The 123,053-nt window shown below is 46.8% G+C and overlaps 4 protein-coding genes across 4 annotated transcripts; 1 reads left to right on the forward strand and 3 right to left on the reverse strand.

Moving 5' to 3' along the window:
• Window positions 1-2,554: 2,554 nt before the first annotated feature.
• On the reverse strand, window positions 2,555-30,795 carry LOC139592761 (alpha-2-macroglobulin-like protein 1). The gene is made up of 37 exons (XM_071432981.1): window positions 30,728-30,795; window positions 29,931-30,114; window positions 28,622-28,672; window positions 28,135-28,279; window positions 27,424-27,476; window positions 27,090-27,110; window positions 26,514-26,673; window positions 25,858-25,942; window positions 25,365-25,476; window positions 23,991-24,099; window positions 23,312-23,421; window positions 22,363-22,527; window positions 21,846-22,070; window positions 20,886-20,949; window positions 20,297-20,442; window positions 19,578-19,724; window positions 18,191-18,364; window positions 17,080-17,185; window positions 16,417-16,525; window positions 16,097-16,322; window positions 15,753-15,879; window positions 15,491-15,612; window positions 15,266-15,317; window positions 14,863-14,946; window positions 14,219-14,395; window positions 12,910-12,991; window positions 12,656-12,812; window positions 10,559-10,633; window positions 9,660-9,813; window positions 8,087-8,268; window positions 7,468-7,683; window positions 6,107-6,228; window positions 5,251-5,341; window positions 4,533-4,601; window positions 4,178-4,280; window positions 2,976-3,017; window positions 2,555-2,580 (listed from the first exon to the last, which is right to left on the reverse strand). The coding sequence occupies exons 1-37, from the start codon at window positions 30,793-30,795 to the stop codon at window positions 2,555-2,557; spliced, it is 4,341 nt and encodes a 1,446-aa protein (XP_071289082.1).
• Window positions 30,796-32,715: 1,920 nt separating this feature from the next.
• Window positions 32,716-57,152, forward strand: LOC139592769 (alpha-2-macroglobulin-like protein 1). The gene is made up of 36 exons (XM_071432989.1): window positions 32,716-32,786; window positions 35,035-35,221; window positions 35,541-35,703; window positions 36,432-36,484; window positions 36,792-36,812; window positions 37,516-37,669; window positions 38,099-38,183; window positions 38,739-38,859; window positions 38,963-39,080; window positions 39,940-40,049; window positions 40,399-40,569; window positions 41,019-41,243; window positions 41,370-41,433; window positions 41,937-42,082; window positions 42,241-42,390; window positions 43,211-43,408; window positions 44,080-44,167; window positions 44,778-44,931; window positions 45,720-45,948; window positions 46,308-46,431; window positions 46,612-46,733; window positions 47,141-47,192; window positions 47,586-47,669; window positions 48,031-48,207; window positions 48,512-48,593; window positions 49,586-49,742; window positions 50,335-50,409; window positions 50,566-50,737; window positions 51,215-51,429; window positions 51,708-51,923; window positions 52,721-52,836; window positions 53,492-53,582; window positions 53,868-53,936; window positions 55,157-55,259; window positions 55,942-55,983; window positions 57,031-57,152. The coding sequence occupies exons 1-35, from the start codon at window positions 32,716-32,718 to the stop codon at window positions 55,980-55,982; spliced, it is 4,404 nt and encodes a 1,467-aa protein (XP_071289090.1). The 3' UTR covers window position 55,983; window positions 57,031-57,152.
• Window positions 53,432-79,237, reverse strand: LOC139592770 (alpha-2-macroglobulin-like protein 1). The gene is made up of 36 exons (XM_071432990.1): window positions 79,179-79,237; window positions 78,388-78,571; window positions 77,298-77,460; window positions 76,711-76,763; window positions 74,745-74,765; window positions 74,098-74,269; window positions 73,614-73,698; window positions 72,197-72,308; window positions 71,770-71,884; window positions 71,284-71,393; window positions 70,615-70,782; window positions 70,152-70,382; window positions 69,441-69,504; window positions 68,916-69,061; window positions 68,480-68,629; window positions 68,086-68,238; window positions 67,408-67,492; window positions 66,514-66,628; window positions 65,795-66,020; window positions 65,556-65,682; window positions 64,876-64,997; window positions 64,359-64,413; window positions 63,666-63,749; window positions 62,527-62,703; window positions 62,305-62,386; window positions 61,369-61,525; window positions 61,082-61,156; window positions 60,555-60,717; window positions 59,948-60,162; window positions 59,603-59,818; window positions 59,379-59,503; window positions 58,980-59,070; window positions 58,158-58,226; window positions 57,701-57,803; window positions 57,533-57,574; window positions 53,432-53,668 (listed from the first exon to the last, which is right to left on the reverse strand). Exons 1-35 carry the CDS (start codon window positions 79,235-79,237, stop codon window positions 57,534-57,536), a joined length of 4,314 nt encoding a protein of 1,437 aa, XP_071289091.1. The 3' UTR covers window positions 53,432-53,668; window position 57,533.
• A 3,936-nt stretch (window positions 79,238-83,173) lies between these two features.
• On the reverse strand, window positions 83,174-106,102 carry LOC139592771 (alpha-2-macroglobulin-like protein 1). The gene is made up of 35 exons (XM_071432991.1): window positions 105,757-106,102; window positions 105,013-105,196; window positions 103,868-104,030; window positions 103,455-103,512; window positions 101,900-102,078; window positions 101,197-101,281; window positions 100,275-100,389; window positions 99,839-99,953; window positions 99,330-99,439; window positions 98,624-98,791; window positions 98,090-98,320; window positions 97,633-97,696; window positions 96,721-96,866; window positions 95,593-95,742; window positions 95,112-95,228; window positions 94,423-94,570; window positions 93,879-93,990; window positions 92,403-92,628; window positions 91,775-91,901; window positions 91,367-91,488; window positions 90,825-90,879; window positions 90,020-90,103; window positions 89,449-89,625; window positions 89,206-89,287; window positions 88,712-88,868; window positions 88,439-88,513; window positions 87,147-87,309; window positions 86,275-86,492; window positions 85,877-86,092; window positions 85,268-85,392; window positions 84,816-84,906; window positions 84,306-84,374; window positions 83,983-84,085; window positions 83,849-83,890; window positions 83,174-83,481 (listed from the first exon to the last, which is right to left on the reverse strand). The coding sequence occupies exons 1-34, from the start codon at window positions 105,813-105,815 to the stop codon at window positions 83,850-83,852; spliced, it is 4,335 nt and encodes a 1,444-aa protein (XP_071289092.1). The 5' UTR covers window positions 105,816-106,102; the 3' UTR covers window positions 83,174-83,481; window position 83,849.
• Window positions 106,103-123,053: the final 16,951 nt, after the last annotated feature.

Below are 123,053 nucleotides of genomic sequence, written 5' to 3' on the forward strand. Positions count from 1 at the left end.
CCTTCAGGTACCTCAGAAGGAACACCCTGTCTCTTGTAGTGGACTGGTCATTGTACAGACTACTTTTTTCATGTACAGATTTTTAATATGCCATTTATTTTTATAATAGTGCCCTAACAAGGCCAGAATCCATTTAGGGCCATCTTGTGTGCTTACAGTCATCCTTCTTTCAAGGAGCCTACTTCCCACTCCTTTTAAAAGCTTCTCTTTGCAGAAAAATCCCTTGCTGTCTGAGATGCTGGTGACCAGAATGCCTGTTAGCTGCTGCCTGCACTATGCTCTTCTGGACCTTCTTTTTTCACAGATTAAAGCAGCAAAACTTTGCAGGAAATTTCCCAGTTACTTCCAGACTACTTGGGCAACCAAGATCCACACAGCTGCTTGTAGTGAGGTGGTGGAATTAAGTCTCCTGGCCACCAGCCCTACCTTTGCTTACACATTACAAGGGTTCCTTTCTTGCCCTGGAAGGTATTTCCTATGGATGTCACCAAGGACAGAGAACACTTTTCAACAGCCACAGAACTGAGCAAGCATCAGATTGTCCATCCAGCACAGACTAGCCACTTATTGCATTCCCTAATATTTAATTCAAGAGGCAAAGAGCTCACTGACTTCTGCTGTACATTTCCTATCTTATGAGAGCTTGCCACACAGCAGCTTTTTTTCAGTTCTCTGGTTTGCCAGCTTCCTCAACCCCTCATCTGCAGCTGAATAACATCTATCTGATTTGAAACCACAGCCTGGAAATGTCTGTTTGTATTCATATTTCACACACTTGTTTTTCTCACTTATCTGCCCCACACAGGTACAAGGTGCCAAGATATCCTATCTTCAGAAGCAGAGGAATCTTGGTGGGCTGCTTCTATCAGGATCTAATTTCATGGCAATCTGATCCCATGAACTGTAAAGCAGATCCTTGGCACATGTCCATTTAGAGATGGGAGAGCCTGGCTCACGGACACAGTGAGCATGCTGGGTTACAGACTTCAGGTTTTATTTACAACATTCTTATTTGAGGTTCAACAGATCAGAGGGCTTTAATCCCAAAGCTCTTCCAGTCCAGCCCAAATATCCAGAGGAAGAGACTTGCCAAGAAGGCAACCAGGACAGGCAACAGGTCTCACTTTGCTCCCTTTGCAGAGCATCATTGAACAGTCTCTGTTGACTCCTACCCTGTCTTGGGAAGGGACAATGCTAGGGGAACAATCCTTGGAGGTTTGTCCCTTCATATTTTTGCTTCCTTGAACTCAACCCTATCTGCTTTTTGCATCAGCTGTCCAGAGAATGTATCACTTGGTTCCTCAGGTTTTCTACCTCCTCTAAATGCTTGTTAAGCACTGCTGTGAGACTTTTGTTTTCCTTTTGTCCCCATGTGGAAGGGCTGGTTCTGCTCACTTTATGGACCAATTGTTCTGAATGGTCAGAGAAAACAAAAAAATATTTGCTGCCCTTTTGCAAGCCGTGTTTATCGGCAAAGGGCTACTACACAGGGATAACCCAAGCAATCCTTGTCACACGACCTGCTTCACTTCATGTTCCTTTTTTCCCTTTTTTTTCTCCCAAAGTACTTCCTGTTTAGAGGCTCATCACTTCCCAAATTCCCAGCTTATCTTGCTCACTTCTTTTCCATTGCCCCTGGGCTTGTTGACTTCATACCTTACTTCATACCTTAATACATTTTTGGTATGTAGTAATTTATCTTTTGGCAATCAGTTCTGTGAAACTAGTACCCATTTTTTCTTATTCAGTATCCCCCTTTTTATGAGTGCTATCTCCCTAATGGCACTGCAATTCCCTCTGGGCCATCTGCATACACTCTGTTGTCTTGTTGCATGTGCTGCATCCTGAAATTCCTCAGATTGTTGTCTTTTTTAAGTAGTGCCACAGGTAAGGATTAGTCATTGGGGTTAATGTCTTGACAGGATGGGACTAGGTGTTGTCAGAGTCTAAATATGCAGTGAATGTGTAGTGAGTGTTATTTTGGTTTCATGCTCTCCCTTCATAAGACTGCTGTACAGTTCTTTTCTGTCTGAATGAACTGGTAAAGTATTTCTTCCTTAGCATTCCCTTGCCTGTTCCTACTCTTCAGTTGTAAAAAATGACTCAGAGGATGACAGAAAAATGACTCAGAGGATCAGGTAGTAAACCAGATCAGGGTTAAAAATGAGTTTGGTTTTTTTTTTCATGGAGTTTGGTTGCAGATCAACTATTGAGTTAATTGAATTGAAAAGGGAGCTCAGAGATGGGACTTGGGGATGAGAGAGATTTAAATCACTATGGTGACCAAATGCAAAGTATGTAACCACAACATGCACAGTGTTTCTCTCTTTTTCAGGCACTGAAATCTTCAACTGTCAAGTCACTGCCTTCTTTCCAGGTTCCACATACTTTATTTCACCCGCTTCCAAACTAATGTGTATTAAGCCACTTTTCACATAGAAACATAGGGCAAAGGAAATAGGGTGTTTCCAACACAGCAGGGAAGGGAAGAGCTGGAGCAATAAAGTTTTCCCTCTACGCAGGCAGAAAACTCAGGTTGCAGAGTCAGAGCATACTAGGAGGAAACCTGCTTTGAGGTATCTGTAGAAAGAAAGGAAAGAAAATTAAAAGTGCCTGATGAATTTTTAGGAAGGTGTCTGTGGACTAAGAGACTCTTATAGGATGAGTTGCAATATCTTTTTATCATTGACATAGGCATTTCCTGTTGTACTTAGACTTAGGATGCTGTGAGGACTGCATGGAAATAAAATAAAAAGAGATCATTTTAACCTCCCAGGGTATGCTCAAGCCTCAATGAGATTAATACCTGGGCTAGAAACTGTGCCCACAACCAGTAAGTAGATCCCAATTCAACCTGCATTCCAAGAAGGCTCTACATCACATGACAGGATAAAATGCAGAGCAGAGGTGGGATGCTTTGCCTGCTTACCAGCAGTCCTCTGCCCTGTCCCAGCTGGAAGCCTGTTAGCACTAACCTGAACTGCAGGGGAAAGCATATTCTCTTGCCGAGCGTTCATCTGTAGAAACAAGAGGGGAGGGACAGGGTGGTGAGCTGCAGGACTGCATGGCACGGTAGTGCCAAACTTCTTTTTCAGTAGCACAACCAACCCACTGCCTTAATTCTTCACTCCTCAGACTGTGAATGCAGGAACAAAGTAATGTCTCTAGTGGGTCAGGCCAGCAATCTGTCCCCACAACATGTATCCCACACAGCTGTAAAAGATCATCTTGTGCACTGTGATACTTTCTAATGCAAGGACATCTTTTGTAAATAAAAAACCTTTCCACAGCGTGTCCTGATAGCCTGGCTTATTTAGTGATAATTAGTATTTTCATGTCAGATAACACTCTTTAAATTGTATGTACTAAGCACAAAAATTCTTGTACAGGATGAAATAGCAGAGGGAGAGCATATTAGGTGTCAATATTTAGCTCTGTAATACCTGGATTAAAAAGTGTCCTTTTCTTGCCACGGTGGAAAGGGGAACAAGAATGGAATTTAGTATATGACACATAGTGCTGCTTTTGAAATCTCCAGTGGCAGTTTTTCCATTTTGTTCTCAATTTTTTTTAAAAAATAATTCTTAATGTTCCATCTGCTGTTTTGTCTCATACTGAGCACAGAGTAATCAGAAAGACTCAAAATATAATCAAAATCTCTCTTCTCTGTGTTAATAATTCATTTAGAGCTTTAAAGGGTAACAAATTATTTTCCTATTTTCCTCTGAGACATGGCAGGACACAATGGATTGTAGGATTACTACACTTTACATGAAATGCATACAGCTAAATTCTGCCTTCTAGTGGATCAGGGTAGCACTACGTAATACTGATTTTCAGTAAGTGCCTAAGTATTCTCAAGAAAGCTTAAAAGCTGGAGAACTCATGGCAAATTGTGAGAGAAGTCTTCTATATTGAAGCTAGATGAAAAAAACATAGTCATGGAACACATAACACCCCACATCATAATCCTAGTGCCAGGCAGCCTTGTCTCAAGAATTTTCTAAGCCACTGGGTACCTGAATATTGAAATTTTGTACAGAGGAAACCCAAGTTTGAAATTGCAGGAGGACATGCACTGGAATAAGGGGGTTGAAGGGAATTAGGGTCACAGCCATAATTATGTCTGAGTGGGGGGTAGAATAGTTACTTTACACCAATGTCAGTGAAATCTCACCTGGCTTATAGTAGTCATAGACATGCACTGTTGCAGCTTTTAGATTCTGCACTTCAACATCTTGTTCCACTGAGATGTTAAGCTTCAGGGAACTCTCACCCAGCTGGAGAGAAGAATGAAAGTGAGTAGAAATGCACTGATCATCTCAAAATCACCTACATACTAACTTTACTCCTTCTGCATCAAAGGGTTTTTTTCTACCTTTCCAGGTTCTTCCACCCTCTTCCTCTTCTGTGATAAGTTTAGCCTGCTTGACCAGCCTAGAGATTTGTATTTCTAATCTGCAAAAGTCCCCATGCAAAGTACTTCAGTTGCTACTACATGAATGGGCAGTTCCCTGTGGTCTTCCTCTTACCTCCTCCAAGTAGATTGTGATTTTGTCTGGTTTTATCTCCGTCTTTTTCACGAGGGGTATCTTCTCCAGCTGTATAGGAAGGCAAGAGATAAGCATGGTTAACATCAGCTTATTGGCCTTCCCTGTTTCACAGCAGATTTGGAATTTGTTAATGAACCACTGTTGACAAAAACACTAAGCCTAGCCTGAGGACTAGTCAAGTTTGCATTCCGTGGCATTGAGGTTGCTGGGAGCACATCAAGCCTTAGAAAATAGTTTTCAGTTTTGGTACCAGTGTCCTTGGAACATGTTCCTATTGTCATCACTTGTAGCAAAGGGAAAACTGGTTAGTACGAGGCTATGTCAGATCTCTCTAGCTATTGTGTGGAACACTGGGGCATGTCATTGAACAACACTATGGGATTCAACACCACTTTATGGAATATCCCTAAAAATGGCACTGGTAAGTGCAAAGGGGCCCAGTGCATGCCAGGTGATTCTAACTAGGTGCTTTTTCATCTTCTCTCTGACCTCTTCCTGTGTATGCAGTCCTCACTATGAACATGAAAACTGCACAACCCACTTGTGCAAGTGGAAAATTGCCTTGTGAAATAGCCTGTTATATCTGCACTAGTAATTCCTGTTCTACGACACTTCTTAAATGTTTGGATATTTCTGACTGAGATACATCTGGAAAATAGATTTTGATATCCTCAAGGAAAGCCAAAGGAAGTCTTACCTCCTTCACAGAGCTCTGAACAGGAATGAACCCTGACAGCATCTCCACCTCCACCAGGGCCATGTTACTCGTCCCACGGTCCCCTACATATCTGAAGGAGGTCAGGAGAGAAGCAGGTTAGATGTGGAAGGCAGAACAGCATTTCTAGGAGATACAAATGGACACTTCCAAACTTTGCTCTGCCCTATAGTGATATGAAAGCTCATATCACATGTCTAACTGGTGGGACAAAGGGACAAAAATTGGTCCACATCTACTCACTCAATATGGACAGCGATTGTGCAGCAAATGTGTTATGGTTAATGTAGAAATAATATGGCTTCCGGCCATATTATTCCTGATTGCCCTCTCCAAGGTAGAGAAATGACCTTTGCTGTTACAGGCAGAGAGTGGAAATGTTGCTATTGTTCTCCTTCTTACTGTTCTTATTGTCCTCTTAAGTAAGGACAGTAAGGCATGGAGGATGTGGATCAAGACTCTCACTCTAGACATATGCAGGCAAGTGAAATATGGATAGGGACTGGAGTTTCTGCTGTCTAGTTCCAGCAGTGCTTCACACTACAGGGGGATGCATCTCAGGGCTGGTTCAGCCCAGGATGCCAACATGGGAGCTCAGCTGCTGGTGCTCTGGGGACTGCTGAGCTGCCTGAGATGGTTGCTGTGGTCGTGCAAGACACTACCAGTGCACTGCCACGCTTCTCCAGGCCTTAATTCTTAGTTAGCAATCTCCTTGGGATCTATAGAGAAGAAGAAAGTAATCCTGTGTCTGTGATTCTACAGACAGGAGGCTTTCCTGGGGTTCTAGTCATATAACTGGGTTCATACTTTTTTCCACTGAAGAAAGAGGATCTCATACCTGACAGACACACGTATGTCAAACTCTTTCCTGACACCATCACATTGTCTTGGTACTGTTTCCACATTCAGGAGAAAGACCTCTTCTGTTTTTGGTGGTGGGATGTTATAGTACCAAGTAGTCTGGTGGGGGAGAAAACATCTCTGTGAAGTGCCCCAGAGTTTCCCTGAGTAAAGCACTACCTATGCATCCAGCTTTAATGGATTGGTAGACAGTGGCTAACACAGTTGGACTCAAATGCACTTTCTGTTCAGAGATGTGCTGTTTAGCACATTGCATCAGATACACCTGTCAAATGCAACTCAAAACTCGGAGACTCAACTATCTGTGATTCAAAACCTCATTCAGTCCCATAAAAAAAAATAACTATCTGTTAAGGTTCAAGGAAGCACATTAGCTAAAACAGCCCCAGGAGGAGAAAGAAGTGTAACTGTTAACTCTTGACATGCTAATAGTCAGTAGCTCTAGGTCTCAATAAATAGGAAAATACTGGCAGAACAATTACCATCCCTGAAGAAGAAGAACTAAAAATTGGAAGAAGACAGCTCAGCAGGTAGGAGGATGAAAGTCATCCAAAGAGCAGCATAGGCCAATGTTCCTCCACCTGCCTGGTGACTGACTGCCTCCCCAGCACGTGCTCATCAGGTGTCTTATGCTCACTGACTGTATGCAAGTGTAGTATGGTTCTAGTTACCTCCTACATGCATTAGCAATTAATAATTGGTGTGTCCCCTTGACTAGACACTGCTTGCAGATTCTCTGTGAGCATCATAAGATTCTCTGTGGGCATCATCTGAACAGAAGTGACCCAGCAGAAAAGGTGTTCACAGGGAGTGACTTGAGTTCTTTGATGGATGAATGGCTCACAAGTGAACAACTGTCAACACTGCCAGAAAAATAAGATGTATCCTCCTGATGGACCAGTTGTGTCGGTGTATACTGGAATAAGAAGACTGTGGTACCACTTCACTCCTCATGTCTGCATGTGATAAACACCCAAAGAATTTTGTGTCAGAAGTGTCCAGCTCCTGAAGCAGTGACACCAACAACAAACATTCAAAATCAAAGCATGTACTCTTCTGTGTCTCATTACTTCTGACTTCAGATCTACTGGTTTCTTATTAATGACATGCCTCTGTAGGATAGGACAGCAAAGCTGAGACATTTCTGAGGAGATACCAGAGATGGTTACATGAAACCCTGTCAACAAAGTACACCTGAGTACCTTCAAGTTTGACATGATTCTGCCTAGAAGGCAAAATCCTACTCAGAACTTAAGGCTATAGTAGCTGCTTAAAGCCAAACCTCCCTTCAGTAGTCAGAGGCAAAGCCTGAGAGCTCTGTTCCTCACACGTACGCACCTGCACATAAACGCAGCCACTGCCCGTCGCTTGCACTGTGTAGCTCCCTGTGTCTGCAGGGAGAGATGCCTGATGCAGGACCAACTTGTTGTTCCTGTGCACATGGAACTCCAGTGGAGAAGCCCCCTTTCCCTTCACTGCCACCTTGACATCTCTCATCTCCTGAGGAATCAGGGCTGCATACTGAGCGAGGGCCTGCAGGCTGACAACCGTGTCCTGGAGGGAGAGTCAGAGTCACTTAGCTGCAGGACAAGACCCAGCACAGCAGTTCAGGGACTGCAGAGAGAACTACAGTCCTCATGGCCCTGATTCACACTCTGACACAGGCAGGCTCTATCCCACTAAGTGCATAGGTAGGGCCTATGCCACAGGCAGCAGGATGATTTTTCTTACCTAGAACAGGCAGCTTGTGAGCTCTGGGCTTAGCAGTACCAGAGATCCTGGGTAATCCCAGTTACACTGCACAGAGAAGAGTTTCCCCATAACACTCCCTTTCCCAAACAGGGCTCACATACCTTTGTCTGCAAAGGATGGGTCTAGAGTGACATGCACGTGAGAGATGTGCACATGACTCCAGGCACAACAACTTTTGCCCCCATGATTTTCCCTGGTTTGTTACCTGTGTGGAAGCAAATCCTCCAAAGGCATTTCTTTGTGCACTGAGCCAGTGCACAAGCTTGCTCAGTGAGGCTTCATTAAATGACGAGTCTGGTTTGGAGACATGAGCCAGGATGATGTAGGCTACTGTCTCAATCATGGAAGAAGATGTTTCATCAGCAGATTGAGATGTCAGTAGCTGTGCTGATGGGGGAAGAAATATGTGGAAGAGAAGAACTGTAGATCCCTATATATTCAAAGTTATGTCTCCAAGCTTCAGCATTTTTGCTGTTTCTGCATTTGCCTAGTATAGAATAACAGGACCCCCTGTGCTGAAAAGCTCTAGGACTCATCTTTCCAATCACTTGTGCCTTTTGTACAGAACTTCTCAGTCTTTGAGGAGATATTTTACTACCCAACTTTGCTGGCATCCTCACTATGCAGTGCATAGTGAAGGGCAATTTAAGCAAGAGCTGGGCTCCCATTTCAGGTTCAAGCTCACAAGCACTGTATACATCTGAGTCCAGTTGAATATTTTCCTGCAGTGGTAGTAGGAGACTAACCAAATTCAGCTAAGAATTTAGCTAATTGTGCCAGGCTTAATTGTGTAGGAATCTTCTGCAATGGTACAAGTGTGAAAACCTGAAATGCTTTTAAATTCAAAGTCAGTTTTCAGAAAAAACCTTCACTTGTTTGCATAATACCAGCCTCAAGACTTCAGAATTTAGCTAAAGTCCTCTACAGAGAACCTTCATTATGTTTATCACAATGGAAGGTATTTTCCTTCTTCCATGTGTATTATCACAGAGGCAGTTCTGAACAAGTACTGCACTGAATGTGTGCAATTCTACTCCTTCCTGTTCCAGCTGGCAGCTTGATTGGCTATGCAGTGAGCAACACTCAGCACTGGTAGCTGGTCAGGCTGAAAAATCCTCTCTCCCTTTGTTTTGTTAATATGTTATTTTTCAGCCCTCAATGTAGTTCACCACACGGCCAGACAAGGAAATGTGAGGAAGAACTTACTTAAACCAGCTTAGGTAATATTATCAAATATTTAACCATAGGCTTAGGTGCTTTGAACACCTACCCCAGAATCCTCACTCAGGACAGAAGTCTATTTTTTTTCCCAAGCTAATGAGACAAAAGGAAGAACCAAGCTCAGCAGCACAGCAGTAAAGGCCCACCCATCCAAGGGCCCTGAGCTGAGTAGCACAGCAATGGGGAATCAGTCAAAACATTTGAATTTTTCAAGTAAATGTTCTGACCAGCAGCTGAACAGACATGGTGAAACAAGTTTGCTCTGCAAGATCTCTTGTACTATGTATGAATTGCTGAAGAATTACAGGAGCACCATGACACAAATAAGCATTTTAACTGCACAAATTAAGCATGGATAACCTCTGCTCCTTTTGATTAGAAATTGTTTCCTGGGTCTGAGAAAACTAGAGATTGTCATAGTTTGAATAAATTATGATTTTCTGACACAAAAGTGTATTTGTGAATAGCTGAATCTCCCAGAATACTGCAATTAAATGCTACAGATATCAGACCTTCAACACAGTCATGATCTCTAGGACCCCAAAGCAACAACCTACCAGTTTCCTTCTGTACCATATCCAGGAGCTGCTTTCTCATCTCCATGTCCTTACTCAGTGTGAAGACATAAGCCATCAAAGCCTTGACATAGAGGCTTGTCTCATCAAGTGTTACATTCTTGAGGCAATGTAAGGCATTTTCCAACATGGTGTCCTGAAAAAGGAATCCAAACCAAGTGAATTTCCTCTGACCAAACACCATGTTGTTGTGAACATCTATCCCAGACACATCATTGATGTACTTTAGTGCTAGCATCTCTCCCAGGACTGTGAGATGTGAGGTAGAGTGGTCAAAGCATCACTGACTGTGGGTTGAAAGCAAAGGTGTGCTGGACTTATTATTGGGATAGGGGATTGCTAATACACTGGAGAATCCAGCTGTAGGAAGTGCCTGGTAACATGCTGGCTCAGAATTGTCAGAGACTCTGCTGTGGGTGTCTGATCCTGAAGGGTATGATGTTTTTAGAATGTACCATTAAGCCTGGAATATCATTTCTTTTTTTCTAGAACAGTCTACAATTGTCTTGAAGATCACTGCTTTTATGTGGGGGAAGGGGGATGGTGCATACCTGAAAAGTAGTCTTTTTTTCCTCCTTCAGCCCTGTTGATCAGTTTAACAAAAACCCTTGCCTCTCCCTGCAAACCCTTTGTTATTTTCCGACACAACTGTTTCCCTTGAGATGAGCTGGGAAAAGCAAGTGCTCTGCTTTGCTGCAAATCAGGCCATTTATATTAAGAACTCCTCACCGAGATAAAATTTTCCTGGTTTTGTGTAGCAAGGTGGGAATGACAGAACCTTTCACCAGCTCACGCTGGGTAGTCCCTGAAGCCCCCAGCCAGGGGAAGAATGAATGGAGGAGCATGCCCCCAAGCCCTGCAGGAGTTCAGGTGTGACTTACATTCCTCTCCAGATGGAGCTCCACCAGTGCAGCAGCAATATAGGCTGTTAATGAGATTGTGTCATCCACACCGCCCTGCAAGCACACAGACAGTCATCAGGAAAGGACAAACTCAACCACTGCTTGCCTGTCATTGCATAGCCCCAAAAACTGCATCTGAGAGAGCACAGCAATGTGCTTCTGGGCATTCCTGGCCAGGAAAGCCCTCCAGGCTCACTTGCTGAAAATCTGCTTGCTGCAAGTTTGCTGTTGAGGGCAGTCTCAGCCATGTTGTTCAAACAGCCTAGACATCCCTTCTCATAGAAAGGCATGAAACAAACTGTAAAGCAATTTATCTCATTAAATGTGTTACCACTGTACACTTGAATAAAGTTTTTATGATGCAGGATTTGCATCATAAAGAAGAATTTATGCAAGTTTACATATAAGTCATCTGGCTTTGAGAAACTACAGGTTAATATGTGTTTAACAGGCTTTGAGGAGCTGCTTTTCATCTCAGAGGGCATTAATTCTTGGGGAAGTTCTGCTTACATCCTCAGATATGAGACAAGAATACATCTAAAATGAGAGGGGGAAATTGGGCTAAAATGCCAAGAAGTGTCATTCACACAGACTAGAAGAAACTTTTTAAGTGTGAGGCAGGTGGAGGTGCAAAACCTGTTCCAAAAAGTTCTGTTCAGATAGAAAGCTCAAGGTGGGAAATTAATGACAGTCAGACAAGGATGAACAGTCTACATGTACACTCTGGTTTTATTTTGTACTGCATTCAAATTTTAGGAAAAAAATGTGTAACCCTTTGCTTTATGAATGTAGCAGCCTGTTTTCTTTCAGAAATTTGGCTTGTATTTAACATGGGCAATTTTGTAATCTGACCACTGTGGATTATTTGTACCTTTACAAAGGCGATGAAGCCAAGTATTGCCATACTGCACACGCGCTGCTCAGTACCTAAGCTCTGGGGCATGTTCACCAAGAGCTTGGTGCATTTCCAGCTACACTGCAGGCATCATTTGGGGGATGACAAGCTCTAGGAGGAGTCATATTTTTGGGGCAGTGGAAGGACAACTGTGTCTTCAGACAATCTTGTATTAGAGCACAGAGTATTGTGCACTGTAAGGTATGAGAAGAGGGAGAATCCAGCCAGCGTGTTCTAGACAAGCACTAAAATAGAAAAAGATTTCTCATTTCCCTGTGCCCTTGAAGTGCCTTGGCACAATTAGCTATGTTGTCTTTTGGGCTAGAGTGAAAATTAAGAAAGCCTAGCAGAGTCTAAAACCTCACACAGAGGAAATGACTGCTGGTTTAGGCCACGTTTTTCATTCAGGTCTGGGAAGATGCCTTAGCTGTGCTAGGCCATGGGGACATTGCTTTGTGCTACTGCTTGTCAGGACCCAGGACATCCTTCTGGCTGTCCTGAGCAGCCAAGACCCCTCCTAGGGGTCTCAGAGACCCTGGCACAGAGCCCAAAATGCCTGTGGATTTGATTATGATCTGTGGAGGAAGTTACCAACCTTAGATGAAGATCTGCAAGCCATGACAAATTAAGTAGAATGATAGTGAATTTATCACAGGGTGAAAAAGTAGATTTTGGGGTTTTTAGAATGGGGGTTCAGGAGACAAGATGGATGAATCTGGGTATGTCCAGCCCTTCTCCTTCTTCTTCTTCTTGGCCTCCATCTTCTGCTGTGACGTTGGCACTTTTAGATTGGTTTAGAGTAGAAGCTCACTGTCTAACATAGGTGATAGGTATTGGAAAGTAATTGTAAATATTGTATACGTAGTTTTTAGTATAAAGACATAACACCACCCCAGGGGCAGGCAGAGTGCCTCTGACTTTCCTGCTGAGCGGACCTTGGCAGGACAGGAGAAAGAATTTTATAGATAAGATAAAATAAATAACCTTGAGATCGAGAAATGAAGAGCTCTGACTCCTTCTTTGAGTGCCAGGCTGGGAAAAGAGACTTTCTAACTTTTCTCGGGGTCACTCTGACCAGCTAAAGATCCCAACAACAGCTCACAGTGGAAAAGGCTGAGGAAGCAACCCCGTGCCTCACCATGAGTTCCTCCTGCTCCCACTCCCATGTCTGGCAGCCATACCTTCAGGTCATTGTTGAAGAGCTTCCCCACGCTCTGGAAGCAGCCACTGGGCAGCTGGTGCTTCTGCAGCCAGCGCAGAGCGCTCCGCACGTGGTCCTTGTCAATGTGAATGTGGGAGCTGGCCTGCCCAAAGGACCTGGCTACAAAAGCTGTCAGCCTGTGACCAGAGCACAGAGGAATCCCATGTCACAGCCAGGAGATGAACCAGCAAGGACAACGGGTTTAGGGTGACAGTAGCAGTTCTGGTCACTCACCACGTGTTGCCCTGCTCATCACCTTTCCCAAAGGCACTGTAGGAGCCATCGTCATGTTTGTAGAGCAGCTGACGCTGGTACCCTGTGACAACAAGACATGGCTGATTGTGAGCACCTGTAGCACCTCAAACTGTATCCCAGCCATGGGAAGATGACTCCACAGCAAGAGGATTCACCAGTCTTAAAGTCAGAGCTGCTGAGACAAGGACACCAGCCCCAGCTCCCCCTGCACCCCACAGCATCAGTGTGACAGAAGCAGCTGCACAGCACTGCTGAAGTGGCCAGGAGGCTGATCTACATTACTGGAGCTGTTTGGAGCCAGTGCTGTGGGTTCCTGCCCTGCTGTTTGGCAGAAGGGTGACATGCTCAGCCACCTCATGGCTCCCCATGTGCCAGGGAGCCTTCAGGGGCTTTGCTGTGAACAAAAAGGGTGGTAGGAGTGAGGAGGAAGGCTTTTCCTAGAGGCGACACAAATGAAACACTAATTACTTTTCAGCATTCCTCCTAACCCTGCTGGGACTCAACAAAACACTTTTTTACAGGATATACAGGAAGCAACAAAGCCATGCCTTTGAACCTTGAGGGCAGAATGCTGTCTACATCTGTTTGGTCTACCTCCACCCTCCTCATGGCCTTAGTGTTTACCCTTTGTCTTTCTGCCACCACCATTCTCTTGGGTAGACCCCACTCTCCCAAATACATGAACATGATCTCAGTACGTGCTTGCAATACCAGAGAAAAAGGGGGAAAGAAAAGGAGTCAAATCCTGTCCAGACAAGGAGACTGGCAGGCTGAAATATGAGGCACATTACAACATGAGACACGAACATAGGCACTATATTAAATTCAGATTATACTGGAGAGAATTTACATGACCCCAAAATATATTTTCTAAAACACAGGGAAACATTAAGCTACTGAACTCCTATTTACTCCCAAAGGCTACTCGTTATTCCATGTAATAGCAGCTGATGCCGTCTTTTCACAAGGTGCTTCTGTGAGCCTTGGGCTGATAAGGGAACGAACAGGCATCACATAATGATGGAAATCACTAATTACCTACACCTTTCTCAAAAAAGCAGACTTAGTACCTCAATTACCAGCAGAGACAAGTTGTGCTTTCTTCAGAAACTTTTCTTTCCATAAGACATTTCCCTTTTCTCTGTGATGCCTTCCTTTGTCACAGCTCTGGCAGTCACTCCCACTCCTGCCCTTCAGCTCCCCACACTCTATGCCCCACATCTATGCCCCACACTCTTGATTTCTAGCAGCTTCATTTTGCAGCAGAAGGAAGAAGGACAATGCTTACCTATTATCAGAAATGTCAGTGCTATAGCCTTAATTTTTGGGTCCAGTTGTTTAGTCTTGTTCAGGTACTGGAGAATGAAGATGTTTGGTGCAAACTGGACCATGTTCTGTTCACCACAGCCAAAGGGCATGTCTAGCAGCTGGTCTAAATTTTGGAGTGCTGGACCCATGATATCACCTTACATTTGAGAGAGACATGAGAAAGGAAAAGCACAGACACTGAGCAGTGTGAAGCAAAAGGACTGCTGCATTCCCTAGGCTCTACTGGCATCCTAGAAAAGAGCCAGTCCCTCCTGAACAGACATGATTGAGATTTCTGGTGACCCTTCCTACATTAGGAAGCCATCATGGTTCTGGGAGGAGGAAAGGAAGCTTGAGGGGGTCTGAGGAAAAGTAAAGAGAGCTGTCATTCCTGAGTGGGTATCAAGATGGGAAAGGAATTGCAAAGACAACGTTGGTGGAAATACGCAAGATTGTTTTGGTTCACTTAAATATTGGAAAAGATTACTTGATCAATATTTCTGAGGCTAATGTCACACCCCTTACAAATTATCTCATTAGGAGCTGGGTCAATGCATTAATAAGGCCAAAGCTTTATGCAAGTTTTTTCACCACAGACCCAAGAGCAGGAAAAGCCTTTCTCACCAATCACAGAGAACGTGACTCGGGCAGATCCCTCCAGCACTTCTGCAGGCAGAGTCAGGGAGAATTCTTCAGAGATGGTGTTATCTGAGGAAGGCAGAACCCAGACATTTATCCCATGGAAGAAGCTATTTGTACAAGTGAAACATCCAAGGAGACCCAGGTGAAGCATGATGTGACATCGAGTCACAGGAGCCAAGACTTGCAAACACATGCCTTAATACAGGAAATTTTGCCAGGTAAAAGATTGACAAGGACAAATTATAGTGGTTGTTCTCCCAGGCAGGATGGTGCCACCAGTGCTTGCTCTCTGATTGATTCCCTCCCACCTCTGGGCATTTGCAGTTACCCTGTCCCTTCCATCCTGGTCTCATATCAATGGCAGTCAGGAATTTTTGTCCCCTACCTGCAGGACAGAGAAAGGCATTCTGGGTCTTCTCTTGTAGGACACCTCCTGGCTGCAGATGGAGAAAGAGTAGTTCAGATAGGGAGAACAGGAAAGGAAGTCACCCTGCCTTAGCAAGTTGGTCTGATGTCCAAGAAGGGGCTAAACTTCCTGTTAGCATCTTGCTGACTGCCCCAGGGGACAAACCCTGCCACCAGGGGTTCTCCACCCTGAGATGTGGCCAACCTTCACAAGCAGAGATTTTATCACTGCGTCTCTCCCTCCTTGCAAAGGTGTCACAGCAATCTTGTTAGCACACAGACTGTGTGACTCTTCTGCCACGCTGCTCACAGTGACGTTCACTCTGCCTGCAGGGAGCACAGGGACACGTTGCTGAGCACTTCCAGCAGACAGCTGTATGTACAAGCATTAGATCCAGACATGCAGACGTGGGCAAGCTCCACCCCTCCTCCCACGAGCTGCCCCGCATCCCTCTGCCCAGCCTCACCCAGCTTGGTGGCCATCACGTTCCACACGAAGGTTTTTGCTTCGTTGGCACAGAGGCAGCTGGTGAACTGGCAGCTTGGACAGGCATCCACCTTCAGTTCTGGGGTCTCTGTGAGAGTGGTGTGGACCTGAGCATGGTTGGATGTACAGGCACACATTGGGTTAGTGTTAGTAACAGGCACTGCACCAAGCAGCAAATACCTGGGTGATAAAGTGCAAGGTTATGCTTTATGGCCCAGATACCAGCATCAAGGGCTCCTGAGGAGCTCAGAGTTTGTCTTTGGGCTCAAGATTTTGTTCTGACAGAGGCCATGTAACTGGGGAAACTCGCTTGGAGGGACTCACCTGGATACAGTCCTTGAGGTAGTTGAAGACAGTGGCTTTTAGCTTGAAAGTCTCTCCTTGGATCACAGAGTATGGCAGTGATACATCCACAAAGAATGGCTGGAAGACCCTAAGAGAGGTCAGGGGTGAGAAACCAAAGCCAATATCGGCAACACAGAAGGTGTTGGCATTCCATTCTGTGATGGTGTCAGGTACAGCAACTTGGAGAGATGCTTGTCCGTCATCCCTGCAGCAAGAAGCAGAAGAGGAGGACATGCTTAGAAGCAGTCAGAATACTCCAGGAGTGTCCCTGGGGAAGGATGGCAGAGGCTTTTACCTACCCGACAGATACCAAATCCCAAATCCAGGTCTCTGGGAAAAGCGTCCGTGGTTTTGGCTTCTCCTTGTCATCAGAGTGAGGTCTAGAATCAGCATGGGTAGCTTGGCTGCCTGGTAGGGAGCAAGTGATACCTCAGAAAACAGCACATATAACTACAGGTGAAACTAGCTCTTCATTCACAGGCAATCTAACGCAAACCACAAATGTTTTGTGACACAGAATGTGAGTGGACAGGGCTGGTGTTTCAATGAGAATCTGACACAGTGGGGGTATATTTGGGGAACAAAGCTTTAGGGAGACAGAGCTGGATAGAGTTTAGCCCAAGGCTCAGTCTGACAGATCCAAATTTGGTCTGGATGCAGCAGGAGACAGCACACTGAAATGGAGTCACACTCCTTTAAATAATCTGTGAAAGTGCTGGTAGAAAGCACACTACATTCTGTATGAAAAACAGGGAACACAGGGACACCAAGAAAGCATGGAGATTTGAGCTTCTACCTGTGATTTGTAAATCAACTCCATTGAAATGGACACAAGCTTTGTTGCTGTTATATACAAACAAGAAACACAGCAGGATGGGGCTCAGTTGTCTCAGCTGCAGGCTGGCCAGAACTGGCAGAGGGAAGACCCTTCACTAAAGAAGTTGGACATGTCTGTTCCTTACCAAGAATAGAGTTTTTTCTTAGAAATATCTTTTTATGAAACTCTGGAAGCACACAGGAAACAGGTTTCTTGATTCTAGTGTTGGTAAATATTTTCATGCGCAGTTTCTGGGAAAATAGTACAGACAGTAAATAATTGATAAATAAAAGGGAACAAGGAATGTTGAAATTATCTCATAATCATGGGTATCAAATGGTGGCTGGTGGCCAGTGGTGAAACATTTTTAAATGCTGCTTCTTCATATGCATAACCTTGTGGCTCAGACTCTGACCAGTGCATGAGGAATGGAAACCAGTTTCTGAGGAATACTGGGAGCAACTATTTCTTCTCATACAAGCAGATTTCAACTAGATGTGCACTTCATATGCCCAACCCTAGCAATGACACACAGTTTAAGGAATAATCATCTAGGAGACAGCACAATAACATGCCTTTTGAAGGGAATCAGGTTCTGTATTTTTGTGGTAGAGTTCGGTCAAATTAAGAAACCCATGCAATTCAGACATTTTGGGTTGTTTTCAGTGTGTTGTTACCCTCTTCTCCTATTTTGAGGTGCTTCAACTCATATATTTTGCATATATTTCATTAAAGAGCATTCTGCCAGAAGCAGCACTCAGCACTTCTTGCATTTCAGTTAGCAGACATGTTAACACTTTTCTGGCTATCATGCTTGTTAGCATATCAGTTTATTTTGTTGTTTGTCTTGACAGTTAGCTATAAAGCCAAACTGTGAAAGACTTCCTTTTATTTAAACTGCTTGAGGATAAGTAAGGAGATGCTCAACGAAACACAGAGTAAAGCAGTTTGTAAATACAATAATAGCCAAGTAGTGATCGGTCAGAATATGGTGAGGTGCTCAGGTGTTACTGCTGCATTCTTGCCACCCACCCTTTGTAGTTATGGGAGCCTGAAGTAAATTTGTTCATTCTTACATTATCTTCTTCTTATCAGGTGGTTTGTACTGTGCTTACTCAGCTTTCCCCGTAGTCCCCAAATGAGTGTGGCTACAGTGGACAACATGGAACAGATGACTTCTTGTAGGCATTCAGGACAGCATATTGGAACACGCTAGGGGAAAGTTGGGAAAGTTTAGAGGAGGTGTAGGCACTCACCTTAAACAGGTTATAGACATCAGCCTCACTTTGGTACCATGGTGCACCCATCCTAGCCTTTTTGTGGGGTCTGGGCTGCTGGGGCAGGCAAGGGTATGCCTCAAAGTCTTCCAGGCGGTAAGGCAAGCCTCGTCCTCCAAACATGAAGTTGTTATTGAAGATTTTGTAATACAACTGCAATGGAAAAACACAGGTTTTCAAACAGAGCTGGCCAACAACCACGTGTATGGGTCAAACTTTTGGGTTGTAGCCTTCTATTCCATATTGAAGAGCTTTGCAGTTGAGGAAGTTTGGCACTGACCCAGCTTACACTAAAGCACATAATATAAAGGACATATATAGGATAATATATACTAAAGGACATAATTCCAAGCAGTGGATGTAGACAAGCAGCTTTTAGGCTGCAAGACAGTTCAAGCCTTTCAACACCAGGGTGCAAAATTAGGATAAAAATGCTTCAGTTTAAATACAAGGTATTTGCACATCTGATCTACATATTTAAAGATTATTACTTTAAATACCTGTCAGCAGATGATGCAAGTGCTCTGCACTAGGACAGCATCCCTATGAAATGGACCACCAGATCACACTGTGGGCCCTATCAACTGGTGTAGTGCATCCCCCTGGATTTGGTGAGGCTTCTTTGTAACACAATGTACTGCTATAATTTAACTTACTACTTTGCATGAGGCATGTACCTGTTTTATCTCTGGTACACATTGTGGATTTATGCTAGGATTTTCAGGTTTTTCAGTATTTTTACTCCAAGTTTTATATTAATTCCTGTGAAACACGCAGCTGCTTTAAGGTAGGTGCCTCCAACCCTTCTCCAACCCTCAGAATCCACCTGGGTGCTGACAAAATACTGACCACTTTTCACCAGCCACTGTGTGCTCTGGGTGCTCTCATCTAGCTACTGTTTTCTAAAGAACTGCTCCAAAACACTGATCTGTTGCATGGTTTTAACTCAGCAGTGATTGCGGCAGAGAGATAGGAGGACCCTGCCAGGGCAAAATTCCATTTTAAAGGCTTAACCTCACAGTTTGGTGGAAGATGGTAGAGCAGAGATGTGGATGTGAGGGAGGCTGCTAAGCACTCTCCCTCCAAGCAGATAGCACCAGCATCTCCTTGAAGTGGCCCTCTCTGCCTCCCCCTGCAGTGCCATGTAGCATCCAGCACCCTTCAGGCAGAGGCTCACAGCACAGAGCTGAGGATGAGAGACACGATCACCCCATAACTGCTCAGGAGAGGCCGATGAAGGGGCATGGCAGGGCAGCCACCTAACACTGCAGCTGTCCTGGGATGTCCTGTGGGCTTCCTGCCACCCATGCGTGGAGGCAGAAGGCAGGCAGATGTTAGGAAGTTGGACAGGACAGGCTGCACTCACGCTGTGTGCTGTTGGGATTTTGTTGCTCTTCAGGAGGACGCTCTTGTCGACAGCTCGCACAGAGCACAAGGACCCTGGAGCAGCCATGAGGTTCAGTCTGACTTGTGAGCCTGGGACCTCCTCCTTGTGTGAGAATTCCAGTGCCACCTGCAAAAGAAGACAAGGTCTGGGGGCTTAGCCTTGGAGAGTGGGACCCTCTGACTCTTATATGTCTGGATTGCAGAGGGAAAGACTTTGAATAAGGTAGGGAAGGGGGATGAAGTGCTGAATCAAGCCATCCTGGAAATCCATTGGGAAGGTTAAAGGGGCTGCAGTGCACACAGCCCTAGCCAGAATTCCTCTACCACCACACATCCACCACCCTCTGATCCAGAACTACCACAGGGAGCTAAGCAGACAGGTTTCTCTTCTGTGTTAGGGAGCATATGAGGGACAGTGTGTTCCCAAGTCACTAACAGGGAATGGGGGGAAAAAAAGAGTTCAAGGGAACCTGGTTTACTCCTTGAGCAAATCTTGCCAGTTGGTGTTGTGGAGAGCAGAACTAGGAATTCAGGGAAAAGGAGGCTACCTGTCTTGTTTCCCACCCAAAATACTTGGGCATCTGGTTTTGCATATATCCAGCTTACACCATTTGGATGAGGATAAAACAAGACCAGGACCTACAGCAGATCAGAGCACATCAGCAATGCTATCACACTCCTTGTGTGATTTCTGCTCACCTGATGGCTAAAGCACATTTCTACATCAAACTGCTCCATATCAGCCACCACCTCTCCGTCTGAGAAGATCGCATACACCAGAAGCTTGATGTCGGGCAGGAAGTCATTGCCAACAGGCAGAGTCAATGAGAAGGAGCCCTGCAGATCTGCACTAGGCAGCAGCAAGGAAGAGAGGGACAACATCCAAACAAATCAACTCACTGGAGTGGGACACACATTAAGAATCAAAAGAGGGACTTAATAATTTCTACCTTGCAGATAAGAACACTCCACAAAGACAATGTCACAAATTAGCAATAAACCAAGCATACCAGCCATTTCTTTGACTCATGTTTTCTCCAAATGTACAAGTTAGCAGCAAAGTCATAAGATTGGATATTATATCAATTAGACAAGACAGAAGGAGCAGTTGCCTAGAAAGACTCTGAATTGAGAGGAGATTGTGTTGGTCTTAGGAGAAGGATCACCACTAAGAACTCAGTTCAATATTTCCCACCTGTGGATAAGAATAACACCTGCAGACAGAGTCACTGGAGAGTGGTCAGTTTTCTGGAGTGTGATACGAGACACTTCTCATGTTTTTACTCACTCTCATGCTGGGTAATTGGCACCTTCTTCTTTCTGCTGAAAAGGATCTTGCCTTTTGCTATCACCTGAAGAAAAAGAGAAGTGCCACTCAAGGGTCTGAATTACAAGAGCATGAGGAGAGTGTGAAAAGAACACAAGAGAGAAGAGAGAATGGCATCTGACAAATGTTGCCCCTGAAGTTCCTCTGGCAGAACATGATTTCCATTTCCATCTCTGCAGCAGAGATGCTGATGGTATAACTGGGTAGGATTTGAGAGGTGTTGGTTAGGCCATGAGAAGGTGGGGCTGCTTGCAAAGCCAGGTACTTCTGAAGCTATGGGCTATGAAGCTCTGCTCTTAAGACCCTGTGAACTCTGATGTTTGCATTACTAGTATCCAGTACTTTTTGATCCTGTGAGTGAGTCCAGTCCAGTAACCAAGACAGAGATAACCTCTCAGCTAGGCTTTAGTCACACCCTTGTTTTGACTCACTTTCTTGAAAGTGGACTTCATGAAAACTCTATTGCATACCTCTGGTGTGCATCAAGGCCCTGTGCAAGGGCCTCTCAAGCTTTTCCCTGCAAAGACACAGGCGGGGGAATGTCAGCTGCCCCAGAGATTGCCTCTTAGTTCTCAGACAGATTGCCCCAGACACATATAGACATCTGGGGCTCACCTTCTGGGCAGAGTTCAGGCTGGCCAGCCAATGCCATCCATGTGGACATAAGAGAAAGTAGGGCAAATGGCAGGCATCTATCACCCAAGCTTAAGTCAAGACATGGATTACAAAGCAATGCAGCTGGGGGCTAGGAGCAAGTCCAGGAACTGGAAAGCAGGCACAGGTTTGGGCAGAACAGAAGTCACAAGCTGACTGTCTAGGAGTAGCTTTATCTTTCCTTTGAGTATCTCTTTGCTGTGAGAAAAGGGTAAAATGCCAGTAAGCATAACCTTGCCCTGAGAATCAGCTGTCTTCTGTGCTCACCAAGTAGTAGAAATCAATGTGGTCTTCTTCAGAGCTGAGTTTAGTCTGGGAAAGGATATAATCCACCTGCACTTCCTGCTGTTGATCACAGAACATCATGCCATCCTTGGCCTTGATCTCCAGGAAGCTGTTGCTCTCAGAGTAGAAAGGTTTCAGCCAATGGAAGTCCTCTCCTTCAACTCCACCAGAAAATGAACTGTCGTCACCTGGAGGGCGGTGGGTACCCTTCCGAGCACACAAACACAAGGTGGCAATACAATTGGTATCAAGTGATGCAAGGGAACTTGTACACCTGCTGAAACTCTGTTATCACCTGAGCTGATGGCAGACTGCACATCTCTGTGCCTAAAATAATTTGTTGAAACATCATTTTAAAGTCTCTTACAAGATTTCTTCTTACAAAGTTTTAGCAAAAAATCTAAGCCTAGTAGATTTGACCACAATCTCATTTTTCCTCTTATCTTTTCATGGAACAAACCCCACACCAGACAAAAGATTTTCAGTGGCTGGTACTCACCCTCAGAGAAACCATCGTGCTGTTCCAACTGGTGGTATCCAGTGTGAAGTGAGCTTCCCCCATCTCATCTGTGAGGAGTGACAGCTGTGTCTCCTCATCATTGACATCAACTATTAGATGGACTGTTTCATTACTGAGGGGAGACTCTTCACTGCGGAAGATCATCTGTAGGGAAAGGGGGGAAGTTAACACCCTGTTGTGCCAGACTCTGAGGGACTGTCAGTGCTTAATATTAATTGCTTCTATCACTTGGTTCCCTCAGCCCTTCTAGCTTTCAGATCAGTTGGAAGGATCCAAATAAAAGTCCAATAAATACATGAAACCAACAATTTGAAGCTGTTCAGGACTGGAACAAAATAGTAATACAGGCAAATGAGACACCTCTGTTGGGGGAAAAGGTGAACTCTTCAGACCCTGAGGTGTTTCTTGGACAATGCTGGAGGATCTTTGATGATCAAAAAGAGATTTGTCCCCAACAACTTAACACTTGCTGTTCCTTGCCCTCCGTGCTGAGGTCAGTACTGGCCCAAGTGAAAGTGTTTCTAGCCCCAGGACAGCAGTCCTGGCATCACCCAGGTGACCCGAGCCAGAAATGAGTGCCAGTGAACTGATGTGCAAGGCTTTAGAGATTTCTGCCAAGGTACCATGAGTTTTCATCCAAAGGGAATGTTATGTGCCTGCTGACGCACCCCCATCCCATATGCACAGATTAGTTTCAGGAGATGCTCCTGGAGAAGCCTCCAGAAACTGCAGCTGGCCCCAGAATTCCAGTCCAGGAAATATACTATGTTAGGATGGGGAGAAAAAAATTTCTTCTACACAAGGCTTCACTCCTAGTTTCTGGGTGCCAGCAGAGCAGCATTGACTTTCCTGGAGACTGTTCCTTTCTTCCCACAAGAGGTTTTATCTGTGATGCATTCTGAGCAGAGAAGGGATCCATGAATGTTACCTTCCCTGTGTATGGTATCCCTTGTTTGTAGAATGGATGGAGGTTGATAAACTCTACAGCTTTCTTTATCCATGCAACAGAAATTTGAGCCGTTTCCTCAGAATGGGCTCCTGGGTGGGGAAATGAAAAATCTGTTGAATCTCAAGCAGTGCTCTTAGGGAAGCAGAAGTAAAAAACGTTCAACAAAAGTTCAACACTACCTACAACATCTACAAGCTCTAAATTTAGGAGAGAAAATACATTCTTCTAGGATATTATTCCATCAAGCTTTCTGGGCTTCCTGCTTCATGATATGATGCCTAATAGGCTATAAGTATCTATTTACATATAGATTTATGTATCTATTTTACCTATAGTTTTATTTGTTTGTGTTTTTTGAAGATAAAGGGAAACTAGATGACTGTTTAAACAGTCTAGGACTTTATAACTGGCTGAGGAACACCCTGGTGTCCATGCAATCACTATGAAGTTACACACATATGAAGGGAGGTGAACGGTGGAAGGATTAGGAAATCTGGTAAAAACAGATGGAAGAGGTACTAGAATAGAGACTATTGCCATAACAGAAGACATGGGAACCTTCAAGTTACTTTTTCAAAAGAAATTCCACTGCCACATAAAGACCAAAGCCAAAAATGTTGCCTGTGAAGAAGAGAATGCTCCACTTATTATCCAGTACCTGTTCCATTTTCCACCACTTTTCCTTTTGCAATTATGTAGCTGTCGGCTTCATTTATTTCCAGAGCTTCTGTCTTTATTGTGAAAGTAGCGCAGCCATCGTTATTTGTCTGCACAGAGAGGAGAACAGAGAGAATGAGTGTGGTGTGGAGGAAGACAAACTGTTCCATAGATGCCAGGCAATCCTAAAGAAGTATTTCCAGATATTTTTGGAACAGAGGAAAGCTCCCAAATCCTAACTGCAGAAACCCATCATGGATACCTTAGGCAGAAAAGAAATCAATATGCTTGGATTAAACAATCACAAAAAAGTGGCAAAAAAAAAAGTACTTAAGGCAAATCACATAAGGGTTAATTATGTCACAGAGAATCTCAGGAGACTGGATTCAGCCCAAATCCTGTAGCTGAGAGAGCATGAATTTCATGATGGGAGCTAAAGGTCTCCCTGAAATGCAATGACCCTGATGAATAAAGCCTGACAGTGTGGCTTTCCAGACATGACCATTCCTGTGACATGGCCATATGAAACACAGGCATCCTGCCAGGTACAGATGGCAAGAGCTTTGCCAATCCTTGAGGCAGAGCCTGGGTATAGCCAGTGTTTCTAGCCATGCCTGAGAAGTGCTCCTCAGAACCTTTCAGGGCCTCTTACATGCCATGTGGAGCTGGCATTCAGCTGATGTTTTGCACAGCTAAGACTGCACAGCATTCCAGCTGGAGTGCATTTTAAAAGATGCAGAGATCCAGCTAGATTTTTCTATTCTGGCTCACTGCTGGCTGGTCTGACATTTAAAAATATTTTCCTGTGACTTTCAGGCCAAAATCCGTGCATCTGAAACCTGTGGGAAAAAAACAAATGCGAAGCATAACCACAAAAAATAATGGACACAGATGAGAAGAAAATGTAACCAGCAATGGACATAATTTCAGACCAGACACTAGCAAGTTTTAGATGACTCATTGTGCAGAGGTAGAGCAAGAAACAGGGCATGGATCCACAGTCCATGTGGTGCTCTGATAGCTTGATTATTGGTGGGCATGGTCACAGGGCTGAATAGGCCAGTGATCTGAATAGCCCCACGAGATGGGGTGATCTGATTGCATACAATGTGATACAGACCCTTGGAAAAGGTCCCAGGCACCACTGCTTCCCATGGCTTACACTTTCTCCCAAAGCATGGAGTCAGGAATGCACAGCTAGAGCAGTAATTCAAGCCCAGGGTTATGGGAAGAGGAATCAGTGGTCTGATCATGTCCAGCAACTGGGAAGACACCAGACTGAACAGGTTGGTGCCCATCTGAGGTGCATTGCAGCAGGTTAAGGGGGCAGAAACACATTTCCAGACACTTTTTGATCTCCTATTTGTTCACCTACCCAGCTGTTTTGCTTCTGAATCGCTGAACTTGTAGAATTGCCTTTCATGTCCTGGGAGCGTGTCATAACAGTGATTTCTACTTTCCCTTGAACAGGCTTCCCATAAGTATACCTATGTCAAAAGAGAGAAACATTCACCAAAAGACAGTCTGCTGAAATATTGGTATAGGACACCTCCCATCCTCATCAGGGGAAGTGGAGCCCAGAGAGCTTTGCTTTGTACCATGTTTGCTCAGGAACTTTAGCTCATCCTTTAAAATAATTTTGCATCCCTCTCCACCCACTACACCCAGCATCTTTAGTGTCCTTCAGCCTCACAGTAAGTGACCAGGTGTGACAAGGAGCCCATTCCAGAGTGTGATCTGTCTCCCCAAGACACAGGGTAATGCAAAAAGATCGTACTGACAAGTGGAAGACCACTTCTTTTTCTTGAGCAATCTGGAGGTGAAAGTGGAGTCAAAGGGCAGAGATCACAATGGTGTCATGTACTCACTTGCCACAGACAACCAGCTGAAATTCCTCATCTGATGTAGTGATATGTGGAGGGTGCTCAATTTCCACCTCAAATTTTTTCAGCACTGTATGGAAGAGAGTAGGATAAGGATGGAGGAAAAAACCAATGGATGGTATGGATGACTGTGGACACTGAGAGAAGCTGTAGCTGCAGTTCAGATGAGGGAAAGACAGTGACATCTCCAGTTCTTCAGCACCATGCTGCAGTCGAGTTACTCCCTCCAGCCACACCACCCTGTACTTGCTGCTGCAATTGTACATGGGACTGCTTTCTACTCCAGCTCAGGCAAGGCACATGGCACAAGGTTTTGTCTTTACCAATGCCAATTAATGGGACCAAGGCATGATTCCACTTCCCATTACAGGAGCTGACTGGAGTGGACGACACACCTAGCTCAGCAAAACGTGCTCATTGCAGGGCCCAGATGCAGGTAGAATGAGATGTCAGCCCACGGCCTCTCCTTTGTACCCTGTGTAGCTGCAGAACCTCCAGCCCCATGTGAGATGTGCACACAGACCCATCCATGCTTGTGTCCATTCTGTTGTTCTCCCAAGGCAAAAGGTGGGATGGACACTCTGCTCTCTCCTCCAGGTACCCACACTGCTTTTCCCGCCCCTCTGATGTTGGAGTCTCACCATATTCCTCAACACTGAATTTTTTATAAGCCATGTTCTGCTGCACTGAGATGGTATAATACCCAAGGGATGCTTCAGACGCCAGGGGGAATGATAGATCCACAATGCCATGATTTGACTTTACATTCAGCCACTCAGCAATATGGTTGTATTCAGGATCCTGTTTGGGAAAGGACACGCAGAGCCACAAGTCACATTGGGCACATGTACCTGGCAGGTCCAGCCATACTCAGGCACAAGAAGGCACTACAAGGGCTTAAACTTGACCCAGTAGAGAGGACTCTAGATTGCCAGGAGAGATATCTTTGCTTCCCTCCAGTATTATTTTAGTAAACTTGGGAATTACAGAGGCTGCCAAGAACAGTAAAGCTACTGGGAAGTGGCAACATCATAACACTATGGGAAGGAGAAGCAGCTGTGCTGACCCCCTAGAAGCTGACCACACAGAAAAACCTTCAGCTGAACCTGAACTATAACCATAACTTCATGAAGTTACATTTGTGGCACAACTCTGGGAGTGAAGGATCACAGTAGAAGAGACAGATATATCCCTTTGGTCACTTCTTTGTCACTTACCAACAGCCATATCTGGGAATACTGTAAAAACAAGAGAAATACAATCTCAGTTTTGTAAAACAGCATCCATGTGAACCAGTATAAAGAACTCTGCCTGACATGAGTCCCTGAACAGAAATTCCTGCCCCATCCAGACCCCACAGTACATCTCCTCCTTCCTCTGTGCCAGCTTACACCTGTCTTTCTTCAAGGGACCAGTGAATGAGTGGTTTCCTTCTAAGATAATTTATTCTTATGACTTAACAGGTATGAAAGGAAATATCTTGTTCATGAGCCTCTCAACATGTCTCATGCTGAAGCTCCTACTTCTAGAAAAGCACAAAGTGATACTCACCTCATTTTTAATGACCTTAAGGTTCTCATCAAGGTTCACAATTCTAAATTTCACTGTAGAAATAAAGAAAAACATAGTAAAGTATTCTGGCTGCAACATGTCCTTGCACAAACTTGCTTCTCCTTTTCTATGCTCCAGTATTCATGTCTCTCTGTTTACCTCAGAGATGCTCAGGTCTTTTCCCAACCAGCCCTCCCCAGAACCTCCCACCCCAGAGGGCTTTGTCTGGGAGGCTTATACACAGCTGTGTGCTGCAGAACCCCACTGCCTTTACCTAGAGAGATCACAAATTGGGGTAAACAGTGGGCTTGTCTATAGTGGAGTCTGTCTGCAGTCCATTCATATTGTGAAGACTGTGGGGACTCTGTAATTCTATAGTTTGGAACTGACACTCTAGGTTTTACTCAAGTATGAACAACAGTCTTCAAGGCTGTCCAGTGTCCTGGAGAGCCCTGGCTTTCCCTTTAGGTCTCACTAGAGATATGGCACCAAAACAACACCCAGGAACAGCAGGTTGGGAATTTGGTGTAGCACACCTTGGAGGGGAGCATCCTGGCTCAAACTGTTCCTAGAAACACTGGATAATAGAGATCTGCTTCCTTCCATCTCCAACAACCTTAGCTTGCTGCACTTGGTGAAATCTTCCCTCCAGGTGTGGCTGCTATCTTGACCCTTCCCTCCCCATTTCAATATGCTGCCTTCTTGCCTTACCTGTTTCTCCAGGTTTGTAGAAGTCCTTGTCTGTCTCTATCAGAATTATATTCCTCTGGGGCTTGACCAGAACTTTTTTGTTACCGTCAAGGAGCACATTGTCTCCACTGTGGATCAGGACATGCAGAGAAGCCACCTCCTCTGACTGTCAGGTTAAAAAAAAAATAAAAAATTACCTCAGACTACAAAGAGCTTGAAAGCAAACCAGAGGCACTTGTCTTTCCAAAATCTCCAATGTCCCCCTCTTCCTTTCATCTACTCTGAGTAAAGTCTCTCCTTTCCCCAGTCGTAATCTTCTTTTTTTGTCCAGCTTCTTCATTCCCTTTTCTTTGCCCTTCTGCTTGCCATGTTTGCCTCTTTGCACATTTATTTTTCCTCTTTACTATCTTTCCCCCCCTGTATCTCCAACATTAACATTGCTCAGGCACAGGAGAGGCTGAAGCCCTCTAATTTGTAAGAGGAGAGGCAGACAAGAGACATGTCCTACCTCTGTCTCGGAATCATCTGTTCCCGCAGGAATTAACATGAAGTCTGGCACCTAGGTTGATTGACACAAGGAAATGGAAGAAAATTCATCAGAAAATTCATCATTCATCAACTTTGCATCTTATCATATGTATAAGACATCATCTCACTGTTAAAAAATCCCCAAACTTCAGAGTCCAAATTCTTCCGTATGACTCTGTAACCCACTTGTGAGGGAGAAGCAGTCACTGCCTTGTTAATGAACTTAATAGTGAACTGACCAACATGTCCATCTCCCACTTAACATAAATGAGAGAGTTTTATGGAACTAAGTAAACCATAGGAAAGTCAGATCCTAAGCAATGAGAGATGGGATACTGATGAAACACAGGACATCTCAGCATCAGAGAGACCAAGCTCAGCAGGAGGAAGATTTTTTTTTTTGGTGGTTTTTATTTTTTGCTAACAGCAGACTTCCTTGGCTTTCCAGAACCAGGACTTGCTCTCTCCTAAGGGTTGGCACCAAACTCTTAATTAATCATTGTCATGTTGATGTAAAGCCCAAAAGTGACTACAGCCCCTCCTTGAATTCTGCTGAGTCTGCAGGGCAATCAGGGCATAGGCACAGTGACTTTGTGCTGTGCCGAGGAAAACAGGGGCAGTTTGTAGAGCCTCAGCACCACACACATCTCCATGGCTCTCCAGAAACGTAGCTGAAGGTTCTGTAGTCAGTGTGTGTAGACAAGCTAACTGGAGCAGTTAGCAATGACAGGAACTCAAGCCACTCCAGAAATATCCAGAAATATCCTTGGTGAAATTCAATTCATCGTTGGTTCAGTGCCATCACAGCTACATTAAAGCAAGCTCAATATCTATGCAGGCTGCAACTACATCTGGCAATGTAGGTGCAGCTTTAGAGCACAATGGTCCTCTTGGAGCTGAAGGGGTAGGCTCCTGAGGAAACAAGGATGAAAAGAAAGTATTGGCAATGCATTGACTTTTGCTGTGATATACAAGCACTTTTAGGGGCAAAACACTGATTAAACTGAAAATAAATATTTAGCACCACACTTTAAGTAGGATGAAATGTGCTGATACAGATCAAAAGAAATCTGTTCTTTTCTATAAAAATCTTTTTATACATAGAAAAGATGCCCTACTATCTTATACTCCAGGACACTGTTGCATTTTGCCTAGCACTGGTAGGGAAATATACTTAGCCTGCTTGGAAGCTATGGCAAGGGAAAGGACAGCATACCCAGAGAAGTGCCGTGCTCTTGTGTGGACGTGAAAGCATCCCCTGTCAAATCAGTAGCCACAGCTACACTCACCTGGAAGGCGATGCTCTGAGAAGTGCCTGGCTTCTCCACATCCTGCTCCACCAGGGTGTGATTCTGGGTTTCTGTCTGCAAGGTGACAGCCAGGTGGACAGCCTCAGTTAGGGAGCTGAAGTGAATGTAGAGCTTCTCCTCCTGGGACTGCCGAAGGATAGCAGGGAACACCACCATATAGTGACTAGAAGAGAGCAGTACACGTTCAAAAACAGGTCAGAGGCTGAGGTGGACAGGCCAGCATCCATCTCTGCTGCTTTCATGAAGAGGTGGACCAAGGGTGAGAAATGTCTGGAGGACTGCATTGAAGGAAGTTTAGCTCTTTTAAGCTCCTTTTCAAATGAGAAAGGAGGAATATGCCCAGTATAGAGAACTCCCAGTTTCTCTGTGTCACCACCCTGCCACCAGCCAGGACACAGCTGCCCAGTCCACGATGCTCCAGTTGTGAGTACACAGAGCAAGGCTGTGTGAGGAAACCAAAGAAGCCAAACATTCAGTGGCTGAGGCATTAGGCTTCCATCCTCACACCAGATTTCACTCCACCAGCACAGCACAAACAGAGGCAGAACTCCTGTGGCCTCTGTAGCTTTGTGGTGTGTGCAGTGCAGCTCCTGCACAAGCCAACACTGCAGTGCTCAATGCCCGGGACTCTGCAGGAGCTGCTTCTGCTCAGCCCCCTGGGAGCCAGGCTCCCACCATCCAGCTCTGGGGTGCCAAAGAGTGCAGCCCCTCAGCACCACCCCTCAATGACAGGCCCTTCCCCCAAGCCCCCCAACATCCAAAGGAGAGAGTCTCACGGTTCCAGGCTTGCTGCAGCTGCAACTGGGAGTAGGGTCAGGGCTAAGAGGAGCAGTGGTGCTCCCATTGCTTGGGCTGGGACAGAAAGCTGACAAGATCCACACGGGAGGAGAGAACTGCATGTACTGAGGGGTTGGAGCAATCCTAAATACCCCCTCAGATGCTCCTAGGTTCAAAGAGTAGGGGAGTTAATATATGGAGATAATATCTTTTCTAGGCTAATGACATGAGCTAATATTTACTTGCTCCCACCAGCAGCAGAGTGAAGGTCACATAACACAGTTCTCCACCCACATTTACATTCAGGAGGTATTCCAGGCCGTGGGTGCCAGGACACTGGGAAGGAATATGTGGAAATACATGTCTCTAACTCAAGCTGAAGGGGACTTGGGAGAGTCTCATCTCATCTGTGGTTGGTCTGGATCTCGGCTGTAGTATCTGATGAGAGCCAAATCTGTACATCAGCTACTGACCTCAGCTTGTAAAAAGCATCCTCAGTTTGTAAAAAGCAACATTAGTCATCTTCCCCTCATCCAGTTGTTACTCTGAGCTGGGAGTAAAAACCTTTCAAATCACCTCCATCCCATGCATCCCTACCTCTGTCCACCCATCCATCCCAGCCATGTCTGATCCTCCTGGGTACTCTAGAATCATTTCCAGGGCAGTTCCTGCTAACTATGCCAACTCTTCTTATAGTTCCACTGTTAGGCCTTTCTAAATAAATACTATATGTGTGGACACTTTAAGTCCACACATATATTATTTATATATATAATGTTTTATCAAATCACTATTTTACATGTGCCCAAGCTGGATGCCCAATCTTCCGACAGATTCCCCCCGCAATAAGGTGATTCTACACTGACACCACCACCCCCCTCCCCCAGACTCTTCCTGAGCACTGCACCCTTGTGTGTTGCAAACAACTAAATAACTATTTAGTGCAATACAACACTTGTGTTTCCCTCTCCTGAGTGGCAACAGTGAAGAGCACAGGGCTTGGATGAATTTGCCCTCTAGTTACAACCTCAATTGAAGGTGGACATCTTCATTCAGTCCTGGCCCCTGCTGTGTTTTAGCAGAGCACAGCCAAAGGCACACAAGCACAGAGAGAATTTGCCATCCTCCCATGCCTTGCTCCCAGCTGAAGCAATCCCTGGATTTACTTTGGCACAGTCTGCATCCGTGTGCCCAGCACCCACGCTCTTAGACCACAGTCTGACGTAACAGGGGCACACCAGCCTTTAACCTAGCACCAACACTCGGGTTAAAGCACTGTATGTCGCTGACCTGGGAGCATATGTCAGTCTCCAAAATTAAAATGGGGTTTGAGTTCAAGTCCAGACTAGTGAGACAAAAGCAGAAAGACAACCAAAAGATAATAAAATGCTAAAGTTCTCCCCTTCCTCCTGGGAGGAATGGGGACACTGGCAGAGCTGCATGTGAAGCCCTGGGCTGGTCCAGCAGGAGTGAAATTTCAGTAAGAAGCAAATAATACCTAAGAAGTTCTACAGAAGAAGAACCATGGAGAAAAATCCACGGACATCACAAAGAATTAATTTGTATCCAAATGTTTCTGATGACATCCCAGTAAAAAATTGGAGAAATTTTTTTTTTTAAATTGGGCCCCTGTACCAAATACAGTAACTAAGTACCTCTGCTGCCAGCAGCTGTGCTGCCAGAGGCAGGCAAGCCCTCTCCCGGGGAAACACCAACAAGCCTTACAGAGTCTGGAAGCAGCTGCCTCTGGTTTGTAGGCAGTAAACACTGTCGCCACCCCTTTCTCCCGCCCACATTCCAGCCACGAGCAGCCCGATCTCCACCTTGGTTTTGAAGCCAAGGGAGGAACAGGCGTCTGGTTAGGGCAGGAGTTGCGTGCTCCTTCGGCTCTGGATGAGGGGGAGAAGGAAGACAGCAGGAGCAGGGGAGAAGGGGGTATTGAGGAGTGGCTAAGCTTTCCTTGGAGGAATTCGACCTGCAGTCAGCTATGTGGAGGATCATTTTCCTGTGGGGCTGCATCCTTCTCCTGCCTAGCACAGCTGGAATGCCTGCAATGCTGTAAGAACATCACTGCTTTGCAAATGTGCTTTGGTCTGTGAGGGATCCTGGTGGGGGTGGCAGTAGATGACAGAAATGGGACAGAAGTCTTAAGGTGAGGAGTGTTTTTCTGGAGAGGCATAATTTCTCACGTTCCCAAGGTTTTGCTTGATTTCCATGTGCCCTTTCCCCACATCCCCCCTGATAATTGGCTCTTCCTTTAGTGCCTTTGATGTAGACCATGTATTTCAGCAAGGACTCAGGCAGAAAGACTCTGCCAGCTTTCTGCATGTGCTTAATTCTGGCCTTCCAATATCTCACATCTCCTACTGAGTTCCAGAATATGTTTCCTTTGGGCTAAGCCTTTCTTCCCAGAAACATAGGTCACCATTTAATAGTTTAGCCAGCAAAGCTGAGTGTCTTTACAAAGTGAGCAAACATGAGCCCAAGTATCTGGTAGGGACGCTCTTGGTACAGCAGTGTGTTTGTTCAGGCTTGGCTGGCCATCTGCTCCCACCATGCCTTTTCACAGACCTCTGTCTGGACAATTCCCAGCACAGCTTCTCTTCCTATACTTTGTCAGGAATGCAGCTCCTGTTCCAGCAGACACTGCTGTGATGTCCTGGCTTGTGAACTCGTTCTGGCTTTTTTTTTGAAGGCGTTTGCTTTTGCAGCCATGGCACAAGTGCAAACAGAAGCATGACTGTGCTTGAGCAGTAGATGTTACAGTGAAAAATACAGCAGTGGGTTGTAGCTGGGTTCCCTCCTGCTGCATGTGGTGTGGTGTGCACAAGCCTAGTTTTAAAAACCTTCTCCAATGGGAGTACTTCCTCTAGGACACGTTCCATAGGCTGACAAGCTCCCACACAAAGGATGTGCTTTACTGCTGTCTGCTTGCCACTGTTACCCTCAGCATGAAGCTTTGCTTTATGGAAATACCACTTCCTTCAATAGGTTGTCTGCCGTCCTGCCTGTATTCCAATTTTTTTCATAGATTTGTGATCCAGCTTGGATCTTGGGACCCTTGGATGACAGACCCAGAGATGTTCTTTCTTACTTTTATAGCTCAGAAGGCAAAGGCAAGGATGAAATGTTAAAGGGGTGTAAGAAAATGTTCCAGAGTAAAAGATCATTAAAAGCAAGGAGGGGTATGGGAGGTTTCAAGCAGTGAATTTTTAGTGCTTGTCCCATCCTTTGGCACAATCGGCAAGAGGGAGGTGCCATGAGTCAGCTCAAGTAGGAAAAACAAAATGTTGTTTTTATGTGTTTTGAGATCCTCAAGGCAGCTTGGCAGCACTCAAGTGTGACAGCAGTCAAAGGCTCCTGGCCAGCAGGACTTTGACTCCTTCTCACCAGGGTGCTGAGCTCAGACTGAGAACTGCCAGCAGGTCATCTCCCTTCCTCCTGCTTTTCTGATCTTTCCAGGCCCTGTCCTCTGCTTCCTGCAAAACATGCTGCTGGCTGAGCCTGTCCAGAGGCAGTGAGTGGGAGGAGTCAGTGATAAGAATTTTGAAATCTGCTTGAATGTTGGCTTTTTGTTGGTCCTAGGTGCTACAGTACAGTAAAAGATGGAAACAAACAAACTGTGAACAGCTTTCTGGTGTAATGGTCACAGCTCAGAGTAGATGCAGGGGTGGTAGAGCAAGTAGAGTGCAAAGAGGACAAGAGTGTCAGGAGCTGAAGTGAAGGTGCTCATGAGTTTCTGTGTCTGGGACATGAAGCTGGGACACTGGGTTCCTCGCAGAGGGCATTTGTTTCTGAGCCCAAGAACAGTGGGAAAACCAGCCAAAAAAACTGACGGTGGTAATGTAGTGTGGTTCAGTGAAAACATTGAAGACTTGGGAGACCTGCAAGAAAGCCAAGCTGGTGCTGATCCCTTGGGTGACGTGGGGAGGTCTCTTCACCTTATTTTCATGTTCAGTTTGTAAGGCAGTGACTTTATAATTTTATATGTGCATGCAGCATATAGCATATAGCACTGCCTCACTGTCAATGTCTGCAGTACCCGTAGATGAGAACAGTGTCATGTTCCACTGGTGTCATGACAGTGGGGTGAAGAGGGCAGAAGTCTGTTAGGAAGTACCTAAATACAGGTCAAAACCTGCTCTCTTAGAAAGTCAGTTTAACCTCTCCTCTCCTCTCCTCTCCTCTCCTCTCCTCTCCTCTCCTCTCCTCTCCTCTCCTCTCCTCTCCTCTCCTCTCCTCTCCTCTCCTCTCCTCTCCTCTCCTCTTCTCTCTTCTTCTCTCTCTTTTTTTTTTTTCCCAACAGAAACTATGCTGTGGCAATACCATCTCAGCTCTACTACCCCTTCTCAGAGACAGTGTGTCTCCAGCTCAGCAGAGAGCAAGCAGTCCCAATCCATGTGTCGGTCACCTTGCAAAGCAGAGCTGGGAATGAGACTCTGATCTCTCAGTCCATCTCTCAGCTCCCCTTCTTCCATTGCACAAGCTTCCAGGTGAGGAAGATAATTTCTAGGGCTCTCAGCTAGGGTGGATATGGTATGAGTTCTGCTCTTGCTGGGCAGGAATGCAAAGAGTTGTGCCTTCCCATGAGGACATCTTAATTGGCCAGTGAATCTTCTGCTTCAGCCTGCGTAGGTCTGTCAGTGTCCTTTCTGCTATGTAGCCCCACAAATATTTTACTCATCTAGAAATGTTCTTTCCAGGCAAGAAGAACTAGAGCAACCCAAAAGTTATATCATAATTGTTATTCCAGAAACATCGGGATCAGTGAATGGGATCCATTCTGAATGATGGTTATAACTATACCTGCAGGTCCCTCCTCCTGTTGGAAACCCTGAGGAAGTGGCTTTTGTTGTTATCACAGTCGTGGAGGCCAACTCAGAGTTCCAGAAGAAACAGAAAGTCCTAATCAAGCATGCAGACAAGAAGACTTTTATCCAGACAGACAAACCTGTGTACAAACCTGGACAGATTGGTATGGACAGAATACCATGTCTTGTGAGAGACAGAGTGGTCCTCAGGCCACAAAATGTGGGATACTCTCTAGTCCTCTGAGCAGGACCTGCTCAGGAAGGGAGATGGGCCACAGGCTTCTTTCTAGGCTTTGAGGGGTTTGGGAATATCTCTCTCCTGTGTCAGCGTGCCGTATGCCACTGTGAACAGGGCTTGTGTGTTTTCCTTGGTGTGTGAGAAAAGATTTAGAAGCCACAGTGTTATACTCATGGTTCCTCCAGTCAAAGCCATGTCTGTCTGTCAGGGCTCTCAATCCCTCTCTTCCCCACAGACTTCCTCAGGTGAGGATTGCACACCTGCAGGTCCCACCACTGCCCTTGCACAGCTCGGATCACCACAGGGTTCAGCTGTTTGCCCCATGCCTCTCCACACTTTCCACTGGGATGGCCTTCACTGCAGGCAAGACTGAGTGGCCCACCACAGACCCACTATCCAGAAAAATGCTCTTTCCCACCAGCACAGCCAGCCTTCCCAGAAAGCCCCACACTGCCTCTCCTCACACTTTTTTTTCTAGCAGGCTGCCAGCTCCTAGCAGGGCTTTGGACATAGGCCTAGGAGTGGCTCTATCTTCTGCCCACACCCTCTCAGTAGAGCACATGTGCACATCTTTCTTAGCCATGTATTCTTCTTATTTACTATTGAGAGCCTTGATTTCATTTCAGCCAGTCCTGTTTTCCTTTTGCTTTGCAGTCAAGTTGCGGATTGTTACCTTGGATCAGAACTTCATTGCCAGCAGTGAAACAGTAAGTCAAGAGGGAAGATGCCTGAAGTCTGGAAATGTTATGAGCTGCCTGCATGTCTTCTAGATCAGTAATTGGCCCAGCCAGGAGATATGTGTACAGCTGGTCTCAAAATTGCTTTTGGTGCTTACAAACAGTGTTGGGCACCACCTGCAAGATAGGAACTGCTCATGATGTTGGGTTATGGGCAGTCCCTGGGAATTGCTTAGAGAAAACTGATGAAAGGTTGGGGGAATTAAAAAATACCAGGGAGGTGGATGGTAACTTATCTGAAAGCATCCCACCAGTGACTGTTTTTTCCTCCCCACAGCAGCGCCTGGTGGAACTGAAGGTAAAGCTCCTACTTTATTGTAAGTGATGAACTCTTCTCACCTTGGGGAGGACACAGGTTTGGAGATGGTGGTTGGGAGATATCAGTGCAGAAAGTCATTTACCTCAGGATGAATGGGAGCAATCCCATCAACTCATCACAAAGCTCCTACTGGCTGGGCAGTGTAGCTGTACCTGGAGTTCTGCACCCTGCCCTCCCAGAACCAGCACTGGGAGTCAGTTTATGTCAGTTTATGTCCTTCATGACTGGGCCTCAATGGCTCCCCTGCATGGAGTCCTGGACTCATTTCCCCATTCCTTCCTGGAGATTCAAGACATCACTCCCCAGCAGCTTGTGCCTTAGGCAGAATGTCTCTACCATGACCTTGTGGGCTGTGCCAGCTCAGGTGACCACAGAGATCTCCAAGAAGGAGCACTTCTTTCTCTTAGTGAGACAGGCAGGCAGTAAACAACAGCTTTGCAGCAGTCAGAGATGGCAGAGCCATCAGGGAACAAGGATATGATAGATTTACTTTGGCAATGAGACAGGGAGGAAAGTCCTTTCCTCTTTGAGCTTGGATTCACCTGAGGACTGTAGCTGTGCCATAGACTTGGGCTCTCAGGACAAGAGAATATGTGGTCAAACCATGCCCTGGTATCTTGGACATCCTGCAAAAGAGTCTTTTTGCACCAGAAAATAACTAGTCTCTGCTCCACCTGTGCAGGACCCCAAGGGGAACCGAATTGCACAGTGGCTGGATGTTGCACCTGTGGGAGGCATTGTGGATCTGTCCTTCCCGCTGGCTGCAGGAGCACCGCTTGGAGAGTACACCATCAGAGTGCCTGGCCTCACACGCACCTTCAGGGTGGAGGAGTATGGTAAGAGTCTCAGGAAGCTGGTGGCAGCAGAGAAAGGTGTTTTGCCAGCCTCCAGCCCCACCTGCTCACGCAGAGCTGGATGGGCCATGCAGCTGTGAACAGCTCTGCTGGTTGGGCTGTCTCCTGGGAAGTACAACTGCCTGCCCAGAGGTGTAATCGCTGACCTTCACCCAGGCCCACTGGCTTTCTCCTCCCCCATGTCCTGAGGATGGGACTGAAACACTGTCCCACAGCTGTGCTCTGGGGAGGAGACTCAAGCTGCCTGCTGCTGTCCCATTCTTCTAACTGGGCTGTCGGTATATTCCTACCAGGCCATGTGCTAGAACGAAAGGAGAGATTTTATTTTCTGTAAACAGCCACTTTGGAAGGATTGGAGCAAATTAAGTCTTTCTATTCTCACTGAATTATCTTTCTCTTGCTTTCACACAGTGCTGCCCAAGTTCAGTGTCTCCATCCAGATGCCTCAGGTGGTCACCATCCTAGAGGAAAACTTCCCTCTCCACGTCTGTGGCATGTGAGCTGACTTATCGTGGCAGAAGGTGCATTTTTACTGGTTTGGAAAATGCACAGCCATCAATAACTGAGCTCCAAATGGTCTCTGCCAACCCTACCCCCACCCCAAGAGTTGGTACCCTGTCATCCTTTGCCAAGCAATCCTCCTTGACTCTCACCTTTCTCCATATTGTCTCTCCCTACTTTCTCTGTGAGTCTGAAAGTGACAGTGCATTCCCTCAATGCAGCATGTGCCCTACAATACAGCACCTCTGCTGTATTTGTTAGTGACAGGGTTGTAGGAATAATGGCTGAGCTCGTGGCCAACACAGTGTCCCCTAGCCCTGCCTGGTGGGGCTGGTGTTGACTTGGAGAGAACTCACCCACCAGTGCCTTCTGCCTCAATCTGATGAGGCCATTTGTACTTCTTGGCCTCCTCTGCTGAGCCGATGACCCGTGAATACGCTGCAGGCTTAGCTGGGCTGTATGGCTGCAAACCACAGGGTAAAGCTGACATTCCTCACCCCTGAGCCAGTGTTTCTGGGTGAGTGTAAGCCCTCTGTGCTCCCTTTGCCAGGTACAGCTATGGGAAGGCAGTGCAGGGCAGCGTGAAGGCCGTGGTGTGCCGCAAACACATCCGCTATAACCGCAGGTCTTCCAAAGCCAAGCGCAGTATCTGCAAGGACTACAGCGGCGAGGTGAGCACCCACCCCTCCTGCAAAAGGGAGGGGAGAGGGCAAAGGAACAGAACACTCTTTTTGCCTTCCTGATTGGTTAACAAATACAATTTCATATTCCCAGACAAATGAGGACGGCTGCTTTTCCATTCTAGTGAATACTAAGATTTTCCACCGGAAGCATGGTGATAATTATGATTTCAATCTGGAGGCTGAGGCTTTTCTGAAAGAAAGTGGAACAGGTAGAAAAAAACTGATACTACACTTTGTGGAAAATCTTCTATTTTACACTCATAAAATGTACTTGTCTTTGGGTTTTTATCTCTAAGACAATTGAGTTCATCCAGTCTTGATGCCTGCTCTGGCAGTCATTTTGTTTTGACAGAGATGGGCAAGAGATGCTTTCTCTTGTCTTCTCATCAAATTAAAAGTGTGTACAGAGGTGGGCCAGGACAGGTTCTCTTGGTTTTAAACCATATTTTAGGACAGTCCATTGGAATGAGATGTTATTCAGAGCAACTAGACATAACCAAGGCTCTGACTGTGTACTGTTTTAGCTCCTCATTAGATTTATCTCTCCATCCCAGATAGGGAGATAAGGTTTCTTATAAGGTTCCCACTCTCACAAGATTTTGCAAAGCCTTCCTTTTCTTCCTGCAAAGAAAATGTTTCATGGCCCCTTGCCAGAAGCAGTGACACACATTCACTTAGCAAACAACTGCAGTAATTTCAGATGGGCACACAGGAGGAGACATCAGGCTGAGAACTGACATGGGAAAGGCAAGGTAAAATGCTGCCTTCTAGTGACTGCTGGGAGGAGGGAAGGAGAATGGAAGAGGACAATTATGAGTTGGACCATCTTAAAGTGGGAAAGGGTGTTTGAGAAGTCTGACAGAGACTTCCAGACAGACTGCTGTCATTCTGTCATGTCAGAGTGTAGGAGGCACTATAGCTGAGTGCGTGTGTGTTAAATGATTCCTGAAGCTGCATGGAGAAACTGCAGTGCCCTATGAGTGATAGTCCGCCCCTTAATGAGTTTATCCAATCTTGATGCCTGCTTAGACACTCTACTCACCTGCATGTGCCTCCTGTCTTTCCCAGGAGTGGAGTTCAACACCACTGAAAACTGCAAGGTCACTTTTGATATCACAACCCTCCAGTTCTGGGGGACAAGCTACTACTACCAGCAAGGAGCTCCCTACTATGGAAATGTGAGTGAAAAGAGAAGAAATATGGGAAGCCCAGTGGCTGGGCCTAAGCAGGTGGTAGGCACAGAAGTGCACAGGGGTCCCCTTGTTCTGAGCTGCCCAAAGCTGCCAGCACAATCCTCTGTCCCAGTCCCTCCTTTGACATATCTACCAAGAGGTTATCCAAACGTATGACTGCAGGATCTGTGGCTTTGCCAGATGAGATGTCTGCTGCATAAATGGGGAAAGGTTGGAGAGGTCAAAATTGACACTGAGAGTCCCTTTGTAGAGAGGGGGACTGGGACTTCCACTGGGAGGTGGATTTTCAATCCTGAGGCCTCCAACTCTCTGACTGTTCTCTGCATTGTTACAGCTGGAACTCAGAAGTGCCAGTGGGACACCCCTGCAGAACAAGAAGGTGATTCTTACAGTGTCCTATGGGAGCAGGAAGCAGACCAAGACCTACTTCACAGATGACACTGGGATGGCTTCCTTCGTCTTAGAGACATCAGCATGGGACAACAGCAGTAAAGTTATACTACAGGTTAGGAACCAGTTATTGCAAACCAGTCTGAAGCTAAGCAGATCATTAGAATTGAAATACATTATAAGGGTAGATCCATGCTAATACTTTACCCAAATCTACCAGATACAAGCAAAGGTTTCAGTGGTTTGATCCAGGGGCTGATAAACCACTTTACATAGTCAAATGATCTGACTTGCTCCCAGGGTAGCAGCAGCATGGCAGAATTTCAGACTTCAGCTAAAGCCCTAGCAGTGTACAGCTCCCTGCTCCTGTTTAGGCACTAGTTATCCCAGAGTGTGGGACAGCAGGCAAATGCCAAGCTCCACAGAAAAGGACTGATTGGACTTGGTGTAGGTGGAAGTAGACACCCTATGCTGGGATAGTTCAGAGCCCACTGTTTAGTCAACCTTGCTTTTGGTATATAAAGAGCTGTAGGAAATCCTCAGACACTTTTTTCTGTGCCACAGGCAAAGTCCCAGCCGGAGGACACGAACGGTCGGAATGTGAAGGTTTCTTACGGCACCGCATCGCTCCCACTCAGGGCCTTCTACTCCTCCAGCCGCAGCTCCGTGAGGATCCAGCCCCTGCAGGCAGTGCCAGCCTGTGGGGATGTGCAGCAGGTCACTGTGCACTACCACATACTCGCCACAGAGCTGGGCCACCGGGCTGCCAGAGCACACTTCTACCACCTGGTGAGTGTGGGCAGCGCCAGCGAGCTCAGCTCTGAGCCCGGTCTGTGTCAACACAGGGCCCTTTGCTGGCCCAGAAACGTGGAGCAGAGGCACTCTCAACCCTTTGTACTGTTCATTACCCTTTAGGTTATGGCCAGAGGGTCCCTTGTGCATCATGGCCAAACAACAGTGCTTCTTGATCCACCATCAGGTAAGGGCATCTAACTGCCAGGAACAGATTAAGGATCCAACGAGAAAGTCTTTCCAGCCTAGATGGAGAAGGAGACAAAGAGATCTGACACTAATAGGAAACCACAGAGCTGGCACAAAAAACCTATAGGAAATATGCTATCTTTTTCTGTCTTTTAATTTCCTTCTTTTTTTTTTCTGATCAAATGATGAAACTGTCAGAGTTTATCTACCAAGCAGGAAAATGTCAAAGTAACTTATGGAGTCTTTCTGGGCTCAAGTGGAAAGACTCATTTCTCTTCCAAGTGCTCACTGTTGCCAAGGTGTGTCATGATACAAGGTCACTGCTATAAAAACCTCCATCCTGGCCTAGCTGTGGCCTCCCCAGAAGCAAGGCAGAATAGTTTTTATGCAAGAATCTGTACAGAAGTATTACAGAGGAAGAGCACATTGCTGCTGTAATCCTTGGATTGAAGACTTCCTTGCACCTTGCCATGCTTTTTTAATTTTTCCTTCTTCCTTCAGGTCAGTACAGTGGGGCTTTCAACATCACTCTGCCCGTTGACCTCATTTCATCCATGGCTACCCTCTTTGTTTACATTGCCTTCCCTGAGGGACAAGTGGCAGCTGACACCTCCCGTCTGAAAGTCTCCAGCTGCTTCAGGAACCATGTAAGCAGTGCACAAAATACAGAGGGGCAGGTAGGCTGGAGATGCCACCCTAATGATCTGCAAACTGGCAGTAGATATGCAGCAGAATCCAATAACCACAGCTTCCCCTTTCCTTCATCTCTCAGTGTCTGCAGTCCCCCTTTCTCCTGCTGTTTCAGGTGAAGCTTGGCTTCTCAGAAGCAGTGGCTCTCCCAGGATCGACTGTCCAGGTCCATTTGCAGGCTGCACCAGGCTCCCAGTGCAGCATCCGTGCAGTTGACAAAAGTGTCCTCCTCCTGAGGCCAGAGGCTGAGCTGTCCAGGGATAGTGTGAGTCACTCCAGTGCTGACCTTTGCTAGCTAATCAGGCACGGTGGACATACCAACAAGTGCTTGAATGGGGACAGGGCATGGCTTAATGAGAAAAAATGAGGGCCAACATCAAACACCAGCCAAAATTTCCAGTGTCTAGAGGGTGTATTCTGTTAGAATAACCCATAGTCATCCCCAGCTACAGCCTGAAGTCACATCCTGGTTAAACTTACAGTGCTTTACCACAGTAGCAAGAAGAAGGCAAGAGACAACCATCTCCTGAACTGATACATGGCAGTGCTCTGAAAAAAAGTCATGTAAAAAAAAAAAAGCAAGCATGGAGTAGGCTCCATGTCTTTGTTCCAGCTCACGTGAACCAGACAGTCCTTCCATTCCCAGAGTGGGCCCTAAGTGGTGTACTGGCAGTGGAAGGATTCCTTTTCTCCTCTAGACCTTGGTTTAAGGACACCTGAATTGCCTCTTTACACTGTCTTGGTGGATCCAGGATGTGTCTTCAGTCAGACAAGAAGCTGTCCAATGTTCCTCCCATGCAGGGAAGGTGTCCTTAGTGTTTGCATTCAGTTCACAGGTACAGTTATTAAGCTAGAAGTGGCCACAGCTATGCAACCATACCCCAGAGGGGCTCATGTTCTTCTCTGGTGCTATGCATCCAAAACTTGTGGAGGCTCTCCACAAAATTCAAAACCCCTTGGGGCTGGGTTTTTGTGACAGGCAGGACCTGAGCTCGGCCTCTGAGGTCACAGGAAATCGCTGGATAGAAATGAAAATCTTCACACCTCTCACACTGATCTGTACTGTTTTCATTCTCTCTCTACAGGTGTATAATATGTTCAGCTATGCTCAGGAGCAGCTCAGCACCCTCACAGATATCTACAGTGACTACTGCACCATCCACAAGAGCCCAGGAATTACTCATGCCTCTAAGACCACCCCTTCACCAGGAATGGTGTCACCGTTCCTGTACAACAGATACTCTTATGCAGTGTCCCAACCAGATGTTTATGAACTTCTGAAGGTAAATCTAATTTCCAGAAAGGCTGAAATATAAGAGCTGACCCCTTTTGTATCCCAGGTCAGCACTGGGTAGCTTCACAGACTGTCTTTCCTGTAAATGCTGGTAACTTCACAATCTGAATTTGCCAAGCTTCTGAACTAAGAGATCAATAACACTCTGTCCTCCCAGCATGATAAATTCCCATTGATCAGGCAGATTCCTAGAACCCAGCTCCCCACTGGTCCCCTTTAAACTTTCCATGGATTGGAAGCAGTGTGGATTGTCAGCCTGTGTCAGAGAAAACTGGAGGTTAGAGAAGCAAAGCACCTGAGAGAAAATGGGAGCCCAAGGAAAGGAGAGAAAGAACAGTAGAAAGGAATGGCAGTGAAGGATAAAGAAAAGTCTGGGTTAGGGTGGGCAGCAAACTGTGGTGCCAAAATAATGACTTTGTGTACAGGCATGCACATGCAAGTGGTCATCCCCACAGTCCTTTGGCATGAGGACCAGGCTTTGGGAGCAGGACAGTTCTGCTTTCTTGCCTGATACAAATTTGCAGGTTGTGCTGAGGCGCACAACCTTCAAACAACACAGAGTAGCTGTGATATGCTGGGAGGAGGGGGAAGAGACAGACCCTCAGACACACCAACCCCTCCACAGAAATATGCCTTCTTTTGTCCCCTTCTTTCCTCCAGAATGCAGGTCTAACATTTTTAACCAGCCTTAAAATCAAGTCTCCAATTGAGTGCCGCACCCAGACCACTTTTGACTACGACTACATGTGTACATCTCCATTTTTCCTGTTTCTTTGGAGATCACGGGTAACATATAGGCTGCACATGGGCAGCTGAACATGCAGTGTGCTTAGGAGCTGGGGATGGCTTACAGGAATGAGTGGGAGGCTGTACTGGAGCTGTGCTCCACAGGGAGAAGGGAGAAGCCCTGGCAGGAGTGTGTGTCCAGAGCACTGGAGGGGCAGAGAGGTGGCTGCAGGGTTTGAACCTGTTTGGAAGCTTCAGCTGGTGAGCAGGAAGATAATAGGGTCAAGGAGGGAAATGGGGCTTCTGTCTCAGGAAAGAAAATCTGTTTGTGAGACTAGGAAAGGTCTTTTTGGAAACCAGAGAATGAACCAAGATTGGCATTGGGGAGTATCTAGGCTTTTCTGCAGGGAATGAGAGCAAAACTGTGAGCAGGTAAAATGTCTCAGGGGGGGGAGCACACGCATTGGAATCCCCCTGGCCTCCTGGGTAGTCTAGTGGAAGACAATAAGTGGAGAGGACAAGGGGGTTTGGGCTGGGAGTGGGAGGGAAGGAGAACTGAGCTTTTCCTGGCTGAACTCTATCCTGGTTTCACAGTTGCTCTGCCTTTGAACGAATGCTTGTATTGCCAACAGCTTTTGATGAGCTGGCAGACCTGGAGAGCTTGTACTCAGAAGCAGATGCTGCGGTTGAAGCTGCTGAGGCAGAGCACACCGAGCTGGGCAGCGAGTCAGCGCCAGCACGTACCTGGTTCCCAGAGACATTCATCTGGACTCTGCTTCCCATCAAGTGAGTAACTACAGGCTGTGGCTCCACAGGCATACAGACTTTCTACCAGACACAGTAGAGGGAATGGGCAGGAGCAGAGACAGGGCATTGTTGCCTTCTGTGCACAAAGTAAAGGAGGGAGGTATGAAGAAGTGGATAAGGACAATGGAGTTTTCGTTCAGTCTCTGTCTTTGCTTGAGATTTTCCAAATGATTCTAGGAATTTAACATCACACACTCTTGCAGGATGTAAAAGGCCTCCACAGATCCATAGCTCAACATTCTACACAAGGCAGGTCCTGTTAGATCAAGTTGTAGTAAAGCACTCTGTATCTCCAAGGATGGAGATTCCTCAAAATGCATATCCATGTTTGACCATCCTCATGGTATTTCCTTATGTCAGGTCAGAATCTCCCACATTCCAGCTGTGTGTTACCGTTTGTCCTGTCAATATGCACCTCAGAAGAGACATGTTCCATTGTCTCCACACCTTCCCAATAGGAAATGTCAAACTATACTCCATGGCATAGACTGGGTGTATAACACAGACCCCTGTGAGTTCTCTGTGCCCACACAAAAGAAGAATTTCAGGTGCAGCACTGCTCAGAATCAAATTTTGGGTTGCATTTTCCTCTCAAGTCATTCCTTGCCCACCTATTTGCTATTCTTCCCATACCTCTGTCCTACTTGCTAGGAATCCCCATGCCTTCACGTGCACTTCCATTTCATAGTCTGAGTTTCTGCATTTGTCTTCCCAAGAGAAATCTGTCCAGGGTGGGGACAACCTCTTCCACTCTGTTTTCTCCTCAGTGATTCAGGGGCTGCTGAGCTAGCTGTCACAGTACCTGACAGTATCACAGACTGGAGAGCCATGACCTTCTGCACCTCGGAGAGCCATGGCTTGGGAATCTCAGAGACCGCCAGCCTGCGGAGCTTCAAGCCCTTCTTTGTGGAACCCACTTTGCCCTATTCTGTTTTCCGGGGAGAGTCATTTCCCCTGAAAGTCAAAGTCTTCAGCTACCTGAAGCAGTGCATGGCGGTGAGTGGCTCCCTCCAGGATGCTTTGGAGCAGAGGAATGTGTGGGAGCTCCTTTACTAATAGAGACCAAACAGAGGGGCTGCCTGCTTAGGCACTCAGCAAAGGACACCAAAGAAGTTGTTCCATTTAGTTCCACACAGAGCCATCACTGACCAGTTTATCCCTCCCCAGAAGCCAAACCTCACAAATGTGGATTGCATGTCCATGGGACACTGCTGGTGTCCCACAGATACTGCAACAGGCCATCAAAATACTTACTTACCCCTGACTTGTGGGATTGATTGTTATTTGAATCAAGGACCTGAATGGAAAAACACAGCAGCAGCAGCAGCTCTGTATCCCTTTTGTTTCACCTCTAGCTCCAACTTAGCCTAATGGACTCCAGTGATTTTGAGTTTCTTCATGAAAATGTCAGGTTCACTCTTTGCCTGTGCCCCGATTCAGCAAAAACATTTTCCTGGGATGTGAAGGCTACAAAATTAGGTAAGGGATCAAGGAAGGGGCAGGGGTGGGAAGCACTGGCAGAGCTGCTTGAGGAAGCCAGAGCTGGGCTGGAAGGGAGACTGGCCTTCTGTGCAAAGCATGAGTGAGCAGCCCAAGGCTGAGCAAACTAAAGCGTAGGCATAGATATGCCAACCAGCCTCCTGATGTTTTGCTTTTTAGGGAAGGTGAATTTCACTGTCACTGCTGAGGTGGTGGAGCAGGAAGATGTTTGCACGGAGCGTACAGCGGTTGTGCCAGAGTCTGGAGGGAAGGACACAGTGGTTAAACACCTGCTGGTGAAGGTCAGGCTGCATTGCAGGGTTCTGGAGAGGCTGGGGCTGGGTTGGGCTCAAGACAGCCTGGTGAATGGCTCTGGGAAGGAAGAGTCAGCTGGGGAGGTGGGCACATTTCTCAGGGAGACTGGTCAAGGAGCAATTCTAAGGGTAGATTGGACTGGAGCTCCTCCACTGGAAGGGACAGAAATGTCAGCACTGCTTGCTGGCAGGGCAGTGGGGTCAAAGGCCATGCAGCAGCTTAGAAACCTGCTTCCCAGTACAACTTCACTGTTGGCATGGATGTCTCTGCTGTCTGCATGAAGCCTTTTGTCAAGGCAAAGGGAAAAGGTGCTTGCACAAAGGTGGGGTGCTGCACAGCTGCTCTCTGATCTTACCTCTCTCCCTTCTGAGCTGACCAGCCTTTTCCCCACCAGGCAGAGGGGCAGCTGGAGGAAAAGACCCACACCTCACTCCTGTGCCCTGAAGGTAGGTGCAGAGACCCCCAAGTACTGTCTTACTGGGGCTGTGCTTATGCAGAACAAAGAGATCAAATGGAAGCAGTGTGGTGTTTGAACAACTCTAGGACTCTCTGGAGTGTGTAAGGAGCAGAAAGCCAGGGATCTTGGAGCTTTTATGGATAGGCAAAGCCATTCAGCCCTACCCAGTACTAAAAGCTCCTGGCAACCTCAAGCCACAGCCTAACCACATCATAGACCCTCACCCATGGGTGGCTGGATCTCTACCTGATCCTCTCTTTTGAATGCTGATTTCACCAACTGATGAGGTGATCCCAGACCTGTTCACACCATCTCCTGGGGGACACCTGTGTCTCTGCCATCTTCCTCATGCCTGTTGTTCTGATGTTTTTGCTGTTTGCAGGAACTTCAGCTTCAGAGACAATCTCTTTCACTATGCCAGAGAACACTGTCCTTGGGTCAGAGAGAGCCCACATCTCTTTCTTAGGTGAGTTTTTAGAAGAGTCTTGGGAAGTAATACTTTTCCCTGCAGCTCACATCTCTTCTGGTGCCACTGTGTCTTCTTTAGCAAACAAAGTAATGAAAGGGAATATGTACAGCAAGGTGTGATGCTGTTTTCCAGAGCAGTATCCTGTCTCTCCTGTACAAGTGGCACTGGATGGATGTATAATTTCATCAAGCCAGGGGAAAGACAGCCAAGTACCAAATCATTATTCCTGCAGTCTGTAAACATCACATGGGCAGAGGTGAACTGAGTCTTTGCAGATTACCTGGAGAATCTGTGAGACCAGAATTGTTTTACGTGCAAGAATGTGTATGGCTCCCAAAGCTGTGGTTCTGTCCTACAGGTGACATTATGGGAACAGCACTGGACAACATAGATGAGCTTCTCCAGATGTCCAGTGGCTGTGGTGAGCAGAACATGGTTCATTTTGCCCCAAATGTCTTTATCACACGATACCTTGAAGAAACAGGACAGCTGACTCCAGAAATCAAACAGAAGGCCATTGGCTACCTGGAAAGCGGTGAGTGAATTCCTACTTGTTAAGCTGGTGGTGTCCACCACAGTACTTGTGTGGAAGGAGCCTCAGCAGAGGCCTGGTGCTGAGCAGGATTTGTGCAGCATCCCTTGCCTGGCATCATGGTAATTGCAGCAGTGTAAATCAGGCTAGTGCATGTCAGCGGAACGCACAGTTCATGGCACCCCTCTGCTAAATTCCTCAGAGATAATGCTCTCTGTAATGATCAGCAGGATTGGTGGGGCAGGTTGGCTCCTGGAGAACAGGACAGGCACACAGCATCTTCACTACCCCCAGCCTCTTCCTGCAGGATATCAGCAGCAGCTCCTGTACAAGCACACAGACGGCTCATACAGTGCCTTTGGGGAAGGAAGCGAGCCAGGAAACACTTGGTAAGCAACAATAACTGAGGAGCAAAAGTTTGCCCGGGTCAGGCTTTAGCTGGCTTGGTTTTTGGTCTGGGGAAACTGAGGCAGTCTGAAGGTGTGGAGTTTTGAACAGAAATTGCTCCTGAGACCTTTTGGAAGGTGTTGTGTCTTAAGCCCAGATGGATATTAAGCACCACACAGCTGTTTGCTCAACACCATCCTCATGCCAAATCCAAAACATGGCACTGTAACAGCTACTGAGAAGAAATTAACTCCGCTCTAGCTGAAACCAGAGCAATATCCATCTCTTACTCCATAACATTTATGTCATGCCAGGTTTCACACTTCCCAATATGCCGTCACTTTCCCTATTTTCCCTGTTTATCTGTTTTGACAAATATACAAAATCTTCCTCTTAGTCTTTGGGACACCTCTGTCAAATGTGACAATGAGCTAACCTGAAGTACCCCTCTCAGACTGTTTGTTCTTGAGCACCCCAAACAAGACTGATTCTGAAAACTTGGCAGCAAAGGCACCCTCTTTACAGGTTTTCAGAATGCTTGGTGCCCAAACAGGATTGGGAATGGGTCTGAGTGAGCTCACTAAATGTCAGCCCTCCAGGGCAGCAAAGCACCCTGTTGGAATTAGCGGAGCTCTGAAGGTCTGAAGAATTGAATTTTTTCTCCCTTGCTGCACATGGCTCTGACCTCAAGCTTCTTGAGCTCATGTGCACTGCTTCCAGTTCTCCATCTGCATAGGGACTGTGGCCTGCTGGTATTTCTACAGGGAGAATGTAGCAGAAGACACAGAGACTCCTGTCTCCTCTTAGAGACATGCATCGAGTGACAATTCAGTTCTATATCCTGCTTCCATTTCTCCATCTGCATAGGGACTGTGGCCTGCTGGTATTTCTACAGGGAGAATGTAGCAGAAGACACAGAGACTCCTGTCTCCTCTTAGAGACATGCATCGAGTGACAATTCAGTTCTATATCCTCCTTCCTTCCTCGGCTCTAGGCTTACTGCTCTTGTCCTGAAGACCTTCAGCCAAGCCCGGGACTTCATCCACATAGATGAACAAAATATAAAGGATGCTGCCAGTGCCCTGATTAAAAGTCAGACTCCATCTGGCTGCTTCAAGAGTGTGGGGAAGCTCTTCAACAATGGTCTGATGGTATGACATGTGTGTCAATGGTGGTTCATAAGGTACCTCAGAGCTCCTTCACTTTCTGGTTCAGTTTGGGTGCCAAAAATAAATGAACTCTTGCAGGAGGAAGGCTCTGAAGTGCCCAGGGTCACCCTTGGGTGACACTCAGGGCTGCCTAGTCACTGTGGCACTTTTTCAAGTTATGAATGATGAAGGTTTGCATTTGATGATGTGCACTTGGGAACTGAAACAGTGCCCTGCCCTACCTCCATCTCAAGGGCTAAGACTCGCCACCTTGCAGCGGGGTTCTGGGAACATCACTTCCTCCTGGCATTGAAATCTGCTACTGAAAATCTTACATTTGGGAGGAGAAAGGGGAGTGTGCTCAGCAGAGGGAGGGAATCAGATACCCAGAGGAGATTGGGGAACCCTGGCAGAGAAGTGCTCTGGTAAGCAGGACCTTTAAAAGTGGATACCATTCATGTCACTTCCATAGGAGAAGGAATAGGGCCAGCACTGTTGCCTGTGCTGGCATTTGCTAGGGGACCAGAAGGCACTGGAAAACTTTGCCCTCTCCCTTCTCATAGCATGCCTCATCTGTGTTTTGTGGTGTCTGCAGGGTGCAGTGGAGGAAGGCCTGGGGCTGAGCTCTGTGATAGTGATAGCTCTCATACGCTCGGGGATGCCTCACTCCGTGAGTATCGGCAGCAGGAGCGGGATGCGTGTGCAGCCTCTCGCAGCCAGTGCCTGGGCTCTGCCTTTGGTTTACACCCTCTTCTGCACACGTGAAATTTGCATTCCCTTCCCAAACACCCTGCCCGTAACGAGAGTGCTTTCAATTGTATCCTAGGACCCAGTTGTGGGGAAAGCTTTGAAGTGTATAAGGGACCTGGTCCATGCTGACACTGGCAGTCCCAACCTCTACAGCCTGGCACTGGCTGCAAATGCCTTCGCAGTGGCAGGGGACAAGGCCCTCAGGCAGAAAATCCTCAAAAGACTGGATAAGGCTGCCACAATATCAGGTACCACAGACTCTGGGGCAGGAGGGAGGGCCACTGACAGAACTGTGTGGAAATCCCTGGGTTGAACCACCACTGGAATGGAGGGAAGGAGTAGAGGTGGGGTGGGTACTGCCAGAGCTTTGTGGGGAGTCCAAGGCTTGGCTATCCAAGCCTCAATTTGCCAAGCTGTCCCAGGTTATATCCACACTGTGAGACACATTGTCTCTATGGATGATCTCACAGTCCTGGCCTCCCAGTCACCCAAACCAGGGAAGCTTAATGGATATAGTGGAACTCCTCCCCAGCCTGCAAGCCAAAGGTTTTGCTGGGAAAAGCAGGGTGTGGTGAGCAAACAGGGAGCTATGCACGTGTATCTTGTCCAACTGCACTATGTCCAATGTACATGTTTGTTTAGTACCTATATACAGGGGCTAGTAGAAACTCCAGGGTCACTAGATGCAGCTACACACTCCATTAATGTTCCCACTCCACCTCTAGATGACCAAATATTCTGGAGTCAACAGTCCAAACAGGAAGAAGATTCCCTATCTTGGTATCGGGCTCCATCTGTTGATGTGGAATTGACATCTAGTATCCTCATGGCTCACCTTACAAAGTCAAGTTTGTCGTCAGATGAAATCCAAAAGGCATCAAAGATTGTGTCTTGGCTCACCAAGCAGCAAAACCCATATGGAGGCTTTGCTTCAACCCAGGTAATCCCCTTGAGCTATCATCATCATCATCAGATTTGATGCTGGTTTTTTGAGAGCAATGGGTTCTAACAGCCCATAGTAAAAAAAGAAAAATTAATAAATCAAAAAAGGGTGTATGGTTTTACAGATCCTGGGATTTATGGATAATCCCATGCTAAAAGCCAAAGGGAAAGGCTCAACCCTTATTGTGCTATGGCTGCAGTATGAGGGAGGAAAAGGCTAAGGTCTGGGCATGCATAGGAAGCAGGAATCCCACTTTTCCTGATATTTTTCCTCAGGACACAGTTGCTGCTCTGGAAGCCCTAGCCCTGTATGCAACCAACATCTTCAGCAAGGATAGCCCTGATCTTCAGGTTTCTCTCACTTCCAAGGGGTTCAGCCAAAACTTTCGAGTAGACAAAAGCAATCGCCTCCTGCTGCAGACAGTGGAGCTGCCAGCCATTCCCCAAGATTATACCCTGCGTGTGCAGGGCCATGGGTGTCTTTTCCTGCAGGTAAGCCCAGCCAGGAAGAAAAATTCTGTCTGGTGAAAAGCCTTGAAAGCCAGGAATGTGCCCCCTGTTGACAGAGTGACAGAACTATCCTTTGTCCCCTAAAAAAGGAAAGAAGCCCAGAAGTTTCTCTCTTTGATTAGGTGAAAAAGCCACCTCATAGGCCTAGGGGACTTCACCTCAAACTTAAGCCAATTGGACAGAAGCCAAAAAGTCCTGCCTGGGCAATTTACTAGAAATAGAAGTGAACAAAGAAACTAGTCGCTTTTGTGAGGTGTTTTACCAGGAGCAAGAGCCTCTTGCACCTGGCTCATTTTTTCTCTGTTTGTTATTTTGCCTTTTATTAAAACTTTTTGTTTCCAACACTGCAACAAAAGCCATCCTGCTAATTTTATGCCTCCAAAGGTAGCTGAGCTATCTTGGGTGAATAATAGACCTCCAAGAGCTTATGAGACCTGGCTCGAGGAGACAACTATTACTCTTGCTACTTAGCCAACCGTGAAAACAAACTGCTGTAGTAACTTGCAAGAATTTGGTCTTCAAGGCTGGTTGGGGTAACTGTGATCCAGCAGGAAAGTAACATCTACTCCCCAAATGAAATCTGGATCATCTCCATCCAGCCAGAGCAGCTCTTCTCCTCCAAGAAATCCACCAGGAGCAGTGCACTACCAGCAGAACCTCTGCTTCTGCCATGTGGTTTTCTCGACACCAATACAAGACAGCTGAGTCTAGCCAAGAATACTCTCCAGCAAAGAAAACCCTGCAATTCTCTGCCATCCAGCTTCTTTCTGTCCTGGCAGGCCATCCTGAGGTACCACATCCCTCCCCGGAGGAGCGAGGCCACCTTTGCTGTATCCGTGCAGACGGAGTGCACCGTGCCCGATGCCACCCGCTTCCCTGTCACCATCCGTGCTCGGTAGGAGACACTCAGCTGCCCCTTTCCTCCCCAGTGCTGAGAGGCTTCTGGCACCACACCAGTCTCTTGCTGGCAGGGTTCCCCTTCACTCCTGGGGTCCAAGTGCTGAGGTGACCCCCTGTGCTCTCCCCAGCTGGGTGAGAAGCACAAGGCCCCAGAGGGGTGGCTCAGGCTGTAGTCCTGCCTTGTCCCCTGCCCCTCACCACAAATCCTCCCAAGGTCTGTGGGTCTCACCCCTGTCTAGGATTAGGTCTCAAAACACTAATGATGTGAAGGTCCTGTGGGACTGCCACCTACTCCTAAGCGTTCCCTCCTCTGCTCCCGGCTGACTGTCACACCAGTCTCCTCTGCTGTACTCCCACCTGGCCTGGGACAGAACTGCCAAGAGAACAGGCATAGGATCTGATATTCTCTGCCATGCATAAAGAAGGTAACACCATAAGCCTTCCAAGGAACTTATTCTCCTTGGCACAATTAAAAGCAAGATCAAGGGAAGCACAAAGATTTATTACAGTGCAGAAACAGGTATGCTTACAGGAGAAACACTGAAAAGAAAGGCACATTCCTCCACCTGAGTACCAAAGCTGGGCTGGAGTATCTGGAGATCATGGCTCAGAAAGTAACATTAGTGCTGTCCCCTGGGTTCCTGCTGCAGCTACACAGGGAACCGTGTGTCCACCAACATGGTCCTGATCCAAGTGGAGCTGCTGTCTGGATACAGCCCCGTGGCAGGTTCACTGGAAGAGGTGAGATTGTGAATTTGTGTCCAGCTGGGATGGGAACAGTGATGGATGTCCATCATGCAGGACTGTATGCTGAAATGTGATCATTCCTGTGGGCAGAGAAACAGGTTATTTTCTTCCTAAGAAATCCTTATACTCAAAGTCTCTTCCAAGCTGCACCTTGCCTTTCCCTACATCAACAGCTTCCCTGGCCATGTAAATATCTGCCCATACTTTCACAAGGACAAACACCCCTGAATATTTCTGCTTTTTATTAAAGGCTTTCTGATATTTTCCCCCTATTCTCAGCTAAAGAAAATGCCTTTAGTGAAGAAAGTTGAAAGCAAAGCTGACCAAGTCGTTCTCTACCTGGAGGAAGTAAGTGTAATTTGGGCTAACATCATCATTAAAGGGGCTATGGACTGACAGCTTTTATTCTTGTTTACTGGTTTCACTACTATTTTAACTATTCAGAGCTGTTGTTCCTGCATACCAGCCACATTTGCTGATCTGGAAAAGTGTTAGTTGGCAGTTGTTCATCCGTAGAGCCACTTACAGAGCTACTTAAGTTGAGTGAAACATGGGAAACTCTCACATTAAGCCTACATCTGTTGGCACTGTTAAGTGACTTTTGAAAGTCCATATCTATGGTGCCTGGTTAGGACTGAGGAGTAGCAATAAGATCCATCTAGCAAATCCAAGCAAGCCTGAAATCTTAGAAAGGTCTTAAGCAACCTGAATGCAGCAGAGAGCATGCAAGATCACTGATGGATTTTGCCAAGATCCTTTGAAACGAAACCAGATGGTTGTGTGAACAGAAGTGCTCTCCACAGACTCATGAATCAACAGATTAACAACCACTCCAGCCTTTTTCTAGCTCCATGAATACCTAAACAGCACCAGAAATGAGACCTAGCATGTATTTAAAACTCCAGCATTTCTAAGGAGCATTTCTGTGATTCTTCATCCTCAGTTTCTATCAGTAGGCTGAGCTAAGCTGGCCCCATAGGAGGTGGGTTAGTGTCACATGGATGCATTAGGCTTGCAGAGCTGCTGCTTTCATTACATCTACAGCACAGAGCAGAAAATGCAGAGAAATATTTCAGCTCAAGCTGCCAGGTAACACAAGGTGCACTGCAATCAACAGCAGGTCATGTAACTACTACCCTACAGCAGATGTTGGTCCACAACTTGTATTTGTCTGCTTAACGATGAGGGTTATGTCAGACTGAAGAATAAGAGCTGATGTAACTGTGAATAAGAAAGTAGCCACTGAGGCCAGGTGCATGAAGGAGCTCAGAGTAGAGCTGGATGGGAAGGTGGGATTGGTGGGGAACACTAGCACACCATATAGGTAGTGCGCACTGACTCCGTAGGTTTTTGATGTTCCTCATGAGTTGAGTTAAATTTGGTGACCAAAAAGGGGAGATAGTCACAGAATGGGAAGTAAAAGATATTTCTGAGATGGACTAGAAAGCAGAACAGATGTGTTACAGTGGTGTGGTTTCTACAGAGCCTGAGTGCAAGTAGGTGAAAGGGGCTGTCTTACAGGACTTTTCTGACCCTTTGTTTTTAATCCTTGCATTTCTTGGTCTTAGCTGACTAGACAGCCTCAAACCTACACTTTCCTGGTGGAGCAGGACATGCAAGTGAAGGATCATAAACCAGCCAATATCAAGATCTATGATTACTATATGCCAGGTGAGCTCAGATGCTGTACTGCAAAAACCACCCAAATGTACTTCTGGAAAGACAATTTCTGAATTTTGTTGAGTCTAAGACAATACCATCTCTCACCTCGTTAACTGACTGTCCCTTAGAAGCTCTCTAGGCATGAACTTAACCCATTGGTGTTCAAAATGGTAGGTCCTCCTCCCTCTGGCTCCAGAACTTGCAGGCCTGAAGCTGGTGTGTAGAACCACTGAGGGTCTGGCTCTCCCAACAAGAGTGGAGTAAGGAGCTGTGCTTTTGAGCACTTACTTTGTGGGAGACAGATAAAGCAGAGGGACCATAGTGGGGGGATGACTCAGAAGAGTAAGGGCCCCCTTAGAACAATAAAACCAAAACCAACTTGTCCTCTGTTCTGTGAGCTTCCTAGTGGGAAGAAAAGCTAGAAATGTGTCAGGGATTGCTATTTGTTGAGAAAGTGTGGAATTCACAACTGTGATGGAGCTCTTTGAGACTTGCAGCCTCCTGCCTTGGGTGAATCCTGACCAGCTTCAGAGTCATGGGCACACACCAGTGGTTTTGTGTGTTACAGAGAGGGGAGTTGTAGCCTGTAAATGGAGGGAACACCTCTCCTAGGAACAGTGGCTCAGTGCTGGATTGCTTTTGTGGGGTTTTGACAATGTGTCTCACCAGTACTTTCTTTCTTGTCTTTCAGAAGAAACTGCAGTGATGAGCTACAGTGTCCCGTGCAAGTGAGGTGAGGGCCCAACACCTCTTTTGTTATCACAGGCAGGGTCCTGAAGAATACGGAAGGGGAGGGAGATGCAGGCAAAGGCCCTTGCTCAAGAAACTTGCCAGACTGCAGGTCCAGGGTAGAAAGCAATTTGCAATGCCAAGTAAGGGTGAGTTCCTGTATCCCAGTGGTTAAACTGAGGGAAAGAGAACTGAAGTAGAAGATTTAATGTGACAAGATCATGACAAAGCTGGAAATGTGTTCCAGAAAACAAGGACTGCATGTACCAATTACTATCACCAGTCCTGGCCCTTTGCATCAACTACACTTTATTCAAGCCACCACAGTTCCCTCTCCTGGCACTTTCCCTGTAGTTTCACATCCCTCCAGCCCTGTGCGCACAACGTACCATGCTCATCTTTACTGCAGGGCCAGGCCAGGTTTCAGTGCCAAGCCTTTCTCCATCTCAGCCTGGCTTCTGATCCACACTAGGGAATGGACACCTGCCCATCCTCTTCCCAGGCTGAGCAAAGACAAAGCTTAAGTTTGACCAATGCCTGCCACTGCTCTAAACTTTCACTTGCACCTGTGTGCTTTCCTGCCTACAGCCCACAAGACAGGGAAAACCACCTGCTGCATGAATCACCTGTAGGGAGGCACACAGCCCTGTCCTGGGATGTCTGCCACAGGCTCCACACCCTTACCAGAGATTGTGACATAAGCTTTGTATAGATAAAGTGAGAGAGAATCTTAGGTCATAAAACATTCTGAGGTGGAAAGGACCCACAGGGATCACCCAGCTCCTGTCCCTGCCCAGGACAGCCCCAAGAGTCACACCATGTGCCTCACAGCATTGTCCAAATGCTTCATGAACTCCATCAGTTTTGGTGCTGTGACCGCTTCCCAGGGAAATCCGTTCCAGTGCCCAGCCACCCTCTGGGTGATAAGAGCTCTGTCCTTCTTGGCCTGACAGTACCATTCGGTCACAAGGTACAAAAAAGGCCCCTAAGTTCCCAGTGGTTAGTTTTAATACTTCATGAAGTTTTTTTTTGTCCTCTGTTGTCTTCACAGGAACAAGGATAGATCCCTCCTCTGCAGTCTCTACCATCAGTCCTTTGTCACCCCTGCCAACTGTCACATGGAGATACGAAGAAAAGAGAAAATGCTTGGAATTTCCTGCTGAGCAGTTAGTTCCTGGAAGGCTCAGACTGTGTGTGGCATCTTATTAAAAGTAGAAGACTAGAACTGTCTGATTGAATGATTATTCAGGTTTACTGTTTTTCTTCCAAACCAGGAAAATAGCATTTAAAAGCAGCTGGGAAAAATTAATTCTCTACCTCTGCTCACGTACAAAACTCTGCCCCTCCAGGTGCAGACGTGCACAGGAGGAGATAGAGCATTAAAAAAACCAGATCCATAGACCTAGAAACAGACACTTCCTGTTTCAAGCTGGGTACATGTTCCCCACTGCTTACCATTCCCCTTCCTGTCTTTGCTTATACTCCATGTTTCCTGCCCAAGACCCACCATTTCCTGATGCCACTGTTGTGTCACACAGGAACTTGCTGCCTACCTCAACTACAGACAGCACTGTATTCAGCCAAGGCTCGCTCCTCTGCAGAAGGAAATGAAGAAGGTGATTACACATGGATGCACACAGAGAAGGCTGCATGTCTCTTCCCAGCCAGAGAATCAGGAACCTACCTCCCCACCCCCAAATAATAGGAAATCTGCAACCCACCTGGCTGGTAGTAATCATAGATTTTGATGCTGGCTGGTTTCAGGTTCTTCACCTGAATTACTTGTTCCAGTTGCAGAGTGAAAGTCTGAGATTCATCATTGAGCTAGTGGAGATGGAAGGAAATTAGCAAGGAATGGGGAGAAAGAAGTCACAGCATCTTCATTTTCTCTGATTTGAATGTTTTCCTGCACTACATTTCTCCAATCCATTAGAGATTCTGGACTTGAAAATGGAGTATTGTGTGAGAGATAGCACACAATATTGTGCTAGGAATTTTCACAATATTGTGTAGGAATATTGTAATCCAATGACAATGAAATTGGGCAATCTTCCTCTGCCCCCAATTCTACCAGGGCTCTTTTCTTACCTAGACCAGCCTCAGGCTTCTCACACAGCTCCTTGTCCTCTGACCTTTTGCTCTCACTGTGCCCCACCAAATGCTTTTGTTCTCACTTACCTTCTCCAGATAAATGTAGATCACATTAGCTTTCACTTCTATTTTCTTAACAATGGTTCTGTTCTCCAGCTAGGATAGGAAACAATAATGGAATGAAATTTGTGAGCATTTTCCTTAAGGATTCCTGACCTGAGGGAGCCAGTTTTTTATGGAGGGAAGGTATAGAGCTGGACTCTGTGTGGAACTGTGCATTTTTCAGTGGTTATATCTTTGCTAGTCTCTCTTGGACATCCCTTGTGAGCATCTCATGTATGAACCCCACTGACCCTGCCCAGGGCAGAGGAATCTCCCCCTCTGGAGACCAAAGGCTGTGTGAGTGGTATGTATGACTGATAGGTTGGTGAGCAAATGGGTGCAGGCACCAGTAGACGTTCTTATTTAATCTCACTGAGTGTTCAAATGCTTTTAAAGACCTGCATGAGGGCTGTGATTTAATTTATGATTTAATTGGAAAACAATTCCAATTTAATTTTAATTGGAAAACAAAAGAATCTTTTTAGCTAGAGCTGGAGTATCTCTGAGAAATCCTGTCTTAGACTTTCTGACAAACAGATCCTGGTGTCAGCACACCCAGCAGTACACTTTGTTTCTGGCCCAAGTCCAAGTACTGCCAGTGGGAGAAGATGAACCACTCTGACCTCCCTTGTGGGGGCTGTAGGAAAACAAGAAGTTTTGGTGCAATTGCAACAGCAAAGGTTGCAATTGCACCAAAATTAGCTACAAATTTAGCTACTGCCTGGCCCGAAATGAACAATTCTCAACAGGAGCAAGCAGGCAGGATCCATTTACCACAGCTGGGTTTTCTTATTCCGAAGTTCTTACCAACATTCTGGATCTGGAAGTCATGATGAATCCAGATAGCAGGGAGACCTCTATGATCACCATGTTGGATGTGACTCTGCTCCCGATGTAGCTGGAGAAGAAAAAGCAGACAGAGGGTCTGACTCTGTGAGGAGAGTGCCCTCCCAGCCCCTCTTCCGTCCACCACCACGCCCTGAGCCAGGTGTCCCATCTGGGACTGGGGCCATGGCAGCCACTGCTCCCCCTCACAGGAGTTAGACAGCACCTTCCCCTCCAAGCCTTCCACCTGTCCGATTCTCCCTCTGTCTGTCCTGTTCAGCCCAAGGGCCGGGTCTCTCCATGAGAGCCCTGAGACCTGCCTGGCTGCTGTCCCCAAGCTCACTCCATCTTGCTGGAGCAGGAAGCAGCCCTTGGAGTCACCTGGCGAGGACGCGGACGGTGAGGAGGCGCGGGTTCGCCTGGCTGCAGTTGCTCAGCTCCGTGCTGACACGCAGCGTGAAGGTCACAGGAGTCCGTGGGGAAAGCTCGTGGTACCTCAGCACTGTCTGCAGGATAAGGGCCAGGAGTAGAAAACACAGGCATGATCTCGCGCAGGAGAAAAAAGGCAGAGTCCTCCCCTGCCCAGGCTCATCCCACCTGCTCACCTGAGCCAAGACGCAGCCGCTGCCGTGGGCCTGCAGCAGGAGCTGCCCCGGGATCTCCACCAGCGCCGCCTGCTGCACCAGCAGCCGCCTCTGCCGGCTCACCTGGAACGCCTTCCCAAAGGCCCTCTGGGACCGCACCCTCAGCACGGCCGGCCCTGAGGTGCTGAACGCCCTCGCTGCATATTTCGCTAAGGCTTGCAAGGCAACAGCCGTGTCCTGCAGAGGGAGAGACAGGCTCCTCTGAAAGCATCCGCCGTAATGGCACCGGCTTGGAACAGGAATTCCTCAAGAGGACTTGTGCTGCCAAGCTGGGCTACAAAAGGCTCCACAGGGAGCTGCTGTTACCTGGGTGGAGGCAAAACCCCCGTCGGCATTTTGCTGCCGGGTCAGCCAGGCCACGATGGCAGCTGCGGTTGTCATGTCACCGGCGTGCAGCCGTGCCTTGGACAGGTAGGCCAGGAGCACATAGGCGGTCAGCTCTATGTCCACGGACTGAGTGCCAGGCCAGAAGTCTGTGGAGGCTGGAGAGCTTGGCTTGGGGCTCCAGTGGATTTGTCCTCCTGCAGAAGGAAAAGGATTATGAAGGCTGTTTAGGGAGGACATAATTTGGGTTTCAGAGGAAACAAAGCCCACAATGCTTTCAGGGCTCCTTCAGTACATTCCCTATACTCAGGCCAGGATTACTTTCTTGAATTCATCTCCAAGGCTTCACCTTGTTTTAGCTCACAGACTCCTACCTCCTTCCTCAAAGGGATCTTGAATTCCTCCAGTCTGAGGAAGCTATTTCTAAGTCACTCTTACAGTTTGTGAAATACCTTATGGTATTTTCAGTAAAACAATGCAGTTACTGCACAAATACAAGGAGTATCTTATATACAAATGTATTATATATAAATACATATATCATTTTCGACTGCTGTAGCTCGGCATACATTACTCCAGCAGGCAGCACCTGATTTGATGGCCTGTTCCTCCAGTTTGTACAGCAGCTCCTGGGTTGTCTCATAGTCCCCAGCCAGGGCAAAGGCATAGGCCAGCAAGGCTTCTGTGTAGATGTTGGTGATGTTGTGAACCACCTTCTGCAGGCAGCGGAGAGTAGTCTGCATCAGCTTGCCCTGTGTTGGGAGGAGAGAACGTGCCAAACTCTGACAGGGGTGAAATAGAGGGCTAGGAGCCACACTATGTCTTCCCAACGTAGTTCCAGAGAAACCAAATAATTTACAGACTGTCTTCAGAAAATGGGCAGTGCAGCCCTGATGTGCACTGGGAGCCATTCCCACCAAGCACTACTGCATCAGGCCAGTTTCACAACACTGGCTCTTTTGAGGAATGACTTCACCATTTGACCAAACATTGACTCATTCTCAGAAGCTCCCTCCCAGTTCATGGCCTGGAGAAGACCAGAATCACAAGCTGGCATACCCCTGTGGTGGTGCCCAGGAGAGCAGGAGGGAGCAGGAGCGAGTTGAGTGTGCTCACCTGCAGGGGCAGACCCATCTCCAGCAGTGCTGCAGCGACATAGGCCCCCAGAGAGACTTCATCATCCATGCTGCCCTGTGAGGGGAACACATCTTTCACTCTTACAGGCTGTTAGGAGGGCCCTCTCCTCAGAAGGAAAAGCATTGCTCTCATGTTTTCCCTCTCTTTAGGGCTTGCACAGGTTGCAGAATGACTTTCTAGGATCTTTTGGGATCCCACTATCTTCTGCTGTCAAAAATCTCTCCAGTCATTCGCCAGCAGTGCTACCTGCCCTGGCCCACCATTACCTTTAGGGAGGAGTGAAAAAAGTTCCCTTTGGTGGCAAAGCAGCCACTGGGGAGTTGGTTTTGCTCTAGCCAGCGCAGGGCATCCTGGATGTTCTTGTCATCTATGTAGATGTATTTTCTGGCTTGGCCAAAATTCTTGAGTACAAAAGCTGTCAACCTAGCAAGAGGATTAGTTGTGAGAAAAAGAGGCAAACAAAAAAAAAAAAAAAAAAACAGCAAAGAGAAAGTCAGAGGTCTCCTGGTGCTTGTCCCTGAACTAGTGACATAGCGGGGATGCAAAAAAAAGAGTAATTTTCATAAAGAAAGTCAATCTAAAAGTGGAAATGGTCCACCGGACTCAGCCCAGTGTCTCCTCTCCCTGCCTCTGTCTCCACAGATATATTACTTGCATACTACTTAGTGCTTTACTCAGTAATTTCACCCTCCCACTCCGACTTTTACCTGTTCTACTTCATCTCCTCCAAACTACTGAGACAATCTGGAATTCACCCTTTTCTTCCTCCCTTCCTTTCTCCATTCATCTTAGCCAAGCACCATAGGTGTAAGTTGTGCCAAGGCAGCTCCTCTCCACTCACTGAGGAGAGGATTTTTTATTGCTCTCACCTGATTTTTTTCCAGACATGTGTACCCCTCTTGGCTGCCAGGTCATCAGTAGCATGACCTGATGTTGTCTGTGGGCCAACAGCAGGGGCATAGAGACAGAAAAAAAGACCTTTCATTCCCTGGGACCACATCTTTGCTGTTCCACTTTCCCAAAAACTCTGCTGCCCTGCCTGACTGCTTTTTCTAGTGGCTCAAGTGCCTCAGACTCTCCCTGTCAGAGAGTTCCTTCTGTCTCCATCCCAAAGGAAATCTTGTCAGCTTCCTCAGATCCATTAGGTGCTCTAACCCAGACAGGAAAAATCAGAAGTGAGGAGGGATGTTTGCAGTGCTTACCAAGTGTTTCCTTCTCCATCCTTCTGCCCAAAGAAGCTGTAGGAGCCATCCCTGTGCTTGTACAGAAGTTGTGTCTGATACCCTGGGGAGATGGGAACAGTGATTAATGTGGCCCGGTAACACAGAGGGGACAGTGCTGACAGAGTGGGTGCAAGGGCAAGAGTTACTGGTATGTTGGCCACAGGGGAAGGCAGAGGGGCAGGGTGGCTCTGTTGCACTCACCATTGCGCAGGAATCCTGCTGCCCTGGCCTTGATCTCAGGGCTCAGCTGCCTCGTCTTCTCCAGGTACTGCAGCACATAGACAACGGGGGCAAACAGCACCATGTTCTGCTCCCCACAGCCGTGGGGCAGCTGCACCAGGTGGTCCAGGTTTTGCAGTGCCAGCCCCATGAGGTCACCTATTCAAGGGTGCAAAAAACAAAGAAAGTGTAAATATTATTTGAGATGGCTTTTCAGCCAGGCAGGGGGTAACAGTGCTTTATCTCAGCAGGGGGAAAGCACTGGAGAAAGGAGGAGAGAGAAGTAAACAACTGAATGCAAGATGAAGAGTGGTGACTGTTTTGCCTCTTTACAGCTTGGCGTCATGACAACTTTATGGAGTCCCTGGAGATAAGTTCCCCTTATCAGCTTTTGCATTCTGAAGGGCTCCAGCTATAACAAATACTGTTTGTAAAAGGCTGTCAGCAGAGCTGCACCTGCTCAGTCTGTGTCACATAGACAAGCAAATGTAACAGCACTCAGGGAAAGGTTGAAATGCCAGGTCTTTAGCCAGGCCTGTTCTACCCAGCCATATGTCAAGCATCAAAATGTGAGGAAGCCAGCAGGGGTGCTAGTCAGATGGTGTGAAGGTGTCCACACATCCTCCAGCCAGTCAGAAAAGCCTTGTGTTTTCCTCTCTTGGGGTTCTGTTGCACAGTATTCATGGCTACTTATGCCAGGCCTGGCTTCATACCAGTTCTGGCCTGCAAAACAAATAGATGTATTTAATGGTAGGTATGGCCTGTCCCAGTACCCTGTCCAAAATGTTCCTTTGCAACTTTATAATGCTGAGAAAGATTTCTTCTCTCCAGGAGCTTCTGCTGTAGCATAGTTTTGAGCTTTACTGTTTGTATCTACACAGAAATAGCCAAGGTCCAAAGTCTCTGCTCCAAGGCCCTAGCTAGAAAAAGAAGGATTATTCTCCTGTGCAGATTACTCTTCCATTAAAGCGAAACATCTGAAAGCTTGGTGTTTGCAGGGAATAGAAACACAGCATCCTCTCTTCTGGGCAGTTTCATGCCAAGTGGATCTTCTGACACCAAGTTAAGCCTTGCCCTAACACAGACCAGCACTCTGTGAACCCACAGTAGAAGTCACTTACCTGTGATGGAAATGGAAGCCCTGGCAGAAGCCTTGACTACATTGTCAGGGAGGCGAAGGGACACGGGTTCTTCAGCCACGTTTCCTGATAACAGCAGGATAAAAGGTGTAGCATGAAAAACCAAGCCAAAAGCCCCTAACTGGAGAGACAAGACTGGCCCAGCTAAGTGGGACACAGCCTACATCCTGCTCACACTGACTGTCCTGGTCATTGCACCAAGTGCATTGCCTGAAATCTTTTCAGATTAGGCCATACATGAGAGCTGCTGGTGGGGCCAAGGGCCCACCAAGCTTCACTTCAGCTCAATTCACTGCACTTCAGAAGGCTCACACAAATCACAGCTGGACATCACTCAAGGGAGGACATCCTGGGGAGACGTGCACTGCTGCAGGGATGGGGTGGGAGGGTTGGAGCACCTCGCACTGGTGACTGCCAAGCCCCAGGAACATCCCAGGGTTGCACTGTGAGAAGGAGACTACAGAGCAGGATTTTGCCACTTATACTCAGCAGCAAATTCATGTGGGACAGCGCATGTGGGAGTAATATTTCTTATTCATTCGTGGCTGATAGGAAGTGAAATTTCCATGTGAAAAATAATTTCAAAACATTCTTTCATGAGACCTCCCACAGTTTAGTTCTACTTTCAGGTGTATTTATTTCAGGCTGCAGAAGCCATTGAGGCTGTGCACATACCTCCTCTTGGGCACAGAAGGGAGCTGTAGGACTTCTCCACTAACACACCCTCTGGCTGCCAGGGCAGAAACATGTATGTGGGACAGGAGAAACAAAAGTACACATAAAATTCCCAAATGACACCAACATTTCAGAGAAAGTTCAAGTCTGAATTCAGAGGTCAGGGACTCCACCCTCCTCCTTTTTGGCAGGTCTGCCTGCTTCACTGCTCAAAGGATCAAGAGTTAGCCCAAGGGACAGGGCTCTCTGGCCAGTGAGCACATACAAAAGCTCAGGTACAGCATGAAAAGCAGGGAAAGATACAGGAGAACACAGACATAGGAATGCAGCTCAAGAAAGAGTACTTCAAGAACAGGTTTGGCTAGGTCCTGGGAGAAATGAAGTGATCTAAGCCACAGCTTTGGTATACTATTGCTGGCCAAAATTTGAGGTGATAAAACTATTTAGCCCACCTCAGGCTGCCTTCCCCCTTGGGCAGGGATATCATAGACAGAAATGAGGCTGTTCTTGTACTGACCTGGACCAGCAAGTGTTTGGTCAGTGTGTGTCTCCCCTTCAGGGCAGCTGGCAAGGGCTTCCTGCCCCCACACCGTGACGTTGGGTCCAGCACCTCTGTCCTCACTGAGATGTTCAGAGTCCCTAGCAAATAAATTCAACAGTCCTTTTTTTATACCTGTGGCCAAATGGAGTAAACTCTCTTTAACCCATAGTGACCTGAAATGCTTTGGGTTGTTGGTCTTCATGGTGGTTTGGCCAGTAAAGGTGAGCCAGCCAGTGCTGACAGCTTGTTCAGACACCCTGAGCATGAGGAAACTCAGTAACATCTCACCAGCAGTGACTTCACTGCACTGCAATGACTTGAACAACAGAGGGTCCAGCAGCCCTCAGAACCCAGCATGCCCTTCCCATTGCATATGAAGCACAGGACCAGCAATACAAAATTCCCCCACCCACATCCACACAGCATCCTCCTCCCTAGCTGTTGCCATAGCCCTCTCTTTAGGAGTTCCTTCCCTCTCTGGTGAGTCTGTCTAAGAAGAGAGAAAGAAAGCAAACATAGTGGATTGCATATTCCACCATTAAGGACAGACTTCAGGATTCAGAGGAGACCTGGCTCTGCCAACTTCTCTGGACCTCCCACACTCTTTCACTTCAGTTTTGGGGTTCCCCGTCACCAGTGCCTTTTTGCTGCCATACCCAGTTGGACTGCTGTCACATTCCACATGAAGGTCTTGGACTCCTTTGCACACAGACACTCCTTGTCCCTGCAAGTCTGACATGGCTCCACCTGGAAGTCTGAGGATTTAGCCAGGGCCACCTGGATCTGCGGGAATGACAGATGCAGGTGAGTGACTGGGCAGCTCAGGTGAGATGGCTTGGCACCATGAGCTCTGAAACTGGAGGGCAGAGTAGGCCTGTCCCACACAGTGACACACCTGCATGCACTGCTGCAGGTAGCTGAAGACAGTGGCTTTCATCAGGAAGGTCTCTCCACGGATGACGGAATATGGCAGTGTCACGTCCACAAAGAAGGGCTGAACTGTTCTGAGGCTCGTGGTTGGGGCAAGGCCAAACCCCCTCCCAGCCAAGCAGAACATCTTGACCTTCCACTCTGCAGCAGCAGCAGGTGCTGTGACTGAGACATTCCTGCTGCCATTGGAGCTGAGAGGAAGAGAGAACTTGCCTGAAGAGATTCATCTGCTAGTGGAGAGGAATGAGAAGTGCTCATAGCCCTGCTGATGGAGGTGACACTGGTCCTCCTGCTTGGATCAGCTTCTGCTGTATTGCCAATGACTTTTGCTCCAGTGGCTCACAGCAAGGCACTTCTCAGCAATTTTTTCCCTAGAGCCATAAACCCTCTTTAAATGCCATCAGTAAAGGTTTTATGTCCTTCTTCTGAGCAAGACACTGCCCAAGCATTCCAGCTCTGTACACTCATGGTCGTTTGGACTGGAAGTATACTCCTGTTCCTTAAATCTGTGTACACTTCAGCACCTCAAAGTCTACTAGTTTGACACTCTACAAATGTAGGGAAGAGCCCCATAATTTGCATGCAGAGGTCTCTTTGCATCTCTTTTACACAAACTCAAGGCAACCAAGTCTCTACAGCAAAGGGTCATCCTTCTGTCCATTTGTAAAGTCAGGAATAACTTACCCAACAGAGTACATATTCCAGATCCAAGTTTCAGGGAAAAAGTGGTGAGATCTTCTGTGAGTTGTAAAGTGGGGATGTTCCTCATTGATTCTTTGATCTTCTATAGAAGGCACCCCTGAAGGAAAGAGCAAGGAGTCCCACCAGAGTGCGAGAGGTGAATCCTGCCAACCATAGACAGTCTTGCAGTGAGGCTGGAGGCAAAGCAGGCAGTTAGAGAGACATAGGAGAGTCTTCCAGAGGAAAGCACAAGGGACTGGACTGATTTCATGGGAGAGATTAGAAATGAAGGCAAAAGAGAGTGATAGCGGGAGAAGCAGCTTGCAGTGAGCTGATTGCAAGGTTTCCAAGACTTGGTTAGACAAAGCCCTTTTCTGACCTGACCCAGAGATTTTGCTTAAGAGACTGACAACCTCCAGAGAGCTGTTCTAACCAACACTTCTATAATTCTGTGAGTACTAGAACTGTTTGCTTGCTGCACAAAGCTCACATTCCACAGCAAGCAATGGTTTAAATACAGGCAGGCACATGACCCAGCTTAGTACAGTTATCAAGAGCAAACTGAGACACAGAGGAAGAACATGAGGCTGTCTCTGTGGCCACAAATGGGGACCAAAGCTGGGTCTCAGTACAGCCTGAGGAGTGGGAATAGACACTGGGAAACAGATCCTGGGTCCCGCTTGGGTTTATCTGTGAGGAAAGGGAGTGTCATCCTTTAGTGTCAGGGAACATCCAGGTAGTGATGTTCTTCAGAGCCCTTTTTTATGAGGACTGGGTCACTCCTACTAAGTCTGGTGGACTGTGGGGGCAGCACCCGGTACTCCTAAGAGAGACAATATTCACCACAAACAAACCCCAAAGATCTCATGTCCCAGGTAGGCTCAAAGTGCAGCTCACCTATGATTGGCTTCCTATCCATCCGACGGGAGCATTGAGAGGGCTTCTTGATTACAAGGTTTGAGAAGACTTTCAGTCCCATGTTCTGTTAGGAAAAGAGGGAGGGCAGGGGAGGCAGAAAAGCATCTGTGAGTGGGGAAGACTAACTGCTGCTCTTCAAATTACTCTGGAAAAACAAAGACCATTCAGTGCCCAGGCAGCCCAGAGCAGCACTGGCCCAAGCAGACACAGTGCTGAGGGAAGCATGAAGGAGATCTGCCCTTAAGACACCAAGAGGTCTGCCTGGGGCCTGTCCAAAATAGTGGCAAAGAGCAGCTAACAACTAAGCCATGGCAACAACCCATGGTCTAATGCTTGGGATTTCTCCCTGTCTTTCTTTTCTCTAATACTGTAGACAAACAGTACACAGCCCAGGAACTCATTCCTCATTCCCATTCAAGTAAAAAAAAATGGGAGTTTGAAGGTCCAAGATTTCATCACCTTGTTTTGTGCACATGTGGAGGGAAATATGGATATTCCTACTCAATGGGGTTGTACACCTTTTGAGACAACACAGTTCAGCCAGGGCAGACATCAGGGTCAGTCTAGAGGAGGAAAAGCCTCTCAGACTGCTTGGGGAGAAAATACCTCTGATGCCCATAATTGCAACAGCTCTGGGGAACATCATGAGGTGATTACCCGGAAGAGGTTGAAGATGTCAGCCTGAAAGGAATGTTGTGGCCTTCCTCGTAGCAGAGACGACAAGGACTGAGGCTGCGCACAGCGATCTGAATGCTCTTCTACTTGGGCAGGGTATCCACGTTGGAAGGCAGCAGGGAACAAACCATAGACCTAGGCAAACTCACAGGCAGGGAAGGATTGGGCAAGGAGCAGATACCTCCAGATGCTTCACTCCATCCTCCCCTAGCATGCACATCAGTTCCTGTCCTTCTTCCAAGGCAGGACCTGCTTTCTCCTTCACACACAGACCTCCTCATTCATTGGCTCCCAGCGCCCCTTGCCACAGCCCCTGCCTGCCTCACCCAGCTCATCCATCACTCCTGAGGTTTTGCCTGGTTGCACAGACACTCACCATTTGGCTGGTCAGCTCATGGTCTGGTCTGGTGGACAACATGTTTTCATCCACTGCCTGGACTGCACACAGGGAGCCGGGTGATGCCTGCAGCTGGAGCTGCACTGCTGACCCTGCCTGGGCTTCTTTACCTGAGAATCCTACCTTGACCTGGAGCAACACACCAGGAAAGGAATATGAAACAGAAAGAGGTGTGAGGAGGATGACAGACCAATGGCACAGGCAGAAAGAGGAAGACTAGCTGGAATCTCCCCTGCTCAGCCACTGCTATCGGAAGTCACTGATGAAGATTTCCTGGTCCCTGGGCACTGTGCTGCAGATACCCCTTCCATCTCTTCTGCCCAGTTCTCTCTTGGAAGGATCTGAGGGTCTCCTTCCCTCAAGCCTCCTGACTCCTGCTCATCAGCTCTCCCCCAGCCGCAGAGGTGAGTCTCACCTGGTTTTGGAAGCACAAGGCAACATCCAAGCGGATGCTGTCAGCTGTGACCCCTCCGTTGGGGAAGATGGCGTACACCACTAAGGAAGGTGACGGGGACAAGTTGGCAGTGAAGGTCAAAGGGATGGAGAACGAGCCCTTCAGCACTGAAGAAGGAAAGGCAGAATATTATCATCATAGGCCCACTCAGACCTCCTTCTGCCCTTCTTCTTTTTGTGCTATATAATCTCAAAATGTCAAACCAATTCGTGCTGCTGCACTGTCTGCCCTCTCCCTCCAATCTCTGACCCTAAGTATTCCATCTTCCCCTACGTCCTCCCAATCTCTCTTCCCATCATTTTTTCATTGTGTCTTTTTGCCCTCTTCCACATTTGACACAATTGCTTCTTCAGCCTGCCTCTGTCCTGTTTCCTGACTGCTCCAGACCTATAGATTGTGGAAATTTGGGGGAAGCTCCAGCAATTCTCATGACCAACCTAGAAACCAACCAGGTGCAACTGTTTCCACTTCTCTGCCACGACTTACTGTTCAGTCTCCCCATATGGATATTCCTTTGGCCCCTGACAACAATTCCAGACTTGCCAGTGACCTGCAGGAGGAGGGACATAGGATGAGCAGACTGCTGTTTGCCACCAGAGTGCATCCACACTTACTTATGTGCCTCTGGTTCTCAAAAGCAAAATAAAACCCCCAAAATTAACTGTGGGGTCAATCCAATCCCAGACTTGAGGAGATTTGCAGACATCACAGCTGGGAGGAGAGGCTTTAACACGGGAGTCTCTGGTCCAGTCTGTTCAGTGAGGACAATGTATGGGTACTGGGTTCACTGCAGATTGGTGAGTGATAACTAAAGTGCTTGTCCTCTGGTAGGCTGGCCTCCAGAACAGACCAAAGTTCCACTGAGCAGCTGTTTAATAACTAGAGTGAAAAAGGGATACCCCACCTGTTTTAAAGGGAGAATAAACTTCCAGATGCAGCCTTGGCAGAGGCTAAGGGGGTGATGTGTTACAAAGACAGAAACCTCCTTCTATCCATGGAGGTGGCTGGAGCCCCAGCACCCAGGATCACAGTGTGGCCAGGCCAAGCCCTACCAGGTGTAGCATTCACCCAGTCCCCTGAGAACAAGGTTTAGCCTCTCCCTCCTGGGATGACCTAAATTATATCCTCAGCTTTTCAATAAGGTCTGGTCCTGCCAGTGCAGCCTTTCCCCCCAGGTTGTCTACTACCCTTACTCACATAATATGCAAAACTTATACGGCTGGTGTCTTCTCTCAGGTCATCCCTGCTGAGTGTGAAGGTCACCTGGACATTCTGCTTCAGGCCACAAGGCAGTGTTTCTGTGGGTGGGTGTATGTCCAGGAAGCTCTTGGTTGTGACATGGAAGGGCTGCAGGTGATGGTAAGCGTTCGTGTAAGGGAAGTCAGGCCTTCGAGGAGTGCGCATGAACTCCTCCAGTGTGAACTTCCCCTGGAAGGGCACAGAGACACACAGAAATGAAGAGTTCATGCTTCAGTGCTTCGTTAGGCTGTCATCAGCTTGGTTTGAGAAAGGCTGTTGGCTTGGTGCCTTCCAGCTGGCTCTGTGCAGAGCTGTGTGGTGAGCCCAGGCCTGAGCTGGCAGGGGGGCTGCAGGGCAGGAGGGGGGAGCACAGGTCAAGCTCAAGGGTTCTCACTGTCCCATATGCAGAGGTGGTGTTTACCTCCAGAGAGACTGATGAGCTGTTCCAGGCAGTAGTGTCGAGGTTGAATGATGCTATCCCACTGTCATCTGTGATGTACGTTTTGATAAACCGACGCCTCATGAACCTTATCACAAGATAAACTTTCCTGTTCTTCATACCAGTTCCATAGTGATCCTGAACCTTAATCTGGTGACAACAGGGTGAGGCAGGAAAGGCAAAGTCAGATATTTCTTCCAAAGTCGTACCCAAAACCTTCCTATCTCTGACAAGCATAGACCTTCCTGTGTAGGTCACCTACAGACTTCGGTCTGGCCCCAACAAGACAGGAGAATTGTACAGCTCCCTCATCTCTGACGTGAAGCTGAGCGTGGTTCAAATCTGTCTGCTCCAAAAGGTGTGTGTGGCTAGAACATGAGGAGTTTCTCTCCTAGCCTACAGCTGAGACATCCTTGCATCCCAGCATCCCTGCTGAGACACCACTCATTGCTCTCAGCAGACACTGGCGGTGCAAACACAAGAGGGAACCTGAAATGCAGCAGCTGTGACTACACTGTCAAGCAATGAGACACAGTGCAAGGTAAAGTACTCTGTCTGAGGAGCAGGAAATGCTTTGGGTCAGCTAGATTTACCATATGCCATATTCCTTGGCAAATGAGAGGGAGCAAAAAAGCAAGGGAAGAAAATCACCTTCCCCCTGTACGGTACTCCAGGGATGTAATATTCATTGGGCGTCTCAAATACTGCCCTTGCAGCTGTCCTGGAGATGAGGATTTGGCTGGAGGTGTTGATCTGCACCCCTGTTGGAATGCAGAGTGCAAGGGAAGCAGGATCAGTACCAGAGGTGACTACTGCACTGTAGTTTAATCTCACTTTGTTATTCCCAACCCCTCTTAGCAGTGTCTGTAACTTCCTCCCCAAAACCAGCATTCTTCAAGGTTTGGAGGCTGCTCCTGTGGCAGCTCCTTCTTTAGTTAAGCTGTCTGCAAGCCTCTTTGTAGCCTCATGGACCCACAACACTCATCCAGCTCCCAGCCACTCCTCATCCTCCTGCTGCTGGCAGAGTAGCTCTCCATGTCCCATGATGATCCCAGCAGCAGGGAGCCCTCTCTAATCCTCAAACCCCCAGAATGGTTCCTCTTGCCCCTGTACTTTCCCTGCTGAGCCCCTGGGTACCTGTGCCCATCTCCAGGAGAGAGGCTTCTGCATAAAGTTTGTTGTCTTCCTCGCTGGGAGTCAGATTGAAGATTGATGTGCTGACAGAAGGGGTGAAACACCCATTGCTTGCTGTCTGCAATAGGGAGTGACAGGTATTATTTGGGGCTGGGGAGAAGGGAAGGGGCCAGAAGTACAAGGGATTAGTCATTCTGTCATAACTATTGACTGCAACAAATAATAATGCAGAACTCATGAAACACTGGAACGTGTTCCCCAGGGAGGTGGTGGATGCTTCATTCCCGGAAACGTTCAAGTCAGACTGGAGCAGTTCAGTTCATTCAAGGTCAGACTGCTCTGAGCAGTTCATTCTGTTCACTCAGCCCTTGGCACTGCATCCTCTGTGGTGCTTCTTTAGTGCCCATATCCCTTCCAGGGTTTTACTCACAGGACCGCTGTATTCCCTGCAGATGTCCTTGCTGACATTCTGGGGCCACCTCCTCGCTTTCTGGCACAGAGCCACATGCACGGTCCCTCGCACTGCTTTCCCAAAACTGTACCTGCAGGGAGAAGGCCACAGGAGCTTCTGGGCAGAGGCACTGCCTGCTCTGTCCAGCACATCACTCCACACAGCTGCCTTTGGTGACAAAGGTCTTACTGCAGCTGGCAAGCAGGCAGGCACAAATTAAAATAAAGCACTTTGAGTACTTTGGGAGTGCAATAGTGTGGTCTGGCATCCAACAGATGCAGGAGCAAAGGAATAGATGCAGAAACAGACAGGAGCAGACCCACAGCCTCTGGAGCTCTCCCAGAGCTTCTGGGCACTTGCTGTCCTGGAATTGCAGGCAGACACAGAGAGTGGACCTGATTTATCCACCCAGTGATTATATTAGTTTGGGGGGGAAAGCAGCAGAAATGGGTGTCCCTACAGACAGCAAATTGCAGCAATAGAGCCACAGAGTGACCTCAGACTTGCCTCACTATGGGCTTATCTCATGATCAGGGCTCTTGTTTCCATCATCAGACCTGCCCTGCTGATTTAGACTTTTAGGTATTTCCTCTGCCTGCTTTGCTGCCTTTTCTTGCTTTGACTCCTCTCTGACTTGCCCTTTGGAGCAATGCTCCCGACAGTATCAGTAAAAAGATGACATCTATGACCCATCCTGGTGATGTAGAGTGGTGTGCACTATTTACTACTACAGCCTCATATGACCTGATTGTAACTGTCCCAATTAATGAGAAATTATGTCAGACCAATCAGTGGCAAAAGAGACAAAAGTCTCCAGACAATGCAGCCCCAAATACAAATGAGCTTATCAGATTTTGAGTGCTTTTGAGCTCTTTGTCCTCCCTTCTTTGTGTTTATACTTTGTGTCAGAGGTTCTGCCCTCCTTCCCACCCTCATCTGCTCCTTTTTTGCTGATAACCACATAACTAGAGAAATTTATCTACTGCTTCTAAGGTAATAAGTTCAGTAGCATATAAGTTAGAAGGAAAGGCATAAACTCCTAAAGAAATGCCAGCTCCTGCTCCTTTACCTCCACATGTCTGTCCCTTATCTGGTAAGTGTTTTTCCCACATGAGATCTTTCAATGCTGAACAGACACATCTTCCAGAGGAGGGTATCTGTGGCCTAGAGCAAGTCTCCCTATAGCTGGATGTTCTCTCTCATGTGTGGCTCAGGTACCTCTTCCCCAAGGAGGAACCTGTTAGCTTAACTCTTGAACTATTTGGGATTCTTCTAAAGGAATAGCTCTGTTTGACCCTTCTTGAGCTGCCTCTCTTTGATGGACTGAAAAGACAGGAGACATATGGAAGGAGAGACACAGTTTTGATGCGATCTTTCCCCTGAACATTCTTCTTACCTGCCACACACTTGCAGTGGGAAGGTTTTATCTGAAGCATAAATCTGAGCTGGTCCCTCAAAGAAAACATCGAACTTTTGCAACACTGGAACAAAAACCTCAGAGTTACTCCACCAAGGGCAGAAGACTACCTGGGCACAGGGTCACAAAAGAGAAGAGTATGTTCCCATGAAGGAACGTGTTAATGAGGTAAAAGCAAGCATTAATTAAAAACAGGGAAACAAAAGAAAGAATCTTTTTTTTTTCCCCAACAGTCTTGCAGAGGTGTTTAGTGTATTCTCAATCTGCCAGAAGGTACCTTCTCCAGAAATCTCCAGCACAATCTCCCTTGTGTTCATTTCTATATTGTCCATAAATTTGTGTTCTGTCATAGCTCTCAGGCAGTAAATCCTATTTTACAACATTTGGCTTTACATTGATATACAGACAGGCAAGCAACAAACAAGCATCAAACTTCTTCCACCCCTTTCTTCATTCTCCTTACCACGTTCCTCCACCTTAAAGGTGCTGGACTGCACTGAGCTGGACTTAAAGGACTGGGCACTGATGGTGTAAGTCCCCAGGGAGAGTTCATCAGCTAACTGGAAAGAGAGATCTGCAATGCCCTGTTTTGGTCTCACATCCAGCCACTGGCCAATGCGGTTTTGGTTCGGGTCCTGCGGTGCAAGGGAAGGAAAGAAGAGGCAGTCATCAGCAATCCTGGCTGTTCTCCACCCCGAGCCCACTGGATTCAAAGGCATGTCAGACATTTCAGAGGCTTTCACAGGCTCCTGCTGGTTTTAGCCCAGATGGTGATGCTGGAGCACCAACAGAGGTGAACCCGACCCACCCAGGTTTACACTGCTCTGCACAGCCATGGAAAAAGAAAGTAGGTAAGGTTCTGACATTTAGACCCTCCAGCAAAGATGGACTATAAAAATTAGCTAAAGCCTGGCCTACATTCCTGAATGTAGAAATGGATGAAGTCAAACCATTTGTATCATCAAGTCTTGTTAACAAGAAGCATTTGGACAGAGAATGTGCATGCATAGGGATTAAGAAAAGCAACTTGAACCAGTAAAACAGCATCCTAGGTACTATCCATACTAAAATACCCTTCCTCATAACACCTGAGGAGTCTGGAACACCCACCTGGATTTCCACCATGGAGTACTGCAAAACAAACAGACAGCACTGTCAAAAACTGGCAAGACACAGCAACCTGCACTCTTACCCACCCAGTCCCTGTACTGTGACAAACATTATGATACAAGAAGCTTGATCCTACTGAAAACAGGACAGCTGCTTTGAAATAGTAAGGAATAGTAAAAATCTATGTTATTCTTCAGATTTGCTTTTTGATCCCTGAATATTTAAGATGATTTTGGTAGGTATTTGACAATGATGAAAGCTAGAATTTGCTCTAATAAAATGGGGAAGAGTAGGAAGACTCTCAAATACCATCATCCCAAGTTCACAAATATTAAATGGCTTCAGTTTTGTAACATATATCCGAATAATTAGCAAAACTACATCACCTATAGGAAGAATACTCAGAAAATCTTCCTTTAAAATCCCTGGCGTAGGAGGGAAGTTATGAATTAATGCTGACTTCATCTGACAGTAACAGGGAGGGACAAGAGAGGACACACTTCAGCCCTTCTAGGCCCATTAATTCTCTGTTTGTCCTTATATCACTGCACCTCTCATCCAGGAGGCAGTATTGGTGAAGAGCCTCTAATCTGGGATCACAACACATAAAGAGACAGGAGCAGGGCTCGGGAGAGTAACCAGACTGTAAACATGCAATTGACAGGTAATTCACATTATTCATCATTCTAACCTTTCATACAAGTTATCAGAGGCAGCTCTGTTTTCACTGAAATAAAAAAAAGTGCAGATTAAGCTGCTGGTGAACACCACCCACATTAACTTCAACTCATCTATTTTACAAACTAGATATTATAGCTTCAGTGCTGCAGTGCACTCAAGCCTTTATAATAGCTTTGACTAAACACAATCTCTTTGAATTTTCATCACAGCATAATTAACAGTTACAGTGTTAATTTGTTTGTACTCACACATAGACATCAAGCATTTACAGTCAAATATGTACATGAAACAATTGTAGGCATGGAAGCATGGAAGCAAATGTATTGTTTATACTTCATTATCTTATTAATGTAAGATATATGCCTTCCCTTTGTAGAGAAGAAAAGAGTGTTTGATCCTAGGACCTCGTCAATAGCCCAAGACAGAGGAAATTAAGTCAGTAATAAAGAAGCTGGAAGGATCTCTCCCTTTATTTTAGTCTGGAAGGATTGGGTCCAACTCCCCTAATGTGTGCCCTTCAGTATTTTAATTGTCATGGCATGAATTCCTGTTGGCTCTCCCTAAATTGCTTGAGGACTGAGGAGTGAAATGGCTATAGCTGCTGGCTGCAGATATAATTGCTTACTGAGGAATGGCATTAGCCTTGCAGTTTCCTGGCCACCACATACGTAAGTCTCTGGCAACCTCTCAGTCCCTTGACATGGGGACAATGAGCTGCTGCCAGCAGCAAGTCAGTATAATTTGGTTATACTGTTTTCTCTCATTTTTTTAATGATCACTTCCTGTGAATCCTTCCCCATATGAATTAATTTTTTTAAAATGTTGCAGTTTGCTTCAGGCTCTCCTGCCACCCTCAGGTGCCACACACTGCACAAATCACTGAGCTTTCCAGAGCTGTGGGAGGGGATCTTTGAGTCTAGTGATGTTTGTGCACAACTTTGTCTGATAATTATGCCCATGGTCAGCAACCCACAGACTGGTCCCCAGAAGCCCTGCCTGCTTTGTTGGCAAGGGCAGGTGCACTCAGGTAGCTCAGCTAGATGGGAATGCTGGCACACTCCCCAAACACCATCCAACCCTCCCACCAACCAGCAGCCATCCTATAACAGCAACAGCAGAGCTATCAGCCAACAGGAATTGCTGTTTAAGTTTGGTTTACTTGAGGGTTGGCATTGACCACCCTGGGTGCTGGGACTGTCCCAGCCTCCCTGGCATGGGGTTGGTAGAGGAAGCAGAACCATCTGAAGCCCGGAGACTTCCTTGCCTCCACTTAGACAGGCTTTACCTTGCTATTAACAGGAACAAAATCTTCAGTCAGTGTCACAATCCTGAATTTCACTGGAGGGAGAAAATGGAGTAAAGCACATTACAGACAGAGTGCATGTGGGAATGGACTTACCCCACTCTTGTCTCACCCCAGAACCACAGCTCCACACCCAGCCCTAGTGGCAGCCCCATGCCTGCCCTGCAGCCCCTCTCACCCTTTGCTCAGCCCCACTCACCTCTGCTTGCCCCAAGTACGTGGCAGCAGCACAGCTGCTTCACAGTTTAGGGGTTTACCCATGGGCTACAGCCAGAGTGACTCTTACATTTCCTTGTCTGCAGTGTAGGCACACCAGTCCCACCTGGCCCCGGCCAAGAAGCCACATTCAGGTCTGCTCCCTTTTCCAAGCCAGCTCTGCTCCTAGAGCATGTCAGGCCCCCCTTCCCAGGCCCCTCCTGCTGCCAAAACATGGGGTCCCTCACTGCAGCTCTGTCCCCATGGAGGCCACATAGCACAAAGTGCTCAGGGCTCCACTGACAGGAAATTGGGAGCAAAGCCTGGCAGCGTCAAGGCAGGGCCACTGTCAGGGTGCTCTGTGCTTTGCTCACCTGTCTGTCCCGGATTATAGATGGGCTTATCCATCTGAATGAAGGTGCCTGTTCCAGCCCTGCGGATCAGCACTTTTTTCTCTTCACTTGCACTGAAGTAGTGGCCATTGGAGATGTGCAGGTGCACAGTGGCCACCTCCTGGCTGCCTGCAGGTCGGGGCACCTGGGACACAAAACAGGAGAGCCACGAGGTTAGCAGGCATCACAGCAGTGCTCTTCTGGCTTCAGCTGCACTGCAGGGCCAGGCTCTTTGCCACCTTACTCTGGAGGCCAGCACAGGGTGTCCCCTCAGTGGCTGAAGGCGTGAAGGCTGTGTCTGTGGAAGCACAGGGAACAAGGCTTAGCAGCTGGGATAGATCTTGGACAAGAGAAAAAGGAGTCTGTTCTGACACAGAAATTTTGTTTACTCCTTCATGGGACCGCTGTTAGAATCTGCATGGAGCAAGATGGAGAAGATTTAACTCAAGGGAAGAAAAGGTCTATGGTGATGAGAATTCAGTTTTCTAGAGTGTGAGGAACAGAGAGACTGAAATCCCATCTTATTATCAGTGCAAACTAAGAAAATAAGGATCATGAGTTTGGCAAATAAAAAAGATTTATGCTGAGCTTGTGTCTACACCCTCCCATGTCTTTCCTAGTCCTCCAGTACACTTTCAAGCCCCGAAAGAAAAGCTTGGAAAGAAGCAGACATGAGGGAAGCTGTCTGAGATGAGAGGTGTGACTCTTTCTGCATCACAGATTCACAAACAACACGCTGTGACATTGCATCCTCCTCAGGGGAGAGAATGAGCTGCATGACTGCCATTTGGGTGCTTCTAAGCTATCCACCCTCCTCAGACCTTTGTTCTCTGGCCAGGCAGCCTTTCCTCAGTGTGCCACCAGGATATCCCACAGGAAGAGTGCCACACAGACAGACAAAGGCAAGGAGCAAAGCCCCCGGGCTGCCACTAAACCCTCCCCGTGATTTTGCATTCACTCCTTTCCATGCCCCCTTATCTTCTGTCTTCCTCATTCTCTCTTTCTTTGGTGAGAGGCAAATGAGGAAGCTGTGAGCTGCCAGAGAGGGGTCCCTGCCAAGAATGACTCTGACCTGGAATCTGGTGCACTCAAAGATCCAGTCGTTCCGGACGACCTTGTGGTAGAGGCTGAGGTTGCCAGATGGGTGCACAAGGGTTAAGGCCACACGAATGGGCTTTTCAACCCCACGAAGGTCCAAGCATGCCCTCTGGGATGAGGGGTAGGGCAGGGCAGCTGGAATGATGATCAGGTACCTCCTGCAGTGGGGAAACAAGATATCATCACATTCCAGGAGCCCTCTCGCCCACTCTGGGCACTACAAGGCTGGCCTGAGGAAACAGGAGAGTTTGCCATCTCTGAGGCTAGGAGGTGCTCCTCTAGAGCACTGGAGAGACTGGGACAGATTGCCAGAGTGAGAACCTTGCAGGGGGGCTTGGAAGGTATAGAGTTCATTTCAGATAAATACAAGACGAATACTTTCAAGTGACAGAAGAGAATTTGCCCTTCTTGCTTTGACATGGCTCCTCAACTACCCTGATAGCAGATTGGTTCCTGCTTATCCATCCCCTGCCTTGCAGCCCTTTTCATTTGCCCTTCACTTTTCCCTTCAACCCACCTCATCCTGCACTCCCTCACTTTTGTTCCCACCACCAGTGCTCACCTAGTTCTTGTACTGCAGTGATATCTATCCATGGGAGAGGTTCCCACCTTCAGGAGGACCCTGCATTCACAACAAGGCTCTGCACCCCACCCCATGTCCAGTCCTTCCAAGAGCTGACTCACAGGGTCCCACACTCTCTCCCTGCTATCTTGGCCCCTCCCTCAGCATTCTTATCAATCACCAGATTTTTAAATGGCACTTACGGTTGTGCCACTACCCCCAGGGTGTAGAGCAGGCAGCTCAGGAGGAAGGGAGTCCACATTTTAATGGGAGAATCCCAGAGGGGTGGCTTCCTTGGGAGCGCTGGTCAGGGGAGAAAGTAGAGTGCCTCTCCTCTCCTTCCAAAGTCTCCAGGACACCTGCTGTTGTTGCTGTTTCTCCCAGGAAGCAGACACAAAGCCCCAAGGTTTCCTTCCCTCCACCTCTTTCCTGCATTTATAGTGCTGCAGGCACAGGGTTGTACCACCCAGGATGCTCCCCAGCCAATCCAAGTCCTTTTGGACTCTGGCCTCACTGCTCTCCTACTCCCCCATGGATGGAGCAGCATCATTCAGACAAATGTGCCTTTTATTTTCCAACCAGCAGCCTGTTTCCTGCTCACTGCACTGCCCCTGCTCCCTGGGCCAGATGCAGCCCAAGTCCCATTGTTTGGCCTCCAGCTGGATTGTCCCATGACCCCTTGGCATGTGCACCCAGCTGGAGCTCACCTTGTGGTCATTCTGTCCCCAGGCTTTCTGAGTCTGTAGCACCCAAGGCAGGTCTCAGTCCTGAAACGGAGACCAGGCTTTGTACAAATTCAGTATATTTGCATAGCTCACTGCTCCCTCACAGAGGAGGAAAGCACAGGGAGCAAGCAGAGCTAGACTCCTCACGTTGCCTCTGCCCTACAGACATTTCAGTTTGAAGAGAAAATTGAACAGCTGCAACTCACCCCAGCTGTATCACATTGCTCTGTGCTACAGTTCAAGGCCAACCTACTCACACCCTCACCAGTGGAGGAAATGAGGGCTAAACATTGGTCAGGCAGGTCAAAATCTGCATGGCTGAAGCCCTACAGAGTCTTGCCTAGCTACCAAAAGGCTATGCTCAAGCCCTGGGTGATGGGAACACACACTATCTGGTTTGGGGCCTTCTTTCCACATGCTAATTTTATATATGTTAGTCCACTGATTGTACTGAACTTTTCCCTGAGTACCTTACCATAACTGAAAAGAGAATTTGGTTCTTGAAACTACTTATTCCCAAAATAAGGAAGTTCTTCAATTTTAGTGTCAAGGTCATTTCATATCAAAATGTACCACTAATTCTTCAGTACCAAAGTGAGTTCTTAAACATGTAGAGCCTAGTAATATTTTCCTTTGCTTTAGTACAGACTGACCATGACAAGGAAACAGTTTTGGGTCTTTCTTTTACCCACTCATGCACACACATGTAATGGGCAGATACAACTCCTCTCTCTCCCTTCCCTCTCCGTGGGCTTTGTTCAGGTCAGAGCTGCTGGTGCCAGCAGTTGGGAAAAATGCATAAATGCACCTGGACAAACAAGCAAACAGGAACTGGAGCAAGAATGTGAATCATTCTGACACTGAGCTGCCCTTCATTTCTTTCCGTGGGTCTCAAAAAGTACAGGCAGTGCCCATTGAACAATCCCAGCTGACATTTGTTTGTTCACAGCAGATCCACAGCAGTTCCAGGGAACAGCCAGATCCCTCATAACAGCACAGGGGCTCACAATGGCAAAGGGTGTCCTGACTCCCACTCACTCCAGCAGCTGTTTTGTGAGAGCAGACATGTAAACATCTCTGAAGTTCTGGGCTTGGTACTGATTGGGAAGCTACACCTGAGCACCCAATCCAGTCTAACTCCCAGTGAAACAGAATTAAATAAATGTAGGAGCAACAAAAACAAAGTGGCAGGCTTGGTGAGTGTGATTCATCTGCCATCTCCATCTCCTACTGCCAGCACAGTGACCAGCTGCTGGTGGGCAGGAGGCACTGGGGAAGGGAGCACTTCTTAGCAGGGCTCTGCACCCCCCAGGATTGGTGACAGGACACACAGTACCTGGGTGCTGTCCTGTGCTGAGATCTTTCCCCAGCCCACAGATCCACTCATCAGCGGGCCCAGAGACAGGCAAGAGGCACATCCAGAGTGGATTTGTGTCCCTGAAAGCCAGTAGTTCTCAGTGCTCAAGCAGTGAGCTGATCACAAGCTAAATGGAAGGATGCACACCAGCAAGCTCCAGCCTGAATCACCACAACCCCTCCATTTTGTGAAGGATAAAAAAAAGACTGGGATGTTTGACATCTGCTGCTCTAAGCAGAGAGGGGATGTTTAAGCCAGAGAGATAAATAATAAATAGATGTGTTTTGTAGAAAAGTGGGTTTTCCCTTAAATTCTCTTGGAAGACAGCCACCTTCTTCCAAATGCTCTCTAGTAGCCAGACAGGTACTACTGTCTGTAATACCATCACAGGTATTACTGTTTAAATCTCATAAAGAACATTTTAAAGGACACAGAAGAGTTGTTAAGAAACTGGAATAAAAATAACAGTGGATATTGAGTCAAAAGTGACACTAAGTGTAATTTTTACCCAGAGTGTGTGTACACATAGGCACAGGAGTTGGGGGGTTGTGTGTGTGACCTCTGTATGCAGTAACGGGCTCCTGCATGAGCTACCCCTCATGGTGTCAGCGAGGGGTAGGTTGGATCCCTGTGTGTGTATAACCACCACAGGAGTTGTTTTCCCAATAAACCTCTATGCTGGGGATTTTTCTCAGACTGTGCTTTGCTAAGCTCTGCAAAACAGATTGTAAGGACTTGGTGGCATTGGCAGTGGTAGGTGGAGTTCCTCCCTCTCTGCAAGACTCCAAGCTCTAGGCAGTGCACTCTCCAAATACCATTAACAGCTGTAGGCCTGGCTGGCTCCAGTTCTGCTTTTTGGTATCAGCAAGGACAGAGTTTGCCAGTGGTAAAGGAAAGGGAGAGAGAAGACATTTGCAAAGAAAGCAGAAATATTTGCAAAGTGTTTTTAAAAAGTTTCAAAGAAAGTAAATAAAAATTCTGTTCTGCAGTGTTGAGATCTGCATTGCTCATGGACTACTGAGGAAATTGAATAAAGAGAGGAGGAAAAGCACCTGTTTAAACAAAGGTGCAACATCAGCTCAGCCACTTCTGGTGCTCCACAAAGGTATTGCTACCATCCAGCTGCTGATGCTTTCATTCTAGCCCTGTTAAACTGCACATGAAGCACAGAGCAGGCTGTCAGCAGCCTGCCTTGCTGGCACATCTCCTCAGTGTGTTCGCTCTCAAACAAACAAACTTGAAATGCTCATGTCTTTGTCTCACAGATAGGACTTGCTGAGTCTTCAGGATTACTCTGGAGCATGATAGTTAAAATTTAAACACGCTTTCCAAATCCCTCCCTTTAAACCACCACAAATCCCAGCAGGACAGGGAGAGCTTTCAGGGCTGTAACCAAATCCTGACCCTCAACCCTCACCTGTCTTCCAGCCCTTCCACTCTTAAGCCTGCCTTTGCACTTAACCATCACACTCTTAGAGCCAGCTCCAGGGAAGGTCTGTGGAGAGTCACCTGTTTATACAGAGACTTGTCACTGTCAACCTAAAAGATCTGTGATCACCAGCACTTAAATCGTGAGGTTTGATTTTAAAAAGCAGTGGTAGATGTTGAATTTTCATTTACTCTTTGCTTGTTGAATTGCCTGTCCAGCTCCTTGTAATGGGGCAAAGACCCTGCTCACTTTCCTCACTCATTAGCAGGGGGTTTAGCCCTAAGGCACCACCCCTTCCTGACAACTCATGTTTGACTTGTCCTGTGCAAGATCCAGCTCCATGGGAGGTGCAGAAACTAAAATCAGTCTCTTTCTGCTTTCTATTTTTTTCATACACAGCAGGGTAGATTTACATCCACATAAAGTGCACCAGCAGCCAAGTCCTTATGGCTCAGCTACATCTGTGTGCAGGAGATGATGCCCAGTGGGATCAGTCTCCATGCAGGACTAGGAGTCCTCACCCCATACTGATGGCTGCACAACACTGCTGGAGGAGAATCCATTGCTGGAGGAAATGAATGCCAGTGACACAGCTGAGATACAGAGCTTGCCTCTGCTCACTCTTCCCAGGTAAAGGCTGTCACAGAGTCCAAACACACACCACAGTGGCCAGATTTGTGATTTGTATTTTATTTTCATCTTTTTGCAAGCAAGAAAATCCCTGGATTAAAACAATCAGAGTTAATCAGACACACAAAAAAAAATTCACTAGGTAATGGCTGTCAGGATGAGCAGCATAGCTTAGGCTGGAGCTAGTCCTGAAATCCAGCCTCAGATGTGTCCCAGCACCAAAATCCCAAGCCTGAGATGTGACTTTCCAGGTGTTTCATTATACCAGGAGCAATAATGCAGCAGCCCCACTGTCCTAAGGCATCTTGCATTAGTGAGATCCCTGTGAGCTGAAGCAGTGGACAGTAAGGAAGCAGTCCAAGTCCCTGGAGAAATGAGAGCAGAAGAGAGAGTAACCCAGAGAGCAAATAATATGACCCAAATTATTAATTTGGGATGCTAACAGCTAGGGAGCACAGGCTCTCACTAAGGACTCTAAAGGAAAGGGGTTTTTTGTTTGATCCACTATCTTTGTGTTACTTCAGCCCCTCCCCAGAAAGAGAAACTCTCCATGCCCAAATATAATAAGCTGAAACTAGTACCATGAATTCTGCTTAGGGAGTTTCAGATACAGTCCTAGATGAAGGGACCATGCTGAATCAGAGATACACTGGGCTCCAGCAGGACACAGAGAAGTGGAGGGGGTGCACAGGAAGGTCTGTACAGGGGGCTGAGGAGGGGATTTGCACCTACCTCAGATGCAGAAGACATTATAGTCAGCCAGGGCCTGCTCCTCTGCAACAGAAGAGGAGAGATCTAAGTTATCCTTGCACAGAGCCAAGTGCAGACACCCAGGCAGCCCTGGCACCCCATGGTTGCACACTGACCTGGGCTGTAGTAGTCATAGACCCTGACATGGCCTGGCTTCAGGTTGGTCACCTCAATCTCCTGCTCCAGATGCAGGACATATGTGTCAGAGATATGGCTCAGCTGGGGAAGAAAATAAATGACAGTTCACTTATGAGCTGTTCTTTTTATTCCTCACCTGAATTTGATCCTACTAACTGACAATAGCAACTCTGTAGACTCAAACATTGGACTTCAAGATGAATCTTGAGTATACTGATCTGCTAGCCCCAGTCCTGGATTCTCCCAAAAATTCGGGCATTGCTCTCCACTCCTTCAGGTTCTCTACCAGCACAGACATTACCTTGTCCAAGTAGATGGCAACACCTCCTTGTATTTTCTCAGTTCTTCTCACAGAGTGTCCATGCTGCAGCTAGGACAGGAGAGAGGAGAAAGCATTTAGTTTCATCTTTTGAAAGGAAAGCGTGAGACATCCTGACAAGGTTTTTCTGAGTTGGCAGATTCTCATTCACTCACTTCAAAATGTATTTTGGACTCTTATCTCTTCAGGCTGATCTCCCTGCAGGGCCACTCAGCTCCTGCAAACCCCAAGGACAAGAGCCTAGGGCACTTAGCTGACAGGGGAATGCTAAGCTGATTGGGTCAGAAGTATCACCCTCCTCAAGACTCACAGAAACAGCCAACAGTATGTGTTCAAGTTTGTTGTGTGGCAGAGAGGAAGGGATGGTGAGATTGCTCAAGGAAGAGACAGGCAACACCTTCCTATACAACCTTCCCATACAGCCTCCCCCTCTCCTTGGGCACAGATGGTCCCACTGACACCACTTGCCCACCCTGATTCCACAAGTCTTACAGACATCCCAGATCCTGGAGCCAGGGCAAATCCAGTCGGTAGGGACACCTCCAGAATCACCATGTTGGAAGTGGATTTCTTCCCATTGTACCTGGGGGAGAAGATGAAAAAAAGAGACTCTGGGGAGAACATTAAAAAGAGAATCTCTCCCAGCTTTCCTTTCCCTTTACCAGCAGTCCCTGTGTGCAGTGCCCTGAGCCAGGCAGCCCAGCCAGGGCTGGGGACAGGCAGTCACTGCTCCCTCTCACAGGGTGCAGAGGATGGGGCTGCACTGCTCTGAGCATCCCCAGTCTGAGCTGACTACTGCACACCTCTCTCAGCAAGAGCCAAGGCTCTGCATCCTCCCTCCTGCTGAAACTGCCTGGTGCCTCCACTGCAGCCAAGAAGCACCCCTCTGCTCTCCAGCCATGCCCAGCTTTCCTTCCCAAGTGGGATGAGATGTTTAGAGTCACCTGACATTGACATGGACAGTAACAGAGCGTGTATTGTCCTTGGTGCAATTGACAGGCTCGGTTTTCACTTGCAAGGCAAAGGATGTGGAGTCTTGTGGGGAGGGTGTGTTGTACCTCAGCACCATCTGCAGGGAGAGACAAAAAGACAGACTAAAACATTGATAACTAGCTGTATATCATCTATGACACCTTTTTTTTTCCACTGGCTACTCAACTCCTTGAGATTGGACCCCAGACAGTGAATGGATAAATGATATGCAGTAAGCACACTCGTCCCAGTACCCAAAATAAAGGTCACTCAGATTGGAAACCTTCCATGGGTTCCTTCTCAAACTTTCAGTTGAGACTGTGCAAGTCAGGCACACAGCAGTGGGATTACTATAAAGCATTTTCATCTTCCAGTACTCTTGAGAGCCATGGAAGCATCATGGTCCTCATATTTGGGCAAGTTCTGTCTGTTTCCTCCCACACACAGGTTTATTGCATTGGCAGCAGGCTGGGGTTAAAGCACAGTCAATGCACATTTCCTTCCACAGAGGTGCAGCAGAGTTTTGGTTTTGACAAGATGAGGGGATGAGGGTGGCCACAGCAGGGTCTGTGGGAACCTACCCGAGTAAAGACACAGCAGCTGCCGTGGGCCTGCACCAAGAACTTGCCCGGGACCTCTGTCAGTGCTGCCTCCTGCACCAGCAGCCGGTTCTGGTAGGAGACTTGGAACTTCTTCCCAAAGCCTCCATGGGACCTCACCCTCACCTCTGCGTCCCCCTGTGTGCTGTGTGTCAGTGCTGCATACTTGGCCAGTGCCTGCAGGGCCACCACTGTGTCCTGGAAAGGAAAACACAATTACGTTTGCATCTCTGACATCCAGAGACACTTGAAACCAGTGTCCTGAGGACTTCCATATCCAAGGACTCCTTTGCCCAAAGCATTTACACTTCCATACATTGTGTACGTATTTTGCAGAGGTTCTTTCTCAAGAAACATCCCCTTCCCTAGCCATGAGTTACCTGTGTTGAGGCAAAGCCTCCATAGGCATTCTGCTGCCTGGTGAGCCAGGCCACAATGCCAGAGGCCGTGGTGAGGTCGGACTCTGTGACATTTGGCTTGGAGAGCAGGGCCAGGAGGACGTAGGCTGTCAGCTCCACATCCACAGGCACTGGCTGTGACCAAGGGCTGGTACTGGTTCTGGGCTTGGATGAGGTCTGACTCCAGTGGATCTGCCCATCTGGGAAAGGAAGGTAGCAGAGGGAATCTTGAGGGATGTCAGGGAAGAACTCCTGTGGCCTAGCCTCCTAGACACAGTGGCTTGTGTCTGCAGAGACCATTGGGTAAACACCTTTTGGCGGTTTTTTTTTTTTTTTCATATCACCAGGGCAGCTGAAAATCAATGTATTTTGCAATACCTAAAATTCCATATTCCAAACCAAGGTGATATGCAAAAACTAATATGGCAATAATGTGCATATGCATTACCTCCCAGTTGTCCAAATTCTGTATTGCCTTGTTTGCCAGGTCCACTAACAACCTGGTACTAGTCAGCTGTCCACTGGCCAGCCCTGAGGGTCAGGGACTAACAAGACATGGGGCACTTTACTTTCCTCTCTGGCATTTTGCAGTCCTGCACAAGAATGCCCAAGTCTCCCAAAACCAAACCTCCGCTTCAGGTGCCAGAAAAGGGCAAGAGATCTGAAGGAAATCAGCACCCCCACCACAGTGTTGGCAGCACACACCATGAGCTCATTCAGTGGATGTCTAAAAGCTCTCCTTGGTGAAGGGCCTGGAGGGTGAGACTGTGCTCCTCCCAGCTGCACCTTACCAAGGGCTCAGAAAAGTCACCTGTCCCTTCTCTAGCGTTCCCCTGGCTCCAAGGCCCCCGTACCTGCTCTGAGTGCCTTTTGGTCAAGCACGTTGAGGAGCTCTTGTGTGCGCTGGGAGTCCTTAGCCAGGGCGAAGGTGTAGGCCAGCAGGGCCTGGGTGTAAGGGCTGGCAGCCTTGGGCAGGGCAGGAGTGATGCAGCCCAGAGCCCTGCGCACCACCGAGCTCTGCAGGCAAGAGGGACACGCTGCTGGTCACACACAAACCCCTGGGACTCGAGCAGGAGCATGCACACATTTCTTGCCAGCCCAGAAAGCACCTTGTTTATTCACTCCAGTGACTCTGTGCCCGGGCCTGCACTCTCCCTGTCAGCAGTAGCAGCATCTTCAGCCCTTGGTGGAAGGTGCTTGACAGACCTCTCCCCTGAGCTGGTTTTGGGCTTCAGCCGTGCTCTCTAATGAAATGAGCACAGCTGAAGCTCCTTACTTTCCTGAGGGAGTAACACCGCCATGTCCTACTTTCCCAGGCCAAACACAACAACAGCAAAACCACACAACTGCTAATGAGTACACACAGCTTGCTGAGCAGGGTGACTGTGTTTAATTCACCTTCACAGTGAATAATTGTACTATGGTGAAAAAGGGGTGACCTGAAGGACATCTATTGCCAGAAAGAAGTTTAATTTCCATCTGTCTTCCCTTTTTTTGCCTAAGCCCACTGCTTTCTGTTCCACTGAAAAGCATTGCTTTTTCACTTACTTTTCTGACTTCCAGAGAGCTTCACTTCTCAATGTCTACAATTGTGTTTCTCCATCAAGTTAATTGGTTTTTTATTTGCCTGTGCCACAGCCTAGTGACTAGCTACAATCCTTAGCACTTGTAAGAGCTCCCTCTTATTGTCATTACTTAACCATGCAGTTACAGCTGCCCTACAGCACTCCCTTCCCAGACTTCTGCTTTATTTGTGAATCTCAACCCTATTAGGAATTACATTATGTCTATTTACTTGACTGTGGGAGCAGCTCCACCCACCTCATGATCAGCCTTCAGCTGGGTAGGACGGGCAAGAGCATGGAAGGAGTGGGAATTAACAGCTCATTCCTGGGAAATGGCCAACACAGTATCTAGCCATGAAGTCCAGTGGTTCCCAGTAGTTGAACCTCACTTTCTCCCTGCCAGGGACGTCGTACTCAAAGGGAGAGTTTTTCCTGAGAAGCTGTAAAATCTTCCTCACCCACTCAATTACTTTGCCCACAAGTCCCTCCAAGGTGCTCTGATGCCTGCCCCAGTGTTACCACTAAGTTCATTAAGATTCAAATGTTAAGGCAAGAGCATGGCAAAGAATCCCAAGATTTACCTCTGGTGTTGCTCCTGCCTCCAAGTATGCAGCAGTGATGTAGGCAGCCAAGAGGACTTCCCCATCTACACCTCCCTAAAATAAAGCATAGACATCCAAAAAGATGGGAAAATTAATAGGCAAATAATGAAGCTTTTCAGGAGAGGTCTCACCTGTCCCAGGCTTGCTCCCCCTCAAGAAAGCACTACAACACAGGCAAGTGAATTTAAACAATTACCAGCACACTTGGCAAGAACTGCTTGGCACTGTCCTTCAAGGTGCACTGGCTCCTACCTTCATGAATGTGTGGAAAAGTTGTCCCACGTTTTTGAAGCAACCACTGGGAAGCTGGTGGAATTCCAGCCAGCTGAGAGCAGCCTGGATAATCCGGTTGTCCAGGTAAATGTATGGCTTGGCTTGAACAAAGCATTTAACCACAAATGCAGTCAGCCTGATTGAGGAGAACAGAAAAAAAAAGCATGAAAGAAGGAAGAGAGAATCAGAGAGAGGTGGAGTGCATGAAAGAGCAGGAGAAATTAGTGGAAAGAAATAATCTAAGCAGAAGTTGAGGAAAAAAAGTGGGAGTTTGAAACTGGTGCATCTCTCTTTACCTATTGTGCTATTTCTAATGTGCTGGTTCAAGATCAATTCATCACCAGGACTGGGGTGCCCCAGTCCACAAAGCTTCTAGAGCACTTTGGATCCAATAGGACAGCAAGGATTTCACGCTGTCCACCTCCTGGCTGTCAGAGAGCAGGTAGACAGCAGGGAGAGAGCCCAGGGCTTACCAAGTATTACCATACTCATCCTTGGTACCAAATTCACTGTAGGAGCCATCAGGGTGCTGATACTGCAGCTGTATCTGGTACCCTGGGGAGCAGGATAGGACATGAGTGCTCACAATGGTATTTGCAATGAAGTCACTGTGCAGGAATGGGGTGGTTGAGTGCTCCAGGTGGAAGGGGAGTGGGAACCTGGGACTGTTGGCCACAGGGGAAGGCAGAGGGTCAGGGTGGCTCTGTTGCACTCACCATTGCGCAGGAATCCTGCTGCCCTGTCCTTGATCTCAGGGCTCAGCTGCCTCGTCTTCTCCAGGTACTGCAGCACATAGACAACGGGGGCAAACAGCACCATGTTCTGCTCCCCACAGCCGTGGGGCAGCTGCACCAGGTGGTCCAGGTTCTGCAGTGCCAACCCCATGAGGTCCCCTGAGACAAAACATAAGCACCCTGACCACCTCCTAGGCAGTAAGAGTCACCTCCTCCTACCTGTGACCATTCTCAGCAGTGCACCAAGCAAGGCAGGCCCAGCACAGCAGTGTGGGGACACCTCTGTCCAGCCACCTTATCAATTCCACTGTGCTCCTCATATGAGCTGTACACATTCCCATCCTGGCAAGGAAGCTCATCAACACAACACTCTCTCCCTTGCTGTGTGTTTTACGTTGTCAGTAATAAGGAAACACAGCCACACACAGGAGAAGAACAAGGCAGTGGAGCCTTGGAAAACTCAGAAGTGGTGTGTGGGGAAATTTGGGCTTTCCTTGGGCTAAACTCAGAGATATGGTGTTTGCAAGGGTACCACCATAGCTTAACTCCTTACCAGTGACTGAGACGGTGGCTCTGACTGAACCTTCAACCACATTTAGAGGCAGCACCAGGGACACAGACTCCTCTGCTGGATTCCCTGACACCAGTCAGGTAAGGTGTGGGGAGAACAAAAAGAAATAGATTCTGATGAAAAAAAGCCTTCAAAACCCCAGAAACTGTTCAAGGCTGTCTTGAACTTCCCATTTTTCTGTCACAGAGGCTGTAAATCACTTCCAAAATCTATGTCCCATTCTGCCCCTAATTTCCTGCATCTACCTCATGGTAACTGTGCTGTCCTAACACCCCTCTTTATAAAGAAGTTGTGAGAGGATTTTCTCCTGGAAATCCTCAGGGGTCAAAGTCACCTATTTTTCTCTACAGAAGTTACTCCATCTCATTTAAGATTTCAGTTGCAGTTTTGTCTCCTCAATGTTCCTCATGCTCTCAAAATAAGCTGGTATGATGGCCCCATCATACACCATAAAATTCAAGTCAGGAACAGCAATCCTAAGCCATGACCTCCAGCCTCGCCATGTTCAGTAGTGTGGTTTTATTTGCACAGGTGAAAAAGGCCTCAAGCTGTCACCTTAGTGCCAGGGATATGGATGGTTAAAGAGCAGACCTCCCCACATCCCTGCCTAGGAGAAAGCCCTAGCTGGCACCGCAATTAGAGTACGCTTCTGTAGCTTCATCATGCAGACAGAGAAAATTGTTCAACAAGTTTCCACTTGTTGAACTATTCTGGGTTGAATACCCAGAAGGTGGTTAGATAGGAAGAGGGGGATGAACAGGGTGAAAGAAGAAAGCAATCCATCTACCTTTTTCAGGACACAGGATGGAGCTGTGAGCCTTTTCTACCAACACTCCCTCTGGCTGTTGGAGCACATAAAAGTAGCATTTTAATGAGCACCCAGGAGAGAAACGGGATTACAAGTGGATTAGAAGAAGGTATGTTCAGAATCCTGGTTCAGGGTGGACAGTCAGCTGGAGTATCATCGTTTTCACACAAAAATACAAACTACTTTCAACCATTTTCACTTCAGATCAGAAACCAGCATGCATTTTCAGAGTATCCTAAATTCTGAATATCTGTGAAAATGGTGCCGTAAGATTCAGCAGAGAACTCAGGAGGCAAGGACATAAAAGAGTGTTTAAAGTTTCCCGTGGTATGAAGCGAAGGACATCCCTTTACCTTCTATATCCATCAACCCTCACAGCTGAGCCCAGCTCAGGCCCTGAGATGATAATTGCACATTTTGAATAGCATTTTGAATAGTAACTCCCAAAATTAACATGCACAAAATCTGGGAATGGCACAAAGCCTACTTTGAGGCTTAGGTAACAGAAGAGCTTGACTGACCCGGACTTGAATGAGCTTGGTGATCGTGTCTTTCTGTCCTTGTCTTGGGACAAATGGTGTCTCCTCACCACAGAGCTCTTTGGAGGCCACAGCCTCTGTGCTGAGGGTGATGTTCACGAGCCCTGAAAATAACACACATTTATGTGCATAAGACATTTTCTGAGGAAAGACTTCCTGTTAATACAATAGACATCACCTGCTGACAACAAAAAATTTGATCAGACCCCTATATGTTTCTGTACCTCCTAGCACAGGCTTGTGAGTAACCATGACCATAGGATAGGTGCAAATAAGTACTCTGGATAGCAGAGCAAACAGCTCCTCACTCTATGTCAGCTCTTACAAAACACCCCCACCTTGGTCCCATCCGTTCCCAATTCCAGGACCCCACCTCCCTGTGCTTCTCACCCAGCTGCTCAGCTGTGACACTCCACTGAAAGGTCTTGGCTTCCCCAGCACACAAGCAGCTGCTGTAGGCACAGCCTTTGCATGGCTTCAGCTGGAAGTGTGCAGACTCCTCCAGGGTCACTTGGATCTGAAGGGGCAGAAGGGATGGCAGGTGGCAATAAATAAACATCAACAATACAAAAAGGAAGCCTACAGAGGGTAGAAGCAGGGCACAGCCTGAGAGGAATACACACAGATTGTTTGACTAGCCAGGGATCAGATTGGGAAAGCTAAAGACCTGGCAGCCTGGCCAGGGTTATCAAGGGCAACAAGTGTGTCTATGTTTGTGCTTGGGATTGTCCCAACCCACGTGCAGGACCTTGCACTTGGCCTTGCTGAACTTCATGGGGTTTTCACAGGCCCAACTCTCAAGCATGTCAAGGGTGCTTCCTTATTTCTCTTTTTAAAACTGGGGGTAATGTTTTGCCTTTTCCAGTCAGAGAGAACGTCACTGAATTGCCATGATTTCTCAAAGGGGATTTGGAACTGGATGATCTTTAAAGTCCCTTCCCCTATGAGTCTATGATCACAGGCCACAGGTGTCAGCCATGTCCTGCTTTCCTTGCAGAGGCTATTAGGGCTCACCTACCCTCATGCATTGCTGCAGGTTGTTGGAGACTGTGGCCTTCAAGTTGAAGGTCTCACCCTGGACCACAGAAGATGGCAGTGGCAGCTCCACAAGAAAGGGCTTGGAAACAATCAGCCGGGAGGCTGGAGCAAACCCAAAGCCGTTCCGTCCCGTGCAGAACATTCCTGCTTTCCATTCTGTGATGGCGTCAGGCACAGTGACAGTGATGCTCTTGTTCCCACTGGGGCTGGGGAGAAGTGGACAGCAACAGAAACATTTAATTGAATGATGCTATGCCAGGTGACCTGCTCTGTGTTCTTCTCTGCAGAGCATCCCATCCCCTCACCTCAGCCCAACCCCTACTGAACTTGCAGCCCTTGCAGGGTTACAAGTCCTTGTAGAAGTGGGGACACCATCTCAGGTGCTTCTACTGACTGAATACTTGGGTCAATAGGGTACATGGCTGCAAGATGTCATCATTTACAGGCAGCACTTGCCCTTTGCACATCTAAAAATGACTTACAGATGTCAGCAGTCTTATTTTTCTGGCCTAGAAATGGAGAACCAGAAACCAGAAACCAAGAGAGCAACAGGACGAGCAGGAGTAGGGCTTAGCAGATGAGGTTGATCCAGCCATTCTCTGTCCTGTGAGACACTGACAGCTTAAAGCCCAGCATGAGGGCAGGGCAGAGACTTGTCCTGTGCACACATCACAGCTTTTGAGAGGAGCAGACTGTTCTGCAGCTGCCACCACAGCCAACACAAAGAGCAGATACAGCTAAAGGTGCTGGTTTTATTCAGCTTATTTCACCATGCATGTACAGGAAGGCAACACACACAACACAGAAAATTTTGGTGGCTCAGTTCATGTTGGTAAACAAGTCACAGAGGAAATATCTGCTGCTAGGGGTGAAGAGACAGATGTATCTGTAAGGACAGTGGAAGTGGGAGAGGGCAGATGTTGATAGGAAATATACTCAGGATCTGGCCTGAGCATAATTCAGTCTTCAGAGGACACACAAGAAAATCTTCAAGTCTCAGATGAAAAATCTCCAAAAGCTCTCTCAGTAGGCCCTGTGTACACAGTGAACCTTTCTCACAGGACACAATTTTCAGTCCTGTGAAAGACTTCTATGGACATCAGCTCCCCCTGGATACCAGGATACATCTGCGAGCACATTTTGGGAAATGCAAGTCTCCAGGACTACCAAAAGCAGAGTATAGGCAGTAAACTAAGCTTGTTGGCTGCTCCTCATGCTTTTCTATCTTCCTGTGCCAGCCACCTCTCATGGATGACCAGCACTCCTAGTAGAGGAAAATGCATTTAATGAATACACCAACTCCAGCAATGAACAGCCTACAGGTATGAGCCCCATGATGTATGTCCTTAATAAGTGTCTTGCACAGCTGCCTCTGATCTAAACTCAGCTGCATCTCTTGCCTCTCCCAGCCACATAAAATGACCCAGACTAAACCCCCACTGCTCAGTTTACTCACCCCACGGCATACAAATCCCACAGCCAGGTTTGGTGAAAATGCTTGTGTGCTTTCTCTTCAGCTGCAGAAAAAGGTGGAAACATAGTGGGCTGATAGGTTGATGTCAGATGCTCTGTTGGAAACAACAAAGACCTATAGTCACCATAGGGTCCTCAGGTCCTGGTTAAGAGCAGAGGAGCTCCAGCAGAGCTCAGGCTGCAGCAATTGCAGTCAGCTCTTGGGAAACATGGCAACAGAACAAAATGTGCTGTCCCAAATTTTAAAATCCCTTGCCTCATTTCAAATGTCAGAGGTGCTTTAGGGTTTACTTGCACATGGAGGCACCATAGGACAGGCAACATTTCCCTCACTCCAGAGATAAAACCTGGAATCAGACATCCCACTAACATCCCTCACATTAGCACAACAGGTTTAGGGACAGGAAACCCTCTTCCTCCTCCATTTGCACTTACAGCAAGTGCTGCCTCTTGGCTCAAATCCAGGACTGCTTTCACATGAAAGACTAAGCCTCCCATGTAAGAAGAAAAAGCTGTCAAATGCTTACTGTTATACAGTTTATGGGGCTGGGCAAACGTCAACATGGGCCTGGAAATAAATATTCCTCTTCCCCGTAGCATAGTTGTCAATGGAGTGGTTTGGCATACTCTGGGTTTCTTGATATTGGTGTTGGACATAATTTTCAACCCCATTTCCTGTAGGAAAAAATTAATCACCAGAAGATTGTCCTCTCTTCTCTGCCCTCTGCCCTTGTGCCTTCCTGTCCCCTCATGCAGTAGGGCCTGGCTGTCCTCTATATTCTCTTGCTTCATTTTAAGAAGGAATAATTCAGATCCCCCGCAATGGGCAAACAAGCTCTTCTAAGGTAATTCATCTGGCCTGAGTCAGCCAAATTTATTCCTTTCAAACATATGGTCATTTGGGTACTATGCCTTCTCTGCCTGCAGGGTGCAATTGCTCATGCTATGAAGATTAAACAAATTGTGTGAAATCCAATTAAAGTAATGAATAATCCTTGGCATCCTGAGTCACACAACCCAAGTGTGGCAACCACACAATGATTTTTCCTTATACATTTCAAATCACCTATTCAAATAACAAGTGAGTTACAAGGGCTTAAACTGCACCTGTTCACTGTCCTGTCTGCAGCAGCATCCCTTGGATATTGGTAAAGTCAGGGCCCACATTTCCCTCAGTTCATGAATTATCTCAACCCACCAAATCAACCATTTTTACCCTGAATGCTGTAAACACATCAGGCTCATCGGAATTTGGGAGCCCACATGAACGATCATCTTCAGACACTTGGTGAGGATACCTGGCATTATAAACAGATGGGAACAGCCCATAGATCTGAGAAAGCAAAGGGAAAAAAATCAGTGCAAATTAAACCTGGCATTCCCTTCCTCTCCCGCATCCAAGGCCTGTTTGAGTTGCTTCTGGCTACTTTACATGAACATGTGCCAGAAAGCCCAGGATCGCTGTCACTCTTCCTGGGCTCTCCTCTGAGAGTGCCAGCACAGAAGCTGTTTTACCACCGAGTGAGGCTCAACATCTTCCTTAATCCCTAATCCCTACCCATCCACACTGGGAGTGCTGCCGATCCCTCCAAGCCGTGATTTCAATTTTCCTGGAGTTAAATTCTGCACAGGTGCAGCGGCCTCCCTCCCACATGGCGTCAGGAGGGAAGGGAAAAAGTCAGAGCAGGCTCACTCACCGAGTGGCTGCTCAGTTCTTTTCCTGGCTTCATCCAAAAGGCACTTGGATCCACAGCCCAGACAGCACACATGGAGCCAGGAGCTGCCTGCAGGCGGAGGCCAACCTGTGAGCCAGGAAGAGTCTCTGGCGTGGAGAAGCTCAGCTCCACCTGGACGGGAAGAATGCAGGCAATGCCTGAGTGACATTTCTAAGGGTGGTCACCCACCACTTCCCAAGCAGGGAAGGGACCTACATGAAGAGAGAGTTTTCAAGGACCTGCCTTGAATAGGCAGCCAAGGAACCTCCCAAGGACCCCCAGGAGGTATTTTAAAAAGACAACACTGAGGTTCTAAAAGGAAAGATGCCAGAGGGGGAGCCTTCAGTGTGCACATGGAGACATTCCCGTGTCAGAGCACAGCTCTCTCTTCTTTACCCAGCAAACCAGCCAGCCATGGTCACACACCTCACAGCTGTCTTATGAAGCCCCTTCTTCTGGGGCCCCAGATCAAAAATAAGCCTAGTCCTTATCTCCAGGCTCTTTGTGGGATTGGTCTCAGTTTCCTGAAACTCCTCCTGCTCTTGATTGAATCTGACTGTCTATGGCAGACAACCAGCTGTGGAGCTGTGGAGCTGTGCAGCAGGGGTAATGCCCTCTCAGAAATTCACCTTTGGAGTGCAAGACACAGCCAAGAAAGCAGATTGCCAAGGATGTCACAATGACCAGATGCACTCAGCCCTTTCTGGATGGCCAGTAAAATCCACTTCTTCCATCATCCACTTTCAGATGCCATCCCAATACCACATACTAGCAATTCTAATTGCTGCAGCAGCAGAGCAGCCCTGAGCTCTCCTGAGAACCACACAAATGATCTGTGCTGGGCTGGATTATCTATGATCCTACCAGGCTGCAGTTGCCCATGGAGACAGACAGCAACTCTCTGCCTTTCCCAAACATTGCAGCAGCCCCCACAATGCTGAGCATACACTTTCTCCAAACATCACAGCACACCTCACCAGTCACAAACTGCAGTTCCTGTGACAGCATCACACACAGTGTCAGCCACACACAGCAACACAGCTCTCCTTTCATTGCAGCAGACACGTCCCTGCTCACACATTTAGTCACAGCCTCAGACACAAACCCTACCTTGTTTCTGAAACACGTGGAGACACTAAAGATGGCAGAATCAGCAATGATTTTTCCATTAGGGAAGATGACATAAACAACAAGTCTTGGAGCTGGGGCATAGATCAAGCTGAACGTAAGAGGGATGGAGAAGGAGCCTTCCAGCACTAGATGGAGAAGAGAGGGAATAAGAGGAAGTGGATTTGATAGTGAAAATAGAGTCTGATCATCTTTACCATTCTGCATGTGCCTGTTTAAATCCTTTCCTCCTTTACTGAAGTCTTTCAAGACCAACAAGATTTCTGGAGACTGCTGAAACAATCAGCACATCTCTGGATCTGGCATTCAAGACCAGCAAAAGACTTTTCTGTTTATTGCCTTGGGGACATGAAACAGTACTTTGGAGTTCAAGTTTGGCTCCACAAAGAGTGAGATTCTCAGATATCTTTCAAAGCATCCTCTCACCCAACATCTCCCATCCCATCACCAACAGAGAGATGACCTTATCCCAGAATACTTATAATTCAGGAATCAAAAAACAAGAGCTGGAGAAATAGGCAACAGTGGGTCAACAGATACCAAAATTATAAAATGTGGCATCCTAATCACCCAGATTATTTGGAGACACAGTTGCTATGGAGAGTAAGACTGCAGTTTCGTGCTGCTTGCAGGAGAAGTAGCAAAAGGAGACTTGAAGACAACAGAGGCTGTCAGATCAAAATGGGCTGGGAAATGCTGAGTATTCTTCTCTTGGTACAAAGCAGGAGGGCAAAGGGAACATGAAATCTGGAAAGGCACAGGGCTCTGACACAGCACACAAGTGGTGAGCCACCCCTGCATTGCAGGGAGGCTTAACACCACTTGTCCCAATAAGAGGGGATGCCACAGACCACTGAGTGCTTGCTATGACATGATACTGGGGAGTGCACTTACTTCTTGGCAGCCCAACCCAAACAGTCTGCTGACCTGCATGGACTATCCCTCTTTTCCCTGTGACCTAGAGAAGGACACAGAAAGGGATGGTCACATAGTCACATAGCCTTTGAGATCAATAAGAAACCCTGAAATTAAATTGAGATATTAAATGGGGGCTGGGGGAGGAATATTAGCTTTATTTGCTCTCAGTTAGTATGGAGAGCTCAGAGACGAAGTGGGGGGAGGACAGGTAAGGCCAATACCTGCCCTGCACCTCTGCAGAGCCTAAAATAAAGGTTCTGCCTTTGTTGCTATTTGTTTCTGCAGTACCAGAATCAAAACCAGTTCCATGATGACTGGAGGAACTCCCTGTCCTTGCCTGAGCCAAGACTATCAAATATCAGCCTTGAACCTCTAAGAGATGCTGATTTTGGGCCTTCAGCTGTCACCCACTAGTGCTTTCCCAGAAACTCACAAAGTAGGAGAAAATGACACGCTTGGGCCCATGTTCCAGGTCTTCCTCATAAATTTTGAAGTCCACCTGGACAGACTGTGTTTTACCACAGGGCATTGTCTCTGGCACACGGACAATAGAGAGGAAGCTCCTGCTGGTGCTGTAGAATGGATGGATGAAATAGGAGGCTCGTTGGTAACTCAAGTCAGCTGTCCCAGTCTCTCTGTCTGAATCTTGATGCAGCACACTTGCCTGGTGAGACAAAAAAACAAACCAGTTAGTTTCTCTAGTTAAACAATTTGGCTGCAAATCACCTTTGTTAGACAATCTGAGCAATGCCAATGACAGGTCTCTCTGTGGAGAGCTCGTGAGGAAAGCAACCAGGACCTGGAGAATAAGCTCTCAGAGAGAGAGCCAAGATCTCAGCCAAGATCTAGAACATGCTGAGGTGTTTCAGGTTGAGTTACTCTCCCTTGGGAAGGAGCAAGGAAGATGTTTGTGGGACAGTAAACATGCAGACATACCCTTGCCACAAGACCACCCTTCCTCACTTACCTCCAGGGAGGCCAAGGTCCTGTTCCAGGCAGAGGTATCCAGGCTAAATGAAGCTGTTCCAGAGTCCCCAGTGATGTACTTCTGCCTAAATTGCTGCTCAGCACAGTTTACTACAAGGAGAACTTCTTTGTTCTTCAGTGCTTTGCCTTGGTAATCAATTACTTTAATCTGAGAATATCATGGGGAGCAAGAGAAGTGCAGAAGAATCTAATTAGCAGACAGAATCTCTGGTTTCCCCAAGTCAGGAGCAGTGTTTCCAAAGACAGCAAGATCACTCTTTCAGTCACTAATAATTTTTTCAACACTGCCACTGCTCCTGTCATATTACCACTTGCACTACCATGTTCATTCACAGAATCACAGAATGGGTAAGGTTGGAAGGGATCACAGTGGGTCATCTGGTCCAACCTCCAGTGCTCTCCACTCCTTCACAGCAGAAGACTTCCTGGCTGCTGAAATTCCAGATGTTTGGGTTTGCTACCCCCCCATATTAAAGCCCATAGCTGCTCTCCCTCATGGGTTATTTGGTAAATGGCAGTCTTGGGTGTTATTGTGACACTGGACAATTCCAGAGTTTTGTTTCTGGGAGTTGTTTGTGCCCTCCCAAGCCCCTGACTAGAGATGGGGTCAGAAAAGACAGTAAGTAAAGGTTATTGTGAAATATTGTTCACACTTTCCCCTTCAAAGAACTGAAACTTGGAATTACCTTTCCTCTGTATATCTGTCCAGGGTGGTAGTAAGAATTCACATCATCAAACAAGGCCATCCCGCCAATCCTGGAGATGAGTAATTTGTGGGAAGCATTGACCTGTATCTCTGAATGAAAGCAGCAAGACAGAAACATGAGAGAGGGAACAAGAAAGCCAAGCACTCCTCAGCAATTTCCCTGCAGAGTGACCCACTGGTAATAGGGATGGACATGTTCAGCTGCACACACATTTCACATCCCACTGGTGATCTGCCCAAGATTCTGAGGATCTGGTCTTTCTCCCACTTAACTGCTAGCTTTTAGAGAGCCTCAGCACCTGACACCACACTCAGAGTGAGTGTGTCACGCCATCAAGAGCCGCTGTCTCTATCTGCAAGGTTACATAGCAGGCCCCAGTGGGCTCAGAAGGCTCAGATCCCTTGCTAGCCTGAAAGTCTCCAGTGCTTTTGGTCAGATTAGCACATCTTCACCTGCATCCTCCCAGGCAGCAGAAACCCCAGAGTTACCTGAGGCATCCTCCACCAGCGAGGCCTCTGCAGCTATGCTGTCCCGATAGTAGCGGAAGTCTCGGCTGAAGGAGGACAGGCTCACGTTTGTGGAGAAGCAGCCGGCCTCATCTGTCTGAAAGCACAGGGAGGAGAAACAAGCTCTGAGAGAGGCACTTGCATTAGAAGTTATGGAAGAGGCAGAGGAACAGTGGCACCAAACCCCTGCTTTTCCTTTTGGCATTGCAGCCCAGGATGTGGAGCAGGCACATGATGAGCCCAGTCACAATCATCAGGCACAGCTGCTGAGAGGCAGCCCCAGTAGCAGTGGCCAAGCAGCCAAAAAAATGTGTTAACATTGCTGTTACTTCAACTAAAAGACTCAGCAGCCTCATGTTACCCTGAGGCTGAGCACAAATGCCCCTGAACACAGCTCAGCTCTTCCTAAGCATCTCACCTGGTTGCTGAATTTGTAACAGAGATCGGGTTTGGAAGCACTGGGCAGGAACGGAGCTATCTTCTGACAAAGGCTCACGTGAACCATTCCCTGGACGCTTTTCCCACGAGTGTATCTGTTTGGGGGAGCAGGGGAAGGAAGAGACAGTCACACAGGGTGGGAGAACACACGGCTTGCTTTGCACAGCCCCAGAGACCTCTCCCTGCCAGATACTCACACTCTCACACAGGAGTGGCAGCCACAGAGTAGGCCCAGGAGTCCTGACCCAGCAAGCAAGGTCAGGACAGGGCTATGCAGTGATAGGAGATCAAGGGCTTTATGATATAATTAGCACCAAACTAAATTATTTTGGGTAACTAGAGTGTTGTAACTATATATCAGCATCACCTGCAATAACCCCAGGATGTGCTGAAGCCATTCATCATCTTATGACCAGAAACACGGGTGATTTAGAAAGTGCCTTCTATTAAAAAAATCACCTTTACATGGGGCTAACTGTAGCCCTGTCCTTGGATTATACCTGGGGCAATTCCTTTTTTCCTCCCTCTAGTTTCCACTTAAGCATAATCTGGAAAAGCTTCCCATCATTTCCCATGAGCTTATTCTTCAGGGAGATGAACACCACATGTCTGTCATGTCCTGTCCCACAAACAGTTGCTTGTCAAAGGGTAGGCCGTTCCCCCAGGTTTTGTGTGTGGAGATTTGTGGAGTGTTTTTAGAAAAGGGGCATTAGAGTATCAGAATGATAGTTACAGGAATGCTTTGTGTTGCCTCAGGGTGCAAACAGCTGCCATGGAAGGTTCTGGCTTCCTGTGACTGAAGTGTAGTAAACTTGCCCTTTAGCTTCTCATGGTTTCCCATCCAGCTTGTGCACATCAGGCCAGAAATGAGCACAGGGCCATCCCTCCATTCAGATCCTCACCTGCCACATACCCGGAGCGGGAAGGTTGTCTCTAGTGCATAAATCTGATTTGGGGCCTCAAAGATCACTTCAAATTTTGGCAGCACTGGAAGGGAAAAACAGAGAACTGTAGGAAACACGGGCCAGGGACAGCCTTCACAAAGAATTAACATAAAGGCAGACAATGGTGGAATAAGGGACAGGAATGGAGAAGGAAGGTGGTAAGAAGGGAAAGGAATGATTTTCCATGTATCTTTAACAGATTTGTGTAGATTTGTGTGTAGGCCCTGGATGATTTGCTCCTTTCCAAACTAAAACCAAACACGCCCATGTCCCTGGTACTTCTGACAGCTATTTTCAATGAGAGAAGGCTGGCCTCCCAATACAGCTGATTAGGGAATGAAAGTGAAGTGAGAGGCCACTGGACTTCATATTCTCTGGAAAAATCCATCCTAAATTGCCTTGTTTTATCTGACTCTGACATCCATAGGAATCAGCTGCATCAAAAGTCTGAGGCCATGCACAACACTCTTCCCACACGCTAAACCAAGGTGCCAAAGCGATCTCCTCTCCTGAGGCTCTCCTGAGCCTCAGCTCAGACTCTTTTCTATGACTACAACTTTTGCTCCTGGGATGGTTATGGAGGAATAAACACCCTGCTTCCTGGGCCAGGAGTGCAGGGTGCTGTCAGGAGCTCGGACAAACCCTGCGTGCTCGCTCATACCGCGCTCCTTGACGGAGAAGCTGCCGTAGGCGCTGGCGCTGGCGCTGGTGACGTTGATGACGTACGTTCCCAGCAGGGGCTCCTCACTCAGCTGGAAAGACAGGTCTGCAATGCCATCCTGAGGGACCACCTTCTGCCACTGCTCTATCTGGTTGTTCTTAGGGTCCTGCACCCACAAGAAAGAGGGAGTTGTTCCAGCGTCTCATTGATCCCCATCCCATAGAAAGTGAGCTTCAGGATTTCAGTGTTGTAGACTACCAGGTTCTATAGCTAAGGAAATGAGGTTTGGTGTAGACTGATCAGGAAATTTTGAAGACATCATAATGCTCAGATTCTGCTCCCAGCATCTGAGCCTCCTTCTGCACTTATTTAAACTCTGATTTTAAGCAAAGATTCTTTGCAGTTGTAACTTTCTTTCATAGGAATCTAAGTTTTCTATTTATTGTCTTGCAAGTCTAGAATAACAGATTTCTACTGAAGTGCCTGGGAGCATAACCTCAAAGAGGTGCATAAAAAAGAAGCGGAAAGAAGTATGTTAGTTTAAAAATTTAACATACAACAACAAAAAAACAAAGATCTACTAATCCACTCAGAGGTCTGTAAAATCTTCTAGAAACTGAATATGTACAGCACAGTGAAACTACTGCCATCTCCATTACTCTAACACGAGATTTCAGCATCACTTACCAGGAGAAACAGGGAAATCTGGGGAGGAAAAAATGCAAAAACATTAGAAGAGAGAAACATATGCCAGCACCACACACAAGGTACTTCAGACTCAGGACCCTCTCTGAAGGATGTCCAAAGTGATTTGGAAATGTGAGAGCATTGGCAACAATACAAAGTAAAACAAATGCCACAAAAAAAAAAAGGAGAAATACCAGGTGGGTTCATTATAGTAAGGTGTGAAGAAAAGGAAAGGAAAAACTAATCTGGAGTTCACACAGTACGTACTAATGACTTCCTGACAGAAAAACCCAGAGGTCAATACCCAAACAAACCTAGTTCTGGTTCATGTGTGGTCTTAGGAGGATTACAGAGGTATAGGATCACATAATTTGGAATGACCCTCTGGAGGCCACCTAACCCACATCCTGCTGAAACATGTCTTCCTGAGCAGATTGCTCATAGCCTTCTCCAGCTGAGTTCTGAACATCTCCAATGATGAAAATTCCTTTTCTGGACACATTTCCACATTGTTGCAATCAAAAAGTTTGTCCTAAAAATGTCAAACCAGCACTTTCCAAATTCCATCTTCTAGGGTGCTTTTAACCTTCCCCACAAGAAGGAAAACCTGATTTACAACCTGTTCACTCCCCCTGTGACACCATCACATCAGGAATCAATATGTCCTGTACTTGCAGCTGCCTGACCATTCTACCAAGAAGGGCAAGAGACATGCACGCCTCTGCCATCTCCCTGGCAGCTACTATTGCCCTCTGCATACTCATAAAACCTGCCAGGGGTGAATGTGGAAAAGCTGGAGCGTTGGCAGATGAGCAGGGTGGAAGGGAGGTAGGATGCATGCATGGTACAAGGCAGCCTCCAGGACACGCTTACCGAATCGTTGAGTGCAAGGAGTTCCTCATCCAGAGTCACAATGCGAAATTTCACTGAGGAAGGAAATCAGGGAATATGTTGTCAGATCTCAGTTTTTCCCTACAGACCCCTGTTCCTTGTGCTTCCCCAGCTCCTGCCTCCATTCTAGACACACTTGTGGTAACGTCTGACGCAAACATTCCCACATGGAAGGTTCCATGGACATGGTTATCATTATCTACTGTCTCCTGCAACTCCACAGCCATCACAAACCAGACATTACAAACATTGAGAACACCATTCAGCAAGAGATGTGGTCTCAAAGCCTTCTGCTAGGGTTGTTCATGCATTGCAGGGCATCACAGTCTTTCCACATGGTGCAACCAGCAAAAAGCCTGGGACCCTCAGCTGCTCCCATTTGCATCTCACCTGTCTCTCCTGGTTCATAGATGGGCTTGTCTGTTTGGATGATGGTGCCATTCCTGGACTTGCAGATCAGGACCTTTTTCTGCTCCTCAACATTGACCCCATCTCCTGTGATGGTCAGTTTTACAGTGGCAACCTCCTCTGTGCCATCAGCTGGAGGGGCAACCTGCAGAGACAGAGAGAGGAGAGCACACAGGCCCCAGGTAATCTTCTGACAGTAAAGAGGAACAATTCACTGGTTCCCTCCCACTGTGCCAGGAGGGAGCAATCAGCAACAACCTCTGAAACCAGATCACATCCAGATCTCACACAGTCCCACATGAGCAGCAGGAGGCCCTGCATGCCATGGAATCTGTTCTTTATCCCACTGGTGACAAGCAAGCACCTGACACTTTTGAGTTTTCAGACTTGTTCAGGAAGATGGGCAGATGACAGAAAGGTGAGAGATGGTAGCAGATAATCAAAAGAGAGAGATCAAGCAGTTACATAGCCTCAAATGCTAGACTTTCAGAGCTACCCAGCACTTACAAGAAATCCAAAGTAGAAAACACAACCAGAAAGACTCTGGATGCCAAAGACCCCAGCAGCTTCAGCACAGAATATACAGTATAACAAAAGGGGTATTGCTTAGACATGTCTGCCTTATCCCAGACCTTTGCTAAATTCTCACCAACAATAAATAATCTCTAAGATGCTGTTTAGAAAAACAAGAATATTCATTTCCATCCAACTAGTCTTCAGTAGCTCCCAAGAGCTGAGTTGCTGCCTGATTTCAGGTACTACAGAAACTGCAGTATGTCCTGCAAGATTTCCCCAAGCTTTAGCTGTGAACCTGCACAAGTCCTTCAGGAAGAGCTAAAGCTGCTTCATCTGGTCTGTAATGGAGGAGAGGGACACAGGTGGTATCCAGAACTCTGGCAGATTTTAACAAATGTAAATTTCATTTTAAAATTCAATTCAGAAAGGAAATTCAGTGCTAACCAAGAGGCTGTGTTGGGCTGTGCATCCCTGGACACCACCCATTCCCCTTCCTGACAGGCTCACACCAGGACAAAGTAGACCCCAGCCATGTCACCCCTGGTGAGGGAGTAATACAAGCAATTTCCAGAAAGGAAAATCAGTGATGGCATCTGCCTAGGGTGGCTCACCCAGAACTTAGTGCACAGGAAAGTCTTCTTCTTCTGGATGGTTTCTTGCATTAAGAGCTCCCGTCCTGCAGAGCGCTCCAAGGCCAGATTCACTTGAATTTTTGCTTCATGACAGGTGATGTGGAGGCAGGCAACCTGGGTGGATGGGTACCGGAGAGCTGCAGGGATCACCACCAGGTAATGTCTGTGGTGGGGGAGACAGCAGAGGTGGTATCAGTCTGAGGTCTCAAGAGGTGTAAGAAAGCTGTCCTGCTGTGGCCCACTACTACTGAATCCTGTAGCCATGTGCCATGGCTTCCCCCAGCATTCAAAACCAACAGTGAGCCCAGCAAAGCAGTTGCTTCACTGAAACTTGAGAAATAGTTTCTGTTTGATTAGGTTAAGTATAGCCCTATAATCTTTTTCAAACCCCTTATCCAGTCATCTCCTGAACTCTCCAAAAACATCCCATGCAGTCTTCAGAAGAGGTGGTTTCATAACCTTGCAGTCTAGACATCAATTATTTGATCTACATTGCAACTGCAGAGCAAACATCTCTGGGCCTAAGGTCTGACCTAGAAGACCCCCATAAAGCTTGCATTGACCTGCAGGAGTCAAACTAAGGCATGGGAGGCAAGGTGTATGCCTCAGCTACTCCTTGGGGTGACCTGATAGAGCAGGAAGCATGAGAGCTGATGGCATGGGATGTAGTCCATCTAGCTAGACTGATGAAAGAGACTGAAACAGGAGTTCAGCATCACTCACAGTTGGTGAGAAGCAGCTGCAGCATGGAACAGAAGGCTCAGGAGGATGGCTATCCTCATCCTGGGGGCTCTTGCAGCCCAGTCTCAAGTGGCTCTCTTCCTCTGAAATCTCTGAGGCTGTTTATAGGGGGGGCAATTTCTTTCTAGCACAGCCTAAATGAAGAGGTGGGATGTGGGGAGGAGCCAGCCTCTCCCCACCTCTCCCTGTCTCCTGAGATTCCACACAGCAGCTGTAAGGATGAGTGCACTGTGCCAAGTGCCCCTTAGCCAATAGCAGCCACTCTGGCTGCCAGCCACCAGTTCAGAACATCCCCTCCTGCAAGGCTGCCGTGGGGACACCTGACCAAATGGACTTCTCACAGCAAGAAAACAGTGAGAACTTTGCTGACCAGTGACCCAGGCCAGGTCCTGATCACTTGTCACTTGCATCCCTTTGTTTCAGCAGGAGATGGATTGCTGCTGTGCAGCCTGCAGCAAGAGCTGCCCCCTGCACACAGCAGTGTCCTCACTGGGGACAGAGCTCAGGAGCACTGGATCAGATTAGGGGGGTTGTGGATCTCCTCAGCCTGTCTGGCTTGAGAATGGATCAAATCCTTCCATGAGCATAAGGAAGCAGCACTGCCACCAGCCAGCAACCACTAATGAGCTAATGACTTTTCTTTCCCTGCACACCACGAGGAAAAGGGAAACAAATACTGGCCCACAGAGGTCTCCACCAGTGCCCTGCAAGACCCATTAGTCATGGCATCATCTGCAAGGGGGGAGCCTCAGGAACAGCTTCCATTTCTTCGTTATTCTGGGTCTGAAAGGTCTGGCATCCAGGGATACAGCCTTTTGGTTCTGCTTTTGAACCTGAGGGTCGGGTTAAAACTCATAAATTAAATATGTGGGACGTCTTGTAAGCACTGATGGCAGCCTGTACAGTGGGTAGTCAATTGTCCTGGTTAACCAATTTGGCCTCCAGAAAAGCACAGTCACCACATAAAGTGCGTGCTGTGAGCAGTCCACAAACTTCATCTGAGTCTTATGTGAGACAGCCTGAGCTGAGATGTACAAGGGACTGTCCTAATAATACAGGCAGCTACAGTTCTGTGCCTGGAAATATTTCCCAGTGCTGTTTAACAGTGCCAATGCAGCCTAAGCTTTCCATACCTGCGTCCCAAGACGATGTTATTCAAGAAATCAGTGGGGATCTCTTCACCTGGCAAAAACAGCAGGATGCACAGAAATGGTCAGCTAACTCAGGAGCCCTGCTCCCAAGGCTCTCCACAGTCTGTTCCCAGATGGAGTTGGGAAGACTGACATGCATCATGAGGGCTGCACATTATGTACAGGATGTTAGTGCTAACTAGTATTGCCTTTGTCTCAAGTGAACATCTCACTGTTCAGTTGATTGAGATAACTGGCCAGAGGCTGATAGAAGTCAGCTCTGAGTTGGTCTCAATCACTGTTAGGCTCCTTGGCAAGGGAGACTAGACACTTTTTATTTAGAAGAACACATTCTCCCCATTCTTGTCTCTTTGTGTCCTTCTCAAAGAGGTCAAATTACGGAGAGTGTCAGTGACAGAATGGGTCAGATTGGAAGGGACCACAGTGGGTCACCCGGTCCAAGCTCCCTGCTGAAGCTGATTCCTCCCAGAGCACATTGCACAAGGTGTCATCTAGTCAGTTTTCAAATATCTCCAGTGAGGGAGACTCCACAGCCTCTCTGGGCAATCTGTTCCAGTGCTCATTCACCTGCACAGTAGGAAGTTCCTCCTCATATTTGTGTGGAATTTCCCGTGCATCTGTTTCTGCCCATTGCCTCTTTTCCTATTGCTTAGCACTACTGAAAAGAGTCTGCCAGGCAAACTTACAAATTTTTTGTCTAAAACCAGATTTTCCTACAAAAAGCATGGGTCAGATCGATCACAAGTCACAGCCAGAGAGGTCCAGATGCTGGCAGATTTCTGGCAGGAGCTGCACCCACTGGGGCCAGCACTGGGGAGATCTCTCTGACCCTGTCCCACCATGCCCTCCTACCGTGTTTGCCCAGGTGTGCTCTCTATTCCTTGTTTAGCTTTGGCAAACCTGGCTTTTGGTCACATGAACATACATTTGAAGGATCTGCATCAAAGGCAGTGACTGACAGCTGCACAGGTGTCACAAACTCAAAGTCTCTGCAACAGAGAAAGCAAAGCAAGGTTGTGCAGCCTTTCTACTTCTTCATTTTCTTTCTCTAAGTAGGCACCAAGAAGGCCTTTGTGACAGAGGTGTTGAGCCAAGATTCCCATGGGGAGTAAGGGATCTATTCCTCTTGAAAACACACTTCAGCTGGAGCAAAGGACATAGTCCATACTGGCAATGCAAAACCACATAGAAACCTCTTCTCCACAGTTAAAACCTGAATAAAAAACTGAAAAGGAAGAAGGGAAGTCTCAGTAAAGGTCATACATATGATAAATTGATAACATTGTCCATGGTTCAGAATGAGGAAAAGGACCTTGGAAATCACTCCTGTGTTCTAATATCTTTGAAGAAAATAAAAAGGCAGTGGTTTCAGTGAACTGCATGAGGAGAGTACTGGAGAAGTACCCATATCTGCAGAGCACTTTGATAGGAGACTGTGCAGAGGGCAGGAAGTCCTCACTTTCTTTGAAGAAGCACATCTGTTGGAGAGTCTGTAGTGCAGAGTAATTCATCAAAGCAACTGAATCACTCTTCATCCTCCTCTAGACACTTATCACCAATGTCATACAGGCCTTGGGCCTCCTCTGTTCATGCTCCTCATCACTGACATTTCCAACTCGCCTCTTACACACACACATGCTTACTCCATAACTGCTGTGTAACAAAGACAATTGGATTTGTTATCCTTGTGTTCTGATAGTGAAGTAAACTTTTGCATTAAGGATATTTCATAGTTCATGCAAGGTTCATAAAAATCTGCCAGGCCTTAGTGCTTCTGCAACCTGTCTAGCATCCATGACATAATGGAATCCCTTTAAAGAATCTCTCCACAATGGCAAAGTAGACTGCTGCACTCTCTTTCTGCTGCCTTGGCAGCAGATTTGTCCATTGCACCAAAACCAAGCAAGGAGCTGAGAACACACCTGGACAAACACAGCAGAAGGAGCAGGAGCTGACTGGGTCAGAAAGCTTGAAGGCAACATAGTGTAAACTGTTCTATGCCTTTCTCAATGTTTGGCCCCTATACTAAGATCATTCAAAGAGCTGCAATATTTTTTTTTTTGCTTTCTTCTTTTTTTTCCCCAGCTTTTAGACTGTAGGCTTTAATTTCTTTAGTTGGAATTCAATTTGGGCAATTTCAAACTATGCCCAAGGGATTTTGGAAACTGTCATAAGATGTGCTCAAACCACAGGTAAGGCATGGATCTCTCTCCAAAGAACACATGTGAACCCTGAGACCTGCAACTTTGCATACTTCTCACAAAAGGGAGCAGTAACTAGAGCACCAGCTAACACTCAGAAAATCCACACATGCCACTGAAAGAGTCCAATCCCTTCTGAACCTCCTTGGCCCAACACCAAACCCCTGGCTCTTGCTTCACCTCTCTTACTCACCCCACCAAAGGGAAGAAATCTCAGAGCACTCTGGGCATAGTGACTTCTCTTAACCACAACATCCTGACTTGTCTGGTCATCAAGACGATAAGCACTCATAGAAGTTGAAAATTGTTTACAAATTGATAAATTGGCTCAGCCAAGCCCACAACAATTTCCAGATCTTAACACAGTGCCTTAGGAATCATCTCTAGTCTTAACAAAGAATCAAAACCCAAAATGGACCCTAGTGGTAAAGTTTGGGGTCCTACATAAAGCAAGTCCAACCTTGAAAAACTGTGGTGAGGATTTTACTACTTGTAATGTATTTGTGGGAAGATTTGTCAGCTCTTAGGCTAGATTCTCAATTTTGACCAGGCCATTTACTTACTTTCTGAGTTGACTGGCAACTTTGATTACCTCCAATGAACTCCTCAGTGGAAAAACCTAACAAAGCTCATCTTCTACAGGAATAGTTCTAGCAAACTGACCTGAGACATTGCAGAGAAGAAACCAGACCACAGGATAAAGGCCTGCAGGACTAAAGAAAAAAAAATCATGCAATTTTACAGGCTCAGGTTCAGACCTTAGAACCAATTTTCCATGTTCACTTGCATTATTCACTACCCTGCTGTAGTGACACCCCACCTGGAGTGCTCCATCCAGTTCTGGGGACCCTGGTACAAGAATGACATTCACCTCCTGGTGCAAGTCCAGAGGAGGCCACCAAGATGATTAGAGGGCTGGAACTCCTCTACTATGGAGGCAGGCTGAGAGAGCTGGGGTTATTCAGCCTGGAGAAGAGAAGGCTCCAGAGAGACCTTAGAGCAGCCTCCCAGTACCTAACTGGAGCTTATAAGAAAGGTGGCGAGAGACTTTTTAGCAGGGCCTGGAGTGACAGCACAAGGGGCAAAATTTTAAACTGAAAGAAGGTAGATTTAGTTTGGACATAAGGAATAAATTATTTACCATGAGGGGGTTGAGACACTGTTTTGTTTTAGAATAGAATCAAGTAATTACAGTAAAAAAGTTAATAAAGCTCTACACGTTTCCTACAATGTCTTAAAGGCAGACTATTGAGTAAGCAAAAGTCAGTGGTGAATGCCCAGAAAACGCTTTACAAAAGTGTTCTGCCAGTTTTTAACAAGAGAGGTCTGTTCATGCCTCCACAAAATATTTCCTTTTTTTTTTCCTGTTTATTCACCTGGTTCAAAGTACTGACTAGCTTATTCAAATTGAAAAAGCCTTTGGGGACTGCAAAAGCATGGAAATTTCTTTTGCCCTCCATATCTGCAAATAGGAACTAGTTGTGAGGAGCTCAGCTCTATGATTTCTGAAACACCGAGGAACACATTGACCAGAAAAAGAGAGAGGGAAAAAATCAATCCGTTAATTATTTTTTGAGAGATAAATCTTGCCTTGTTTAAATTGAATCCATGTAAATGTCAAATATGTTTAGACAAGCTTACTTTCAGTGAATCCAAAACATCTAAGGTAGCTTTATTTACTGATGAATTTTAGGTGCTGAGGGATTTGTGCAGTAATTGAAGTCTAGATTCCATTAAGCTGTACAGGAATGAATTGTGGAATGAAAAAAAAATATATTTATCTAATTATACTCTTGTCATGAAAAAATACAGCAAGTGAATGCTCTAAAACATTAACCTAGCAGGCTTGATCAAACATGCACAGCCACAGTACACTCTTTTGGGTAGCAAAAATAGGCTTAAAAGGTAACGTTGACAATATTTGTTCAGTGTGTACTGGTTACCAGCTCAAAAGAGGATGAAATTGATTAAATAAAGGCTTCTTATTTGCTCATTGAAATCTATTTAATCAAATAATTTATAGCATTTCAATTGGCATCAGTTGACCTCAGAAACATTGCAGTTGTGACTCCAGCTCTTTATCCAGCACTGAGACCTGCTGTCTATTGGTGAGGGGCTGGGAACAGAGTCAGAGGAGGAAAGAGGGATGGAGAGAGAGAACTTTAGAGCTAGGACAAAGACAGGAGGAAGTCAGAGCCTAATCAGCCAGATCTGACACTATCCCCCCTCCTAGAGTCCTTCCCCAGCCCACCGAGACACACCTTCCTCAGTTATGCCACCTAATTCAAAGGTGTTCCTGTATTCAAAAGGATGCAGTGCCCTTCACTTCAGAAGCAACTTTCCATACTTCCAACATCCTTCTCAAGGTCAAGGAGTCTCTGAAGATCTACAAGCCTGTCATTCCCACTACCTGGAAAAGAAGTGCAGTGCATGTCCGGTTGAAAACTCCCCTCTCTGGAAATCTCTCCCATTCCTTCATCATCTCTTGATGCCATGAAAATACAATGAGATCAGACAACAAGAAGTGCAGCTGCAAAGAAATGCACCTGGGGATATCCAAACTATCTATCTTTGCACAATGAGTGCAAAGGTCACAGCTAGTTACTGTGCCTGGAAGAAGAGGAGAACCAACAGTGCGAAGGGGTGGAGAGATGCTGTGGTGTCGGAACCCAGGAAATTCCTCTGGCTGCCCTGGAGGACTCGAGCCCCTGCCCAGGGGGCTCAGAGACCTTGGCACAGAGCCCAAGACCCCTGTGCCTTTGATTTAGCCCTTGGAAAAAACAATTACCAACCTTATATGAAGAATTACAAGCCACAAAAATTTAAGTAGAATGATACTGAATTTATCATGGGGTGAAAAATAGATTTTTGAAGTTTTTAGAATGGGGGCTTGGGGTCCCAAGATGGAGGAATTTGGGTGTGCCTTATCCTTTTTCCCTCTTCTTCTTCTTAGCCTCCATATTCTGCTGTGATGTTGGCACTGTGGGATAGGACAGCTGACTGTTTCCAACAACCACCTCCAGGGCTGTCTGAGCTAAGCACAGAGCACAAAAGCTGCAGTCAGGACCACTTTTACCATTGCCCACAGCACCTTGGTTTTGGCCACCACTGCCTGATGCACAAGTCCCCTTCCCAGTTCTCCCAGAGAAGAAGTGATGCGCAGGGTCAGGATCACAATCCATGCAGAGCCCCTGCTGCAGCACAGGCCAGCACCCAAAGCACGCCCCTGGCTTTGAGGAGTCTCCTGGGGTGCTGCACTGTGGCTGCAGGTGTAAATAGCCCCTCTGACAGTATGTGCCCAGCTCATTCACATGATTCCTACGTGCAAACTCCTCTTGAAAGAAAATGGAGGAAAAGAAATAAAGACAGACATCAGCTATGCAGAGAGAGCATGAATTGCTGAGCATGAGATTCATCCTGGCCATCTTTAAGCAGATACATCTGAACTAATTCTTTAGGCCTTCTGTGACATCATGGCAGTGACCAGCTATTCCTTGTAGGGAAAATCCCGTGGCAAGCAGAATGAGCTTTCACTATCCTTCTCCTCTGTTTCTACCTTACAAAGAACAGGAAAGAGAGGGTGAAACTGGAGAGGGAAAATTGTATTTACTCAAGTAGCTCTATGAAAAATTTCTCAGCACAAGACTGCTAGTCGCTTTTCAAAACCCCTGCTACAGTCCCCCAAAAAAAGTTATGCTAAATCACAAAAATGTCCACCTTCTCCTTCCTTTAGGCCTTTTGGCTGCACTATCTGTGGGGGGAAAAATCTCATAACTGCTCTTTGTGGTTCCCATACCACATTATATCCAACTATGTACACCTACTGGGCACCTACCATTATCCTCAGCCCCCTAAGTGAAGAATAATACATGAGCACTCAAACCAAGCTGCCAGTCTCCTTCCCTTCCTCTTCCCATGGTATTCCCTGTGCCTTTGCTATGCTTCTGCCATCAGACCTTTCATCCAACATCTATCCAAAGCTGTAAAGCACTTGAGGTGGGAAAAATTCCTGAATATTACCAGGTAGGTGCTCTCAGCAGGCCAAGTTCTGTCTAAAACTCACCAGTACAGCAGAATAACTTCTGTGCTGTGTCTGCTATTCCCAGTGAGCCTGAAGTGGCAGAAGATCACAGGCATGGGGTTTGATGGCTCATTTAGGTGAGATTTATCAGACAGCTCAAAGGTACAGATTGCCTCACCTAGGAAACATGATTCCAAGACACACAGAGCACAATGTCCTGGGATCTCTCCCAGATACCTTGATTTGGGGGAAATCAAATTGTCACCAGGAATCAATTCCATCTGGCCTCACAGCTCCGACTTTTCAAGTGTGCCAGTGTGATGCTGGAGAAGCCAGGCCACAGTTTGAGGTTCTGTCACTGTTAGGCCCTGCATGGGGTAGGTGGGACAGACTGAAACCTTTTCAGATGCTAATAACCCCCAAAGAGAGAGCAAGATAACTGGGAAAGAAAAGAGTAAACAGTTAAGCAGCTGGATGAACAGCTCGTTTAGCCAGAGGAAAGCAGTTGCTGGAATGAGGCTGTTCAAAGGGGAGGCTGCAAAAAGTTGAGAGAGAACAGTGGAAACAATTATCCACTGCTCAGAATGAGCCTTTTCTGAATATTATCTACAGATTCAAATTTTGGAGGGTCTACTGCTTGCTGAGATTCACGTAGTAAAAGTAAAATTCTGTTTTATTGATGTATGCAGGTTATTTTCTATTTATCTGCCCTCTAGTAGGTGTTACAGTAGCCTGGAAGCTCCAGGATTCCAACAAAAGTTGCTTATATCCCTCTTTTTGCATGCTGAATGTACACATATGCCTAGACCTATGATTTCCTTTGTGGCTTTTTTTAAGTGTTCTTGCATATTTGCACAGCACCGTAACCTTGAACGACCACTACTGCAATTTTCCAGTCACAAATATTTGGAAATCAAGATGTTGTTGGAGTTTATAACAGGGAAGCTCCTCTTTCAACATGCTTCAGCCACAGCTAATGAACCAAGGAACACAAGTTTCAGAAATAAGTTCTGTTTCTGGGTATTGACAAGTCCATACCTGCATATCTGATTTTCCCTGTCCTTGTGTATCGGTAGAGTGATTTCTTGGAAGTATCCCAAGAACCACGGGAAGAGTTTGAGAAAGTTTTAAACCCCATTGCAAGGCTGACAGACACAGTCCCCACCAGCTATTGAATGCTGTTTGGTTTTTTTGGTTGGGTTTTTTTTTTAAAAAAAAAGCTTGCAAATAGGTATATGAGTCTTTCTCTTAACTTTTTACTTCTGCCTGATTCTCTCAGCTAAACAAAACTGGAGGCTCTGAAAATGGTTCTACACTTCTCACTGGCACCCTAATTCCATACTGTGTTCCCAGTGTGTCTCCAAGCATGTTGTAAAATACCAAGAATATCTGTCCAGCCTAAATGATCTCTTTTGTTTCAACTTGTGTACAGGGACTTGGCATTCAGGCCCTTAGGACATTACAGTTTCCATGAAGCCACATTTCACCATTTAATTTATTTTAACATGCAAGCAGCTCTGCCAGAACTCCCTCAGGATTTCCAGTTTAAAGTGAGGCAGGACAGTGAGAAACACAGATAAAAGTCAGAAAGGCCAGAGAGGGGCAGATAAAGATTACACCTTTTTACAACACTTTTTTTTTTGCCTTGGTTTTACCTTCATAAAAAGAGCATGAATTTCAAGACAGGGAAGTGGAGTCACAAGCTAGAAACTCTATGAAAGTTGTTAAGATCAAGGCAGCAGAAAAATGTTAAATGTTTAGAGTAAAGCTGAACAGGCAGAGTAGGTAAAGCTGAAGGGTGATGGGAAATTCAGGCTGAATACTGCTCTTACCAGTATTTCTGGGAAATCCTATTGATAAATAGGATTTCCCAGAAATACTGGTAAGAGCAATAAAAGCCATTAAGAAAACTTCCCCTTCATTATTTGAGATGCAGACCCTATCCTGAAGTTTTTTTAAAAACATTTGAGTCAAAGTGTGGTCCACTCAAAGACCCTCGTGTGTTTTATGACAGGTCCCCGAGACCACATGCCAGGAGCAATAGATGGGATGTTTTGCTCACAGTGTCTCTTTGCACATCTTTTTCCCTGAGCTGCCTTTTCTCATTCTTTAATGTTTTGTCCTTTGCCTTCTCTGCCTCCACTTCAGATCTCCTTAGGAGACAAACCTAGCAGGCAACAGGTGGAATAAAATTTCTGACAAACTGGGATGCCAAGAAACCTCCACTGAGCACTTAACCACATAGTTTAAGGCAAGAGTCCCACAGTGACTGCAAATAAGCTCTGGGAACTTTATATCAATTTCACAGGGTTGTTCCAGCATATGCAGGGAACTGTGGCCATCTTGTCTTACATGTCCTGTCTCCAGCATCTCCAGGTGCTCTTTGCTCTGAAATTGTTCACAGGCACTGTGATGGCCATAGGGGAGAGTGGAAAGTGCTTGAACTATTGGCTGTTTGCATTGAACACCTTGTCTCTACAAAGTAAGGCACCCAAAAAGGGGAGGAAAAAAGGACCCACAGACCCCTCTAAGAGAGCATTCATATACACTTTGCTGCCATCAGTCATGGGTACAAGACATAGAGTTTCATTGCTGACATGGTACTTGTAGCTGGCATCACTGTCTTCCCTTGTGATGTCTAAAAGCTGCATGTTCCTAAGGACAGGTAATTTCTTGAGTAGTTTTCCTTAATTCAGAGAACCTAAGTCCATTGCTTTTCATCCAAGACTTTGCCTGAACAAACTATTGATAATTTTACAGTTTAATTTCAGTTGGGACTTAGAAACTACAAAGGCATGCTCAGAAATTGCAGACAACAGACTTGGAAAACAGACAGCTCTGAAGGCAAAGCACTTCTCTGCCTCAAAGCAAAACGAGATCAGCTGCAGACAAATAATGAGATGTTGAATCAATTAACAAGAACAAAAGATGTTTTTGAAGTCGGACAACAACATCAGATAATAAAAACCAAGGGAGCATTTTACTATAGAGATCTTTACTGGGCTTTTAGAATCCTCTTTCTCCTCATCTATGGCATAAGTAAAATACCTGGCACTTGGGATTTCTGCCCAGAGCTGGCTCCGCTCAAATACTGAAATGTGGATAATCAGGAACTGTTGGGCAGCTTGCTCCCTAGGAAACATCTGCTTTCCGGAGTAAAGGAATGTCACTAATATAGCTGTGCCTTGCAGGCAAACATGCCCTCTTTACACAAGGGCTGAGCAGTTGCTGTTCCAGAAGGGATTACCTAAGGAGATTCCACGATTGTGGCTGCAACTTTTACTTCTGGGCAAATTTCTGGGGTTCATTCCACGTGTGCAATAACCATAGGGTGTGTTTGCACACACGTAGACCATGCAAAATCTGTTTCTTACACAGGCCAGAAATTACTTGAGAGTCCAGGTTAACTCTAAGCACAACTGTAGCACCTCATTAAGGTTCCTTCTCCTCGCTGTAGCCAGCTGGTTTCAGCTGCAGTTACTGGCTCTGGATCACATTCTCCAGGGCTGCATTTTCCTTGCACCAAACACTTTGAAAGCTTCTGCCACAAAGTGCAGGCTTTCCCAAGTATGAAGGTAGGGAGCTCTAACACTGAATTTCAACATCAAAATTTCCCAGAGATCCTTCCTTATACCTGGCTCTTGTTGGAACTGCAACTTGGAAACAAGCACAGGCTCTCTCAGAACGTGCTGGAGTTTAAGAGGTTGCTGAAGCCCCTCTGCAGTGCTGACTAACCCACCACATGTACTATCCCCACACAGCAACTTGGCTAATCCCTTTTTAGCACTCCAAAAATGAGGAGAGATTTTTGCTTCAACAGCAAGAAGCAAATGCCTGTGTTGAGACAGGTATTGGCCTTGTCTGCTCAAAATCTTCACTTCCTTCTCTGCATTACCACTCAGTAAGTGAAAGGCAGATGATGCTTAGCTGCAGAAGTGTCAAAAGCAGCACCCAGAGGCACACAAAAGGGGTGGATGGCTGCAGGACAGCCTGCAAACAGCGACTGTGAATTGCCAGACTTGGCCACAGAACTCTCTAAGAACCAGAACCAGCAGGACTGAGGCTACAGGGAAAGCAGAGAAATAAATTATTGGGAAATTTATATATACAGCCAGAAGCCAAGAAAGAGGAAACCATTCAAAGGTGGGGGACAAGGAGTTCTCAGCCTAGAAACCAGTGGGAACAGGGAAACAATTGTGCTGAACCACCTCTATGTTCAGCTACAACTTCTCAAGCACCTGCAGACACACAGGAGCTGCACACACAGCAGTTTAGAAATATTTCTGCATCAAGGATAATGTGTGCCTGTGAGAATCTACAAAATCAAAGGGTTTTGCCTCATACATTTTTGTCCCACCCCCAAGCAACAAGGAGTAGAATAACCCTTTCTGTCTTCACTTAATTTCTTATTTTTCTAGAATGTTAAAGTCACAGGCCAACTACAAGAAGATATGTCACAGGATTTTCACTTGCTGAAAACCAGTAATAGATCAGTAAGTCTTGGAATTCAAAAACAAACCATTTTTTTGTGGATCCCACTTATGGTAATGAACTACAGCCTGGTCTTGGCAGTGCACTGAGCTGGGAGTTCACCTGAATACTACCCTCCCTACAGCTGGCAGGTAATGCTTGCAGCAGCTCTGGAGACTGCTTAGGAGACCATGCAGCAGAAGATTCCACTTGTTTATGGAATAAGCTGTTCCAAATGTATGTGTCTGCTGGCACTTGATCCAAATGTTCTGTGCTGTCAAAAGAAGGTATAATCAAAGAACCTGCTAAGGCATCTCATTTTGTTTGAGTTTTAGGGCTTAGAATGTCAATTCATAATGGTGTGAGAGTTTTGCTTAATTTCAGAATGATTAGGATCACTGGGAAAAAACTCAACTACACAAAACAAACTTAAAAGCAAAGGCATTCCTAAGTCTTGATCATTACAAAAGTCTGACACCATTTTTTTAGATAAATATGGGATTATGTTTCATGGTTCTGAATAGAATACTTTGGAAATTTTGATTTTGACAAACAGTTTGTCTTTGCAAGCTGAAATAATAACCATTAAAAAGTCATCTTTGTTAATAAATAATAGACTGAAGAAGAAAATAGTGGTTCAAACAATGTTTTTGTGAAGGGTTGAAAGACCTGAAGTGCTACAGGGATGAAATCTTCCTGGCTTGGTCGAGACACTGGATTTTTATTGCACTGGTAAGTAGCAGGCAGATATTGCTATTGAATGTAACTCTCTCCTACAGCAAAATAAGCTCTGACAATGACAAACACTCTGAAGCAACTGAATGTGAAGATTGTCTGAAGCATTTTCATTTTCAGCTTTGAAAAATATTTCCACTTAGTTCTAGCACAGAAGAGCTTTGCTGTAGCATTGCGTAGGTATCTGTAAAACAATTTTGTTTTCATAGATGTCCCTCAGAAATACTCCACACTATAAGCTGAGGAATACTAGTCTTTATGGAACAGTAATTCTGCACCACACTATGATTTTGAGTAGCAGTAATGACTTCTGCTGATTGTGTCAGAGAATATGAGGGACAAGTTTAAATGTTTCTTGGGAGTATGAGAAAGAAGTAGCTTCAGAAGCTTGATTTTGAGGAAAAATACCATCAGCAGTATTAACTCCACACCAGCAGAGGGAAACACAGCCTCAAGAAAACTAACTTGCCCTCTTGGGAGATGTTTTTCACCCATCACATCCACTGAAATGGACTGATTTAGCCTGGGATAAATTAAACCCGTTGTGATGCAGGAGGATATGCTGTCTTATTTCCTGTATTTACTAAGGACACCAACAGAAATAAGTAGAAGAGATCTCTGCTTTAAGATGTATCTGCTAATATGTGATTCAGACATCTTGGGCTTGATTTTTTTTCCATGTTTGTGTTTCCTACTCTCCATTAAGTTAATGGGTCCAATGTGCACTTGGCAAAATAAGATCCAAGTCCAGCACAGTTAGAAGTGACTTAGGGAGGTTGGAATTCACCTCTTCCACTACAGAAGATGCCATTTAAACAACAGTCCTTGGTAGGTGCCTGTGACAAAACCACAGCTGGAAACAGACACGATTGGCAGCTCTTCTGACATGCCAGTGAGAAAAACGAACCCTGCTGGCCCACACCCTCTCCATGCAAAAGACAAGTGCAGGGTTAGGATAGGTTTTATCAGAAGTTCAGTGACAGGGCAGCACTGCTGCCCTGAGGAGGTGTATCCAAAACTCTGGGCGGGTTTCCAGAACCAATGTGGAAGACAGGAATTGCAGAAAAATCTTCCAAGAGTAGCATTGCATATGAGCATGAATTTCACCTCTCTGAAAGCACTTCACCATTCTGGGCTCAAAACAGCTGCTTCCAAATCCCTCCAAACCAGCTTGCTTCTCATCCTCACTGTTCCAGCTCCTAAGGGTTACATCTGTTAAAGGACACTTCCAAAACCACGTAATTAAAAGATGCTGAACTCCTCCAGGCAACCAAAGCAACACATTATGACCTGCTTGCCAGCTCTACAAACAAAACAATGCACCACAGTGTGTTCTGCTCCAAGGGATACTGAATGCAGTGACATTAAACACCAATCATGTGGGCTAGAGGAAAGAGATGGAAATTTAATCAAAAGTTTATGGTTATGACTAGTAATTTTGCAAGACTTGGATGCCTTAAAAACATGTTCAAAAATGGGTCTGCAGTGTCCTCAGTGCTAAATTCCTGGGGCTGCATCCTTGCTTTTGTTTCTGGCATCTTCAGCTGCACACAGCTCACTGGGGGCTCCCTTCATGACAGAAAACTGCACCTAAGCCAGGCAGGTGGGTCCCTGCTGCCCTTCCTGTCACTGCACAGTTGCTCAAGAACAAACATTTCTACCTGCAAGCGTGGTGTGACTCTGGCAGTAATTCCCTATAGGAAGGTGAAAAACAGGATGCATGCAAAGAACAGTGGCCAGCCAACAGACAGAATCTTGGTTGTTTTTCATCTCTCTCCATCCAAAGGACTCTACAGCATAATGGATAGCTGTCACTGCACCACGGATGAGTTACAACTCATAGCTACTGACATGCTCTCTTCCTGTCTCCTGTAACATTTGCCATCTGCTTTGGCTATCTGCTCTCCAGAGTAGGCTCATCTTTGGTGCAGTCTATAGTAACACGTGCTGAATGCCAGCTTCATCTCAATGAGTGACTAAACTTCCAAGGAAACGCAGCTAACTCAGATCCTGTAAAAACCAGAAGGGGCTCCACACCAGTGATGCAAAACTGCCTCGCACAAAGGGACATTAACCACGGCCCACAAAACCGAGCAGAAAAATGTAATTCTGTGCCCCAACCCCATCCTTTCAGGTGAGGTAACAGATACATAAATATCTTTAAAACAATGGCCAGTCTCAAGACCTTAATTTGGTTGCAGGAGAGAAATCTGCAACTGTTAAAAACTGTTGACCTTGGAAATTAAAGCAAGAAAGCCTCCTATCAAATCACAATGCAAAAAGATATCTTAGTAGAGCAATGGGAGGAACAGGAATAGAGTTTAGACAAGAAAGCATCAGTAGGAACCTGTCTTATCCTTTTGCTCCTACACCAAACAATCACCTGCATCTAACCAAGGCTGGACTCCTTTAACATCTCCCACCTGAAGTGACTCCATGTGACAACTGATGGTATCAGAACCAGCACTGTTATAACAGAAAGTTGCACACATACTCCTAACTAAATCTGGAAATTTAGATACTGAAAACACTTTCTTTCCTTCCCTCTACTGGGCCTCCTCTCCTATTTCAAGGGTTGCTTGTTCCAGAGTGAAGTCTCATAACTGGGCTGCAATTCTTCATTTCCATTCACTGCTCACAAATTCAGCTGTTTTCAAAATACATGAGCTGTTACTAAGACTGGGCTAAGAACAGAGATCCCCAATCCAAGACATAAAAGTATTCAGCCTGCAGAGAGCACTTTGAATGATTCTGAGAGCACTTCTTCCCTCGGAGTCTTACCTTGCATACAGGACCACAGAACGCTGTGCAGAGGGATGTTATAGGGAAGATTAGGCAGATATTCTTCCCTGTAACACAGCACTGTCCACAAGTCTGGACAGAAGGCACTAGAAAAGCGTGGAGATTGGTTTTTTATTTTTCCAAAAGCCCGAGTTCTCCACCCTCCCTCATCTCCACAGGAATGTGACTTCTGGTCCATTCGTGACATCACAGCTGTAAGGGGTACTGTCCCTTCCTTCCCTGCTTCCTATATCAGACTGTTAGGGACAACTGCTGTTACTGCTAAGCTGCTGAACATGGATGGTTACCAGGAATGCTAGAGAGCAGCCTCCCAGTCTTTTCCCTTGGAAGAACATCACTGTATCCCTGTCTTTTTCTCCTGATTCTTGGGGGCTGTAGGGAAGAAGCAGCTGGTTCTTCCCTAGAGACAGCTCCAGCAGCTGCTATATACGCCCTCCAGGAAAGAAAAGATGAGCAGAACTAGAAGGAAGATTTTTGCCTTCATTAGAAATCTTCAGAAGTGTTGTTATAAAATATACAAAATATTAATTAAAATGCTGATAAAAATATAGAGGTGTATTCCATCTCTGACAGAAATTCTTCCTAATGTATTTAACCTGATTTTGGAGCCCAGTACTACTTGCTCAACTCCCTTCCACCAACTGGGATAGCAGATCCAAAGCAGATGAGGGCCAACATTCAGGAGACCAAGGAGCTTGCCTGAGTCTCAGCACCAGGCACATGTGCAAAGCACAGAAGAGCACAGCAGCAGTGACCCAGTGACGGCTGGTCTCCATGGCCAGCCCATGTCTAGGCTGAAGTGCCCAAGCCAGGAAGCAGTGTAGGGGTGAGCTTATCAGCCTGTGCTTATCAGACTGGCCTGTGCACCACCAGCTAAACTAAGGGGCTCAGTGCAGGGGAAAGAAGCACACAGTGGCAGCCTCTCTCCCAAGGATTCCACCCTTGGGGCTTTTGAGGTGACCTGGTCATTGCACTGCACGCTCTCCCTTCTCAACATCACCATCACAGCAGGCCAGCCTCCAAAGCTGTCCTTGGAAAAACACTGAAGTGATGACAGCATGGAATGACAGGGTCAGAGAGATGATGATGCAATGTCTGATTCCAAACCTAGGTTTTGCAGACCACCTAGAGGTAAATGCACAGTGATAAACCAAGTTGTCTAGACAGGGAAAGAGTGGATTGGAGAAGCAACCAAGGTGATAAGGCAAAATATAAGGAAAATGACCCAGAAAAATAAAAGAAGACAGTGGTCAAGACATAGCTGTCTGTTTACATCATGCACATCTGGGAATGCAGTCCAGACAAGTTACAGAGGTTTTCCAGATCTAATGCTAAACAAAATCACAAGCTCTCTCCAAGTCTGGCCTCTATACAAATATACCCCACCCCAAGATCTCATCACACTAAGCAAAGCAGAGTTTTACAAGTACTCCACTTCTGTGGCTGGCACAACAGCGCAATTCCAATCAACAGGAAATGCAGACGCGCAAAAGGAACTGCTTACACCCTGATCATCACAGCACAGGTCACTGTTATCACTACTGAACTATTATTACTCTGTTTCACTATGCTGTACAAGTAATATCACAATATCATATTATGAATATCCAATTACTATTTAATTGTTGATACCCAGTACCTAAATTCTAAGGAAGATAAGAAAGACAAAGGAAAGCAAAACTTTACATGACACCAACAGGTTCTTGACCACAGCTCTAGAATTTGAGCTTTTAAGTGGATTGCAGGACCAATGGATTGCAGGACCAATCCCTCTCAACAAAGACAGATGAGTGCAAAAGGCCAGGAACTTTCTCCTCAGTATTGCAATTTGCCAACTTTCACTCATTACTAAGACATCACACAGTGATAAACTTCTTTTAATTTCTATTCTACTTCTAA

Source organism: Agelaius tricolor, unplaced genomic scaffold, assembly GCF_023055355.1.
Source record: "Agelaius tricolor isolate 1412-34295 unplaced genomic scaffold, bAgeTri1.0.p SCAF_9, whole genome shotgun sequence".
In the NCBI taxonomy this organism is placed as follows: domain Eukaryota; kingdom Metazoa; phylum Chordata; class Aves; order Passeriformes; family Icteridae; genus Agelaius; species Agelaius tricolor.

What these genes read in the sequence shown, in the direction of transcription:
- LOC139592769 (XM_071432989.1), top strand. Translation starts at nt 32,716, where the DNA reads ATGTGGAGGATCATTTTCCTGTGGGGCTGCATCCTTCTCCTGCCTAGC. An exon ending in CTCACTCCTGTGCCCTGAAG is followed by an intron (nt 47,193 to 47,585) that starts GTAGGTGCAGAG and finishes TGCTGTTTGCAG; the next exon opens with GAACTTCAGCTTCAGAGACA. An exon ending in TGGCAGGTTCACTGGAAGAG is followed by an intron (nt 53,583 to 53,867) that starts GTGAGATTGTGA and finishes CCCTATTCTCAG; the next exon opens with CTAAAGAAAATGCCTTTAGT.
- LOC139592761 (XM_071432981.1), bottom strand. Translation starts at nt 30,795, where the DNA reads ATGGGAGCACCACTGCTCCTCTTAGCCCTGACCCTACTCCCAGTTGCA. An exon ending in ACCTCAAGGACTGTATCCAG is followed by an intron (nt 15,880 to 16,096) that starts GTGAGTCCCTCC and finishes AACCATGCTCAG; the next exon opens with GTCCACACCACTCTCACAGA. An exon ending in TCTTCAACAATGACCTGAAG is followed by an intron (nt 10,634 to 12,655) that starts GTATGGCTGCCA and finishes GTGTGCTTGCAG; the next exon opens with GGCGGTGTGGATGACACAAT.
- LOC139592770 (XM_071432990.1), bottom strand. Translation starts at nt 79,237, where the DNA reads ATGTGGACTCCCTTCCTCCTGAGCTGCCTGCTCTACACCCTGGGGGTA. An exon ending in GCTCATCAGTCTCTCTGGAG is followed by an intron (nt 70,383 to 70,614) that starts GTAAACACCACC and finishes GTGCCCTTCCAG; the next exon opens with GGGAAGTTCACACTGGAGGA. An exon ending in AGCAGGATTCCTGCGCAATG is followed by an intron (nt 62,387 to 62,526) that starts GTGAGTGCAACA and finishes CCATCTCCCCAG; the next exon opens with GGTATCAGACACAACTTCTG.
- LOC139592771 (XM_071432991.1), bottom strand. Translation starts at nt 105,815, where the DNA reads ATGAGGATAGCCATCCTCCTGAGCCTTCTGTTCCATGCTGCAGCTGCT. An exon ending in CCGCTCCGGGTATGTGGCAG is followed by an intron (nt 100,390 to 101,196) that starts GTGAGGATCTGA and finishes TCCCCCAAACAG; the next exon opens with ATACACTCGTGGGAAAAGCG. An exon ending in GACAGATATACAGAGGAAAG is followed by an intron (nt 98,792 to 99,329) that starts GTAATTCCAAGT and finishes TGATATTCTCAG; the next exon opens with ATTAAAGTAATTGATTACCA.